At 38.8% G+C, this 141273-nt stretch overlaps 16 protein-coding genes across 25 annotated transcripts; 4 read left to right on the top strand and 12 right to left on the bottom strand.

Annotated features, from left to right (window-relative positions):
* Positions 1-6051: 6051 nt before the first annotated feature.
* On the bottom strand, positions 6052-6922 carry LOC112178321 (pentatricopeptide repeat-containing protein At4g38150). The gene is made up of 2 exons (XM_024316478.1): positions 6490-6922; positions 6052-6059 (listed from the first exon to the last, which is right to left on the bottom strand). The coding sequence occupies exons 1-2, from the start codon at positions 6920-6922 to the stop codon at positions 6052-6054; spliced, it is 441 nt and encodes a 146-aa protein (XP_024172246.1).
* A 48-nt stretch (positions 6923-6970) lies between these two features.
* On the bottom strand, positions 6971-7597 carry LOC112178320 (pentatricopeptide repeat-containing protein At4g38150). Its single transcript, XM_024316477.1, has one exon. It carries the CDS (start codon positions 7595-7597, stop codon positions 6971-6973), a length of 627 nt encoding a protein of 208 aa, XP_024172245.1.
* Positions 7598-9483: 1886 nt separating this feature from the next.
* Positions 9484-11398, bottom strand: LOC112178318 (pentatricopeptide repeat-containing protein At5g61400). 3 transcript variants are annotated; one of them, XM_040512110.1, is made up of 2 exons: positions 11316-11398; positions 9484-11029 (listed from the first exon to the last, which is right to left on the bottom strand). In XM_040512110.1, the coding sequence occupies exon 2, from the start codon at positions 10969-10971 to the stop codon at positions 9721-9723; it is 1251 nt and encodes a 416-aa protein (XP_040368044.1). In that variant the 5' UTR covers positions 10972-11029; positions 11316-11398; the 3' UTR covers positions 9484-9720. The 3 variants fall into 3 exon arrangements, with proteins under 3 accessions (XP_040368044.1, XP_024172244.2, XP_040368045.1); XM_024316476.2 differs by having other exon boundaries at positions 9484-10975; positions 11316-11397; XM_040512111.1 differs by having other exon boundaries at positions 9484-11021; positions 11316-11344.
* A 10827-nt stretch (positions 11399-22225) lies between these two features.
* On the bottom strand, positions 22226-24086 carry LOC112178317 (putative pentatricopeptide repeat-containing protein At1g12700, mitochondrial). Its single transcript, XM_024316475.2, has 2 exons — positions 24029-24086; positions 22226-23661 (listed from the first exon to the last, which is right to left on the bottom strand). Exon 2 carries the CDS (start codon positions 23646-23648, stop codon positions 22407-22409), a length of 1242 nt encoding a protein of 413 aa, XP_024172243.1. The 5' UTR covers positions 23649-23661; positions 24029-24086; the 3' UTR covers positions 22226-22406.
* Positions 24087-24796: 710 nt separating this feature from the next.
* Positions 24797-26311, top strand: LOC112180059. Its single transcript, XM_040511547.1, has 6 exons — positions 24797-25241; positions 25327-25473; positions 25713-25834; positions 25974-26018; positions 26085-26149; positions 26260-26311. The coding sequence occupies exons 1-6, from the start codon at positions 25238-25240 to the stop codon at positions 26309-26311; spliced, it is 435 nt and encodes a 144-aa protein (XP_040367481.1). The 5' UTR covers positions 24797-25237.
* Positions 26241-27578, top strand: LOC112178316. Its single transcript, XM_024316474.2, has 5 exons — positions 26241-26369; positions 26533-26668; positions 26857-26955; positions 27340-27445; positions 27541-27578. The coding sequence occupies exons 1-5, from the start codon at positions 26347-26349 to the stop codon at positions 27576-27578; spliced, it is 402 nt and encodes a 133-aa protein (XP_024172242.1). The 5' UTR covers positions 26241-26346.
* A 7393-nt stretch (positions 27579-34971) lies between these two features.
* Positions 34972-36202, bottom strand: LOC112178314 (pentatricopeptide repeat-containing protein At5g14770, mitochondrial). The gene is made up of 2 exons (XM_024316473.1): positions 35643-36202; positions 34972-35518 (listed from the first exon to the last, which is right to left on the bottom strand). Exons 1-2 carry the CDS (start codon positions 36200-36202, stop codon positions 34972-34974), a joined length of 1107 nt encoding a protein of 368 aa, XP_024172241.1.
* A 12032-nt stretch (positions 36203-48234) lies between these two features.
* On the bottom strand, positions 48235-51286 carry LOC112175124 (pentatricopeptide repeat-containing protein At5g65560-like). 3 transcript variants are annotated; one of them, XR_002926312.2, is made up of 2 exons: positions 51194-51286; positions 48235-48613 (listed from the first exon to the last, which is right to left on the bottom strand). XR_002926312.2 is itself a non-coding variant. In XM_040511838.1 (2 exons), the coding sequence occupies exon 2, from the start codon at positions 50845-50847 to the stop codon at positions 49606-49608; it is 1242 nt and encodes a 413-aa protein (XP_040367772.1). In that variant the 5' UTR covers positions 50848-50860; positions 51194-51272; the 3' UTR covers positions 48877-49605. The 3 variants fall into 3 exon arrangements, 2 of the variants coding, with proteins under 2 accessions (XP_040367772.1, XP_040367771.1); XM_040511838.1 differs by lacking the exon at positions 48235-48613 and adding an exon at positions 48877-50860 and having other exon boundaries at positions 51194-51272; XM_040511837.1 differs by lacking the exon at positions 48235-48613 and adding an exon at positions 48878-51021 and having other exon boundaries at positions 51194-51265.
* Positions 51287-56463: 5177 nt separating this feature from the next.
* LOC112178313 (pentatricopeptide repeat-containing protein At2g18940, chloroplastic) lies at positions 56464-58379 on the bottom strand. Of its 3 annotated transcripts, XR_005804251.1 has the most exons (3): positions 58312-58379; positions 56682-57996; positions 56464-56571 (listed from the first exon to the last, which is right to left on the bottom strand). XR_005804251.1 is itself a non-coding variant. In XM_040512249.1 (2 exons), the coding sequence occupies exon 2, from the start codon at positions 57905-57907 to the stop codon at positions 56789-56791; it is 1119 nt and encodes a 372-aa protein (XP_040368183.1). In that variant the 5' UTR covers positions 57908-57996; positions 58312-58379; the 3' UTR covers positions 56551-56788. The 3 variants fall into 3 exon arrangements, 2 of the variants coding, with proteins under 2 accessions (XP_040368183.1, XP_040368184.1); XM_040512249.1 differs by having other exon boundaries at positions 56551-57996; XM_040512250.1 differs by having other exon boundaries at positions 56551-58087; positions 58312-58335.
* Positions 58380-63331: 4952 nt separating this feature from the next.
* On the bottom strand, positions 63332-65445 carry LOC112180530 (pentatricopeptide repeat-containing protein At1g79540). The gene is made up of 2 exons (XM_040511854.1): positions 65360-65445; positions 63332-64819 (listed from the first exon to the last, which is right to left on the bottom strand). The coding sequence occupies exon 2, from the start codon at positions 64802-64804 to the stop codon at positions 63569-63571; it is 1236 nt and encodes a 411-aa protein (XP_040367788.1). The 5' UTR covers positions 64805-64819; positions 65360-65445; the 3' UTR covers positions 63332-63568.
* Positions 65446-70798: 5353 nt separating this feature from the next.
* On the bottom strand, positions 70799-80175 carry LOC121050466 (GDSL esterase/lipase At1g59030-like). Its single transcript, XM_040510491.1, has 5 exons — positions 80120-80175; positions 72880-73148; positions 72447-72577; positions 71285-71537; positions 70799-71115 (listed from the first exon to the last, which is right to left on the bottom strand). The coding sequence occupies exons 1-5, from the start codon at positions 80164-80166 to the stop codon at positions 70925-70927; spliced, it is 891 nt and encodes a 296-aa protein (XP_040366425.1). The 5' UTR covers positions 80167-80175; the 3' UTR covers positions 70799-70924.
* Positions 80176-87805: 7630 nt separating this feature from the next.
* LOC112180574 (putative pentatricopeptide repeat-containing protein At1g12700, mitochondrial) lies at positions 87806-89455 on the bottom strand. Its single transcript, XM_024319126.2, has 2 exons — positions 89431-89455; positions 87806-89147 (listed from the first exon to the last, which is right to left on the bottom strand). Exon 2 carries the CDS (start codon positions 89130-89132, stop codon positions 87903-87905), a length of 1230 nt encoding a protein of 409 aa, XP_024174894.1. The 5' UTR covers positions 89133-89147; positions 89431-89455; the 3' UTR covers positions 87806-87902.
* A 2337-nt stretch (positions 89456-91792) lies between these two features.
* LOC112176163 lies at positions 91793-98074 on the bottom strand. 3 transcript variants are annotated; one of them, XM_040509974.1, is made up of 3 exons: positions 97754-98074; positions 95430-96623; positions 91793-93578 (listed from the first exon to the last, which is right to left on the bottom strand). In XM_040509974.1, the coding sequence occupies exons 1-3, from the start codon at positions 97938-97940 to the stop codon at positions 92041-92043; spliced, it is 2919 nt and encodes a 972-aa protein (XP_040365908.1). In that variant the 5' UTR covers positions 97941-98074; the 3' UTR covers positions 91793-92040. The 3 variants fall into 3 exon arrangements, with proteins under 3 accessions (XP_040365908.1, XP_024169754.1, XP_024169755.1); XM_024313986.2 differs by having other exon boundaries at positions 97781-98074; XM_024313987.2 differs by lacking the exon at positions 97754-98074 and adding an exon at positions 97246-97677.
* Positions 98075-100439: 2365 nt separating this feature from the next.
* LOC112179273 (protein SICKLE) lies at positions 100440-103314 on the top strand. 2 transcript variants are annotated; one of them, XM_040511994.1, is made up of 3 exons: positions 100440-100562; positions 101169-101432; positions 101961-103314. In XM_040511994.1, the coding sequence occupies exons 2-3, from the start codon at positions 101174-101176 to the stop codon at positions 102869-102871; spliced, it is 1170 nt and encodes a 389-aa protein (XP_040367928.1). In that variant the 5' UTR covers positions 100440-100562; positions 101169-101173; the 3' UTR covers positions 102872-103314. The 2 variants fall into 2 exon arrangements, with proteins under 2 accessions (XP_040367928.1, XP_024173409.1); XM_024317641.2 differs by having other exon boundaries at positions 101169-101477.
* A 460-nt stretch (positions 103315-103774) lies between these two features.
* On the bottom strand, positions 103775-109004 carry LOC112179806 (VIN3-like protein 2). Its single transcript, XM_024318287.2, has 4 exons — positions 108849-109004; positions 106309-106975; positions 105172-105491; positions 103775-104839 (listed from the first exon to the last, which is right to left on the bottom strand). Exons 1-4 carry the CDS (start codon positions 108898-108900, stop codon positions 103992-103994), a joined length of 1887 nt encoding a protein of 628 aa, XP_024174055.1. The 5' UTR covers positions 108901-109004; the 3' UTR covers positions 103775-103991.
* Positions 109005-128622: 19618 nt separating this feature from the next.
* On the top strand, positions 128623-130496 carry LOC112175296 (protein ECERIFERUM 2). Its single transcript, XM_024312971.2, has 2 exons — positions 128623-129123; positions 129392-130496. Exons 1-2 carry the CDS (start codon positions 128677-128679, stop codon positions 130271-130273), a joined length of 1329 nt encoding a protein of 442 aa, XP_024168739.1. The 5' UTR covers positions 128623-128676; the 3' UTR covers positions 130274-130496.
* The last annotated feature ends 10777 nt before the right edge of the window (positions 130497-141273 follow it).

The raw sequence follows: 141273 nt of genomic DNA, 5'->3' as shown, positions 1-141273 counted from the left end.
CGACGACTCTGTCCAAATCGGAGTTGACCTCGACGACTGGCTGGTCCTAATACAGATCGGAAGAATGCTGAACCTGAAGGAAGTGAATCGAAGATTGGGGATGTTGACCAGGCTCCTTCGCCTCCTCCAGCCACCACTTCTCCAAGGATCATAGCGCCGAATTCGAAATCGACGACTTCTCTGCCAACGATGACGAAGGTTCCACTCCCAAGTTCTCCTCCGCCGCGGCGATTCAACGAACACCTCAAGCTACAGGTCCACCGATAGCCTCCGGGAGCTCGATCTCATCCCCTCTGATGCGGTGATTGACCTCCTCAACATCACAGAGCAGATGATCGCCGCCGGGTACTTGAGGGAGTGCATCCAGGTCTACGGCAGCGTAAATCAATTCTCTGGGTGCCCAAATCACTCTTTCGTTTTTGATTTTAGGATCAGACTGTTATTGGATTCTAAGGCTTCTTCATTTCTGGATAGATTGGATTTGACAGAGTTTTGAATTAGGATTCGATTTTGGACATTTGGTTTTTTGTTATTGAATGCTATATCAGAATCTTGGTTAAAAGAAAAAAATAAAAAGTTTGGAAGCATGATTTTTTTGTTATTGGCTTAAAAAGAAAGTTCTATTGGGGCAATAGAGGTATATTAAATGTCTATTGGGGGGCAATAGATATTTTCAATCGATATTATCTCCTCGTTTTTTTTTCTTTAATCAACATTTTATTTGTCTAAATTTAAGGAAATTAGTTCCAATTCCGGCGACCGAAAGTTCTATTGGAGGGCAATAGACGTCTATTGAGGGGCGATAGACGTCTATTGAGAGGCAATACATGGCTGATAGTTGTCTATTGGGGAGCAATAGACGTCTATTGGGGCAATAGACAAAAAGTTCTATTGGGAGGCAATACATGATTGATAGACGTCTATTGGAGGGCAATAGAGGTCTATTGCCCCTTTATTGGTGAGCAATAGATGTCTATTGGGGTAATAAACATTTCCGGTGAGGTTTTCTAAGGCGGCGGCTGGTGACCGGAATCCAGCGGCCAGTGACCGGCTTCCGGCGAAAGTTGGCCGGAATCCGGCCGGTGACGAGCTCCGGCGAAAGTCTCCTATGGCTTCTCTCTCTTCCATTTTCTCTCTCTTTCTCTCTCTCTAAGTAACAAATGGGTGAAGGGTAAAATGGTATTAAAAAAATTAAAAACAAAAAAAAAATCTTAATGGGCTATTAGGGAAGAGTCCCTTAGAGTGTATTGGACAAGAAGGAATTAAAAAAACTTAATGGGGTAAGTGGGAAAAAAATCCCTAAAAATAGGGTAAATGGACAAAAACCCTTATTTTTATAATTAAAGGGACAGACACCCCAAAACAAACCTCAAAACCTTCAAAGCACAACACAATATTAGGCCCAAATGGATCCTATAAATACACAAGTTTGAATCTAAAACCCTTATTTTCTCTACCTCTGTGTACTGGAGACTGGAAACCGGAAACCAATCAAGTCAACCTATGGATCCACTTCGAGGTTTTTTTTCTTAGAGATCTACATTATTATTTGTTCATCTTTATCATCTGTTTTATTTTGTTACTAATTTTTACATGAGGCACTTGATAGTATTTCCATGAATCGAGTTTAATAACCATGTTCTGAACTGTGTGTGTCTCCACTCTCCTATTATTGCATATTGGATAGTTAGTGTTTTATTTGATTTTCTTTTGGGGAGGTCTTTGCATTTGATTGTTTTGAGTTATAATATTCTAGTACACAGATAAAAATAAGTAAAGACGAAGGATCTACCATTTGCTTTAACTATTCCATAGAATTCTTAAAAAAATTATTTATTTCATAGCACTCTGGTTATTCCTAATTTGTTTGTTTTTTAATCTCTTCAGATTGGGCAAACTTGCCTAAACACCTATTGGATTTAATTTTAGAGAGACTAGAGTTACTGGCGGATTATCTACGATTCAGTGTGGTTTGTCAATCATGGTATTGCCTAGCAAAAGATAGTAAAGAAAAACGATCTAAAATGGCAAGTTGTCATCCTCCTCCAATGCTGTTGGTTCCCGGTGACAAAGTAGACACATGGATAGTCTACAACATAATGGATAATAGGCTTCTTGATTTGCAATTAAGAATGCCAAATACACGATTTTGTGGGTCTTCAAAAGGATGGTTGCCTGGTTGGTATATGTGGAGGATAATTTTGTAGTCACACTAGTAAATCCGTTCTATAGGGTTAGAGGGAGAAGAGAGAGAGAAAATTCGATCATTCACCTTCCCCCATTGGCACCACCACCACCCCCCTTCACACATAAAGCAGTTTAATTGGCAAGAGCATGAGTATTGTGTCTGCAAGGCTACAATTTCAGCGGATCCAATATTACATGAAAACGACTGCATTGTTGTGCACAACATGGACATATATTGATGGGAGCATACGTGGTCGTGGATTTGAGGAAGTTATTTTTCTTGAAGATAAATTTTATGATGTGCAAAACAGTTGCAAACTCTTGTCTTTTGAGGTTGAACCAAGTAGAAATTCTGATCTAGAATTGGTTGCACGCGGTATTCTACCAGATCGCTACATCAAGAAATATTTAGTATACACAGATGAGAAAGAATTGTTGATGGTTCAAAGGTATTTTCCCTCTAACGGCGAGATTACAACAGAAAAATTCAAAGTTTATCAATTAAATTTTGATAACTGTAAGTGGACCAAGAAAAACACATTAGGTGATATTGCACTCTTCCTCGGTGATAACTCTTCATTGTCTGTGTTGGCTGCAAGTTTTCTAGGATGTTTTCCGGGTTGCATATACTTCATGCATGATTCTAATCCTATACGTATTCAACTTGGGGCAGACGGACCTACTGATTTTGAATTGGTGTGTATAAAGTTGAAAGTAAAATATTTTTACCGGTCCAAACCACTCACGCTTCGACCATAGTGAAGAACTGAAGATGAGCAATCAACCACCAATCTGGATTTTGCCAACGTTCCAACTGTAATTTCCTTTTGTTTGTCTTTACTGTTTTCTTGATTTTTTAGTCAAATTTTATATGTAGAAGGATACGATTTAATTTCTTTTCTTTTGGTGTTGAACTTATTAATAAAAATTTCCTTGAAATTGCTAATCCTGTTATCTTCAATTCTTCATAATCAAACTCAGATAAGTTTTCGTTCCTCTTTTTTTATTTGTTCATGATAAGACCATAGGTGCTTAATGAATCCCTCGCCTAAGGCGGAAGATGTTGCCATTCCCGAAGTATATGCAAATATTTGAAGAAATGGCAACTTCTATCAATCAAGTTGATAACAGTTGCTACATAATCAGATGGTAGCTATCCTTAATTTCTTTTATATGTGGATTGAAGTTTCCATTCCGTATTAGCATAGTTAGTAAAAGTACTGAAAGAAGTTGCCATTTCCAATGTTATATAATTGAATTTGCCAAGTTTTCTTCTAATCTATGATCTTGAAATATTTTTGGTAGTGTCATCACCTGCATATTATAAGATTAAAGAGGCAGCATGCACTTTGGAATTACTTATTAGAACAAGCAAAATAAACTCCTTTTCACTCACCAGTAAGTATTCTTGGTGGTAAAAACAAACTTTTGTGCCTTTTATTATAAGATATGAATCTATATATATAGCTGAGCTATCAATAATTGTTAATTTACTTGTAGAAAAGAAAAAGGTGACGAATGTCGATGGCTAGTAACAACTTAATAAGTTAATAACGGTTTGTTTCTTCAGTTCGGAAAGGAAAAGATGATAATTAACTGTCTGCATATGCATTCACAATGTAAAAACTTGATGCCCCTAAGGCCCTAATAATATATGAAGACATATAGCTATATTGGGGCTATACGTAACCTAGTACCAGAAAACAAGTGCAGTCCACAACCTATGTGCTAAACTATATAATAAGAAGCTGCGCGCATATTCGTCCAAAAAATAAAATCCTAAAGCTGTTGGTATGACATCCATGAAGCAAAGCATCACCCCTTCTTCTTGGAAAGAACAATGTTCATGACCCTTCTTACTGTTGTTGGCCTTCCCTTTAGAACCTCCATCATAGCCTTTGCGTTTGGCACAAACCCCCTATCCATCATGTCACGTCCCAAATTTTGAATAAATAAATTCAAATTTGAAACGCGAAACGCAAAAACACTTAGAAATTTTTTTTTGTTTAATTAAAGCAACTAAACAAACCGAACTCAATGACAACACTGACTCAAACTTTAGAGCCACATGTTATATTAGAGAAAATTTACAAGTAAAACTAAATAACAATTCAATATGTAAACACACTCACCAACTGATCACTACACAGCGGATGACTACAACTATAAGCACCCTTCTACGCCCACATTACAGAAAGTCCACCTCGGCTTCAATGATGATTAATCAATATTCTAACCTACCCAATAACCCCTACACCGTGGAATAGTGCACCGGGTTATGACAACAACTCGGTAAGCTTTTGCAAGCTCGTATGAGTAAATCCAAATAACCACTAACACTTTTCTGACTCAATACAAAGAACCAACACAATGAGTATATCTAGAATCAAGAGCATATACAGGTTACCCCCGTGATCGACAACCCAAATCATTTGAAAGCTCAACAACAATCAAATGAATCACTCATCTAAATTTCCTCTCAACAAGATGTATTTATCACCACAACAAGTAATAATATTTCTCAACTTGCTATGAGTCTCACCCATCACTGCACTCCCCAATTAAACTAAATAAAACCATTAATCATGCATAGAAAATTAATTCAGGAAATAACCAAAATGCATACAATCAAAAATCATAGTAATCCCTGCATATAGTTTAGTTCAGGAGATTACATTAAAATCAAACAATAAAATGAAAAAGAGAAATAAATGGGAAATCAAATATTAGAAATGAACAAGGAAAATAAATAGAGATATTAAACAATATAAACGAAAAAGACAATAAATAGAAATTTAAACAAAAGAAATAACGAGTAAATTGATTAAAGACATTATCAACTCACACTAATAAATTCATCCAAAACTCAACACCTTTTTACCAAAATGACTCGTACAAGTCACACCGTGACAAAATCTTAGGAAATGTTAACCTAACAAATCAATATGAAAATCTGGTCCAACCCTTGGACACGTTGGCAGACAGACTAGAGCTCTAACTTATCGTAATCACTAACTTGGCCAAAGACGTGATTCCGATATTTTGCCTGAGGTCACAACCTGCGACCCCGGATCCTTAGGCCAACCTAACCCTTACATCAAAACATTTAAAAGAGTCGCACTGGACCCAAAACGTTACTCAGATCACAAAAAGGAGAAATCACAACCTATGACTCCCACATCTTCAAACACTTTTAAAAACAATAGAAATACCATTTCCCAAAACATTTTATTTTCCGAAAAGTCATACTCCAAAACAGTTATGAAACCACTCACACACATTGCTCGTATCACTACAAAATCACTAATACATATTCTATTTCCGCAGATAATAATTACTAGAAAATAATAATCCAAATGAAATAACTATTATTTGTTCACTCAATGTCACACCATCCAGATATGTATTTCACGTAAATATACACACACACACACACACGTAGTCATCCGCTCAGGAATGACTACTGATACCACTATAGTTCGCACGCATTAAAAACCGAAAAATTCATTTTTATAATAAAATCTTGTTTTTTTTTTTTTTGAAAGGGGCCTGGTGCGGCTGCCTTCAAGCCTTGATTAATGAAATTGCAGAATACAACATAAAGAGAACATAGACGATCAGTCCATATTATAAAGCCTGAACCCCATATTACAATATGCATAAAGAGAACATAGACGATCAGTCCATATTATTTAAAACAAATATTTATTTCCATAAAACATTTTTCTCAATTTAACGATTAAATGTGAAATAAAGAAATTTAGTTTGTAAATGAACCACGTGAGATTTACTCACCTCTAATCCAGCTACGTCTTCTTAACAGCCCAAAATCACAATCACAATCGTCCGCCCAAAACAAATCAGTCAATCACCTAATCACATACAATCTCAACTTAGCACACAATTCACAAAACACAATTATACGATGATCTGACGATCGGATCTTAATTATACGATGATCTGACGATCGGATCTTAATTATACGGTGATCCAACGGTCGGATCCTCACGGTTCGCCTTAGGATCATCTTATCAAAATTATACGACAATCTGACGGTTGGATTCTCACGGATCACCCTTTCTAATCGTCTTTTCACGGTCAGATCTTCATCCGTGACCACTCAAAGTCATCGAAACAGTCCTACGGTCATCATATCAAAATTTCCAGTCGATCGGACGGTATAATCCTTTGATTCAGAAGTCAAGTCAAGGGATGCCCCGACAACTGCACTGCACGGCGCTGGCACGCTCGCGCACTCAAAAGAGACTGTTTGCACGCCAGACTGGTTTTGGAGCCAAATACCCTTCAAAACCTCCATCATGGCCTTTGCATTTGGCACAAACCCGTTGCCCATCATCACCTCCACCAACTGTTTGCCCTCCTCCTCAGCTACCTTGTCCTCCTGCTTCGCAAATCCCTCAATCACCGTAGTGTATGTAGCAGCATTGGATCTCATCCCCCTCTCCATCATCTCAAGCAAGCACCTCTTGGCATCCCCACAGAAATTGGGGTCAGTAGTGAGTCCCTTAATTAAAACAGTGTATGTATAGGAGTTTGGGGCAACCCCAGTAACTAACATGGTCCGATAAGCCTTCAGAGCACACTCGGTATTGCCAGCCTCGAGACAGTCTCCAATAACACCGGTGTGAAGTACGACCGCTGGAATTGTGTTTGTTTCCCAACTGCGCCTATAGAGCTCCATGGCCTGGTCATAATTGCCATCGGCTTTGAACATCTTCGGAAACTCATCCCTGAGGGGTTTGCGGGTGGTGCTCCACTTACGCTAGAGTTTTTGCAACTTCTTAGCGTTGATAAGAACGTCAGCCATCTTCAATGCCTTCATTGCTTCTTCCATGTAGGCCACATCAAAGTGAGGAACGTCCAACTTAGGGCTGAACCCCTTTGCTTGTATCTGCTCAAGGAACTCCTTGGCCTTCACCACCGGCTCCTGGCGTGCAATGGCTTTGAAGACGGCCATGTAGGAAGATGAAGGAGGCGTCATCCCCTTATCCAACATTTCCAAAAAATACTTCTTGGCACACCGAACAAAATTGACATAAGAAGATGAGTTATTTGCAAGTGTGTTGATGAGTATAATGTAAGTGCAGGAGATGGGGGTGACACCGTTAGCTATCATATACAGGTAGACGTTGTGAGCAGCCTTGATCTTGCTGGAACAGATGCAGGCCCAAATGACAATGGTGTAGATGGCCACGTCAGGCAGTACGGCCGACTCAGAGCGAGGCTTAAACAGCTCTTTGGCTTCATCAGCGAGGGTGTCATTTGCCATAGCATCGAACACCTTAATCGCATACTCGTTAAGGGAGTCGTAGTCCCCAATATTCATGTCACACATTTCTTTCAGGTCCTTGTCCTCACAGTATTTGGTCGCCTTCTTAAGAACCTTCATTGCATGCTGCTAGGGGGAAGTAGAGTCTGCCATTGATTTGATTCGTCACTGTAGTTTAGTTGCATGTCGCAGGAAATGAATTTGAAACAACAAATTTGTCCTCATGAAGCCCCTATTTATAAGCCTTAGCACCTAATTATTCCTTGAGAATCAAGGAGAAAATACTTGAAAAGATTTTGTAAATTGCTAGGAATGACGAGGTATGGTAAGAAATCCTATTCCTTTAAGGAAAAGGTAGATTTTAAATAAGGATTAAAAGGAAGTCCCTTTCCAGGCTTTCAAAAGTTTCCTAATTGAACTCGGAATAGTTACTTGTACCCGATTGTCGCCCAGTAGTAATCCATTCGTCCAATTTGGAATCAGACACAATTCCTTTGGCACCGGATGCAACTTAAAATGTCTAAAACAATCGGCTTTGTATCCAACCGTGGGTGATGATCTTAATTATCAAGTCTAAATTGAATACCATTCATATTAAACTATTAGTCACAAGTGCAGCAGCAGAAGCTGTTTCTGTTGAAAACTGCAAACTTAATGAGGATAATTATGTTCCTTAGTAAATTACATGATTACAAAATGCCATATATACTAAAGCATAAGCACATGAATCTTGTTATCAAAGCAGCAACAAAGCGACAGTGCTGGTAATTTGGTATACAAAAATTACTAGTGGTATATAAAAAAGTAGCACCAAATGATATGGATAACTGATAAGAGAGTAAGACGTAGCAGTGTAGCACATGTCTTGTCCACAGTTCACACTTCATGTCCTAAACCAAATGTTAAAACTACCAGAGAATTACTGAAAATTGAAAAGAAAACATTTCTGTTTTTTTAATTGGAAACTGTAGCTTTCTGTATACTAGATACTTGTGAAAAGCCAGAGGAGAGCTTACAATTAATGGTCTGCATAAATGGTAATGCCGCCATAAGATCCAATCTTGGTCGTATATTTTCAGTGAAGATTCATATAACTTCCTGGCATTTCCAAGATTATCTTTATCACTATTGCATATGCAGGTTTGGTTCAAAGTACAAATTGAATGCAGCTAGAGAACAATAAAGCAGCTATGACCTGATACAAGTTCACAAACTTCTTCGGGTGAAATCTGCACAAGTTAAATTAAATTTTTTGCAGCAGTAGAACTACAAAGAAACACCATTATCAACATGAAAAATTCATGGATGTAAAAAAATCTAACTGAAAATGAAATGACCATTTAGATCTCTGTAGCATGTGGAATTGCAGCTTCTTTTGAAGGATAAAAAATTTCATGTTTACTGCCAGTCTGCCACAGATTTCTAATGATTTAGGAGAAATCACAAGGACTTGTCAAAATAAAGTTTTTGATGTACAAAAGACTTGAGCACCAGCAATAGGAGAAATTTTTAATGTTGTGCAAATTAAAAAAGATGCTGCATCACATATATACTCGTAGTCATCCTTGGAGTATACGAGGGAGAGAAAAACCTGAAACGTGGAGATATTATTCCTTTAGCCACAGGTTCTCAGCGAAATAGACTAGGACTTATGTCAAAACATCTTGTAGAAGTTCAAAGATTGATAGCTGCTCAGGTTTACTTGGACAAAAGGAGACTCTTGTGTAATTTCTAATTTCTACTGAAAGACTTGGACAACCCATAACCACGTTAGGTGAGCCAATGCTTCAGTCCATCTATAGTGATTTTGTGCTATTAAGATGTGCCGTGTGCCAATAACATCTCTGGCACGCTAACTATCAAAATGCAATACTTCTATTTTTCAAAACTTCCCAATGCAAGAATACTCCGAGTTTCAATTTCATTTGTTCTGATATCTCAATACACTATCTACATGCATGACAGATTAAAGGAATGAAAAACAACTGTTGTAAAAGACTAAAAATCAATGAATACAACATTAAAATTAATAGCGTGTTGTGAATCAACAACGCCTACCGCACAATTACAGATGTAGCATTAAATTCATATTAGCACCAGAATACTTGAATGTCAACATTCACAACAATAGAGAACAGCACAAAATTTATACTGAAAACCAGTTTTCTACTCTCACTAGCTCCTCCATATCTGAAGCCTCCTAATCCTAAAGTTTGCTGGTATAACATCCATGAACCAGAGCATCACTGCTTCAAGGTGGAAAGGACAATACTCATGGCACTTCTAATTACCAATGTTGGTCTACCCTTTAAAACCTCCATCATTGCCTTCGCATTAGGCACAAACCCCTTATCCATCATTACCTGCACAAACTCTTTTCCCTCCTCCTCAGCTGCCTTGCCCTCCTGCTTTGCAAAGCCCTCTATCACCGCAGTGAAGGTAGCAGCATTGGGCCGCTTCCCCTTGTCCATCATCTCGAGCAAATACTTCTTGGCATCTCCAAAGAAGTTGGGGTCAGCACTGAGTCCCTTGATTAAAACGGTGTAAGTGTAGGAGTTGGGGGCAACCCCAGCAGCTAACATGGCCTGGTATGCCTCCAGAGCACCCTTGGTCTTGCCAAACGAGAGGTAGGCTTCAATAACAGTGGTGTGGATTACGACCATGGGCTCTATACCCGTCTCCTCAACTTCGTTAAAGAACTCTGTGGCCTCGTCTACATTTCCATCCTCTACCAAAGCACTGTACATCTTGTTCGTCAGTTTTTCAGCATGGCCAGTGAAGGCGCGCAACATGTAGAAGTACTTTCTAACATCCTTGTCAATGGTCTCATTGTGGACAAGATCAGCATACATCTTCAGTGTTTGCATTCCTTCGGCGAGGTAGGCTTCTTTGTAGTGAAAACCACTGTCGGAAGGCATGAACGCCTTGGCTTTTATCTGCTCAAGGAACTCCTTGGCCTTCTCCACTGGCTCTCGGTAGGCAATGGCCTCCATAATCTTCCAGAAGGGTGTAGGACTGGGCTTCATCCCCTTATCCAACATCTCAAGAAAATACTTCTTGGCATACCTAAGGAACTTTACATTGGAAAAGTCTGTTGCAAGTACAGTGATGAGTTGAACATAAGTGTAGCAGGCGGGGTTGACACCAGTGGCTACCATGAGCTGGAAAACCTTGAGAGCACTCTTGGCCTTGCGCTCAGCGGCATAGAGCATAATCACAATGGTGAAGACAGCCACTGGAGACAGAAGGCCTAAGTCAGAGACAGGCTTAAACATCTCTCTGGCTCTGTCAATGATGCCGGTATCTGCCATAGAATTGAACAACGTAATCGAAAAATCGTTAAGGGAATCGTAGCTCCTCCCAATGGTGCCAAATACTGCTTTCAAGCACTCGTCCTCACAGTCTTTGGTGGCTTCCTCGAAAATCTTCATTACATGGTTCTTGAGGTCATCAGCAGAAGAATTGGGGGAACTAGTTTCCGCCATTGATCTCATTGTTCTAAGTAGTTTAATCAAAGTTTAAACCCACAAAGATCAGAACTTGACTGCGGTTCTAGTGTAAAAGAGAAAAGGCAAAGAGACCCAAATAACTAAAGTGAAGTGAAGTTGGGGTTTTCTACTTCAAAACAAACAGTATAATATCACCGGAATGTAAATATTCAAACTTGAATTAAGCTCTAGAGAGTAAAAGAAACGAAAAATTCAGAAGAAATGAAGGTAGCTAGGTCTTCAACTAGAAACAAATTAAATCAAGCAGTAGCTACTGTGTGAGAATTTAAATCGATAACCAGTGTTAGGGTTCCAAAATAACTGATGAAGAAGAAGAGAAGAGCACTCACCTTCCTCCGATGATTCTCCGGCGGTAGCTCCGGAAGCAGAGAACAGTACCAAGGAAGAGAAATGGTTTCTATTTTCTTTTTTCTTTGCTTAAATTTTATTTTCAAAATAAAACCATCCGGGCCCCGTATTTTATAGGCTCGATTTATTTTTACGCCACCTTTTTTTATAGTTATTTGTAATTTCTATTTTGTTCCCTTTCTAATTTTGCATTTTTATCCCTCGTTTTTTTTCTTTGCTTAAATTTTGAAAATGTGAAAAATAAAACGATCCGCGCCCCGTATTTTATAGGCTCGATTTATTTTTAGGCCACCTTTTTTACAGTTATTTCTAATTTTGTTATTTCTATTTTGTTCAAATCGCCTAGTGTTCCCTTTCTAATTTTGCAATTTTATCCCTCGTTTTTTTTTTCTTTCAATGTTTTATAATTCTGCTCATTCTCCTGAATTGAGATTAAATAACTAACTCGAATAAATGATCAATTTGTGGTGTATTTTTACTTTCACATCTAATTGACTTTTAAAATGAAAATAATCTACGTAAGAAACAAGTTACTAATTTCGAAAATACTTGGAATCCGAAAATATTATACCAAATATTAATGCCTACAGTACATAAGGACTAAAATTGCCTCAAATCAATAAATCAATACTGTAAAGTTGCGAACAAACACAATTGTCTTTTTATAAAAATAAAACATTGAACTCACAACTACTTAACTTCAAAAATGAGGACTTTTGCTATGGTTTAGCTTGGACGCCAAACTGTCTAAGTTTTGTTTGCGAATTGCAGGCTTTCGGGGTTCTGGCATTATCTCCATTTGGAGTCTTGCGTTGGCCTCGACTTTCTCCTTCTTTCCTTTCTCTTTGTGGAGGGTGTTTTGGATTTGTCGGCGAAAGGTAAAGCAGCGTTGTTACCTCTTTGAGAGGATGTTGTTGGCGAAGCGGTTACTGACTGATACATCGGCGGCAGGCCAGGATCGGCGAATTGGTGTGGTCTTGAAGGTGTTTTTTGGGGCGGGTTGCGTGTTATAGTTGTGCGCGTGTTTAAGTCTAGCATCGCGGGGACGATGGCCTTAGGTTTCACACCGCCGGCGGTCAGTGGCTTTGGTTTGGCTTTTAAACACCGCACTTGTAACACGCGCCTTTGTAGAGCGGATTGGACGAAATAAGAGGTAGGCGTGACCGATCCACCATGCAAGAGACACCATGGACAGTGCCAGAGCGACTCTCCATCTAGAGGATGGAGGAAGGTGCAAAGGCAGTTGGCCGGAGTTACACTCCATTTAGGTTGGCTAGGCCTGCCGCGCGATGAGATGCCATTCTGGATATGGTTGACTAAGAATGTCGGCGTTGTTTGAGTGAGATCATTGGGTGGTGGCAGAGGCAGATGTTGCGGCGAGGGTTGCAGCTGTGGGCGCAAAAGCTATCAACCCTAGAGCTTTGATTACTTGGGCCTCTTCTACTTGGGTTTCTTGGGAATCAATAAGGGCTTGGTGTACTTGGGTTTGTCTGCTTTCTTGGGATAGGTCTAACAAGTGCTCTGGGGACGCCCCCTTTGTGTAGGGCGGTCTTAGGGCTTTATGAATAAATTAGGGTTAGCTCTTAAGCTGTTTTGGAACTCTCCCTAATAGTGCCAAGTTACTAGTTACTTTGGTCTTAATTCTTTAGGATAATATTGCATATTAGGTTCTCCCTGATTATTTTGTTTCATTTTGGTTTCACCCATAGGGCTCCCTAGAATAGCTCAATCTTGCCGTAGCCTAAGTTTTGGATGAGCTGTTTCTTTGTAATATTACATTCATTTTCAATATTAATGGATTGACACCCTGTTTGCACCTATTTTTTGCACATCGACCTATTAAGCTTTAGTTGTTGGATGAGAGAGAATTTTGGCCGAGATTAATTAAGGGCCAAGAATGAAGTCACTTGATCATTCGGCCGAGAATGAAATTAATTGGTCATTTAGCTAAGATGAGGAAATTAGCCAAATAAGTATTAATTGGGTCGATCGAGAATATAGAGTTTAGGTCATACGACCGAAATGAAGGTGTTGATCGAAATCAGAGTTTCTCGGTCACTCGACTGAGATTTGAGATTTTGGGTCGAACGACCCAAAAGATGATGAAAGTGGATCACACGGTTACATGGTTGGGAAATCTGAGTTCAAATGAGTGACTACACAGACGAGCCAAGAAGGAGTTTAAATGTGCTCGGCCAAGCCTAACTAACAAACATCGGCCGGGGAGTCCGTTCAAGGAAGGATCCTCACAAAGAAAGAGTTCAAGTCAATTATAGATTTCAATTGTGAAGATTCCAGATATCAACCAAATCATAACATTAGGAATGAATCAATCTAGAAAAGGGAGATGAATTCTACTTGAATTTCCACTTCTTGGATGACAAGTTAGCTAGTGTTTTTGATCTGTATATATAGTGCCTTGTAACTCATTGTAAAAGGTCTTGCACTACACAAACAAATCAATATACAACTTTTACTCAAACTTTTCTCTTGCTATCTTTCATAGGTATTTTGCCTTGAGATACAATTCTCATAACTTGTTTTCATTTCTAGTTTCTTACTTTCATTTCAGTACTTTACATTCAAGCTCTTTACTTCCTTGTTCTTTATTTTTTATGCACTTTAATTTTTGCACTTAGGAGTAGTTCATAACATATAATTCTCGTCCGTCGATCTCTTTCGGCCAGTCCAGATTGGATCAATGTGATTCGTTGTTAACACACACATCATCTCTCAACGCTTTGATAACCGAGTCTACTTCACCTTTATCTTCACTGTGATTTGCGAGTACCTTCACCCGATAGATCTCTCGCTTGTCACCGAACCCTTGAATTCACTCAAGAAGTAAACATGATCGAAGATCCTGGTCAGGGTTGACGCCTAACTGAAGTCCTTGCAACAAAGACATTAGAACCTAACGACCGAGAAGGTTCCTTCCTTGGCCTACAATCATTTGTTAAGAAGTCAAATACAAGTGCAAATCAGATCCAAACCACACTCAGCCATTCAACTTCGAGTTGGCATGCTCGCGTATCAAGAATGACAATTCAACCACAAGTCCCTCGGCCCTCATTTCGGCCGAGACGATTTTGAGGCAAACACACCCACATTCTCCAAAAAAAAAGAAAAAGAATTAGACTACTACTCAACTATACTAAAGGGACTAAGGGAGAAGCCCATTTTACGACCAAAGCCAAGTAAATCATGTAAGAATATTTGGACTATATCCTAAGTTCACGTTCGGCACAACAACTTGTTATTATTTGCAGAATAAGTAATTAGAGAATCATTGAGAATCTTACTCCTAGAGACTTTATTTATGTGGATTCTGAATAAATAAAGTGTAGGAAATCTAATATATGACTTGACTATTAAGTTAGTAAGTCAAAATGGATATGTATTAATAGAGATTTAATTGGAATATGATTCTGTTTCTTTTATGGGAGGATACAGAATATCCAAGGCTCTATATAAGGCTTAGGTCCCTGTGCTCTCTAATTATCGGTAATATAGTTTTCTTGCCCCATAAGAGAATACCACATGAGAGAAGCGCAAAAGACTTAAGCTTGGATTGAGTGACCTTTCAGGTTATGGTTCATGATCCATTTATCAAATTACAATTCTTCATTTTGTGTTTATATAATTGTATCTATATCGTTTTGTGAAGTAATCTAATATTTTTGTTTAAACTAACAAATCAATATTGAGAGAGAGCCTAGTATAATAATTTATGGAGTCGATGAGAAATGTCTGAGATTAATAAGAATAGTGAATTCATACAACATTTTTGATGGAGCCTTAATCGATTTTTTTTTGCTAACAACCAATCTATTGATTCAAGAAAGATATCAAAATAGCTTGTCAAAATAAAGGGTTTCGATGGACTAAGAATTTGGGTACCCTTAACTTGTCCTCAACAATACGGTGCATTAACTGTTAGTGTGAGTCATAGTTCCCTATTAGGAATAGACTAACAAGGGAATATATTGTTGTAACTACTTACCTTGTATATGTTGTGTAGTACAGTAGTACACAATAGTTGTAGTACGTTGTAGTACGATTGTAATCCTTTTATATACACCACAGAATGGGTGTAATAAGATATCTGAGAATTCATTCTCTCAATCTCATTATATTTGACTTGGTATCAGAGCAAAGATCCGAAAGGGCTTTGTCTCTTTATTTTTAATTTCAGTTTTTCCAAATTTGAGAAGTTAGAACCCCATTGTTAGGGTTTTTTACCTCTTAACGACATTACTATTGTCATCGTTTGTCTGCATCCTAAGCGTCCGTCAGAGAACGACCAGCGTCTTCTTCTTTGACTTCGGCGGCATCATCTTCAGATTGGGTTCGCATCAGACGCGATCACTTTCATCTGCATCAGATAGGGTTCGCATCAGACGCGATCACCTTCATCTGCATCAGACATAATCCGGCATCAGACCAGATTACGTCGACCACCCGGTTTCCAGTTGGTTTCATCTGCATCACTCAGAGAGTCGCGCTCACAGACCCGTCGTCGCCCAGATCCGTCGTGGGTACAGACCAGATCGCCGTCTCCAGACCGGTCGCTCCCTCCTCTGTCACCAGCCCCGTCGGTCTCTCTCTCTCCCCAGTTCGGTCTGTCTCAACCCGTGCCCAGACTCGACCCATTCCATCGGCGTCATCTGGCCAAACGGCTCCAGTCCCAGGCGTCAGTCCGGCAAGTTCAGTTCTCGACCCGGTCGACTCCTTCATCCTCCTTCGTCCCAGACTAGACTAAGACGCCGACAGCTTCTCTTCAAGTCACCAACCCGTGCCGCAAAAAAAAAAAAAAAAAAAAAAAAAAAAAGAAGCAACTAGGTCAACTCAGTCAGCCTAACTCGGTCAACCCACTCAGCCTAGTCAACTCCGCTGCATACTTTGTGTGTTTTTTTTCTCTATTGTATTATTACAATGGGAGGTGATGACAGTAAAGGTCAGAGTTCCAAGGTCAATCATGTCCAGAAGGTTGTGGTGTCTGTGCGAAGTTCAGATGGAGGTTCTTTTGGGGATTGTGGTAAGATTGGTATGGCTTTAAAGGTTTCTAACTTTGTTGGTTCTGATACATGGATTATTGATTCTGGTGCCTCCGATCATATGACTTATGATAAATCGTATTTTACTGACTTGTCTTCCCCACCAGTGTCCTATGTCACCAATGCCAATGGTGAGGCTTTTCCTGTGTTAGGGTCCGGGTCAGTGCGTATTACTCCCACTTTAGAGCTTCATAATGTGTTATATGTACCTGACTTGTCTCATCACTTGATATCTGTTCCACAGTTGAATACTGAGTCTAAATGCTCCGTAACCTTTTATCCTATGTATGTGATTTTTCAGGATCTTCTCACCAGGGAGAAAGTCGGTCAGGGGTATCTAAGGGGCAGGTTGTTCCATCTGGATCAGACATACGCGGGAGAGAAACCAGGAGCACAGTCCCTGGTCGCTTTGACTTCGAATTCTGATAAGATAAGTGAAATTTGGTTGTGGCATCGCCGTTTAGGGCATCCTCCTTTTAGTCTCATGAAAACAACCATGCCTACTCTGTTTATTGGTGTGAATGAGTCTGCTTTACGCTGTGAAACATGTGTTTTGGCTAAGAGTCATCGTGCTACTTATTCTCCTAGAGTGTCTAATAAAAGTGTTATTCCTTTTGAGTTGATTCATTCTGATGTTTGGGGACCTTCTAGAGAGCCCACTGTATCGGGTATGAGATATTTTGTGTTGTTTATTGATGATTGTACGAGATTGTCATGGGTTGCCCTTCTTAAAACCAAAGATGAAGTCTTTCCAGCTTTCCGAACTTTTCGTACTCTTGTTCAAACACAGTACCATAGCACCATTAAAGTCTTTCGTTCTGACAATGGGGGGAATATGTTAATCATGTTTTCCAAGAGTTTTTTAACACCCATGGGATTGTTCACCAAACCACATGTCCACAAACACCTGAACAAAATGGAGTGTCTGAAAGGAAAAACCGTCATTTACTTGATATGGCTCGTGCCCTTCTCTTTAGTGCCCATATGCCTAAGTATCTTTGGGGTGATGCTGTATATGCTTCCTCCCATCTTATCAATCGTCTTCCCTCTAGTGTCCTTCAGGGAAAAATTCCATTTGAGGTTCTTGCATCTCATGTCTCCTTACCTTCATTTCATAATCTTCCAGCTCGTGTCTTTGGTTGTGTTGCTTTTGTCCATGTTCCTAAGAACCAGAGGTCTAAATTGGATGCCCGGGCACTTAAGTGTGTGTTTGTTGGCTATGGAGGGTATCAGAAAGGGTACAAGTGCTTTCATCCACCTACCAGGAAGTACTATGTCACTATGGATGTTACTTTCTTTGAGGATATGAGTTATTTTACCTCTTCAGATACAGCTCTTCAGGGGGAGAATTCATTTTTTGAAGAGCTGTATCATGGAGAGGGGGAGGAATCAGAAAGAGGAGAAGAAGCAGGTGGTATTTTGACGGATCCAGTTGAGACCATTAGCTCACCGCTAGAAGTAGAAGCTCCAAACATCCAAACACCAGTTTCTATGGCTGAAAATGATGTTGAAGATACAACTCCAAACATCCAAGCACCAGTCTCTATGGCCGGAAATGATATTGAAGACACAACTGTCACTCCTACCATTGCTTCTACCCCTGACCCACAGCTTCCTGGTACTGAAGATCACTCATTTGAGGTATGTCCACCCACTAGTACTGGTAGTAATGAGTCTAATGTTGAGCAATATGTGTTACCCCATCGGACCACTCGAGGTCAATCAGCCAAAAGGTATGAACCTACTCTTACTGCCAAATCAACATATCCAGTAGCCAACTATATGTCCACTAGGAGGTTGTCTAAGTCATATGAATCATTTGTGAATCAAATATTTGCTGTATCAGTACCTAACAAAGTGCAGGATGCGTTGGGGGATCCAAAGTGGAGGAAGGCTATGGATGAAGAGATGGAGGCGTTGCAGAAGAACAGTACGTGGCAACTTGTGCCTCCACCACAAGGCAAGAAGGCTGTAGGCTGTCGTTGGGTGTTTACCGTGAAGCATAATGCAGATGGATCAGTGAATCGGTACAAAGCACGCCTTGTAGCAAAGGGGTTTACTCAGACGTATGGTATAGACTACGATGAAACGTTTGCTCCTGTTGCCAAGATGAACACTATTCGGGTTCTGCTCTCATTCGCTGCTAGTTTAAACTGGCCACTTCGACAGTTTGATGTCAAGAATGCATTTCTTCATGGAGAGTTAGCCGAGGAAGTGTATATGAGCCTTCCACCTGGGTATGTAGTTGCTTCTCCTGGTGATTTTGTATGCAGATTGAGAAAATCTCTGTATGGTCTTAAACAGTCACCTCGGGCTTGGTTTGGAAGATTTTCACAGTTCATGCGGAAGGTTGGTTACAGACAGAGCAACTCAGACCATACCTTGTTCCTTAAGCATCAACAAGGGAAGGTAACAGCTCTAATTATTTATGTGGATGATATGGTAATCACTGGCAATGATACTGTTGAGATAGAGAGATTGCAGAGACAGCTAGCCTCTGAGTTTGAGATGAAGGACTTGGGTGAACTTAAGTACTTCTTAGGAATTGAGGTAGCTAGGGGGAGAGAAGGAATCTATCTGTGCCAGAGGAAGTACGTTCTTGACTTGCTGACAGAGACAGGTTTATTGGATTGCAGACCTGTTGATACTCCTATTGAGCAGAACCATTGTTTAGCTGAGTATCCAGATCAGGTACCTACTGATCGAGCTCGCTATCAGAGGTTGGTTGGGCGCTTGATTTATTTGGCTCATACTAGACCAGATGTTGCATATGCAGTGAGTGTGGTGAGTCAGTTCATGCATAACCCGAGTGAGAGTCATATGGATGCTGTTATGCGAATTTTGAAGTACTTAAAGTCAGCTCCAGGAAGGGGAGTATTGTTTTCTAAACACAACAACATTCTTGAGGTTTGTGGCTTCACAGATGCAGATTGGGCTGGAAACATTACAGACAGGAGGTCAACATCGGGTTACTTTACCTTTGTGGGAGGTAATTTGGTTACATGGAAGAGTAAGAAACAGAAAGTTGTGGCACGATCTAGAGCTGAGGCTGAGTATAGGGGTATGGTTCACGGAGTGTGTGAATTGTTGTGGCTGAAAAATTTGTTACGTGATTTGGGTTTCAAACTCAAGAGTACCATGCAGTTGTATTGTGACAACAAGGCAGCCATTGACATATCACAGAATCCAGTACAGCATGATCGTACTAAGCATGTGGAGGTTGATCGTCACTTTATAAAGGAGAAGCTAGATGCCAAAATTATTAGTTTTCCTTTTGTTCCAACTGAAGAGCAACTTGCAGATGTACTTACTAAAGGAGTTTCCAGGAAGGCGTTTTATGACTCACTAAGCAAGTTGGGCATGGTTGATGTATATGCGCCAACTTGAGGGGGAGTGTTAGTGTGAGTCATAGTTCCCTATTAGGAATAGACTAACAAGGGAATATATTGTTGTAACTACTTACCTTGTATATGTTGTGTAGTACAGTAGTACACAATAGTTGTAGTACGTTGTAGTACGATTGTAATCCTTTTATATACACCACAGAATGGGTGTAATAAGATATCTGAGAATTCATTCTCTCAATCTCATTATATTTGACTTTAACTACTCGCAGTGACACAAGAGGCAGGAAGCTTTGAAATGTGTAGATATCATAGCAATAGCCATGCGGTCTTTGTATACATATAGGGTCTTAGTTATGGATTTCTTTTTTAGCAATTTTAGGGAATCACTCGTGAGATCCATCCACTTTCTGATCACGTACATCTCGATCATTCAGTTTTTAAGCTACTATGAATATATTATTATTACAAATTTTCAGTCAAATTAATAATCATTTAGAAATTTTGACCCAACAACTATAAAGTAATGCTATTATCGAGGTGAGATAGACATGAAAAATCTAGCTGAAAATTAAATGGTCATTTACATCTCCGTAGCATGTAAAACTGCAACTTTCTATGAAGGGCAAATGAATCCATGTTTACTTGCCAGTCTGCCACCAGATGTGTAATGATGTTGGAGAAATCTCAACTAAACTTGTCAAAATAAAGTTTTTGATGTACAAAGAATTTGAGCACCAGCAATGGAGAAAATTTTAATGTTCTGCACAACAAAATGCTGCATGATTATCTATTTACTCAGAGTCATCCTTGGAGTATATGAGGGAGAGAGAAACTTGAAATGTAAAGATATCATTCATTTAGCCGCTGCTTCTCAGCTTCTGGATTAGATTAGTATTCATGTCAAAACATCTTTTAGAAGTTCAAAGATCGTTAGCAGCTCAGGTTTACTGGAACAAAACGAGACTGATAAAATTTCAGATTTCTACAGAAAGCCTTGTACTACAACAGCTGTGTAACCTGTGCCAATGCTTCAGTCCACTTATCATAATTGTGTGCATCTAGTGTGGGAATGACATCTCTCACACACCTAACTATCAAATACAATACTTTTGTTTCTCAAAATCTCTCGAGTGCAAGAATATTCCCAGTTTCAACTTCATGTGTTCTGATTTCTCAAAACACTGCTGTATGTCCCTTGCCTAATATACATGCATGACAAATTCAAGGAATAAAAAACAACTTGTCAAAATCAGTCGACTCTAACTCTGTAAGCAATACTAAAACTAATTACAAGTGTTCTGTGAAGCTACCACACAGTAAAAAAAACTAGGATCAAACTGAATTACATCAAAGACAAATCTTCTTGCAAGATATTGAACCCTAGCACATTTGACAAACAGAATATTCATACTTTGAATTCAACTCAAAAGTGTTGATAAACTTCTCTTTATTAGGGCTATTACGACTGTTAGGCATCAAAATTCTAGAAACTAACTAGTACTTCAAGTGAGCGTTTGAGGGCTCAAGCAGAGATAAATTCCAGGCAAAATTATGTTAAATTCAAAACCATAATGGATGAAGAAACTTTTATGTGCCTGAAGTCTAATTTGATCCAAGTAACTTGAAATTATTAAGAAAAGCAGCATTTATTATTGACTTGATAACCAAATAATGAGGGACTACTATATCATGAAACTGAATTGTGCAAAACTTTCCTAAATTCCTAACGGTCAAATAAGATCAAAAGATAATGAATGAATGTTACCTCATAAGCAAAAGCCGTGCACCTTTCTTTCAGATTTGGAAGGAAGCAAAACTATGACCAGTATCTAATGAAGATGACAACAACCCTATCAGACTTAAATAAACATCTTTACATCGGATTGCTACTCTTCTACTCAAAAGGAAATGGCAGTGATTAAATGAGGTCATTTAACCCTTAATAACTGCACAAGTGGGATATGAGATCGTTAAGGTTCAAGCGCACACAACAGCGCACTGAGAATTATATAAACTGCAGGGAATTCATAATCACAGGAGGTCCTATTGTGAACTTGAAGTCTCAAGTTATTTTGGTACAAATAGTTATCTTTTTTATTTTTTTATTTATTATTATTTTTTAATCTCAGAACTGTGAGTCTAGCATAACTAACATATCAAACTGTTTCTCCTTTTGGATATAACAAAGAAGAAGCATTTTTTTCATGCCAACCTATCAAAACAATATAATACCATCTGAGCAAGAAGATAATAAAAAGACATGCAGACAACCAGAATAAAAGAAACAGAAACTACAAATATTTCAATATCATAGAAAACAGCAAAAAATCACATATTGAAACCCATTCCCACAAAATTTATACTGATTTCTCAATACACTATCTACATGCATGAAAAATTAAAGGAATGAAAAACAACTGCTGCAAAAGACTAAAAATCAATGTATAAGAAACATTAAAATTAATAGCAAGTGTGCTGTGAATCAATGACGCCTACCGCATAGTTAAAAATGTAGCATTAAACTCATATGAGCACCAGGATACTTGAATATCAACATTCACAACAATAGAGGACAATTTTAATCCAGTTTTCTACTCTCACTAGCTCCTCCATATCTGAAGCCTCCTAATCCTAAAGGTTGCTGGTATAACATCCATGAACCAGAGCATCACTGCTTCAAGGCGGAAAGAACAATACTCACGGCACTTCTAATTACAGGTGTTGGTCTGCCCTTTAAAACGTCCATCATAGCCTTCGCATTAGGAACAAAGCCCTTATCCATCATTACCTGCACAAACTCTTTTCCCTCCTCCTCAGCTGCCTTGTCCTCCTGCTTTGCAAAGCCCTCTATCACCGCAGTGAAGGTAGCAGCATTGGGCCGCTTCCCCTTGTCCATCATCTCGAGCAAATACTTCTTGGCATCTCCATAGAAGTTGGGGTCAGCACTGAGTCCCTTGATTAAAACGGTGTAAGTGTAGGAGTTGGGGGCAACCCCAGCAGCTAACATGGCCAGGTATGCCTCCAGAGCACCCTTGGCCTTGCCAAACGAGAGATAGGCTTCAATAACAGCGGTGTGGATTAGGACCATGGGCTCTATACCCGTCTCCTCAACTTCGTTAAAGAACTCTGTGGCCTCGTCTACATTTCCATCATTTATCAAAGCACTATACATTATGCTCCCCAGTTTTTCAGCGTGGCCAGGACAGGCGCGCAAGACGTAGAAGTACTTTCTAACATCCTTGTCGATGGTCTCATTGTGGACAAGATTAGCATACATCTTCAGTGTTTGCATTCCTTCGGCGAGGTAGGCTTCTTTGTAGTGAAAACCACTGTCGGGAGGCATGAATCCCTTGGCCTTTATCTGCTCAAGAAACTCCTTGGCCTTCTCCACTGGCTCTCGGTAGGCAATGGCCTTCATAATGTTCCAGAAGGGTGTAGGATTGGGCTTCATCCCCTTATCCAACATTTCAAGAAAATACTTCTTTGCATACCTAAGGAACTTTACATTTGAAAAATCTGTTGCAAGTACACAGATGAGTTGGACGTAAGTGTAGCAGGCGGGGTTGACATCAGTGGCTATCATGTGCTGGTAGACCTTGAGAGCACTGTTGGCCTTGCGACTACCGGCGTACATCAGAATCACAATGGTGAAGACAGCCACTGGAGACAGAATGCCCAAGTCAGAGACAGGCTTAAACATCTCTCGGGCTCTGTCAATGATGCCGGTATCTGCCATAGAATTGAACAACTCAATCGAAAAATCGTTAAGGGAATCGTAGCTCCTCCCAATGGTGCCAAATATTCTTTTCAAGGACTCGTCCTCACAGTGTTTGGTGGCGTCCTTGAAAACATCCATTACATGTTTCTTGAGGTCATCGGCAGAAGAATTGGGGGAATTACTGTCCGCCATTGATTCGATTGTTCTAAGTAGTTCAGTTGCAGCAGAAATCAAAGTTTGAAACCACAAAAATCATAACTTGACTGAGAATCTAGTGTAGAAAAGAAATGGCAAACGGACCCAAATAAGTGAATTAAGCGTTTTCTACTCAAAACAAACAGTATAATATCACCGGAATGTAAAACTCCAAACTCCAATTAAGACCTAGTGTATAACGAAAACGGAAAATTCAGTGAAAACGAAGGTAGCTAGGTTTTCAACTAGAAACAAATTAAATTAAGCAGTAGCTACTATGTGAGAATTCAGAACGATAACCTGTGTTAGGATTTCAAAAGGAGATGATGATGATCAATGAAGAAGAAGAAGAAGAAGAAGAAGAGAAGAGCACTCACCTTCCTCCGATGATTCTCCGGCGGTAGCTCCGGAAGCAGAGAACAGTACGAAAAATGGTTTCTATTTTCTATTTGCTTAAATTTTAAATACGTGAAAAATAAACGAACCGCGCCCGTATTTTATAGGTTCCATTTATTTTTAGGCCACCTTTTTTTTAGTTATTTGTAATTTTGTTATTTCTATTTCAGTATTTTGTTCAAATTGCCTAGTGTTCCCTTTCTAATTTTGCATTTTTATCCCTCTTTTTTTTTTTCAATGTTTATAATTCTGGTCATTCTCATGAAATTGAGATTAAATAACTAACTTGAATAAATTGACCCTTTGTGGTGTCTTTTTAGCGCTACACGTCTAACCGACTTTCAAAATGAAAGTAATATAACGACAACGTGAGAAACAAGTTAATAGTTTTGAAAACACTTGGAATCTCAAATATTGTACCAAATATCAATACCTACAGTACATTAGGACTAAAATGGACTCAAATCAATGAATTAATAAAGCAAAGTTGCAATCAAACACAATTGTCTTTTTATAAAGGGAGAATTTTAGAAACAATACATAAACTTCTCACCACTAATAATTAAGGTTCCTAAATTTAGATCACTACTAGAAAAAATACATACAAGGACACCAAACAAGGACACATAATTTATGTGGAGTCCTTGAAGGTTTTTAAGGACACACAACTTCAAATTGAAATTTTTTTAGTGGGTGGACAGTTTTTAACGACACGTAAACCATTTTTGTTGTGTCCTAAGATTGGGCTCCAAAATTTCAATAAAAAAGGCGGAGCTGCAGTACTTGGCGTTTTCGATTCCCTCCCGAAATTTCACTTCCCCCTCCCCGACTTGCACTCCCGCCGATTTTTCTTTGCCAAAAGTTAAACTTCCCACTTGTTTTTCTGCACACAAATTCCCACTCTGGCCTCTATTTTTTCATTGACCTACCTCTCTCTCTCTCTCTCTGCATCTCTTCCTCATCGAATTCAATCACCACAGACGAGTATTCTCTCTCCTTCTCGATCTGTCTATACGGTTTTCTTCTTGCCAGATCTGTGAGCTTTGGTGCTGGGTAACAATTGTTTCTTCATGATTCCCCGTTGGTTTGCTTTCACCAGGATCTGTGAGCTTTCTCCGTTGCCGTTAACGAGGATCCGATCTAAGAGTCTTGACTGGCGGTGGCTTTCTTCTCATCCAAATCAGAATTAGATGGGTACGTCAGTGGCTCGATTTATATTGCTTAATTATGTGGATGAGATCTTGGAGGTTTAATTTTGTTTTCATCTACTCTTCCGCAGATGCCAAGCCTAAACCCTCTCATCCTCTTTGCAGTGCTGTCGCCGTTATCTCTCCGCAAACCACCGACCTCACCGCCTACCCTAGACGCCTCCGCGATGCCGTTCTTCACCCATATCATCCACCGTCCTCACCAAATCTAACTTTTGGTAATAATTATTATAAGGTTTTGTTGGGTTTTGGTTAGTTCATCAGTTTGGCTCCAAATATGTCTTACACATCTCATATCATCCACCACTCCAAAAAGGTCCGCTCTTCAATTGAATTTGGTTTTGATTCTAATCTGGGTGATGCTGTTTACTTTGGTGTCGATCTTGTTGGCAAAACAGGTTCTTCTGTAGTGATAGGATTAGTTAAGCCAGGGTTTAATACTTCGAGAATTGAACAGGTGATGATGATCCTGACAAGAGAAACAAACTAGTTCAGGACTTGAATGATTTAACTGGAGAAGGAAACATTGATAGTATGATTGCAGTTGAAATGGGATTGAAGGAGCTTGCTTTCCTGAAGGTTCTCTTCTTATACTTTGCTCTCTTTCTTTCATTCTTATATTGTTCTTTCTTATGCAATTCTCCAAATAAGAAGTCACACATTAACATCAACATGGGTCGTCTGTCGTTATATTGCCGTCATGTTTCTTTTTTGGTAGTGTACTGCTTGCATTAGCCCAACAAAACTCTGCTTGGTTATTTTGGTTAGTATTAGATCTTGGAGTCTGAAGTTTCTCAAGTCATTTTCTGATATGTGCATTTGGTTGCAGCCCTCTGCATCGAAGAAGTATGGTAAACCTATCACCACGTGTGTGAAGGTTTTAGATATGACTGGGTTGAAGCTTTTAGCACTAAGCCAAATTAAGCTTTGTTATATTCATATTTATACCATTACTGTAAATTGTGCTGAAAGGATTTTTTTTTTTTTTGCTTGATGTGTTTTAGTGGTCCGAAAGGAGGAGGTTTGAAATTGCTGGATTGGTTGCCACTGTCTTAAGAGCCCATTTACATGCCTATGATCCAGTTTTCTCAATGACTTTGATATATTTAATAAGGTATGACCTCTTTGACTTTGGAGTAGTTGCTTACAGTTATTATTAATGTCCTTTAGGGTGTGAGGGAGTGTTTGTTTGTGTACAAGGCACAGGAACTATGTTCTCTGTTTTTTTTGTGTGTGTGTGTGTGTGTGTGTGTATAAGTTATTAGTGTCTTGTGCAGCATACACAAGGGCTTTTGTCTTCGTCAAGGAATTTCATCACCCATTTCAGACCTTAAGACGAGGTTGCTTCTAGAGGAGCGTGACCCCCCAGCAATTCCCCAAGAGAGCCTGTCTGAAGCACCTCCTTTTGATGAGATGAGACTTCTAAAACATGCACACTTGTCCCTAGATGTTACAGGAGGTAAAATAGTTCAACATTTGCGGGTGATGCATGGATCACAGAGATGTTCCTTATTTCATGTGTTAGACAATGAACAAGTAAAACTGTCATTTGGATGCCAAGCATGTCTTAACATATTTTTGTGTTTGGTTTGGAAAACCAGGTGGACATACAAGCTCTAGCACACGCTGTAGAACTTACAAGGCAGGGAGCAGTAGATAGTTTGAGATTTGCTAAGGGTGATTTGTTTCAGGCTTTTCAGGTCACTTATTAATTACTGATCAAACATTTTCTTATTCTTTTTTTTTAAGTGCTTATATGTTTGGATTTGTTTTTTGTATCGTCAAGTTCATAACTTATAGGTAAATTGGTCATTTGAGGCATCTTAATTTGATCTGAGATATATTTGTAAGTGTAAATGAAAAAACAACATACTGTTAGAGATTTTTATGTCAAAAAAGAGGCTATATAAACAGTAGTGATTAAGATTGGTCAGAAAAGGGGTGGAAGAACTTGTACTGATGATACAGAGAATCTTTTTTCCCCAACCTCATGGACAATCGCATTAATTTTAAACAGAATTTCTTTTTAAGCTTGCAAGATTTTTAATTCATTAGTATTAATTATTTGTACTTTCCTACTGCAGAACGAAATATGTAGAATGAGAGTTGATGTTACCCTGCTTGATGAGCTTGTTCGCGAGTACTGTGTTTATAGGGGCATTGTGGATGCTGGTCTTGCATCTTCTTCTGGTGAAATTCAACTTTTGGTTGATTCTGTACTTTATAGGTTATTGTTTTTAATCTTTTAACATTGTGACTGATACTAATCTACCTATCCATGATAGTTGTACCTGGAATGCAAAGCCCTTCCAAATCTATTTAAGTCTATTAATAATAAAGGTTTGTAGATTTTTTTTTTCATTGTCATGATTCAGTTTTCTGTATAGAATGTGTCTAAATGCTACTGCAAATGTTACTTACTCCTTCTCCTTGTCTGTTTTTCTAGATAATGCAAATGTTACTTACTCGGCAAAAAACACCGCCTTTCATAGGTGTTTTTGCTATCTAGACCTTTGTTGGTTAGTTTTGAATTCGATGCATGCACTTTTGACTTTGGTTTTGTGGGTGATCGATATTTTTCTTTGTAGGTTTTGTGAGGGTTGGCATTTAAGCTCAGCTTTGTGTAATCAGATATGGGAAATCGTTGAATTCCAGTTGTCAAGTATTCGTTTCTGTTTCGGTGTGCCTGTGAGTATTTTTCTGTGTTCTCCATTTTCAGTTCAGTTTTGAGGTATTGTTTTCATGTGTGTGACTAAGAGGATGACATTGCTGTGATGTTTGTATATAAAGGCATCTCATTTCTGTTTTGCGCATTTTCAAATAGGTCCATTTTCCTGTGGGAATCTTTAAGTATGGAGATGTTACTACCCATGTACAGTTTTTGAGTTTTTATTTTTTATTGATGTGAGATAAAAGTTGTATTCATCATGTCCATGTAGTTTTTCCATGGATCTCTCTTCTTGATGATGCAATTTTGAATTATCTGTACTGTTTCCATCACAGTCTGATGTCCAGATCGTGCAATGTGTTTCATTCTAAAGCTTGTAGACAAAAAATGCGGAAGGACAGACTGAATGGCAAGTACGCTCCAGTTTCATCCTTAATGTTCATAACCTCATTGTGTTGTATCTGTCTTCACAAGTACGCTCCAGGACTGTTAATATGTACTTGATATTGGTTTGTGCTATATTTATCAGGTTATAATTGAAGATATTGGGAAGCAGATTAAGCAACTATAAACCGACAAGGTGCAGGACATTGATTTACTTGACTAGAATTGTTGAACTGTAATTTGTTTTACTTTATAAATTTGTTTGCATATGGTGTATTTTGATTAAGTTAATATTGCATTTGGTGGTGTATTTTGAGGGGTGTACAATTGGAGAAAGCTTCCTTTTATTATTAATAAATTTTTTTTTTTGGGTTTTTTACAAGTTTTAAGGACACGTTTTGAACGTCCTCTATGACTCTTTTAAGTGTCATGTTTTAGTTTTAAGGACACATATGAGTGTATTTTTTGTGTCCTCTTATGGTTTTAAGGACTCCATTTTCAAAGCTTTTAGGACACAGTTTGTGTGTCCTAGTATAGAATAAAGGACACCTATTAGAAGATATAAGGATGCAATTTAGGTGTCCTCTTATGGATTTAAGGACACTGCATCTAGAGCTTTAAGGACACACAAACTGTGTCTTCGTATAGAAAAGAGGACACGTTTTCAGTGTCCTTGTTTGAGACTTATAATGACTGCTGGATAGAGGACTTTTTTTTAAAGAGTCCTTGTATGTATTTAAGGACACAGTTTCAGTGTCCTTAAATGGTGTTTTTCTAGTAGTGGATAAATAACATATCAATGCCTAAACTAACAAACCCAACTCAATTATGGCACGTTTACTTACTTGGAATGAAAAATAATTATGAATCGGAGACAACTGGAATGGGAGAAGAAGAAAAATTGGTATTATTTCTGGAGGAATTGATTCATAAACTCATCTCTTCCCTTCGTAATCAAATTCCTGAGTATTCAGGAATCGACTCCTTATAAGGAGGTGGGACCTACATCAATTCCGATTCTTTCGTGTGTTAGTAAACGCATGAATACTTTTACTCGGAATCATTCCGATTTCTTTATGTGTTAGTAAACGTAGGAATAGTTTTACCCTGTAATCATTCTCTCTCATTCCAAGTAAGTAAACGTGCCCTACATGCCATCAATAACACCTTTGACCTTATGTCATTATTTATTTTTCAAATGGTATTTTTGTATTTTTATTCTCTCTCACCAATTAGAACCATTCTTAATGGATTGACCCTAGGGCTGTCAATTCCGACACGACCAGATAACACGACTCAAAACTTATACTAAATAAAGCGGGTTGAACCCGCACAATTAAAAAGCTGGTCGGTCGCGGGTCAACCCGTCATGACCCATTTAATAAATAGATCGGCCACAGGTCAACCTGTCAACATAAAGTGAACCCGTATAATCCGATTATGCTACTTCTTCTTGAAATTTTGGACGTTGGGAGTATTTGATCTTAGGATTGAACAATTTGAAATATTTTGCTTCATCATTATTGAATTTAATTATTTAAGAATTATATATAATTATTTATAGGATTAATTTCAGTTTACCCCCCTGAGGTTTGGGGGTGTCATCATTTCACCCCCTTTACTTTCAATTTTGAATTTTTACCCCCTAAACTTTTCAATTTCAATCAGTCTTATCCAATTTTTACTGTTCCGTCCAAATTGGACGTTAAGTTTGACTTTTGAGGGCTAAAATGGTCATTTCAACATAAAAAATTTAAAAAAATTAAAAATAAATTTTTTTTTTTTTCTTTCTGTTTTTAAGTTTTTTTTTTTTCTTCAACCTATACACCACAAATTATAATAGGTTTATAAAAACTAAAAAATATTCTAGGTGGTTGAAAGCCGCTAACTGGTCTACGATATTTGTAATATATCTCCGATAAAGTGAAGAATTTTAGAATATATCCCCAATAAAGTGAAGAAATATCTGTGTAAAATCATTTTTGGTCTGCGATATTTGTGATATATATCCAATATTTATCTGTAAATAAATATCTGTAAAAAATGATTTTACACAGATATTTCTTCACTTTATTGGGGATATACAGATATTTACAGATAAAGTGTAAAATCATTTTTTACAAATATTTCTTCACTTTATTTGGGATATATCCTAAATTCTTCACTTTATCGGAGATATGTCACAAATATCGTAGACCAGCGAGCGGCTTTCAACTACCTAGAGTATTTTTTTGTTTTTATAGATATATTATAACTTGTGGTGTATAGGTTGGAGACAAAATTAAAAAAAAAAAAAAAAAAAGAAGAAACAAAACCAAAAAAAAAAAAAAAAAACGAAGAAACAGAAAAAAAAAATTGGACATTTTTTTTTATTATTATTATTATTATTTTTTTTTTTTTTTTATGTTGAAATGACCATTTTAACTAGGCCTGGGATTGGTTTGGCTCGGCTCGGTAACATGCCTATACCGATACCGATACCGAGTTTATAGTCGGCTCGGTTCGGGACACCGGAAACTCAGCTGCCATACCGATTAGGCCCAAATCCAATCGGTTCGGTACCAATCGGTACCACCTGCTTTGAATAGCAAAATTTCCAGAAACCTGATAAAATGCAGCATTGTCAATTTCAATTTCAAATCAACAGAATCCCAATTTCAAATCAACCCCAAATTCAAATCAAGCTACACAATCATGAAAACAGAAAAATCTGAGAAAGTGAGAGACTTACTCCCAGTTTTCCCATCGATTCGGAGTGGGAGGCTTGAAGAATCGAGTTGAAGAAACGAGTTGAAGAATCGATTCCTCGATGGAGGGCAGAGAGGGGTGAGAGCCTTCGAATCTTCGAGGAGGGCAGAGAGGAGTGAGAGAAGAGCGACAGCTTCCGATCTTCGATGGAGTAGAGGAGTGAGAGAAGAGCGAGAGCCTTCGAGTCTTCGATAGAGGAGACTTGGATCGAGTAGGTTGAGCTGTTGTTTCGGTCTCGGTTCTTCGAGAGGCTGAGAGTCTTCGATGGAGGAGAGCAGAGAGGAGTGCGAGGTTGAGAGGCTGGGGCCTGGGAGTCTTCAATGGAGGAGGAGAGAGGCTCGATTTAGGGTTTGGGAATTGGGAGTGTTCGATGGAGGAGAACTGGAGAAGAGAGGCTCGAACGGCAGAACGCAGAAGTAACGCGGTGTTTAGGGCTGAAATCAACGACGAGTCGTGCGCAATATTAGAACATCGGGTCTGGTCGGTCAAAACGGTATGTATTTGACCCATACCGAGGCCGACCCGTTTTCATGCTATTCGGTTCGGGTCGGGTCGGTATTGTGTGGAATTGAAGTTTCAGACCGACCCGATCGGTATCGGGTCGGATAGGTCGGATTCGGTTTCGGTTTTTCGGTAAGCAATTCCCAGGCCTAATTTTAACCCTCAAAAGTCAAACTTAACGTCCAATTTGGACGGAACAGTAAAAATTGGACACGGCTGATTGAAATTGAAAAGTTTAGGGGGTAAAAATTCAAAATTGAAAGTAGAGGGGTTGAATTTCACCCCCAAACCTCAGGGGGGTAAACTGAAATTAATCCTTATTTATATTCTTCATCTTAAGGAGTTTTTAGTGAATTTAATCAATTTATGCATTTTTTTAGTTAAATGGGTAGCAGTATTAACTCTTAAATGGGTCATTTTGTCCAATACGACACAACCTATTTATTAAATGGGTTAAGTAAGTTGGAAATGTGTAACCCGTTTAATAAATAGGTTGGGTTTGGGTTTAAATTTTCGACACGATTATTAAATGGGTCAAGTTTGTCTCTTGTGACACGACAAATATCTTGATCTGACACGATCCATTGACAGCCCTACACCCACATTCTCTCAAAAATAAATAAAATAACATGAAATAAAATAAAATATATATTAAAAAAAAAAAAAAAACAACGACTCAACTAATCTAAAGGGACTAAGGAAGAAACCTATTTTAAGACCTAAGCTATGTAAATCAATATTGAGAGAGAGCCTAGTCTAATAATTTATGGAGTCGATGAGAAATGTCTCAGATTATAAGAATAGTGAATTTCGCTTCACATACAACATTTTTGAGGGAGCCTTAATCGAATTTTATTTGTTAACAACTTATCTATTGTTTCAAGAAAGATATCAAAACAGCTTGTCAAACTAAAGGGTTTCGATGTACAAAGAATTTGGGTACCATTAACGTTGTCCTCAACAAGACGATGCATTAACTACTCGCATTGACACATGAGGGAGGAACTTTTGAATTGTGTAGATATCATACCAATAGCCATACGGTCTGTGTATAGATATAGTCTTAGTTATGGATTTCTTTTTATAGCAATTTTAAGGGATCGTTCGTGAAATCCACCAACTTTCTAATCACATATCAACATCTCGACTATTCAGTTTTTAAACTTCTATTGAATGTATTACTATACAAATTATCAGTCAAATTAATAATCATTAAGAAAATTTTGAACCCGCAGAGATATAAAGTAATGTTATTATTGAGATATATGAGATAGACAAGAAAAATCTAGCTGAAAATTAAATGATCATTTACATCTCCGTAGCATGTAAAACTGCAACTTTCTATGAAATTGGCAAAAGAATTCATATTTACCGCCAGTCTGCCACCAGATATCTAATGATGTAGGAGAAATCTCAACTAAACTAGTCAAAATAAAGTTTTTCATGTACAAAGAATTTGAGTTCCAGCTATGGAGAAAATTTTAAAGTTCTGCACAGCCAGATGCTGCATCATTATCTATTTACTCACAGTCATCCTTGGAGTATACGAGGGAGAGAAAAACTTGAAATTAGGAGATATCATTCCTTTAGCCGCTGCTTCTCAGCTTCTGGATTAGACTAGTATTCATGTCAAAACATCCTTTAGAAGTTCAAAGATCGTTAGCAGCTCAGGTTTACGCGAACAAAAGGGAGACTGGTAAAATTTCTGATTTCTACAGAAAGCCTTGTACTACAACAGCTGTGTTACCTGTGCCAATGCTTCAGTCCACTTATCATGATTGTGTGCATTTAGTGTGGCAATGACATCTCTCACACACCTAACTATCAAATACAATACTTTTGTTTCTCAAAATCTCTCTAGTGCAAGAATACTCCCAGTTTCAACTTCATGTGTTCTGATTTCTCAAAACACTGCTGTATGTACCTTGCCTAATATACATGCATGACAAATTCAAGGAATAAAAAACAACTGTTGTCAAAATCAGTCAACTCTAACTCTGTAAGCAATATTAAAACTAATTACAAGTGTTCTGTGAAGCTACCATACAGTAAAAAAAAATTAGGATCAAACTGAATTACATCAAAGACACAAATCTTCTTGCAAGATATTGAACACTTGCACATTTGACAAACAGAATATTCATACTTTGAATTCAACTCAAAAGTGTTGATAAACTTCTCTTTATTAGGGCTATCACGACTCAGTTAGGCATCAAAATTCTAGAAACTAACTAGTGCTTCAAGTGAGCGTTTGAGGGCTCAGGCAGAGATAAATTCCAGGCAAACTTATGTTAAATTCAAAACCATAATGGATGAAGAAACTTTTATGTGCCTGAAGTCTAATTTGATGCAAGTAACTTGAAACTATTAAGAAAAAGCAGCATTTATTATTGACTTGATAACCAAATAATGAGGGACTACTATATCATGAAACTGAAATGTGCAAGACTTTCCTAACGGTCAAATAAGATCAAAAGATAATGAATGAATGTTACCTCATAAGCAAAAGCAGTGCACCTTTCTTTCTGATTTGGAAGGAAGCAAAACTATGACCAGTATCTAATGGAGATGACAACAACCCTATCAGACTTAAATAAACATCTTTACTTCGGATTGCTATTCCTTTCTACTCAAAAGGAAATGGCAGTGATTAAATGAGGTCGTTTAACCCTTAATAACTGCACAAGTGGGATATGAGATCGTTAAGGATCAAGCGAACACAACAGTGCACTGAGAATTATATAAACTGCAGGGAATTCATAATAACAGGAGGTCCTATTGTGAACTTGAAGCCTCAAGTTATTTTGGTCCACATAGTTATCTTTTTTATTTATTTATTTATTAATCTCAGAACTGTGAGTCTAGCACAACTAACATATCAAACTGTTTCTCCTTTTGGATATAACAAAGAAGAAGCATTTTTTTCATGCCCAACCTGTCAAAAGAATATAATACCATCTGAGCAAGATAATAAAAAGACATGCAGACAACCAGAATAAAAGAAACAGAAACTGCAAATATTTCAATATCATAGAAAACAGCAAAAGATCCCATATTGAAACCCATTCCCACAAAATTTATACTGCTTTCTCATTTGTTCTGATTCCTCAGTACACTATCTACATGCATGAAAAATTAAAGGAATGAAAAAAAACTGCTGTAAAAGACTAAAAATCAATGTATAAGAAACATTAAAATTAATCGCAAGTGTGCTCTGAATCAACAATGCCTACGGCACAGTTAAAAATGTAGCATTAAATTCATATGAGCACCAGGATACTTGAACATCAACATTCACAATAGAGAACAGCACAAAATTTATACTGAAATCCAGTTTTCTACTCTCACTAGCTCCTACGTATCTGAAGCCTCCTAATCCTAAAGCTTGCTGGTATAACATCCATGAACCAGAGCATCACTGCTTCAAGGTGAAAAGAACAAGTGCACTTCTAATTACAGATGTTGGTCTACCCTTTAAAACGTCCATCATAGCCTTTGCATTAGGAACAAACCCCTTATCGATCATTACTTGCACAAACTCTTTTCCCTCCTCCTCAGCTGCCTTGTTCTCCGGCTTTGCAAAGCCCTCTATCACCGCAGTGAAGGTAGCAGCATTGGGCCGCTTCCCCCTGTCCATCATCTCGAGCAAAAACTTCTTGGCATCGCCTAAGAAGTTGGGCTCAGCACTGAGTCCCTTGATTAAAACGGTGCAAGTGTAGGAGTTGGGGGCAACCCCAGCAGCTAACATGGCCAGGTACGCCTCCAGAGCACCCCTGGTCTTACCAAACTCAAGGTAGGTTTTAATAACGGAAGTGTGGATTAGGATCAGGGGCTCTGTACCCGTCTCCTGAATTGTGTTATAAAACTCAAAGGCCTCGTTTACATTTCCATCCTCTACCAAAGCATTGTACATCTTGTTTGCCAGTTTCTTTTGGGTGCCATCGGAAGAACACTTTAACATCCTGTCAGTGGCATCATTGTAGAGAAGATCAGCATACATCTTCAGTGCCTGGAATGCTTCGGTGAAGTGGCCTTCTTTGTATTGAAAACCATGTTCGGGGGGGGGTGTGGTGTGGGAGGATGAACCCCTTGGCTTTTATCTGCTCAAGAAACACCTTGGCCTTCTCCTCGGTCTCTCGGTAGGCAATGGCATCCATAACATTGATGTAGGGTGTAGGATTGGGCTTCATCCCCTTATCCAACATTTCAAGAAAATACTTCTTGGCATACCCAAGGAAATTTACGTCGGAAAAATCTTGTGCAAGTGTGGAGATGAGTATCGTGTAAGTGAAGGAGACGGGGGTGACACCAGTGGCTATCATGTGATGGTAGACCTTGAGAGCACCCTTGGCATTGCGAGCATCAGAGTAGATCATAATGACCATGTTGAAGATAGCCACTGGAGACAGAATGTCCAAGTTAGAGACAGACTTAGACAGCTCTTTGGCTTTGTCACTGATGCCGATACCTCCCATAGCATCGAACAACTTAATTACACAATCGTTAAGGGAGTTGTAGTCCGCAATCGTGCCGAATACTCTAGTCAAGTACTCGTCCTCACAGTCTTTGGTGGCTTCCTCGAAAACCTCCATTACATGTTTCTTGAGGTCATCGGCAGAAGAATTGGGGGAACTACAGTACCTCATTGATTTCGATTGTTCGAAGTAGTTTAGTTGCAGCAGAAATCAAATTTTGAAACCACAAAAATCAGAACTTGACTGAGGATCTAGTGTAGAAAAGAAAAGGCAATCAGACCCAAATAAGTGAAGTTTGGGTTTTCTACTTCAAAACAAACAGTATAATACCACCGGAATGTAAATATTCAAACTTGAATTAAAACCTAGAGCGTAAAAGAAACGGAAAATTCAGTGAAGCTAAGCTAGCCAGGTTTTCAACTAGAAACAAATTAAATTAAGCAGTAGCTATTGTTTGAGAATTCAGATCGATAACCTGCGTTAGGGTTTTAAAAGGAGACGATGATTATAAATGAAGAAGAAGAGAAGGGCACTCACCTTCCTCCGATGATTCTCCGGCGGTAGCTCTGGAGGCAGAGAACAGTACCGAGAAATTCATAATGAGATTTAAATGCTTTTACTCACAGAGATAAAGAAATCGGTTCCAGCGGGAATCTTATAACCACCTTTTTCACCCTTGTACCCTCCTGCACAATGGACATAAAGTCTTTGTGTTAATCTAACCAAAAAGAGTCTGTACACATTTCTATGGATGTAATTTCATACAATCCACAGATGATAATCTTGATCTCCAAGTTTTGCAGTTCTTGTATCTTTTACTCTCTGAAAATTATTTATAAAATGTTCTTGCTTGACCATATTGCTTTTGCCACATTAATACCTGGAAGTGTATCAGGTTTTAGAGAACGTCTAATAAGCAAGGGGGGTTGAGGATACATACGAAGAGACTCCGCAACAATAAATCTCGTGTACCTGAAAGGATAACATCACGTGAGTATTACTTTGAGCAACCAACAAGGGTGCAGATGAGCCTAATTGAAGTAATCATTGTGCCTCTTCTTGGCTCTAGCATTGCTTAACCTCTAAATGAGATCCAAATGCGCTGTTCAAACATGTTAGCGCTTAGGGCTCATTCATATAAAGAAGAAAAAGTTCGGAATTTACTGAGCCACCATCAATATGATTCAGACCTCCCATTCCCTTTATATCAATAGAGAAATGGTTTTTTTTTTTTTTTTCTCTGCTCAAATTTTAAAAAATATGAAAAAATAAACGACCCGCGCATATTTTATAGTTTCCATTACCCCTTTTACTTTTTTTTTTCTTTTTTTGGCAACTGGTGGTTCTAGGTCAACTTCTAAATTTGATATTTAGACTTTTAACTTTTTTTTAATTATTAATAGACTTTGTTTAGGTTATAGAAAAAGACAAATAAGAATAAAGAGAGAAGAATGAAAAAAAAAAAAAAAACTCTTCTTACCTCCTCCAACTAAATATAACATTCAATTAAAAAAAAATTTTCTCAAATTTCCTTATATTGCCTATATAGTTTTATAATTTACTTAAAACAATTAAGTAAAACTAATAATTTCTATATATGACCCATCATTTAATACAAAAGTAAATTCAAAATAATCTGATTTGGAATTTTCTTCAACTAAATTAATTGAGTATTATGATATAGTTACTACTCGATCTTTCAACCAAAAACCCTTGAAATCTTTCTTTTAGCAAATTCAAAGGGATTTCAATAACATATGAAGATCGAGAACCAACTCTCTGATTAATTTTGGTGGAGGAGAGACATACTCATAAGAGAGCAATATTATGTGATTTTGATTCATTCTTCTTCTTGTGGTTGAAGATAGAGATAAAAAATAGAGTAATGTTAGTAAAACTCTAATTTGTGTTTGGCTCAAACTCTAGGTTACTTGACCTAGTGGTAATAGGGTTTAATTAGAAGAATCTAGAGATTATCTTTCCTTGTATGATTCAGACTCTATGCATTGTAATCCTCTATATAAAGAGACCCCTATTATCAATGAGAACACACAGTGATATTCTCTCAATTTCTGATTCCCTAAAACACGTTATCAGCACGAAGTCCTAACCCTGAAACCCTTCAAATCCCAGAAACCGCTGCCGCCCACCTTGAAGCTTTCAACTCTAGGAGTCTAGAACCAGCAACGCCACCCCCAGAACCGGCCGGAAAAACACCGAACCGGCCCCCGGAAGTGATGAAAATCTCTCTACCCGGTTCAAAGGCTTCCTCACCGCCTCCTGCTGCCATACTCCACCAAAAGCCTCAATCTGACCCCAAAATTTAATCCTGGAACTGGCCTGAAATCACTAGAACCGGCCACTAAAAGTTCATCCGTGATAAACCGCCACCTGAAATTCATCCTTGAGTTTTCTCTCTGCCTCTGTTAGTCCAACCCAGAAGAAAGAAACAAGCCTAGCCCAAGCAACAGAGCAGCCCTAAGCCCAGAAGCAAAGAACCAGCCCACGGCCCAGAAGGAAGAAACAGGCCCGAAGCCAACCAGTCAACACACTGCCATGTCAGCGCCTGCGTCAGCACCAGCGTCAGCGTCAGCAGCGGACCCCAGCGCCTGTCAACTCCAGTTGACCTCTCTGGTCAACTTTCCTGCGACTTTCGGCGACTTTTCGGGTCACTTTCAGGTAGTTTTCCAATGACTTTTTCCGGCCAATTTCCCCGACAACCTATTTAGAGGTATTTCTTTTCTAAAATTTAGAGTTTTTAAATTCAATTTCTCTTCTTTTTATCGGGGACTTGCAACCTCCCTTCTTCTACCCCTCTTTCTTCTTCATAGGGGAGACCTAAAGCCGAACTGTGGGGGTTCGTGCTCACTCCAAGCTTAGAGCTTGTAGAGTCCTCCAAACTTAGAGTTTGTTGAGATAAAACGATCAACCACAAACATCATTGTTTCGATCTAATCCAACCCCTCTTGGAATTGAATTTCTTGGAAGCGACTACGCTAAAAAATTCCTAATTTCTTGGAAGCGACTACGTTCAGAAATTTTGATTGTTTTCGTGGTAGCCCATTATGCTCCGAAACTAACCTTATTTTCTTGTTGTTTTTCAGGATGAGTAACCTGACAAGTTGAGCTTTGCTCCACTCGAGACAACAGGCGTAGGATACCACAAGTGGGTCCGTGATGTGCGCCAGCATCTTAAGGCTGATGGGATCCTGAGTACGATCCAAGAGCCAAGTCAGGACGTGCTTACTCCTCAACAAGCTGCTGCTTTTGAAGCAAATAGAGCTATGAGAGAGGCGAATGAAGCTAAAGCCATCATTCTCATGACAAGGCACATGAATGACGTGCTCCAGAATGAGTACCTCAATGAGGAAGACACAAGAAAACTATGGGTAGAACTCGAGCAGCGTTTTGGCAACGTTCGTGACTCCCTGCTTCCAGACTTAGAAGTGAGATGGCATAGCCTCCGCTTCTATGATTTCAAGTCTATACTTGATTATAATTCGGAATCACTTCATATCAAGTCTTTGATGGAATTCTGTGGACAGAAAATCACTGATACTATGTTGATCGAGAAGACTCTCTCTACCTTCCCCGTCTTTGCATTGATGGTAGCCAAGAACTATCGGATTGATGTCAAAGCAGGACGCATCACAAGATTTCATGAGCTTATTGGTGCCATGAACGTAGCTAAAAAGCAAGACAACATACTTGTGAAAAACTATAATTCTAGACCCGTGGGAGCCAAGCAAATTCCAGAGTCTAATTATAATCGTGCCCCTAAGAGCAAATGCACCCATGAACCAAAGGCAATTGCTGATTTGCCAACAAAATTGGTTCTACTAATCCACTATTCATGCTAAATTGGCAATTGCCTCAAACTTGCATAATGCACCAATAAAAGACAATTTGCCTGCCGATTCACTATTCACACTTCAAATTTGAATAATTCATTAATTCAAAATAATGTTAAACTTATAATTTAATTAATTAATTAAATTATAATGAGAAGATAGGGAGATAAAATTTTTGAAAATTTTGGTATGAGAAATTACGATGAGAGAATGGGTATTCATAGAATTTTTAGAAATATATTTCAGATTTTTTTTATCTTCCGAATTATTTTTTGTGTGAAAAACTGAATAAAAATGAATTACTGTTAGTATTTAATTACAACTGTTGAATTGAGATCCAACGTCTGAAATTTAATAACCATTGCAAAGCATATGTTGCTTGTGTGGAGCCCACCATCCAAAGTTGGGCAATTCAGTGGGCAACAATCGGTCACCCAATAGCCCGGGCAAGTGGCCCGCACGTGGTCCCTACAGATTGGTCGGGCAATCTTTTCCCGTTGCATTACTCAATTTGACTCTCTCTCCCAATTGGTCAGCCAATCAGTACGTTGGTGCATTTGCTCTAAGGGAGGGTGCAAGGAGGAAAACCCTAAGGAAAGAGATAATTCTGGACGTCCTGGTCCATATTCTCACCCTAAAGAGGAAGGAAACCGCTAAGATAGGCATGCACGGAACCGTGGTGGTAAACGTGTGAAGAGAGAGAGAGGCCAAGCCTCCGGTTATGGTGGTGACGCCACCAAAGGAAAGAACCATCCCCAAAGAGCTTCTAAAGCGCCTCGATCAAGGGAACCTGACCATAATGATGCTTGTCTCAGATGTGGACTACCAGGACATTGGGCAAGGGCATGTAAAGCATCCCAGAATATTGCAAACGCATACAAGATGTATCGTGAAGCAAGGGAGGCAAATTACATGAAACAAGAAGATCAAGATGGCAATCTCGATCTGAGGGTGAAAGACTACAAGGATCAAGGCCCAGAAACTGGCGATTTTGATTAAGTCTTTTTATTTTCCAAGAGATGTAGGCAATTGCCATATTATTTTTAGTAGATGCTAATGGTTTAATCCTTCTTCAAAGTAGGCGTACTCAATGTAAGTGTGATGTCTAGCAAGGTTTTGAGACAAGTGGTACTTAAGCGCGCTTTGCTCCACCAACATCTCTCTACTCACCTGGTCACATTTGCATTGGAATTACCGAAAGAAGTTGGATGACTGCCATATATTGTTTTGCATTAGCTAGTTTATTGGATTAGATTTTCCTTGGTCAAAGAAACGATGATGTAATTCCGTTTGGCTTATTAATAAAAGTTGAGTTCTTTTCTTTATGACTCCTTTTTAATTACGAGTTTTTCTTTTAGAAATGGATGAACTACAATGTCTTGCGGACAGTGCGACTACGCACACCATTCTACGCCATAGGTAATTATTCTTAGAGATGTTGCCTACACATTCCTCTGTGACTACGATGGTTGGGCCATCAGGTTTAGTTCAAGGAATGGAATGGCCCAATTCCTATTGCCAAATGGCACCTTGACTAAAGATATAAGAGCCAACAGATTCCATGCGGAAATGCATACTGAGAATGGAAAAGAGTTCCTTTGCATTACCTCTAATGATTGCGGACGGAAGCGCATCTTAGAGAATCTTATGTGTCAATCTAGTGAACTTTATGTCACTACAATTCGACCAATTGAATCCAATAATGTCATAAGAGAAAATCTCTTGAATTCTGACACATATTAGCTTTGGCATGACCGACTAGGACACCCTGGTCGTGATATGATGCTTCGTATACTAAAGACTTCACACAGACATCCATTCTTCAGAGTGAGAAGAAGCAAGAATCGAAAATTGATTCCCGGACTTAGTAAGACAGCAGCCATCGCAACATCTGGTGCTGCAGCTGTCTTGGGACGCCATAGGGCCGCCCAAGTCCCTTGTGACAAAGCCATAAATGGCGCTACCCATGGCCATGATGCCATGGATGTCCCTCCCCATGGTCAAGACGCCATGGATGCCACTTTCCATGGTTCGAACGCCATGATGGGTGAAATAGTCAAACATTTTGCTTCTAATAGAGCTACAGATGCTCAGGCCCAACCACAATCCTCATTGGTTGCTTCCAAGGCCCCTCGCTCATTTTGCAAAGCCTGTTCCTTCGGGAAACTAGGACCGAGACCGTCCTACGCAAAGGATCCCAAAATACTCATTCCGTTCTTACAGAGAATCCAAGGGGATATCTGTGGACCAATTCAACCATCATGCGGACCTTTTAAATATTTTATGGTATTGGTTGATGCGTCGACACGCTGGTCACGTGTCACGTTGTTGTCCACTCAAAATGCCGCTTATGCTAAACTCCTTGCCCAGATTATCCGTCTATGGGCTCACTACCCTGACCATCCAATTAAGTCAATTCGACTTGATAATGCTGGGGAGTTTACATCGAAAATGTTCGATAACTATTGCATGTCACTCGGGATTGATGTAGAGCATCCAGTTCCCCATGTTCATACCCAAAATGGTTTCGCAGAAGCCGCTATCAAACGACTACAGATGATAGCGCAGACATTGGTTATGCGCACCAATCTCCTTGTTTCTGCTTGGGGATATGGAATATTGAATGCAGCGACGCTAATTTGTCTACGACCCACTGCAACCCAATCTTACTCTGCGTTACAGCTAGTGACTGGGCACTAGCCTGATATCTCGCACTTACGCATTTTTGGGTGTGCCATTTATGTGCCTATTACGCCGCCACAGTGTACTAAGATGGGTCCACAATGACGAATGGGCATTTATCTTGGATATGAATCTCCAACTATCGTCCGCTACCTTGAACCCTTGACAGGCGATCTCTTTATCGCTAGATTTGAGGATTGTCACTTTGATGAGACAATCTTCTCATTGTTAGGGGGAGATAAGAACACAGATGTTCAACAAGAACGACAGGAATTGTCGTGGTCTGTCCCCACTATGTCTTATCTCGATCCCCGTACCGCACAGTCTGAAATTGAAGTGCGAAGAATAATCGAGCTCCAAAACGTAGCAGACACTCTGCCTGATGCGTTTTCTTATGTTGCCAAAGTGACGAGATCACACATACCTGCTGCAAACGTGCCTGCAAGGAATGATGTCCCGAATAGTGGACACAACGCCACTCCTGTGACACTAGGAGATGGCGCCATTGCCCAGAATGGAAATGATGTGGCCTCTATGGCCGCAGGTCCAGCAAGGAAGAGCGGTAGACCGATTGGTTCAAAGGATACTCGCCCTAGAAAGAGAGCGAATGAGATACAAGCAAATCCTTTGATCATCGATACTCAAAATCCGTCCCATGAGAATGTTCCGGATTATGGTTATGTCCAAGAGACATCTTTGAGGGACGCCTCAATGTCAGAACCTATCACTGAGAACGTAGAGATCTCTGTAAATTACACTAGTGTACATGGGACGTGGGAAAGAAGCTCCATCATCATTGATGATGTATTCGCGTATTCAGTGGCGCGTGAGATTATTGAGATTGATGACATCGAACCACACTCCGTTGATGAATGTCAACGTAGAGCTTATTGGCCAAAATGGAAAGGATGCGATCCAGGCAGAACTTGATTCTCTAGCGAAAAGAAAGGTATTTGGCAAAGTTGTACCAATACCGCCCAACACCAAACCAGTTGGTCACAAATGGGTATTCATTAGAAAGCGTAATGAGATAAACGAGATTGTAAGGTACAAAGCTCTCCTTGTGGCGCAAGGCTTCTCACAACGCCCTGGAATCGACTACGAGGACACTTATTCTCCCGTAATGGATGTCATTACGTTCCGCTACCTTATCAGTTTGATAGTTTCTGAAAAACTGAACATGCAGCTTATGGATGTGGTTACTGCGTATCTATATGGGAATTTAGATACAGAGTTATACATGAAGGTTCCAGATGGCCTTCAGTTACCCAAATCAAGTGACTCTAAACCACGGAGCGCGTTTGCTATAAGATTGAAACGTTCACTATATGGATTGAAACAATTTGAATGGTTGTGGTATAACCGTCTAAGTGACTACTTGATTGGAAATGGATATGTCAATGATCTATGCCCATGTGTGTTCATAAAAAGGACAAGTTCCGTATTTGCAATAGTAGTAGTTTATGTTGATGACATGAATATAATTGGCACCCTGAAAGAGTTGAGGGAAACTGCTGAACACTTGAAATCCGAGTTTGAGATGAAGATCTTGGGAAAACATGGTTTTGCCTTGGTTTGGAACTTGAGCACCTTAGAGATGGTATCCTAATTCATCAATCAGCTTATACCCAAAAGATGCTTAGGCGTTTCAACACTGACAAGATTAAGCCTTCAAGTACCCCAATGGTCGTCCGTAGTCTTGATCCAAAGAAAGATCCATTTCGTCCAAAAGATGATGACGAAGAAGTGCTAGAGGCAGAAGTGCCCTATCTAAGTGCAATAGGCGCATTATTGTACTTAGCACAATGCACAAGTCCGGATATCTCATTCGTTGTGAACTTGCTAGCTAGATATAGCTCTGTGCCAACACAACGCCATTGGACTGGTGTTAAAGATATCTTTCGATACCTAAGTGGTATTATCAATATGGGCTTGTTCTATCCCTACAGAGAGAAGATGGATTCGGACACATCAAGTGCCAGGGACGCCACACATGGTGGAGTGCGTTTCCTCTCCCCATCCCAAAACGATATAAGTGTTTTGGAAGGTTTTGCTGATGCTGGGTACCTCTCTGACCCACACAAAGGTCGCTCCCAAACTGGTTATGTTTTCACCATGGGAAAGACCGCGATATCTTGGAGGTCTACAAAGCAGACCTTAGTCGCTACCTCTTTGAATCATGAAGAGATTATTGCTCTTCACGAAGCAGTTCGTGAATGTATATGGCTTCGATGCATAGTTACGCATATTCGAAGCAATTGTGGTCTGAAGTCTACCACAGATGAGCCAACAAGCATTTATGAGGATAATGCTGCCTACATTGAACAAATGAAGCAATGCTACATCAAATGCGACAACACCAAGCATATATCGCCTAAATTCTTCTACAATCAGCAACAACAAAAGCTCCTCAAGATCAAAGTGAACCAGGTTCGATATGAGGATAATGTGGCAAACTTGTTTACTAAGTCATTGCCTAAATCCACGTTCGAGAAACATGTGGTAAGAATTGGCTTGCGGAAATTATCTGAACTCCCATGATCGTAGTCATCAGGGGGAGGCGCAGACATCAGGGGGAGATGTCTACATGTTCGTCTAGAAGCGTGAAGGGTGTGTTGTGCTCTTTTTCCCCTTCGACCGAGGTTATTTTTGTCCCACTGGGTTTTTGTTACTCGGCAAGGTTTTTAGTGAGGCAACGAGAGAAGTACCGCATTTGGGCAACACAAGGGGGAGTGTTCAAGTAAAACTCTAATTTGTGTTTGGCCCAAACTCTAGGTTACTTGACCTAGTGGTAATAGGGTTTAATTAGAATAATCTAGAGATTATCTTTCCTTGTATGATTCAGACTCTATGCATTGTAATCCTCTATATAAAGAGGCCCCTATTATCAATGAGAACACACAACGATTTTCTCTCAATTTCTGATTCCCTAAAACAAGTTACAGATTATTGTATCTTACGTTCAAGGGCGTTTTGGTAAAAATAAGGATGACTACTTAGCTTTTCAAGTATTCTAAATAGAAAATTAGAGGAATCTATCTGTAAACCAACCAAGGTGAGAGGGAGAGCTCCACAAAACTTGGACTGCTCTTGGTCAAGGGTTTTGCGATTTTCGTCTCGTCGGAGTTGGTTTCGCCGCCTTGGGCTGCTACCGGACGAGCTCTAAAAAGATAGTGCCTCAGTGGCTTCATGTGTGGGAGGTGTGGCTCGAAGGTTTGCCGGAATGGGTGGCAGCGGAGTCCAGACAATTTCTCTAATTCAAGATCGAACTGTACAGTGACGGGGTTCAGTCATGGGCTTCCAGAACCTGTGGCGGCGTCTTCGTCATGGAATTTCCAGAACTGGATGAGGCGGTGGCTAGGCGGAGTCAGAGCAAATCGTGTCGTGGAGGAGTGCGTGGCTTCAGTGTTGCTGTTGCGGCGTGGTTATGGCGGGTCTGGTCGGATCGTGAGTGCCAGCGTGGCTTGATGGTTATAGGCTATTTTGTGGGGGGTCGCGGTGGTGGGGTTTCTGGATGGTGGTGGTCGGTGGCGCTGCACCGCTGCTGTGCACAGTTTTTGGGTTGAAGATGGTGTTTGGGCTAGGCTTGGGGCACCCTTCTCTGTTGGGCCGGGAGCTAGTCTTCCTCTATCTTGAAGCTGCACTCTTGGGCTTTTATTTTGGGCAGGGGTGTTTTGCCCTAGGCCCATTTCTATGTTTTAGTTTATCTACTTACAATAATTTCCTTTTTAGGAACCTATGCACTTTTGTGCACTCTATGTACCTCTAACGCATCTGGAGTAGTACTGAAAAAGGACTCTCGCTATGTCTACGTACTTAACTATCTAATGAGTGGGTCTATAGCTATGTACCATATATTGTGGGTACTACCACTAGCTTCTTGTCTACGGCGGAAGGGTATGTACTGGCCTATTCTGGCTTGTGATGCAATATATTGACACCCGATTTGGGTTTGATTCAAAAAAAAATTAGAGGTGTACTAAATATGAGAGGTCCAAATAACAAATTTGGAGGTCCAACTAGAACCACTCTTTTGCAATTTTGAGTCTTTTTATTTTGTTCAAGTTGCCTAGTGTTTCCCTTCTCAATTTTGCAATTTTAGCCCTCATTTTTTTAATGTTCATAGTTTTGGTCATTCTCAAATAAGATTTTACTTATCTAAACGGTCAATTTGTAATGTGTTTTTACTTCAACATCTAACCAATCTTCAAGGTTTTGAGATGGTCTCATCGAAGCATGTAAGGAAAAGAGGCAATCAAGTTGTGGATGGTTTGGCAAGAGCGTCATTAGGTATAAGTCCGTATGACACAGTCAATGTATTGTTAGGAGGTTGGTTCTCCTTGACTAGTCGAACTAGTAGAAGCAGATTGGTGTGCTAGGTGAAAATAAGGAGTGCTCCATTTATGGAATGTTTTGGATGTTCGTCTTGTATGTCCACGTACGGTTTCAGATAAAAAAAAAATATTTAATCGACTTCGAAAATAAAAATAATCTGCACAGTACCATTTGGTCTAGTGACATAAGTCTTTCTTTTGTAAGTGGGAGTTTGTCAGTTCAACTCACAATAGACTAGTTGTTAAGTGGGAGGTTGTCAATTCAACTCACAATAGACTAGTTGTTTATTTGATAAAAAAAAATTGAAAATAATTTAACGACAATGTGAGAAACAAGTTAATTTTTTTTCATCTCAAAAGGTATAAAAATTCAAAATCTACGGTACATAAGGACTAAAATTGTCTCAAATCAATTAATCAAAATAATGCAAAGTTGCAAACGAACACAATTGTCTTTTTTTTATATAATTTGTGGGGTACTTGGAAGGAGAGAAACAATAGGGTGTGGGATATGAAGAGTATGGAAGTGAACCAGATGGTGTTGCTTTTGTCGGCTTGTCTACAGGAGTACCAGAGACATCATGGTAAGGGCCAGGGTGGAGGAAGTCGACGAGTAGTTCCTTGGAAACCTCCAAGTGCAAGGTGGGTGAAGATTAATGTTGATGGTGCCTTTTACAAAGATACATGTACTGGGGGGGATTGGCGTCATTATTCGTGATGACATGGGGAAATGTTTAGGTGGTTATTATGCTCCAGTATCTCATGCTTCTTCTTCAGAACAGGTTGAAGCATTGGCAGGGAGGGAGGCAGTCTCACTTGCTATTCAGCGTGACCTCTCACTAGTTATTTTTGAGACCGATTCTCTTACTCTTTTTCATGCTACAAAGCAGATAGTCATTCCCCATACTTCCTTCATTGGGCGTGTGTATGATGACATTACCTTCCATCTTCAGCAGATGTAGGGTTCTTATTTTACTCATGCTTATCGTCAAGCCAATGTTGTGGCTAACACTTTAGCTCGTTTTGCTTGTTCTTCTTCTAGTTTTTTATTTTGGGGCCTAGAGCCTCCAGCTTGTAATGTTGAGGTACTTTTCAAGGAGTTTACCTCCTAATTTATTTAAGTTGACAGTTTCTCAACCAACAAAAAGTCTTTTTTTATAAAAATAAAACACTGAACTAACAACTACTCAACTAGCTAAAAGGACCAAGGGAGAAGCTCATTTTACGACCAAAGCCAAGTAAATCAACTTTGGTAGAAAGCCTAGTCTGATAATGTAGAATTGTAGAGTCGGTTGCAAGAGCTGTGAATTTCGCTTCATACATGTTTGAGGGAGACTCAGATTGAATTTGTTTGCTAATAACTTACCTGTTGATTCAAGAAAGATCTCAAAACAGCTTGTTAAAAAAGAAAAAAGGTTTTGATGTACAAAGAATTGAGAACCAGCAACATGAGAGAATTTTAACGTTGTCCTCAACAAGATGCTGCATCAGCTACTCGTAGTTGTCCTCCGAGTACATGAGGGAAACTTTGAAATGTTTAGATATCATACAATAGCCATATGGTGTGTCACGGCAGGGCTCCTTTGGTATGATACAATTATCAGACATCTATAAGCCTGTAAGTTGGCTTGATATAGCCTGTGTGCCTCTCATTTTAATAGCTTATTCGAGCTTGGCTTGCAGAAGAAACAAGGCAATTAGCTCTTCAAACAGGCCTGTAAAAGAAACAATACAGATAGTCAGTTATGAAGGGATACAGCCTTAGCCTTCATAGATTGATGCCATAACACATGGATGTTGTAGCAAGCAATCAATGCATTTAGTTGATGATTCGATTCGACATACCTACACAATAGACTAAGACAGGTTACAGGGCTAGTTCCAGAATACTTCAAGCAAGATAGAGACAAAATATAACAGAACAAGTATAGAACATGGATGTTGCAGCAATCAAGCAATACATTTAGTTAAAGATCCAATTCAACTAATCTAGTTCTTGGAGGTATTCTCTAGCTATTTCCAGACTAAGCATGTACAAAACTGCTGCTAGTTACGCTGGAGCCAAGATTACAGAACAAGAGCAAGATATAGATTAATGCTACTGATTGAGAGAATTGAAAATGGGAAGAATTAAGGTGTTCCTGCTATGCAATTGAGCAAAATGATGGAGGTGGTGGTGATTTCGTCATTAACAAGAAAGACTCCAATAGATAGGGATTCGGCATAACTACGTTAGGTGTGCCAATGCTTCAGTCCATATATAGTGATTCTGTGCTATTAAGATGTCCCATGTGCCAATTACATCTCTGGCACACTAACTATCAAAATGCAATTTTGTCAAAACTTCCCAAGCGCAAGAATACTACCAGTTTCAACTTCATTTGTTCTGATTTCTCAATCCACTATCTACATGCATGACAAATTAAAGGAATGAAAAACAACTGTTGTAAAAGACAAAAAAAATCAATGAATAAGAAACATTAAAATTAATAGTAAGTGTGCTGTGAATCAACAACGGCTACCGCACAGTTAAAAGTGTAGCATTAAATTCATATTAGCACCAGAATACTTGAATGTCAACATTCACAACAATAAAGGACAGCACAAAATTTATACTGAAATCCAGTTTTCTACTCTAACTAGCTCCTCCATATATGAAGCCCCCTAATCCTAAAGCTTGCTGGTATAACATCCATGAACCAAAGCATCACTGCTTCAAGGTGGAAAGGACAATACTCATGGCACTTCTAATTACCGATGTTGGTCTACCCTTTAAAACCTCCATCATTGCCTTCGCATTAGGCACAAACCCCTTATCCAGCATTAGCTGCACAAGCTCTTTTCCCTCCTCCTCAACTGCCTTGTCCCCCTGCTTTGCAAAGCCCTCTATCACTGCAGTGAAGGTAGCAGCATTGGGCCGCTTCCCCTTGTCCATCATCTCGAGCAAATACTTCTTGGCATCTCCAAAGAAGTTGGAGTCAGCACTTAGTCCCTTGATTAAAACAGTGTAAGTGTATGAGTTGGGGGCAACCCCAGCAGCTAACATGGCCAGGTATGCCTCCAGAGCACCCTTGGTCTTGCCAAACAAGAGGTAGGCTTCAATAACAGCGGTGTGGATTACGACCATGGGCTCTATACCCGTCTCCTCAACTTCGTTAAAGAACTCTGTGGCCTCGTCTTCATTTCCATCCTCTACCAAAGCATTGTACATCTTGTTCAGCAGTTTTTCGGCATGGTCAGTGGAGATGCGCAACATATAGAAGTAATTTCTAACATCCTTGTCAATGGTGTCATTGTGGACAAGATTAGCATACATCTTCAGTGTTTGCATTCCTTTGGCGAGGTAGGCTTCTTTGTAGTGAAAACCACTGTCGGGAGGCATGAACCCCTTGGCTTTTACCTGCTCAAGGAACTCCTTGGCCTTCTCCACTGGCTCTCGGTAGGCAATGGCCTCCATAATGTTCCAGAAGGGTGTAGGATTGGGCTTCATCCCCTTATCCAACATTTCAAGAAAATACTTCTTGGCATACCTAAGGAACTTTACATTGGAAAAGTCTGTTGCAAGTACACAGATGAGTTGAACGTAAGTGTAGCAGGCGGGGTTGACACCAGTGGCTATCATGTGCTGGTAGACCTTGAGAGCACTCTTGGCCTTGCGATTACCGGCGTAGGTCATAATCACAATGGTGAAGATAGCCACTGGAGAAAGAATGCCCAAGTCAGAGACAGGCTTAAACATCTCTCTAGCTCTGTCAACGATGCCAGTATCTGCCATAGTATTGAACAACTTAATCGAAAAATCGTTTAGGGAATCGTAGCTCCTCCCAATGGTGCCAAATTCTCTTTTCGAGTACTCGTCCTCACAGTCTTTGGTTGCATCCTGGAAAATCTTCATTACATGGTTCTTGAGGTCATCAGCAGACGAATTGGGGGAACTAGTTTCCGCCATTGATCCGATTGTTCTAAGTAGTTTAGTTACAGCAGAAATCAAAGTTTCAAACCACAAAAATCAGAACTTGACTCAGGATCCAAATAAGTATTTGAAGCGAAGTTAGGGTTTTCTACTTCAAAACAAACAGTATAATACCACCGAAATGTAGAAATTTCCAAGTTGAATTAAGACCTAGAGTGTAAAGAAACGAAAAATTCAGTGAAACTAAGCTAGCTAGGTTTTCAAGTAGAAACAAATTACATTAAGCAGTAGCTACTGTGTGAGAATTCAGATCGATAACCTATGTTAGGGTTTCAAAAGGAGAAGATGACGATAACTGAAGAAGAAGAAGAAGAGCACTCACCTTCCTCCGATGAATCTCCGGTGGTAGCTCTGCTGCAGAGAACAGTACCAACGAAGAAGAAATGGTTTCTATTTTTTTCTTCTTTGCTTAAATTTTAAAAATGTGAAAAATAACGACCCGTTATTTTATAGTTTCCATTTCTTTTAGGCCACCTCTTGTCTTTTGTTCAAGTTGCCCGGTGTTTCCGTTTCAATTTGGCAATTTTAGCCCTCGTTTTTCCAATGTTAATGATTTCGGTCATTTTCAATTTTTTTGAGATTAAATAACTATTTTACTCGAGTACTGTTTAAATGACCTTCACAATGCATTGTTCAATGTCTCTTGGTTTTAATTTATATATCTTGTTATGTTCTTTGCTTTGTTCAATTTTGATGTATTTTAATATCGACGCATTGTATTTATCTGTTTTATTTAATATATTACTTGTCGTCTTCTCTTGAAAAAAAAAATAAATAAATAAATACTCGAGTAAACCGTCAATTTGTGATGTGATTTTTTTTTTTGTTTGGTACAATTTGTGATGTGTTTTTACTTCAACATCTAACTGATCTGCAAATTGAAAATAATCTAACAAAAACATGAGAAACAAGTTAATTTTCTTGACCCTGAAATGAAGAAAGGTACAAAAAATCCAAACGTAGAATACATAAGGACTAAAGTTGCCTCAAATCAATGAATCAATAATGCAAAGTTGCAACCAAGACACAATTGGTTTTTTTTTTTTTAATTAAAAACAAAATCACTGAAGTGACAACTACTCAAGTAGACTCTAAGGATTAAGGGAGAAGCCCATTTTACAACCAAAGCCGAGTAAATCAACATTAAGTCTGATAATTTATGGAGTCGATGAGAAATGCCTCAGATTTGCAAGAGCTATAAATTTTGCTTCACATACAACATGTTTAAGGGAGACTTGATCGAATATGTTTGCTAAGAACTTATCTATTGATTCAACAGCCGACTCCGTCTCGTTTTTATAGGCCTGTAAAAGAAACAATATAGATAGTCCGTTATGAAAGGATACAGCCTTAGCCTTCATAGACTGATGCCATAACACATGGATGTTGTAGCAAGCAATCTATGCATTTAGTTTATGATTCGATTCGACATACCTACACAATAGACTGAGAAGGAAATATCGTCTAACAGGCCTAGTTCCAGAACACTTCTAGCAAGATAAAGACGAAATAAAATAAAACAAAACAAGAGCAATTAAACGATACATTTAGTTAAAGATCCAATTCAACAAATCTAGTTCGCTAAGGTGTTCTCTACTCTCTAGCTATTTCCAGACTAAGCATGTACAAATCTGCTGCTAGTTGAGCTGGAGCCAAGATTATTAATTACAGAACAAGAGCAAGATATAGATTAATGCTACTGATTGAGAGAATTGGAAATGGGAGGAATTAATTAGGTATTCCTGCTATGCAATTAAGCAAATGATGGAGGTGGTGGTGGTTTCCTCATCAACAAGAAAGACTCCATTAGACAGGGATTCGGCTTAGAAGACTGGAGGGAAATATCATAATTGTATACAGAGACGAAACAACTCGATTTTGGGATGCCAAACTACAATATGATAAACTGCTTAATTTATCAGAGTATCATTTATGCAATCACGACCCTGTGTATGTGTGTTATAGGGAGAGGCCAAAATATTTAAACCAACTGTCCATATTCTTCCTGCACCAAGAAGTTCAAGGAAAGAAATAATAAATAACCTAACTTCTATCAACTTTGGATATGATCTTAAAAATGAAGTCAAAATTGAATACTACTTTACATCAAACTATGACAAATCTGGATTTCAGTAGCAGAAGCTATTTCTGTTGTTCCCATGAGCACCAAGTCTTGTTATTAAGGCAGCAAAAAACTGATGGCAGTATTGAACAGAGGACATAACAAATAAAAACAGATGAAAAAAATATAAATAGTCATTTAGAAAGTAGCACAAGTGTCCACCACTAGAGTCTCAATCACAGACCAAAAATATAAAATAAGAATAAAACACTCGTGTCTAAATCAATTGTTCAATTACCAGAGAATTAAAAGTTGAAAAAAAAAAACAATTCTGTTTGTTAAAATGAAAGCTGTAGCTTTCCAGATACTAGAGGCGTGTAACAAATCCAGAAGACAGCTTACCCAGTGCAGATTCATATGACAGAGTAATGTGGCCATAAGCTCCAATCTTGGTTGTAGGGTCTCAAGGCAGATTCATATAACATCCTGGAAGTTACAAGATTATCTTTTGTACATTGAATGCAAAGTTTGCTTCCAATTAAATGCATGGCCTATAGAGAAAACCCCAGGTGCAGTAAAGCAATAGAGCTGCAATAAACACCAAAAAAAATTCTGAAATATTTTGGTGAGAAAACCACAGATGATAAGATAACGAAGGTAAGTATACACCAAAAAAATCTCAGTTGAACTACAACGTGGTGTTATTATTGATGTGAGCAATTCATAGGGGTAAAAATCTAGCTGAAAAGGAAATGACCGTTTATACAACCCCTAGTATGAGGAGCTGCAGCTTTTTTAGGAACAAAACAATCCACATTTACTGCCAGTCTGCCACTATCCTTACCTATTGATTTAAGAGAAATCTTAACCAGCAATATGAGAAAAGCTTCACGATTTCCTCATCAAGATGCTGCATCAGCTATTAACTTGTGCCATCATCAGAGCCCATGAGGGAGGGAAAATTTTGAGTGCATTGATATTATGCCATTAGCCACATGCTCTTAGCTTGTGAAATGGACATGTAATCCTGTCAAAATATCTTTTGAACTTCAAAGATGGATAGCAGCTCAGGTCTACTCCTACAAAGGATTCACTTTAAAATGTCTAATGTATGCCAATGTTACAGTGCTTGACATACCTAACTTTAAAAATGAAACACTTTTTTTCTTACTGGTGCAGAGCAGCAGTGGTTCCCAAAAGGCTCTTATAAAATGAAATGCAGGAGAGTCAGCAACACAGATTTTCTGCCTATGTATGGGGCAGGACACTAGTTCAATTCCTTCCCGACAACTCTTTGCGTTTATATGAGGCTATAGAGAAGATGCACCTTTTCCTAGTTAGTTGGAACAACAGAAACAATGGAACTCAAGTCAGGTTCCACCAGCACAGCTCTATGACCAAGATCAGAGGTAAGTCTGAGGTCATGGAACAAATCCCAAAGCCAATCCCCAAAACCTGACAAGTAATGATAGAAGACCTGATTACATCCCCAAGTGCTAATTAGACCAATACCAGACATCCCAGGGCAGAGACTACTACTACTGCCATCCACATTCAGTTTCACAAAGCCAACAAGAAGGTAAGGCCACACAATAGATTGGTGGAAAGGATATCTACCTTCAATATTTGAGTGAGCCTGGTTTCTAAGTTTGAGGAATGAGAGTTACCAACATTTTGAGGTCAAGACCGACTGTTTAACCACTTGGGACAAATCCAATGCAAGGAAAATATACCAGTGCAAGTAAATTAATATAACCTCACACTTTCATCCAGAGTAATTAAATGTGGCACCCTTGATCTGGTTGAAAACAATTGCAGGGATTCTAGAAGGCATTCACGGCATTCCAAAACCGTTAGTTTTTAAGGATAATTCAAAGTGCACATCAAGAAAGTTCGCGTTTCAAATCTTAAACAATAATGGGCTGCACATATTTGAGAAGGATCAACTTTCAAGTGCATTTCTTTATAAGGCAGGTTCGCTAGCCTCTGAAGAAACATGCAATCTTCTTCCCTGCATCCAATGTTCTTTCTGGGCACTCTTCTCTTTATCCCTGAATCCATCATAACTTATTTCAAGCACATTATAAGTATCTATCCTCATCTTAATCAAGTCTATCCAATGCCTCTGACCATATATCTACCATTCTTCCAAACATGTATCAACCATAACTTTGAGAAATAAAAGAAGGCTACTTGAATCTTTTACAAAACTAGCTTTTCGAGCCATTTGAAACTACAGTTCTAGTACTGAATTCCTCATTTTTCCATTTTTCATTGTAAAAGCTGCTTGCTCCTGATAGTTTGCTCCTGCACCAAAAGAGAATATACTAACTCGTTGGGTTGCATTCAACTCACAATTCTCCTAAAGACCTAAACCATACCAAATACCAATGTAAGAGACTTTCCACATAGAAGACTTGCTTTTGTCCTTAGGACATGAACCTAGCTTATCATACCATAAACCTAACACATTTGGTAGAACATTGTCAAAAAGCTCGAGTGCAAGAATACTGGCAGTTTTAACTTCTCAAAACACTGCTATATGTACCTTGCCCATTCATGATGAATGCCATATTAAAGAAATGAAAAACAACTGTTGTCCTTTGTCACAATCATAAACTGTAATAAAATATTAAATTAATAACAAGTGTGCTATGAATCAGCTACATGTCTGCCGCACAGCTAAAGAAACTAGTATCAAAATGGATTACATCAAAAACACAAATCTTCTTGCAAGATTCATACTTTGAAATCAACTAGAAAGTCAGAGGTTACTGTTGACAAACTTTGGTTTATTAGCTGTTTCAATACTGTTAGGCATCAAAATCCTAGAAACTACCTTGTGCGTCTAAACTACAATCCCTATAGTGAGCATTTGAGGGCACAAGCAGAGGTAAATCTCCAAGAAACTTATGTTAAATTCCAAACCATAATGGATGAAGGAAACTTTTATCTGCCTGAAGTCTAATTTGATAGAAGAAACTTAAAACTATTAAGAAGCTGCATTTATTATTAACCGATAATCTAATAATACGAGATTATTAGTTCATTAAACCGAAATGTGCAAAAATTACCTAAATTCTGTAACAGTCAAATAAGAGCAAAAGAAAATGAAGGAATGTTACCTCATATAATTTGAGCACTAGTGCACATTTCTTTCTGATTTAAAAGGGAAGTAAGAACATGATTAGTAGAACAGTTCAGAAATGGTTGTCAACAAACCCACTATTAGAATGAATTAAACATCTTTACTTCAAGCACTAGGATTGCTATTCCTATCTACTCAAAAGGAGATACCAACGATTAAATGAACTTATGTAACCCTTAAAATAATTGCACAAATTAGGATGTAAGGTCGTTGAGTTTCAAGTGAAGACAATAATGCAGCGAGAAGTAAAAATACAAACTGCAAGGAATTCAAAACCACAGGAGCTAATGTAGTGAATTCAAAGTTTCAAATTTTTGAATCTCTGAACTATGAGTCTAGCTAGCATATCTACATGTCAAATTATTTGCCCCCCAAAAAAAAAAAAATAATAAATAAAGCTATTATTCCTATTGAATATACCAATTTAGAAGCAACTTCTTTCTTTTTCTTTTTGGATCAACCTAAGTAGAAGCATTTCTTCATGCCCAACCTGTCAAAAGCAGATAATTTCATGTGACTAAGAATAGAATTCGAGTGCAGAACACCGGAAAGAAAAAAAAACAGAAACTACAGCTATTTCAATATCATAGAAAACAGTACCAAGTCCACCAATATTGAAACCCAATCACACATGAGTTTCCCCACATCTGAAACCTCCTAATCCTAAATCTGCTGGTGTAACATCTATGAAGCAGTCAAGCAGGACATCACTGCTTCAATGTGGAAAGGACAATACTCATGACTCTTCTAATAATGGGTGTTGGTCTGCCCTTTAAAACATCCCTCATTGCCTTTGCATTAGGCACGAACCCCTTATCCCTCATTACCGCCACAAACTCTTTTCCCTCCTCCTCGGCTGCCTTGCCCCCCTGCTTTGCAAAGCCCTCTATCACTGCAGTGTAGGTAGCAGCATTGGGCCGCTTTCCCTTGTCCATCATCTCTAGCAAGCACTTCTTGGCATCTCCAAAAAAGTTGGGGTCAGAAGTAAGTCCCTTGATTAAAACAGTGTAAGTGTAGGAGTTGGGGGCCACCCCAGCAGCTAACATGCCCCAGTACGCCTCCAGAGCACCCTTGGTCTTGCCAAACTTTAAGTAGGCTTCAATAACGGAGGTGTGGAGTAGGACCATGGGCTCCATGCCCGTCTGAAGAATGGTGCTAAAAATCTCTATGCTCTCGTCTACATTTCCATCCTCTTTCAAAGCCTTCTGCATCTTCCTCAACCGTTTGTTGACACCACCTGGGCAGGTGCGCGACTTGCGGAAGAATGTTTGCACATCCTCATCCGCGATGTTGTTGACAAGATCAGCATACATCTTGATTACCTGCATTGCGTCTGTGAGGTGACATTCTTTGAATTGATAAGCATTGGAGCCGGGGCTTAACCAACCCTTAGCTTCTATCTGCTGAAGGAACTCCTTGGCCTTGTCCACCGGTTCTCTGTAGGCAACGAGGTCCAACACAATCATGTAGGTTGCAGAGAGGGGTTTCATCCCCTTATCCAACATTTCCAAAAAGAATTTCTTAGCATATCCAACAAAATTGAAACCCGAAGAGTCTCTTCCATATGCGGTGATGAGTACAGTGTAAGTGTAGGCGGTGGGAGTGGCACCAGTGGATAACATGTGGTGGTAGACCTTGAGAGCAGCCTTGGTCTTGCCGGCATGGGCGTACAGCAAAATAACAAATGTGAATACGGCCACAAAATAACAATGTGAATACGTACACCACTTCCGGCTGTGTGGCCGGCTCAGTGACAGGCTTAAAGAGCTCTCTGGCTTGGTGAACCATGCCGTGATTTGCCATGGAATTGAACATGATAATCGCATTTCGATTTGAGGGAATCGTAGTCCCGAATCATGCCAAATAGTTCTTTCACTTCTCTATCCACACAGTCTTTGGTCGCATCCTCGAAAACCTTCATTACATGTCTCTTGAGATCATCAGCCATTGATTTTAGCAGAGCTTAAATTTGACACCACAAAAACCACAACTTGACTGATGAGATCCTAATAACTGAAGTAATGTTAGGGTTTCTACTTAAGAACAAACAGTACACCGCCATAGAATCCAAAAATATCAAACTTGATTGATATCAGTGAAATGGAGTTAGGTTTTCAATTTGAAACGAATTTAAGTTAACTAGTTAGCTACGGTGTGAGATTTAGATCAATAAGCAGGGCTTGGTTTCGCAAAACGAAGACGACGAAGATAAGGAAAGAAGCTCACTCACCTTTTGCAGTGATGATTTGCGACGATTGCTCTGCCGGAAACTTTTGAGGAGGAGAGGAGAGGAGAGCAGAGGAGAAAATGGGAGTTCAAATTACAAAATAGAAGAGACTCGCGCCGTATTGTATACCCGCTCACACTTTATCGTATCCCACTATCACTTTTTTATTATTTATTTATTTATTTTATTTTATTATTATCTGGGGTAAGATAACAAGCCACCTCGTTTACATATCGGTGAGATGTGACCTGTTGATAAGTTATAATTCCAATATTGTAAATGTCATGAGTTTTCTTTAAAAAATTTACAAAAAAAAAAAATTTCACCTCAATTACGTACTTATATTAGCAAGTTAGTAACACACTCATTCGATTAGTATTTAGACGAAGGTTCACCACGATATCTCAGCAAAACTAGACTAATCAATCACCGCAGATGCACAAACTCTAATGCCCCTCAAACCTATTGGCCACAAATTGGTGGTAGGAGTTGGGACTCGAACATTAGACATAAGCTGTTTGATTAACTTTACCACACCAGGTGATTCCACTATAACATTTTTACATTTCTTTCTAATTTTTTTTTTTAATACCTTTAGTGCAAAAAAAAAAATTGGTCAATTTCTGACAAAATGCACAAGATTTAAGAAGTTTTCCTTCCAATATTCGACGTATATTTTCACGTAGAATTAACATGGTCGATCACAACATGGGCCGTTTTTGCATCTCGCATTGTTTCTATTATTGTTTTTTTTTAATACAAAACAAACCCTCTAACACAACCAAGACCTAACTCATCAAACAGAACCGCATGACTAGCAGCTAAGGGTAAAGATTTATTCCAACTCTAAGTAGGACCGTGATGACCAACAGAGGCAATAGCATTAGCTAAGAAATTTGCTTCCCTCTTCACATGCATAAAAGAAAATAAGTTGAGAAAAGTGGCCAACTTAAGAACATCTTGAACCAGTGGCTTGATTCTCCAAAAGGCGTTTTGATGTAGTTCCCACTTCCCACACATGTTTCTAGTGTAATCATTGTTATTTTCAATAGAATTGTCAACTATACTAAAAAAATAAATAAACAAATAAAGAGGAGACCTATTTTTGGTATGAATAATCACCACCTATAGGTAATCATGTCACATTCAACAACTAATGGAAGGCAAAAGGTCATCATAGTCTAATCTCTAATGCAATGGAAGAAGGAAATTTGTACCACACAGCTAACTCAATTGCTACTGCCCTGCGGATGTGAACCCTGGGGTGTTGTGGATGTAGGTGATCCACAGTTTGATTACACTTATTAGATGTTTCGATCAGAACAAACTAATGGGAAAGAATCATTACCTCCAAACTGAAAACCTTGAATAGACATAGTGATCAACAAATTATCGTGATCATTTTGGTTTGCACCAAAAGAACTGGTGATCGAATAAATGACCATCCTTGACTGTGAAATGGAACAGAAGCAAATGACCATCACATGGAGGCAAAAACTTGTGATCGAGTAAATGACAATCAACTGGTGCAACCTGAGAAATTAATAGAATAACAAGCGATGTAAGAAACAGATCTCTGGCATCAACCACAAAGCAAGTCCTCATGTTTATATCTATGAATAGGTAAAGAGCCAATCCATGTAGAGGTGTGAAACCACAAGAGTGTTCACTCTTAAAGGTTATTTATACCCTCGGGAAATAAGCTATGAGAAAATGAGCTGTACGCCTGTGATTCCCCTATCCTTCAAATAACATTGTGCAAGAGGTATATGAATACCACTACTAGAATGTCCTAACAAGAAATTAGAAACTTCTCGGCTGAATTACCACTAGAGGTATATGAATACCATGTTTTCGGCAGTAGCTTCTAACAGAAGACTGCTGCAGAAAATATCTAATAAAGTAAGCTGAATTACACATTTGTCATCTATACGCAATTATCATTCATAGTGGCCTAACTAGAAAAAGCACAATATTGTTGCATATGACGTGTACAATCATATATCTCGTAGGCTACAATCTACTATTGATTTCCACACCAGAACAATGACGATGACTAGAGAAAAGTGATACCCTAAACACCAGAACAATGTCAATTATTGCCAGTTTCAGATTATGTCCTACATGTTTCTACAAGAAGGTTGACTTCGATTATCATCTTGTCCATCCTGCAGAATCTTGCATCTTGCCTCTTCCCTCCACACACACACACACCTCCTGCAAGATGTTATGCACTATCCTTGATTTCCTTAATGCTGGTTCTTGTGCTCACGCAGCAGGCTTTTTCCTGAAAATAGCCTTTATTCAGCAGAATAAGTTGTTTGAACAACTACATTTATTAGGGCTGGGATTTTAGCCCGGAAGCCCGGAACCCGACCCGGAACCGGCCCGGGACCGGCCCGAACGGTCCGGGCTTTAATATTTATTTTACATGTTTTTCAAGGCCCGGCCCGAAATAAATAAAATACGGTCCGGGCCCGGGCCCAAAAATAAAAAAAATAAAAAAGCCCGAAGGCCCGAAAATTGGTGCAATTGACACATGTTTGCATATTATTGGTAGGTGTATTCAGGCTTACAATATGTGTGCACAGGCGATTCCTAACCCAACTAAAACCTAAATCACTCAACGTACCCTAACCGAGTCAGCGGCCTCACTCTCTCAGTCTCTTTTCGTTTTCGACTCACTCTCTCTCTCTCTCTCGGCCACCATCCGCAGACCCACCCCGTCGCCGCTTCTACCGCCGACCCACCCTTGCCGGTTCGATCTCTCCTACCCACTGTAAGTAAAACCTTCTCTTTGAACTTCATTGTTGGGATTGAATTCGAAACCACCTCTTCCAATAACCAAAATTGATGCGATTTCCTTTCAATCTTTCATGGCCGTGTGAAGAATCTTCGAGGAAGGTCTGCGAGGAACTGAAGGTCAAGATCTGCGAGGAAGCTTTTTGAGTTGCGGGGATTCTGGGAAGGTCAAGATCTGCACCGTCTGATATCACATGGAAGGTCTACGGCACCGTTATCCGACGTGGAGGACAACACCATCACCGTGGTACGCATAGCTCCAATCTCTCCCTCTTTCTATAAATCTTGCTCCTTTTTTTTGTGTAATGTTTTTAGGGTTTTTAACTGATCTTGGTGATGTGGGTCTCTGCTGATCTTTCTTGTTGTTGGAAATCGCGCTTCGTGAAGTGAGGGAGAAGCTTTGGCTGCAGGAAGTGAATGCAGATAGTCCATTGAGGGGGTCAAAAAATGAGAAGTCTGAGGAATTTCGGATTGTAAAATTGCAGGAGTTGACGATTGCAAGTGAAAAATTACAGGCTTCATTCCTCAAAGGAACAGATTTGCAGGTTAATTTTGTATAATTTACCCAAAATTTTGGTGTTTTGTTTTTATTTTTTGTTGTTTCCAAGTTGTTGAATTTATGCTTTAGCTTTCAATGTTGATATTGTTTTCTGTTTTGATTTTTTTTTCCCTCCTCAGCTTCAGTGTTGAATATGGCCACTGATGATTCGACGATGGCGAAAGAAATTGTTCCAGCTTCTGAAGAAGAACGAAAAGAAGAAAAGCAGCCTCCAACATCACAGAAGATCAAGAGAAAGAGGATAGAGAAGAAAAAAGTGAAGCCATTGAAGCCAAGTTCAAGGAGTTGGGTTTGGGAACACTTTAGCATTCTACAATATTTGGAACTTGTTTTTTACTTTATTTGGAAGTTGGGAGTATTTGATTATGAAGTTGTTTATTTAAAACTTGGAAGATTTTAATCTGCAATTTGTTATGTTGGAGTGTGGATCTTGTTCAGTTGGACTTTGAATTGTTGGAATGTGGAAAACTGGAAGTTTGGAACTTGTTCTTTTTCATTTTGTTTCACTGTATCAGTTAGCTGTTATTTTTTTTTCTCTTCCTCCTAATCAGGTTATTGGGCCAGAAAACCCGGAAAACCCGGCCCGTAAAAATCGGTCCGGGCCCGACTCGGTCCTAAAATTAAAAAATCATTATTTGGGCCCGGCCCGAAAAAAGTTGCCATAACCCGGGCCCATCAAATTTTACCCGGGCCCGGCCCGATCCCAGCCCTAACATTTATACCGCACAGACATACAGAAAACATAGCATCAAACTGAATCACCTCGGAAACACAAATCTTCTTGCAAGATACTGAACACTAACACAATTAACCAAAAAAAAAATTTGGGAACTTTGAATTTCAACCAGATAGCCACAAGTTACTAGAGATACACTTTGCTTTATAGCGTTTTCCAATTCCGTAGAGAATTCAAATCCTAGGAACTCCCTAGTGATTTCCAAACTAGAATTTATGTATAAGCTCAAGCACTGGTAATCTCCAGGTAAGTAATGCTAAATTCAAAACCATTATAGATGAAGGGAAAATTTATCGGCCGGGCTGCTGTGGTCTAATCTGACTCATAACCTAATAGTATTAAGCTTATATTATTCACATAATCTAACAATATTAGATTATGTCATTAAATTGAAATCTGCAAAATATACATTTGTTCAAACAGTCAAATAAGAGAGAAAATGACTGAATATTACCTAATATAGCTAGATACAGAAGGAAGCTCAAGCATAAGAAATTTCTTTCTGATTGCAAAGTAAAGCAAAATTACAATTAGAAGAACAATACACTTGAAACTTATCGTACTTAAATAAGCGTCTTTACTTCACCACAGGGATTGCTATTCCTTTCTACTCAAATGGATATGACAACAACCATATGACTTCATGTAACCGTAAAAGTAAAAGAGCAAATGATGAAGATGAAGTTTTGTGGGAAGATAAGAATGCACCAAGAATTAAACATACACAAAAGCTGCAGAGGATTCTTAGTCACAGTCTGTAATTTCAGATTGTTTTGTCCTTTTGGATATACCAGAGAAGCATTTCTCATCCCCAACCAGTCAACAGCAGATAATTTCATGAGGCTATCAAGTTAAACAGAAAAACAAAAAAAAAAAATGAAAATAGAACACCTGGACAAAACAAACCGAAATTAACGGAATTAGTACCACAAAATACTTGGATGACAATAGTCATAATCATAGAGAACATCACCAAATACCACAGTGAAACTCAATCCTACATGATTTTTCTACTCCAATGTCAACATTCACAAGGATACAGAACAGCACCAAATCCCCTATTGAAACTCAATCCTAGAGGTGTTTTCCTACTCTTACTCCTACCCCATATATGAAACCATTCAATCCTAAAGCTGCTGGCATAACATCGATGAATAAAAGCATCAAGCCTTCAACTTGGAAAAGGTGATGTCCAGGACCCTTCTTATTAAAGGTGTTGGGCTGCCTTTCAGAACCTCCATCATAGCCTTTGCCTTTGGCCCATGCCCCTTACGAATCATCACCTTCACCAGCTCTTTTCCCTCCTCCTCAGCTGCCTTGTCCTCCTTCCTTGCAAAACCCTCTAACACTGCAGTGTAGGTAGCAGCATTGGGCCTCATCCCCCTGTCCATCATATCAAGCAAGCACTTCTTGGCATCTCCAATGAAGTTGGGGTCAGCAGTGAGTCCCTTGATTAAAACAGTGTAAGTGTAGCAATTTGGGGCAACCCCAGCAGCCAACATCCCCTGATATGCCTCCAGAGCATCCTTGGTCTTGCCAAAACTGAAGTAGGCTTCAATAACACAGGTGTGGACTACAACAATGGGAAGTATGCCCCTCTCAGCATTGACCCTAAAGATCTCCATTGCCTGCTCTACATTATCATCCTCTATCAAAGCCGTGTACATCTTCATCGACTCTTTGGTGAGGAGATCGTGGTTGGTGCGCCACTCTGAGAAGACCTTTTGCATGTCCTCATCAGTTATGCTGTCCTCCAGATCATCATACATCTTCATTGCACTCATCGCTTCTATGGCGTGGCCTACTTCAAATTGATAAAGATTACGTGCAGGGACAAACCCCTTGGCTTTGATCTGTTCAAGGAACTCCCTGGCCTTCCCCTCCGACTCCCGGCAGGAAATGGCATCCAACACTAACATGTAGGACCCAGAATTGGGCTTGAATCCCTTAACCAACATTTCCATAAAGTACTTCTTGGCATTCACAAGAAAATTGGGATCAGAAAAGTCTAATGCAAGGGCCGTGATGAGCAGGCTGTAACTGCAGGATTTGGGGGCGACACCAGTGGCTATCATGTGCTGAAAGGCCTTGAGAGTAGCCTTGGTCTTTCGGGCAGTGAAGTATTCCCCAATGACAATGGTGTGTACAGCCACATCGGACAGTATGGCCGCCTCAGAGAGAGCCTTAAGCTCTTCGGGGAAGTCAACCAGGCCGGTATTTGCTATAGATTTGAACAAATCAACTGCACATTGATGAAGGGATTCGTAGTCCCGAATCATGTCAAATTTTATTTCAAAGACAATGTCCGCACAGTCTTTGGTCGCTTCCTTGAAAACCCTCATTGCATGTTTCTTTAGGTCATCATCGGCAGCAGAATTGGGGGACCTAGTATCCGCCATTGATTTGACTGTTCCCTGTAATTTTTATTTAAACAAGAATTTAACTTTGAAACAACAAAAACCAAAGCTTAAATCAGGACCTTAACCAGTAAAGTTAGGGTTTGCATTTGAAAACAAAGAATTGGGGGAACTGGCTAGAGTCCGCCATTGATCTGGTTGTTAGCTGCAGTTTAGCTGTAGCAGAAATTAAAATCAAATGCAAGGGAAACAACAGAACCAGAGCTCAGATAAGAGACCCATATCAGTGAAGTGAAGGAGTATAAAAATCAAAACTTTACCAAAATTAAGTGTAGAAAAGACAAAGATGTATCCATGAACTGCATCAAAAAATAAATTTGAACTGAAAACTCAAGAGCTTTTAGAAAGGAACTTAAATTTACCACTGCCGGAGTGTAAAGATCAGAACTTTACTAAAATTTAAGTGCAGAAATGGAAGGAAAGATTTTGAAGTTAGAAACAAATTAACATATATAGCTAGTAGATACTGTCTGAGAGATATAGATGAATAAGCTGAGCTAGGGTTTCCAAAAGAAAGAAGAAGAGAAGTTGACTCACCTTTTTTCTCTGATGAATTGCGAGGAAGGGAAGGTAGATCTGCGAGGAAGGGAGAGGGGGAGAGAAGAGTGCCAACTGCCAAGTAAGGTAAATGAGGGTTCAAAAATATTAGACGGGTGTTTAGTGGTCTTTACCCGCGCCTTATTGTTTGTATCCGTTAAACCCTTCCTTTTTTTTTTTTTTTTTTTCTTTTTTAAATTTTTATTTTTGGTTACAAACGGGGGCACGGGGCCAAGCAGACCCAAACGAAAAAGCAAAAAAGACTAGGAACTAGAGTAAGCACTCCTTCTAGCTCTAGACACAGAGACTATGTCATCCTGGTATGATTGAGCAGCATGAATGGGAGTGTTATCAAGAGTAATGAAACCAAGCTCATGGTTAATACTGGCAACACTTGCTTCTTCTAGTGTTTTTTTTTTTTTTTAAACTTTCTTTTACCAAATTACTGACGATGATAAACAACATCCCGAAGTAGAGGAGAGAAAAACGGAGCGTTTTAGGGTTGGGGTTTTCAAAACGTTTTCTACTGCTTGTCCAGCGGCCCTTCTGTGCCAGCGACAGCACCATGCCTGGTTCTTTTGCTCTCTGCTATGAAAAGCTTGGCTGTTTGGGCATGGTTTTCTTCCATTCTCTGGTGGCAGCGCTGCTGGTATTGCTAGCCGGCCCGAGCAGATCTGGTGTGGGCTGGGGGATGGCTTCGGGGCGACATGATCTGGTTGGGGCTGTCCTTTGTTGCCGTGGTGGTTCTGTCTGGTGGAGCGTTAGTGATCAATATGATTGTGGTGGGATACATTGGAGATGGTGGAGGTGGATGACTCTTGGCTTATGGACGCTACGCAGAGGTGAATGTGGTGTTAGGATGTTGATTGACGAGATCTGTGGCAATCTCGTCTGGGTTCATGATGCGTGGCAGTGGTTAGTGGCTCTGTGGGCGTGGAGTCTGAAACTGGGGCGTTGGCTTGGGTTTGGGATGATGTATGGAGTTTGGTCAGTCATCGACGGTGGGTTGGATATCAGGTGCTTAAATCGATTAGGGCAGTGGCTGTGTAGTGGGTGGGGGGCCGTTACTGGGTGGGTGGAGGTGGCGGTGCCTGAGCAGTTGGTCAATCATGGTTGTTTCTTTAAGTTTTTTATTAGGGTTTTAGTTTCAGGTTTTTAGTTAGGTCAAATAAAACGTCCCTACTTAATTGAGCTAGGGTTTGGAGGTTTTGGTCGTGTTGTGGAGCCATCTATATGGTGTTACTCCTGAGAACAATATGTTACAATTTCGATGTTGTTTGGTTATCAACGGAAAGGTGGATTTCCCTTGCACGTGGTCTTGCTGTTTATGGACACAGTGTGGAAGAGGGTGGAGTGGTTCATCTGGATGTTGGTGACGAGGTCATATCGTGACACTCGGGATTGGTTATCATTCTTTGTAGCCTGGGGTGATAGGCGTAAAAATTGGTTAGGGGTTGGACCTTTTCGGTTCATGGATGTTACTATTAGTGACGGACCCATAACTAGGGATCTTGGTAGGAGTATGTGTCGTGGTGTTGATACCACAACCGGTTATTCCAATGCTTTGTAATTTTTTTGGTTATTAATGGATTCTATTTCTTCTAAAAAAAAAAAATTATTGACAATGACAAAATCAAATACATTTGTTTAATCCAATTAGACCGGATTTGGAGCGGATCAACCTAAATTCGAATCTATTTAATAGAAAAAATTGTCAACCCTATCCGATCCGATAACCCGACAAATCATTGATAACTCAATCTAAATCCGTACTCGGTGGATTAACAGATACCCGATATGGTTTTTCGATCCGTTTATATATAATAACAAACATTTTTAAAATAAAATAATGGTTGTAAATTTTTATCATGATACTTCATGAAACATTTATAAAATATTAAAATAAAATTAAAAGTATTGCCAAAAATTGAATTACATAACCAAAATATTTCTTAGAACAATAAACTAAGGTGATCAAACTACTAAATTTTCAAAACAATACTTCATTGATAGTTTTGGACAATAAAAGTCTCTGGTGACCTATGAGATCTCCGACGACGTCTTTGGGGACCTCCGGCAAGGTTTTTGTCAGTGACCGGTGTTCGGCGAAGTCTCTGATGACTTCTCTCTCTCTAAGTGACAAAGAGATAGAGGAAAAAATAGTCCCAAAAATAAACATAAAAAATAAACTTTTTTTTTTTGAAAGAAAATTTTGAACTTTCATTGATCTATTACAATCATACATTATATCAATCATCATAGCTTGGCACAAAACCATACCTGCTCTTATAGCCAACAATTCAACTTGTAATGCTGCTGTAACATAACTAACCTTATATATGTGTTATAGCAGCAACAAAGCCACCTTGTTTAGTCCGAATGACACCCCCTACTGCACCACGTCCTACTAATGGCAGAAATGAACCATCAGTATTTAGCTTGAGAATGCCTTCCTTTGGTGCTGTCCAAAATTGGTGAACTTTCTTTTGCTTAATATTGGAATATCTATTTGTCAAGAAGGTTTCATACCAAGCAGTCATAGTACTCCAAGAAATAGCCACTGGGCTTTGAGATTTATCAAACCATAATTTTTCATTACGATTCTTCCACAATGTCCAAATAGTTATAAAAATAAACTTAATTGGGTATTAGGGGAAGAAATGAGTAATCTTATGGGTAATGGGGTAAGTTTATAATTTATTTAGGTAAGTAGGTTTACTGTAGCTCAAATTTGGGTAAATGAATATTTTCTAATATATATACCATTAAGATTATTAATCATACATGCATTATTTTATTAACTAATTTCAATTTTAACAATAATTCTTAGTTTTCAAATTGACATTTAAGACAACGAAATTTGTTTCCATGATACCGTTAAACCACGTGGCATTCACACATGATGATGTGACTCTTTAATTAAATTTCGACATGTGTATAACTATTTCACGTAAGTTACCAGCGAAGAAACTTAAATTCTTCTCCGATTGACAATAACTTTTACTAAAGGAAAAATGAAGAACCTGATCTGTTATCACCTTGAGAGTTTTCTCGATAAGATCCTGAATTTGTTCTTATGAAAGAAAGAAAAGATCCTGGTTCTGCAATTCTTCTTTTCTTCCTCCCATCTTCTTCTAATTATTCAGTCTATGATATGGTCAAAGGACTTGGATTCTCAAGTGGGAGAGCAAGAAGGAGAACGATAATTATGTAATTGGATCTTTATGAATGAAAACAAGAAATCAAATTAAAATTCATATCAATATCAATCTCTAATGTCTAACTCACAATCATGATATAGAGGATGGTGCACCCAGAACACAACCCATATCTTAATGAATCCTTTTCTTGAAATTTCACCCAAAAACAAAAGAATGGTTTGATATTAATTTTTTTATATTTTTTATAATGAACAAAAATTGCAAGGAAGATCTTTACCTAGTTCGCACTTACGACAATAAAGTTTCAAGCATACTTTAATTCTTACCATATACATGTCGGCAATGGAGGCAGAAGTCTTGATTGTAAAAGAGCTTTAATCTTAATCACTTGAATTTGGGTTCCTCTTTTCTTTTTCTTTTTTTAATTAGCCCATGGGGCGATAATATCATTCAACTCAAGCTAGAATAGGCAGTTACATACATTTCCACTGCCATCTATAGACAGACAAGAAGATAGTGGTAGTACCCACAGTGGTACATAGACAATAGACCTACTCATTACACATGAAATACGTAGATAGCGGGAATCCTCCTTTGTACTACTCTAGAGGCGCTAGAGGTACATACTGTGTACTCAAAAAGTGCAATATATAGCTTCCTAAAAGGAATTATTGTAAAGACAAAAACTAAAACATAGAAAGGACCGAGGGCAACCCCAGTCCAAAATACTCAGCCCAAGAGCCCCAAAGGGAAGGGTTCCAACTCAGAGCCCATCAAACTGGCTTGGTCTAGGCCCAGCATCTCTAAGACACCATGTCGTACGCAGCAAACCCAGCGTCTCCGTCCGCCCGACCCAATCTGCCACAACCCATGCCTCTATGATGGTCTTCGCCACGACCACATGCTGCTATTACTCCAACATCCTCACCTCACGTCGCCACAAACCACACCTTTAAGACCCGATCCCAATCACACCGTTAAGACTCGATTCATAAATCACGCCGCTGGTCTTGATTAGCACGAGCCTGCCGCCAGTCGGAGATGATGCCAAAAACTCAAACCGAAGTTGTCTGGTCCCTCGAGCATAAAACATCCACCCAAGGAGAATCCTCGATAAATTACATATCGCAACTCCCATCCGGCAGCAAACCTGAAGCCTTCGGCGAGGCAGGAGCCAACCTAAATGTCAGGCTCCGTCGGACGAGCATGATTTCTCAATCGAAAAAAAAAAAAAAAAAAAAAAGGGTCTTTAGGGTTTCTTTAGAGCTTTGGGTTTCTCTTTTTGGTAACGGCGAATTGACGTCAAATGTTTAACATTTGTAGTTTAGATTCTAATGGTAGTACATGTACACATGTCAAAATCTAATTAAAGTGTCACACCATATGTCAATGCTGACGTGGTTTGACTGTAGTACATACAGAAAAATTTCTCGATACGTATGCATGTACTTAATCATATAAATTTATGTACGAAGGATGGAAGTATAGAGAAGTAAGAGAACAGTCCATACTTGGTCTTTTTTTGAAATAAATGAAATTTTTTTTTTTAGAACTACTAGTCTAATGTGAGCCGAACTCAGTACCTTCCACTTATAAATAAGAGACTTATATTGCTAGACCAAATAACACTGGCCCAATCCATACTTGGTCTTCATCTTCACTTCATTCCAAAAAAGGACAACGTACGTATGTCTCTCATGGAAACACTGCCAGGCTGGCCAAGGAGTATGGAGACTCGAATAATTTGGCTCAAATATGTGGCACAAAGGCTGCCGATGAGAAACACCACGAGGCTGCCTACAGTCCTACACTAGGACAGGGGAGACGTTGTTTGAGTTAGATCGATGTCCCGATTTTATTGTCATATCTTTGGCTCAGGTGATGAAGAATAAATCAATATGCACAATGGTCGATGACAACCTTTTCGAGCACTTTTCGGTTATGCAACAGCTTGGAATCTATACTGTCGTCGACTATGCCGATGTATTGAAATTCTTAAGGGCGGCAAGGTGGAAGGTGGAAGGTGGAGAACCTAACCGGACTTTCAACCGAGGGCCAAGAGTATATATATAGTATATACGTTTGTGAGTGGAAACCAAGAATTAGAAGGCTAGAGGAGACAGCACCCACAAGACCTTTCAGTTGGATCTTTGATAGAGGTAATATGATCTGAACCATTCTCATCTCTAAATTTAAAGAAATATATGTACTACCTACGTACAACAACGAATATATATATATAGATGATATGGGATCGATGGAAATCATATTGTAATTTATATATATTTACCAAGCATGCTATAGTCTACATATTCTTCAACTTCAACTCCCCCATAGCGTTGATATGGGATTGATATGCACGGATACAAGGAAAAATATACAGCGTTCTTAAACAAACAGTATATTACGTACTCGTGATCAATTTGAGAGTTTGAGAAGCGACGATTCTTTGAGCTCGTTCGCTCGGATGAATTGCATCCCAGTATACGTAATTAGATGCATTTGAACATGTGAATGGATTCCATGGGTTACATAAAAACGATGTCACTTCAAATGTTCCAGTACCACAACACCCAATCTTCAAGACTTCGAATCCTGAAATTATGTACATAAACGAACAAAGAATAAATTCAGATTTTGAGAAAATAAAAAGCAACTTAGATCAGGTCTAATAATTTAAATACGTTTTCGATAAGTTATTTAACATCCCTAACACGACTCATCTTCTACTCAAACTTTATAAATTAAAGAAATGATTAAGTACCTGAGTTTTCAGGGTGTTGATTGAGTTCTAGAAAAGGGTGGTAGACATCAAGAAAAACTAGCTTCGCGTCAGGGAAGTCCCTGTTGATGGTATCTAATTCGGATGATAATAGAGAGTTGAACATCTTTGCTCTTTGGTTTTGCAACTCTAAACACTCTCCTAGTAATCCTCCTCCATTTCTTTCCAATGGTGCGCATCCCAATGGGAATGCACTTATAATAGCAATTCGTCGTGCCCCAAGGCTATATAAATCCTTCAAAAACACATTTATGTTTGAGAAAGATGATATACATATATGACTTTGAGTTCCCTTCAAGAGTTCAAGAGAGAACATCCATAATTCGGTAATGCAATTTAATTATTTTATCATAAGAAGTAAATTCAAAATCGAATGATAGAATGTGATAATATTTCATCACTTTCGAATTAAAATGTTGTTAATTTATCTTTAAAAATGTAGAAGCGAAGCTAACCAAAAGAGTAGCATATGAGTGAAAATCATACTGAAATTGTCGGATAAAGAGAGAATATGTAATAAGAATATCATTGTTGCCTGACGAAACTAGAAATAGACTGTTGGCTATGATGGATATTGCCCTCTCTTCTCCAACAAATCCTGTTAGTTTGACTCTATAGTCTTTGAAGAGTTCTAGCTGATCTGACAAAGATAGAACTCCCTACAAATTACCACAAATAAAAGTAAAACTAATTAATACCAAAAAAGAGCAATAGATTAGAATCTGAAATACTCATCTCTGATCTCCAAAGTTGAGAAAAAGAAAAGAACAAAAAGGTTATGGAGGGATCCATGATGCATGGCGTACACATGCATCGCATGTTTGCAAAATATATGCATGGCATTATCTTGTAGTGGTATGGTGTGCCCGACAAATTCTTGCATGACATGTGGCTAGAATTATAACACTTAATCGCATGTCATTCTAACTCTTAAGTTTAAATGCATGATTCTACACCCTAAAGATGAACTTCAAAATCTCAAATCTGAGCAACATGTTAAGAAATAATTCATTGGTATATATAGACCACAGTTTGGGAATTGCTAAATGGTGCATTGGATACAGTTTTAGTAAGGTGCAGATCAAATTTAGACAATTACGTACATATATATACACACACACACACACCACTAGAGCACACATACCACTAGAGATGGTGTTAGAGGATCATAACCGGAATTGCCAGAAGCAAAGCATACACCAGTTGGGAGATCTTCAGAGTGTAGGTTTGGGTCAAGATATGCTGGCAAGAGATGCTTGATACCCAAGGCTTCCACTATTAATTGAAAGAAACACGTGCGTACAAATTAAACAATTTCTTTTTGTCAACCCAAATGAATAAAGGATATATAGCAGAAAAAAAACACAGAAGAAATTAATTTCTGATTAAGTTAACAAGTCGACATAACCAACTAGCTAGCTAGCTTGTATTTGTTTTAGTGGTAAAGCATGCATGCATTTTTCTGCCAAAAAAAAAATGTAGGCCAGAATCGAAGTTTGAATCTCTCCCTTCTCTTTAATAAAAAAAATAAGAAGTTAATCATCGATCAGCATACGTATGTAAACGTACTTAGTTACCTATAATGTCGGAGTAAACTTTCCCATTGCTAAATCTTCCCGTTGGGATGCCTCCTATAAAATCTCTTCCATAGGGTGGGAAATTGCATCTGGCTACAGTAGGGAGGTCATTGTTGTTGCCTGTGTCAAGAACCGAATCTCCAAAGGCGAAAACCCCTACGAACGGCGACGACATTCTGTTGATTTCAGCTGGTCGGTCCCCAGCTTCAGCTACTACGTTTGAGGTGCACAGACATACTAATAGAACTCGGACTTGAACAAATAGTAATTGTTTGAACCCAAAATAACATTTTTTCTCGACGAGGGAGACTCGAAGAAATCCGGGCCAATATCGGTGGCCCAAGCTATTTATTTTCGATAAGCTCGGAATATATTATTTAGAGGCTGAATAAAGCCTACTTGGGGACCAAGCAATCCTGAGGCAAATCTGGATATTCATTGATTTATTATTAATTAATGGTAATTTGTTTGCTTGATTGTCAAGACTCTACGAGGACGCGAACAAGTTTGGGAAGGAATCAGCCACCTTGAATATCAAGCGATTATCAAGGGAGAAATATAATATAGCTTCCCACGCAATTAAGGTCTTTGGTTGATCAATCAAGGAAGAAGTCAAGGTGGGCCACCAGCTAAGCTTTCCCATGCAACTGATGGTAGCTAGACGTGGGAGAGATAGGAAGCATGTGATCATCCTTGATTGTCAATAACGAAGGAATATATATGTGTATACATATATGTGATGTGATGGCTCATGCATGGTGCAATTAAGGACAAGTCTCCCATACAATTATGCAATTAAGGTGGACGTGGAAATATTTGCTGCCAATATATATATGCATGATTGTTGAACTGAGAGTGCTCGCGAGAATATATACATATAATTAATGCATATCCTGCCACATCCAAGAGGAAGATTATGTCTGAGACTCTAAGAGGCAATTAATCTTTGCCTATATTCTAGCGACGACAGAGGCGGATAACATTAATTATCGCTTACGATAGATATCAAAACTATTAAGAGTTTTGATTTGATTCAAGGCCAATAACTGTGGCCTAAAATATAGTATTTCATTCCTATTTGGAAAGTAAATCTGCAGCAGCCTATATATGGAGGCTAAAGACGATACAAAAAAAAAAGGCCTCTCTCTAATCAATCAATCCCAGCAATTACAAAGCCTCCCCAGAGCAAACCCTCAACCTTGTTGAAACCCGGTGACCGCCCGCCAGTCCTAGTCTCCTCGCGAGCCGACTGTCAGCCTCACCAGATCAACCCGGCGACCGTACTTCCAGTCCCATTCTCCCCAGGAGCCGACTGCGAGCACAACCGCCACTGTTACTTCCAGCGAAGCAAGGGTAACGCCCTCGCAACCCAGCGAAGCTAAAGTCACGCTTTAGCGAATCCGTGTTCCTCTCAAACTTCCCAGTGATTGCTCTGCTCAGCTTTCAAGTTGAGTATCGATTCAGTGAACGCAAAGAGACCACAACCAAAGCCCTTACCCGCGTAAGGCAAGAAGTCCTTTTCCGGAAGGCAAGAAAAGAACCCTGTGACGAGGTTGGTGCTCTCCTCGTCCACAGCGCTTGAAGAAGAAGTCAGGTCACGGGACTACCCCAACGACTGCACCCCGCGGTGCTGGCACGCCTGCGCAACCACTCGCTCAAAAGAGACTGTTTGCACACCAGCTGGTTTTGGAGCCAAACATTTTGGCACGCCCAGTGGGACTTCAGAGTCTTTTGTATTCACCATCATTGGGATGCCAGAGGAAAATCTCTACCAAAGGAGATTCCTAAAGTGAAAAGATGGCCAATGTTGCCACCAATGACGACACTACGACAGAAGAGGCTTTTGTTTCGAAGCCTATCCCGGAAGGAGCGACCATTGAGGAAACACTCGCGATCCTCATGGAGAATGTCGAGAATCATCTCAAGAAGATGAAAGCTGAGCTTGCCAGGGAAACCGCGAAGGCGAATCGACTCACACGCGAAATGGACGAGAATGCTCAGAAAGCTAAAGAGCAAAGGGAGCGGCGCGATCGAGAAGCTGAACAACGCAATCGAGAGCTTACCCAGCGGAGGAAACAGGAAGACCAAGAGTGGGCAAGACAATATCAGCATATCCTGGATCGTATAGCGACCTCGCGCAAGGAAGGTCCCAGCTTGACCACTCAAGTCGGTTCACAACAAGGCGAATTGGAAAGCCAAAAATCTTCGCGCGAAGAGGTTGTTTCTGAGGTTGAATTGCCTACAGGTGGCGATAAACCTGAATGCCTCACTGATGAGTCACAGCCTTACATAGAGGCTTTGCATGGAGAAGATGGTCAACAAGATTGTTCCTCTGACAATATAATTGTTTCAGAACAAATATATGATTTCTCCACTGATCAAGCCAAATACGTGGCTGTTAATCAGATGCATGGGGGGCATGATATTGTCCAGGTTCACCCCCTTGGTAACCAGAAGCAGCTGTATGATCGATTTAATTATGGTTTTGCTGCTGGAAGTCATCATGACCAAGGTAATCAAAGCCACAATCAACTTAATTATGAATTAAGTTGTTATATGGCTGCTGGACGTCCTCATCATGCAGAAGGTCAAGAGTGTGGTCCCCTTAATTATCAATTAAGGCATGGGCCACTTGATTATCAATTATATTTTGGTCTTGAGAAGCCAATCTGTGACTTTATTAATCAGTTTAATTTGAAGATCTTCATATATGTTTCAAGGCCAGTCAGTGGCTTTGAAATTTGTAAAGAAGGATTTGGTGACCCCAAGTCCAGTTTTGACACAGAGCCAATCTATGATGAATATGATGATAATTATAATTTAATTATTAGCCATATGCAGGAGTTCAAGTCCTTTGAAGCTCTTGGTCTGGAGAATTTAGACCAACAAGTGGTCAATTACAAAAGCCAACCTGCAGTGGCTTATTCTGAAGACACCATGTTCTATGACATGGTAGTTGGCGACAAAGCCGATCTTGGGACAACGTCATCTCCAAAATTTCAATTGAAGATCTCGCTTCGTCAACCAACAAAGATACTTGGGGGGCAATATTACTCTTTCTACGAGCCAAATTTCTTTCAAGTGTTCGACGCGAAGTATCTTTATTATTTTCCTACAAGCTCTCACAAGAAGGATTTTCGTGCCATGAATTTTGATGCATCGGAGCTTGGAGTGAAGCATAGATGGCCTCCTCCGTGGCCTTCTAGAGGTTAGCTAAACGCACTGATGCTAGCTTCTTTATTTGCTTCTAATTTTTAGTTTGCGTCTTTCTTTTAGTTAGTTAAAAAAAAAAAAAAAAATAGAAAAAAAATAATAATACAAAAAGAGAGTTGCGGCGAAAAGCGACTGGCCGCGAGCGAAAGCGAGCGACCACAGAAGCAAGCGACCGCGAAGAGAGCGTGGCCGCGAAAGAAATGGAAGCGAGCGACCACAGACGCAAGCGACCGATAAGCAAGTGGCCGCGAGCGATAGTGAGCGGCCGCGAAGCTAATACCCCGCGAGCAAAAGCAGTGATGACCACGAGCGAGTGGCCGCGAACTGCGAGCGAGTGGCTGAGAATGTTCGCGAAGGACCCCAGAAATTAGCGCGCGTCCGCGAGGCCGCATGACCGCGAGTCTTTGCGAGGAACGTTTGTCGCGAACGTGTTTCTGGCAAAAGATGAGCACGCTTCGCCAGGGTCTTCCACCCACTCCTCGCGAGCGAAATACAACGGGGGCGAAGTCGATCTAAGGCCAGCGAGTGGGTTTTTGATGGACAGCATGCCAGTTACAGTGGCAGACGTCAAGGCAGGGACGAGCGAGAGGTTTTCGACGCTAAAGCACCTTCAGAGAGAGTTTCCTCTGGCAGCGAGCAGAACCGCGGGGAGCTACATGTCCAATCCGGAGTAATCTTCCACTGTTCCTACGAAGAATCAAGTTCAATCCCCATGACCCAGTGATTGTTTGTGCTTTTTGTCGATAGATTATTCCTCTGTGGGCTGTTTCTGTTGGATTTTCATCATAAATTTGGGAATTTGAGATATTCACACAAGGTGTTTGATGGAATGCCTGAAAGAAATTCAGTTTCATGGGCTTTATGATTGCGGGCTATGCCTGGCTGGAGACGTAGTGGAGAGGTCTGATTGATGAAAATCTTGGATGCAGCACTTGTTTTCAATGCAGTTACACAGGGCAGCAGCGTTCTACCGTTATCGGATGCATAGGAAAGTGATCTCTCCATTTTCTTTGGGAAGAGGCCGGAGTTATATGGCTCAGTATATCTAAATCCAAGATAAAGCCTGTTTTGGAAAGATATACATACCAGTAGCCTAACAGAAGGTTATTTTACGACAAGAAAAGCGACAACGGTCAATTCAGACGCATAGTTCGTCAAAAATAAATTACAGGGGGTTGAAACTCTACTTCAGTGAAGCACGGTTGGTGAATCTAAGAACAAGTATGGCCAGACCGGATATTAGCTTTATTTAGTCTCTGCAGATGCTGGTTTTGACTATTCATGGTTGATGGCCTTAGCATTGCGTGGTTAAAATATATGTTTCCTAACACTGGGGGGCATAGCTGGTTGCCTCCATGCTGTATGAGATTGTGATTCATCCACATGACCTGAATGTGGTCTCCAATATTCAAGGCCAGTACATATGGCCCTCTGTTGTCATATCCAAGTTTTGAAGCTGTCAGAAATGCAAGTGTTCATACCAATGGTTACACAAGACCTTTTTTGTACAAGCATTTATTATTTTCTTCACAACCTTGATAAGCAATTAAGTGGAACTCCTACACATTGGGTAACTAGTCTCATCAGCCTATTCTGCCTACATCAATGCTTGGCGGCATCCTGTCCTCCTGAGCTTAAGGTTGTGAACTTTGTGGTCAAACTGTACAGAGGCAAAAAACATGGAAATTCATCAGAGATATTTCATAGCATCTATGGTCAAGCTATCATGGGCATGATCATGATGCTTGAGCCACATAATTATTCATGATCCATTCGGAGGCAACGAAGGAAGATTGGTGATTAATACGTGTATGTTTACATATGTTACCAAGAAGAGAAGAGGCGATACAATATGCATATCAGCAGTAGTGGTGTGCATATATTGCGATTCCTAAATATGTGGCCACGATTCATTTCGTCAGAAAGTACAATTGATGTATATCAATCTCCTGGTGATAAGAAGATGTTAGAGGGCCTGACTAACTTGGCCACGTATCAAGAAGTTGATAGTCATGATTCAGGCATGATCATCAGGCCATATATTTGGTATATATATTCGCTTTATTCTAGAGACGTGTGTTTCGCGAAGAGATGAAGGATCACGATTCGCAAACGGTTTGCTTCATAATCACCGCCATGCTCTTCAGCGAGCGGTTCGCGATCAAAAACAGCTAGCCTTGTTCACTTGGGGGGCACGTTGATGTCCTGAGGTCCCATACTTTTTCAAAGTTCGCCAACCCCTAGCTCACCTCGCTTCATTAAAGTTGGGGGGCACATAGCGCATGTTTGTGGCATTAGTTTAATGCCAGGCTCTACAGGTTAGGACTTGTTTATGTGTCTTAATATCAACAAGGCCAATAACTGTGGCCTTTTATTGGTGAAAGCATCTCTGTTATCTTAACATAAGATGACATTCGTATTGCATGGCCTATTTAAGAGGCCTATACTTAATCGGTCAAGTGATTTCAGTTTTGTACTTATCAATTAAGCTAATTCAAGTGGCTTTAGAACAACTTTATTGCAAGATTAGTGTTGACTCAAGACCTCTTCAGTCAAGACGGGGAACTTTGACTTCGAGGTCTGGGGGGCAATGTTTGAACCCAAAATAACATTTTTTCTCGACGAGGGAGACTCGAAGAAATCCGGGCCAATATCGGTGGCCCAAGCTATTTATTTTCGATAAGCTCGGAATATATTATTTAGAGGCTGAATAAAGCCTACTTGGGGACCAAGCAATCCTGAGGTAAATCTGGATATTCATTGATTTATTATTAATTAATGGTAATTTGTTTGCTTGATTGTCAAGACTCTACGAGGACGCGAACAAGTTTGGGAAGGAATCAGCCACCTTGAATATCAAGCGATTATCAAGGGAGAAATATAATATAGCTTCCCACGCAATTAAGGTCTTTGGTTGATCAATCAAGGAAGAAGTCAAGGTGGGCCACCAGCTAAGCTTTCCCATGCAACTGATGGTAGCTAGACGTGGGAGAGATAGGAAGCATGTGATCATCCTTGATTGTCAATAACGAAGGAATATATATGTGTATACATATATGTGATGTGATGGCTCATGCATGGTGCAATTAAGGACAAGTCTCCCATACAATTATGCAATTAAGGTGGACGTGGAAATATTTGCTGCCAATATATATATGCATGATTGTTGAACTGAGAGTGCTCGCGAGAATATATACATATAATTAATGCATATCCTGCCACATCCAAGAGGAAGATTATGTCTGAGACTCTAAGAGGCAATTAATCTTTGCCTATATTCTAGCGACGACAGAGGCGGATAACATTAATTATCGCTTACGATAGATATCAAAACTATTAAGAGTTTTGATTTGATTCAAGGCCAATAACTGTGGCCTAAAATATAGTATTTCATTCCTATTTGGAAAGTAAATCTGCAGCAGCCTATATATGGAGGCTAAAGACGATACAAAAAAAAAAAGGCCTCTCTCTAATCAATCAATCCCAGCAATTACAAAGCCTCCCCAGAGCAAACCCTCAACCTTGTTGAAACCCGGTGACCGCCCGCCAGTCCTAGTCTCCTCGCGAGCCGACTGTCAGCCTCACCAGATCAACCCGGCGACCGTACTTCCAGTCCCAGTCTCCCCAGGAGCCGACTGCGAGCACAACCGCCACTGTTACTTCCAGCGAAGCAAGGGTAACGCCCTCGCAACCCAGCGAAGCTAAAGTCACGCTTTAGCGAATCCGTGTTCCTCTCAAACTTCCCAGTGATTGTTCTGCTCAGCTTTCAAGTTGAGTATCGATTCAGTGAACGCAAAGAGACCACAACCAAAGCCCTTACCCGCGTAAGGCAAGAAGTCCTTTTCCGGAAGGCAAGAAAAGAACCCTGTGACGAGGTTGGTGCTCTCCTCGTCCACAGCGCTTGAAGAAGAAGTCAGGTCACGGGACTACCCCAACGACTGCACCCCGCGGTGCTGGCACGCCTGCGCAACCACTCGCTCAAAAGAGACTGTTTGCACACCAGCTGGTTTTGGAGCCAAACAGTAATACTGCTTTCAAACACTTCGAAAGCAAATTTTCATATTGCCTCCCCATTATCTTACACGTATACTTTCCTTAATGTTTATGGCATCTTTATAGAGATTATATTGCCTACATATTGTTACTTAACATACGGACCAGAAATTACAATGTAGATTGCATGTTATTGAAGATGGATGCGTGCAAGTAATTGATCCCATCTAAAAGAACGTCGACACACAAGTAATACATGATCAGTTTTCTTGGGGATAATTTCTTTCATTCCTCCAGATACAGTTACAAAGTTGGGTTATAAATTACCCTACTACTAAGTAATTTAGAGACTTACAGGAGTGGAATGTTAGCGTGAGTCAACGTATCCTATTAAGAATATTTTCATTTTATTAGGAATTTTTTACTTGTTGTATTCAATTAGGAAAATTACAAATTGTAATTAATACTTACGTAGTCAGAATATTTAACCTATCTCATTATTCCCTCAAATACATTCCTATTCTCAAGTTATACTTATTAATTTTATATTCTTAATAATTTATATTTAATATATTGTAAAATAGGGGCATCTTAATAATTTAGATTTAAGTGAATGTGATATTTATTTTTTGATAATTTAAACTTTATATTTTAAAAGTAACTTTCTGTTTTACTTGCAACCTAACCTAAAGGTAGATGTTTAAAGTTTTTAACCCAACTAATAGATTGTATTTTTTTTTTCTTTAAATTACAACCTAAAGATTAGACAGGTATGTTTAGCTAACTTGATTTCTAGAAATTTTTAAGGCTGTAAATAGACTCGATATAGCTCGTGTTCTACTCGTATTCAGCTTGATTTTAGCTCATTCAGCTCGTGCTCGTAAGATAAATGAGCTGAGTATGAGCTCAATATTAGGCTCGACAAAAAAACGAGCCGAGCTTGAACAAGGATATATTCGGCTAGTCTAGCTCATGAGTAGCTCGAGTTTGTTAAAGCTCGGCGTTTGTTAAAACTCGACTCATGAAAATTTATAGTATAAATAAAAATATAATTTTTCTGATCTCAAATCTTTAATTCTTTTTATTACATTCCTTTTCAATTAGAAGAGAATCTGAGATTTTAAGTAATATATATATCTTATATAATTAAGCCAATTCTTGAGGGAATGGTTAAATTTTTGAACTACCATATATGTCCTCACATAATATAGATATTAATATATAAATTATTTCTATATGAGGATAAGATAGTCAATTGACTACATCATATTTCAAAATATTGCAATACCTCCCATGAAAAAAGGAGAAACTTTCTCAAAATCAAGAGAGAAACTGGTGTAACTTTTTTTAATTTAAAAAATAAAAATAAAAGCCAATTGACATGTGCTGAGCACATGTTAAGGGCTAATTACAAAAAGTCAAAAGGGATCTGTGTGATGGTTAGACATCTTTTTTTTTTTTTAGAAAGGTTAGACATCAAATTTTGGATTATTATTTTAAATTTTCTTTCTTTCTTTTTAAATTTTTAAATTTAAAGTCAAATGAACCTAGCCGAGCACTGCCCGAGCCTATTTAAGCTCGATCTTGTCCAATAAATCGAGCCGAGCCGAGCCGAGCCTAGCCTGGGCTTAAGAAAAATATTCAAGCCGAGCCGAGCTTGAGCATGGAAAAGAAAATTCAAGCTTTAGCCTGACTCGAGCTCGATAAAAAACAAATGAGCTGAACATGATCACCCTGGTATTCGCTTCGGATCGGCTCATTTACACCTCTAGAATTTTTCATATCAACCTATTTATTAGAATCATTTTTAACATCAACCTCTTTCTTAGGTACTCTATCATTGCGAGTTGACCATGTTTATTAGGTTGAAAGTCTCTATATTATACCTATATGCGTATACCTATATAATAAGCTAGGTACTTGATTATCAAAATACTTTTTCTAGTTAATTTGATTTCAAGTGTGTATTTGATATATAGGAGTTTTCTTTTTGTATGACACGGACACCTCTATATTACAATCATTTTTTTTTTTTGGTATCATACCTCTTTATTAGGTTTTCTACTATATTATACCTATGATTGTAGAAGATACGATCTTTTTTTAGCTTGAAGGTTTATGGTATTCAATTAGCCTCACTTTCATCTAATTACTTAGTAGGTAAATTAGAAATGTAGTTGTTGAGAGTAAAAAGCTATCATGAGATTAATATGACAATATACCTAAAAAGAAGAAGAAAGTAATCCAAGAACAAGATACATACCTTACAATTAGAAATCTTTCGAGAATATAGAGAGGCACCGAATGTGAGCCTCGGAGTGAAAACACAATAACAAAAGCTTTTTTCCCATTTCTTGACCCCATCTTGAATCATTTTCTTTTCTTTAAGAACATTTCTTTAGTTGTTCTTCATAGACACAAGCGAGAAGTATCATACCTGCTTGCCCCTCGCCCTTTCTTTCAAGCAAGAAAAACATTTTCTCCCAGTGATTGAATCAAAATCTCTTTCCATCTTTTGAAATACTAATTGACCCCATAAGGAAAAGAAAATTGAAAATCTATTCGAAAAGAAAATACCTACATATAAGGAAAACAAGAATTGAAATTTGTGCTAGAAATGAACTACTATTGTAATGAGCATATATAGAAATATATACTCAAGTCAGTAATCAAAATATAAAGTAAGGAAGAAATTAAGGACGTAATTGATTATGATAAAGTCAAAATGAATTGATTTTTAGCTTAATATTTCAAATTCAAATGAATGATAAGATTAAGCAAGACATTAAGTATAACTATCCATAATTAGAAGGGCATATTAGATATTTCAAAGAATGAGAAAAACTATTAATTATAGACATATACTCTAGCTATATGGAAGGTTTGCTTATGTAGAATGAGTGTAAATTGAAAGAAAAATATCTATGGGTTTTTCTCAAAAGAACCTTATATTTTTGGGTTTATATCTAATTTTCTCTGAAAAATAATATTTATTAGTATAAAAATAATATTTAATTATTATAAAAAGGGACCGGATCATTAACGGATCGAATCAACTTAAATCCATGTTTGATCCATTAAATAAACGGATTAATTGATCAGGACCATTAATGAATCAACGGATCTAACTTTCAATCCAAACTCATTCAATAATCATGGATTCAGACCGGATACGGATCAAAATCCGGTCCTTTTATAGGTCTGACCCCAATAATGCCACATAACATGGATTGAAACTGTAAGTCATGCTATGAAACATGTGGGTCAATGTTACGATGATATGAGATTATAAATTTGGGGAGTGAAGGCGATGACACTTCCGACTTTGGCAGGATTCATGGATTATTGATGATACTACATTTTTACCATCTACTTTAACAGGGTCATTCTTTTCTCATGTTTATCCAAAATTGAATAAATTTTGTTGTCTGGAGTACAAGCTTCATGGAGTAGGCATGTCCCTCCGAAACTTGATGGACTCTTTTCTACTTCTTGTACTAGATAGTTCATCAATAAAAATTGTCCTATTTTGATTTTAAAAAAAATAAAAAGAAAATTATTGAACACTTTTTTTATCGAGTGGTCGTATTGGGGAAGTCTCTAATGAAAACTTCATAAAGACCTTCAATTCAACCATTATAGTATAAATCACCAGGCTATGCAAGCAACACAGAGAGTTGGAGACAATTTTTAGATATCGATGCATATATTTTCTGTATTGATAAAATCGAATCATTTTCAGTAGAATTGCACTAATCAATGAGGTTACGAACAAAATTACAATATCTAGAGAGTGCATCAACGTTACAATAGAGAAGAGGCCAAGCTGGAGACGTTCCCGGCCTCCATCTATTAATAGACTTCAGCAATATGACTGGTGGCCATATAAATGGGCCTAAAGAACTACAAGAAATTGCCTGGAATTGTTGAAGTGACCCTTTAACCTCCTCAATTAACTGCTCATCAGAAGCTACGGACTGGAGGCAGTGGTCTTCAATGGTTACACCGGATCATAGCTAGCTTACATGAGAATAATGGAAGAGAAACACCTATCTCTAAAGCAACTCACAATTCGATACAGGTTGATCTATAAATGTATTGGAGAGGAGATATAGGCAAGAGGAGCAGCTATCCCATATCTGGATACCACATGGATACAATATGCTAAACTTCCTCAAGTATCAGTGTATCATTTATGCAAGCATAACCCGGTGTATGTGTAATGGCGAGAAGGCCAAGATATTTAAGGCAACTGTCCATATTCTTCCAGAACCAAACAGTTCAATGATGTAAATGCTAACCCAATTCCTTTGGCATCAGATGCAACTAAAACTATATATATATTCAACTACTTCAGGTGATTATCTTAAATATGAAGTCGAAATTGGATACCATTTTAGATTTAACTATCACAAACCTGGAGGAACAGGTGCAGTAGCAGAAGCTGTTTCTGATGTTATCATCTACGAACTTAAAGAGTATAATTGAACTTCAGTTGAAATCTCTCAATTCCTAAGTTACATGATCAAAACATGTGATACTAAACCATAAGCATCAAGTCTTATTATTCAAGCAGCAACAAAATGATAGTGGTATTGGACAAAGTATCCTAAAAATGTAGTGTTCTAGAGAAAAGTAAGTATTGTCCGCAACTAATGTCTAAACCATGGGCCAAAAAAAAAAAGGTCATTTCTAAACGAAATGTTTAAATTAGTTCAATAACCAGAGAACTAAAATTTGAGACGTGGAAACAGTAGCTTCTGATGATAAAAGATCAGGAATTTGTTGATCAGAAAACTGCAGTATTAGGATAACTGAAAATTATACATCCAAAAATGTCAGTTCAAGTAAACTGTAGCTTTATTATCCATGTGAGCAATTCATAGGGCTAAAAATTCTAGTTGATAATGAAATGACGACTTATACATCTCTCTAGCATGTGTAACTGAAGCTTTTTGAAGAACAAGAAAATGTTTACTATCAGTTTGCCACCATCTTTATCTGCTGACTTAAGAAACAACTTAAAAAAAAAAAAATAATTAAGAAACATCTCAACCAGCTTGTCAAAATGAAGTCTTTGGTGCACAAAGAATTCAGGCATGAGCAATATAAGAAAATTTTAACGTTGTCCTCTACAAGATGCTGGATCAGCTATTTACTCGTGCCATCCTTGGAGTACACGAGGAATGGAAAATAGAAATTTATAGATACCATACCATTAGCCACAAGATCTTAGCTTCTGATAGGAACGTGTCATCTTGTCAATCTCCTAGAAGTCCAATGATGGATAGCAACAGACCCTTCTAAAATCTCTAATATCTACCGGAAGCCTAAGTATAGCTATAACTGCAGTAGGTCAGGTATACCAATGGTCCAATCCTTCTATAATTATTCGATACTTTTAGGTGTGTCTGATGATAACTTTGACATACCTAAACTACCAAAAATACAATACCTTCTTTCTTGCTGGTGCAGTGCAGCAATGGATGTAAAAATGCTCAACTAAAATGGGAATTCAGGAGAGGAGCAACACTTTGCTGCCTCTGTATGGGGGAGGAGACTCAGGAGACTAATTCAATTCCTTCCCAACAACCCTTTGCAGCTGTATATAAGGAAACAGAGAAGATGTCTCTTCCAAGTGAGTTTGAACAACAGAAACAACATAACTCAAATTGGGTTCCACCCCTACAGCTCTTAACCAAGATCAGAGGCAAGTATAAGGACATGTGTGAAATCTTGAACTCCAGCCTCCAAATCCCCAGCTGCTCTAGACTTTCACAACCTTCGATCGATGCTCATGTAAAACCAGATATTTGAAATGCCAATTGCAGGGTGAACCTTTGATAATCGTTTCCTAAGATTAGAGAACCAATCTTATCCAATCTCATTGAACACATGATTCATGCTAATGGAATGGGAAGTGTCTCAAGATTAGGGACTCAACTACATTCTGGGGTCTTGGTCGAGTATCAGCAGTTAGAAACAAACATCACTATGAGCATTTACAAAGACAGTAACCAAACAAAAAAACTTAACAAATGTTGGGGAAAAAAAAAAAACCTGATGCAAATACCAAATCATTTTGTTATACCAATGAAACATTTGACATTCTGATCTCTCAATGCAGAATACCGGATGCATAAACCTCTTAATTACACAGAAACAAAAAATTGAACCAAATTCATTGACCTGTATGGTGAGAAAAGAGAATGCTTTAGTAAAGTTCATACTTTTCTGCAAATGACTATTAATGACATAAAGTAAAACCTAACCTGCATGTCATCGGATTTGATATAATTACCAGCTACTACCTAGATGATATTCCCTCCATCAAATTGATGTCTGGATGATCAAGCTTACAGAGAACCATAATATCTGGGGCCATAAACCTAATACTCACTGGTTAAAAATCATCAAAACGTACTGCATTTTTTTAAAGTGGGAGAATCCTTCAAACTTCACAAATTCTCCCACTTCAAATGCTCTGAGTGCACAGCTGTATGTATTTTCCCAATCTACATGCCCAAATGAAAGAAATTAAAACTACTACTGTCCAGATCAATCAGCTGCAAGAAACTAAAACTAATAATGATGGGCGGCAGTGAACCAGCTACAAATATATTGCAGAGATAAAAATAAAAAATAAAAATGAAAATATTATCAAACTGAATTATATCAGAAGCATAAGTCTTCTTCCAAGATTTAGAACAGGTACATTTAACAAACATAAGATGGGTACTTAAAAATAAACCAGACAGCCATACATTACTGTTGGTAAAATTTGCTTCATTAGGGTTTTCCAATTCCAAAAGGCATTAGAATCCTACAAACAGCATAGAGCTCTACACTAGAATTAATAAATGAGGACAATCTCCTGAAAAAATGTTGAATTCATACCATAATGGATGAAGGAAACATACATATATACCTGTAATCTAATTTGATATTAATAAATGTATGTACCTGTAATCTAACAGTAAGCATTACTATTCTAAAATGAAAAAACTTACATATATATTCTCAGACAGTCAAATAAGAACGAAGAGAATGCATGTGTTACCTTGTATTGATTAGAGAGAAAAGGAAGCAGAAGCAGGACACTATTCACATTTTTCATAGTAAAGTCAAGCAAACAAATAGTTGAACAATTAACTTCAAAATTCACTTATCCATACTGAAATAATTATCTTTACTTTACTGGGATTGCTATTCTTCTACTCAAATGGAGATGCCAACTACCAAATTGAGTCATGCGACCCTAGAAATATTTGAAAAATGTAAGTTCATGAGGTCGTTAAGTTTCAATGGAAGAGAAAAAGGCACCAAGAATTAAAATACAAAGCTGCAAGGAACTCATAAAGCACTACAGCTGAATTCCAGGTTCCAAGTTTCTTTTGGTTCCCTCAATCTGTTACGTGTAATATAGAACTGTGAATCTAGCATAGATGGCATGTCAGATTGTTTCCCCAAAACCTTTTGGATGTATGAAAAGAGAAGGTTTTGCACAGCAAGTAAAGAAAGTTGTGAAACTTTGGTATTTGACTATATATATTTTGTTCATGCCCAACCAGTAAAAAGCAGATAATAAATTGTGGCTGAAAAGGAAAAATAGAAATGCAGAATACCAGAATGAAAGAAATAGAAACTACAGGAATTAGCAGAACAGACTACTTCAAGGTCAGCAATCACAATCAAAGATGACAACAACAAATCTCATGTTGAAACCATTTCTACCATGATTTTCTACCCTCACTGCTCCTCCATATATGAAACCTCATGATCCTAAAGCTGCTGAATAACATTGATGAAGCAAAGCATCAGTGCTTCAACTTGGAAAGGACTATACTCATGACCCTTCTAATTACAGGTGTTGGTCTGCCCTTTAAAACCTCGCTCATTGCCTTTGCATTAGGCACAAATCCCTTCCCCATCATGACCTCCACAAATACTTTACCCTCCTCCTCAGCTGCCTTGCTCTCCTGCCTTGCAAATAGCTCTATCACAGCAGTGTAGGTAGCAGCATTGGGCCGTTTCCCCCTGTCCATCATTTCAAGCAAGCACTTCTTGGCTTCTCCAAAGAAGTTGGGGTCAGCAGCGAGTCCCTTGATTAAAACTGTGTAAGTGTATGAGTTGGGGGAAACACCTGCAGCTAACATACCCTGGTACAGCTCCAAAGCACTCTTGGTCTTGCCAGACTTGAGATAGGCTTTAATAACACAGGTGTGGAGTAGGGCAAAAGGTTCTCTTCCTGTCTCAATGATGTCCCTATACATCTCCATGGATTCATCTAGGTTGCCATCCTTCACCAGAGCATTGATCATCTTCATTAACTCTTTCTTGAGGCCGGGGGCGTTGGTGCGCCACTTCCGGAACACCTTTTGCGCATCCTTGTCAGTTGTTATATTGCTGACATTAGTGTACACCTTGATTGCCTTGATTGCCTTTTTGAAGTGGCCTTCTTCAACGTTAAAATAATTGGACTCGGGGCTCAACCCCTTGGCATTTATCAGCACAAGGAACTCAGTGGCCTTCTCCACCGACTCCCGGCAGCCAAGGACTCCAAACAGACCCAAATAGCATATAGGATGAGGCTTCATCCCCTTATCCAACATTTCTAGAATATAGTTCTTCACATAGCCAACAAAATTGTAATCAGAATAGTCTACTGCAAGTGCATTGATGAGTATGGTGTAAGTGAGGGATGAGGGAGCGATACCAGTGGCTATCATGTGCTGGTAGGCCTTGAGAACAGCCTTGGTCTTGCCAGCAACAGCGTATGCCCGAATGACCACAGTGTGGACAGCCACGTCCCGCAGTACGGCTCGGTCAGAGAGAGGCCTGAACAGCTCTCTGGCTTCGTCACCGAGGCCCAAGTTTTCCATAGCACCGAACATTTCAATCGCATAATTGTTAAAGGAGTCGTAGTCCCCAATCGAATCGAATACCTTTTTCATGTCCTTGTCCTCACAGTCTTTGGTCGCATCCTCAAAAACCTTCATTACATGGTTCTTTAGGTCATTGTAATTTGGGGAACTAGCCTCCGCCATTGATCCAATTGTTCTCTGTAAGTTTAGTTCTAGCGGAAATTAAATTTTCGAAACAAAAGAAATCAGAACTGGACCGATGATCCGAACAAGTGAGGCGAAGTTAGGGTTTTGCTACTTCAAAAACAAACAGTATAATCCCACCCGAGTGTGAAAATCCAAACTCGAATTAAGACCTAGTGTGTAAATTAAGAAACAAATTAACTAAACCAGTAGCTACTGAGCGAGAATTTAGATCACTAAACTGAGCTAGGGTTTCCAAAAAGGGAGACGAAGTTGATAGTTGGAGAAGCTCACTCACCTTTTTTTCTGAAGATTTGCGACGATTTCTGTGCACGAGCAGGAGGGAGCAGAACGCCACGGAAGAGCTAGAAATGGGGAGAGGTTTTAAATTTATTCTGAGGAAGACCCGCGCGGCCGCGCCGTATTGTATATCTCTAGTCTATTACAATTCTACCCCTTGTGATTTCGCAACTTTGGCCATAGTGTTTCGGCATTTCGGTCGTTTTCGTAGGTTAAAAATGGAAGTATATGAGTAAAATTCTGTGTCGGGCCCATCAACCAATATACCTTGGCCCAGCCCGCCAGCACGGCCCACTCTTAATAGTGCTCGGGCTTGGCGGCTCGTTTGCCTCACCTCTATTTGTCACTTTTGGCTTTTCTCTTCTAAAGCTAATATGACGGGGGTCAGTAGGTGTGGTATTTGATCCTCAGACCTCCAAAAAAAAAATTAAAAAAAAAAAAAAAATTGATCCATCTTTGGAAAAAAAAAAAAAAATTTGATTCATCTTCAAAATGAAAACATATTGTATGGCACGTAGAGCCTAGTTTCTTTCTCAAAAAAAAAAAAAAGTCTCTTTTCATGGAGACATTGTAGAGATCTACACCCACCCTCGCATCTCTCTCAACCCCCAACTAGCCCATCTCCCTCTTTCAAAAAATCAAAATAGTCTAATTAATTCGGGAGATACAAGTTTTGTTATTAACAAGAAAAAAGATTATAAATAAATAAAATCAGAAAGAACAAAACACGCAAAGTTGCTTCAATACTTGAATCAAGAATGCCAACCAAAACACAATGCTTCTTTGTAGAGGAAAAGTCACTTGACGAACAAGTGAAACAACTGCTCAACTACACAAAAAGGAGAAGCCGCTTTTATTGTACAGCAAGTAAATTGAAATAGGAAGCATATTTAGAGAAATTAAGTCGATGAGAAATGTCTTAAATTTGCTAGTTGTGCATTTTGCCTTACATAGGACATGTTTAGAAAAACCATGTTTGAGAAGGCTATTGGAGATTGGTGATTATGTAAAAGAGAGAGGAAAAAAAAAGGGAAAGAGCACCCAAATAAGTGAAAGGCAGTGTTGATGTGAATGCGTGCTTGCAAGTTTGTGTTGTAAGGATGTTGTGTTCTCTAATCAGTGATTGAGGCCCCTATTTATAGCCCTTTGCTCCTTGGAGTGCATACATCCCTTTAGTATTAAAGGAGAGAACGCATGCAAGAACTATGCTTGGAAAAGGAAATCCTTAGATTATTGCCTACTCCTTTATGGAAAAGTTAGATTTTACGGTTTTTACTTTCTCAACTACTTATATGTAATTTGTTTATTCCTCTATTTTGTTTTAGGGATGTCACAAGAAAATTTTTGTTGAGTTCATTTTTTTATATGTTCAATTATAAGATCCTATCGCCGAATGTGAGATTATTTAGCAGTAACTTCTTTTGTCATGCCTTCGAGATTGATCATAACGTATAATTTCGCTTTTTATGAATTAAATTGAAGTCCTTTTTCTCAAGAACAGAAGTTGCATGTCGATGACAAATATCTGAGAGATTCGGAAAGCTCTTTTCGAACAATAAGTTAAAGGAAAAATTACTTCGATCTGCTAAGGAATGGAACGCTTCTCTTTGGTAATACTATGTGACTCTGTGTTACATTCCACAATTCGGCGCACGAAAGAGCTTCATTAATAGCTCTACTCGTTTGGTTCGTGAATTTGAGGCATTGGAAAATTCATTCGATGTTGGGTAAACAGAAGAATAGAAACAAATTTTCTAGATAAAGAAAAAATGGAATGGGAGGATTGCCTCACAAGAAAACTGAGAATTTCTTAATTACTTTCCTCTCAAATGGGAACTCCATGGGAATTTTAATTTTCCAAGCCCAGGGGAAAGTCAATCCATTGGGTTTCCTTTCAGCAAACCACATCAGTGCATTACCCCCAGCTTTTGTGCCGATTCCAATATAAATCAGGAACTTGATCATATCTGATGACAAAACCAATTAAGTGCAGCTTGATTCCTCATGAAACAAAACCATCAAAATTAATTTCAACACATGGTGTAATTTTGGTACAGCAAGACCTACCGAGTAGGAAGAACAACTCGGGTAGGATGAGCTTTAATATATCTGAAAGTCCAATTATTCCTCAACTTCAAAACTGGCTAGCAGATTAATTGAATTTTAGTGAGGTTGTTAGTATCACAAGCTTGACAAGTAAAACTTGTAAGGATCCACTGGATATATTGGGTGGCATGAGAAAAAAAAAAACCACATTGGACAGGTAATTCAAACACTCTTAATTAAGACGTTTTACTTTTGGCATAACCAACAATAAGACAGTCTCTTTCATAACTAAATGGAAAGGAAAAAGGTGATTATAGCCAAATGCAATGGAAAGGAAAATTTCAACTACACAGCTAAATTGCTAATGCTCGGCCAGTGTGAGCCCTGGCATGTTGCCTTTAGAGTCTAATCATCTCTAAAGTCCACAAGGTGGTCCACGGTGATTTCACTGGCGGCATGAGGAGACTGAAAGGCAAGAACAAGAAAAGAAAAATGAGATTTCTAATGCACTTACATTAAAAAGAAAATTGCTGATGCTCCTTTGTCCTCAGCTTCTGACAACTCACTGGTGTCCCTTTTTGGACTTCTTGATGTTATCCAAGCGGGGACAGATGCAGGATTTCCAGTCGAGTTTTCCAAGTCTTTCTCCATCAGCAGTTTGAGAATGACTGCAAACACGGTCAAATATGTGAAGCAGTACAGCTGCATCGATAGCTGCATATTCCAGCTGATTAGGTGTCAAAGGCCGTTGCTCCCAATTGCTGTTCCTTCTTGTCTTGTTCAAACCAACTCCCAGTATTTTCTGTACAAGCCCAGATAGACCACCCCCTTGTTCTTTAAATACATGCTGAATGTCCAGAAGCATCTGATAGTGATTGAAACAATTTAACTCTCCATATGAATCAGCTAGATGCCTTGCATCATAGACGAAAGCATAACCAAGTTTTAGTATCTTAGGAGACTGAAAAATGCGAGTTAAGCAGCCATCCAAGACATCAGGCACATCTTCAAATAACTTGATCAAGTCAAGGATGAAAACCACCTTCCCAGAAGCAAGTTGCATGATAGAAACTTTATTTTCTTCACCTCCCTTTTCATAATTTGGTCTCCATTCACAATCAAGACCTATGACTTCGGCTTCTTCAATATGACAGGCTGCGTTATGTAAAGCATCAACTTGATCTACCCAAATGATGTCTTCTACAGCCAGCTCATCGAGACGCAAATAGCAAAGACTTGGCTCAGGCACTTTGACATTCAAGAGACCTTCCAGTGAGTATCGATCACATATTTCATGAACCTTCTCTGAGTAACCAGCCTCCATTGCTAAATAAACCAGATATTCAAGAAGTTGCCTATTACCTTTTGTCCTTGATTCTGCAATGTCCCAGCATCCTTTTATTGCTAGTTTCTTTAGTGATCTTTCTTTGTACTTGTGATAAACATCAGGGAATTCCTGTTGGAAATTGTTTTTCAGCATAACCTCCATAGCATTCTTTAGCATATTCCTGTCGATGTACTCATGGACAAGAACACATAACATGGGATTTCCGATGAACGTTGCCCATTTGTCCGCTGCTTTGAATTGCTTGCTTTCTATCATACTGAGGAGAAAAGATTTGCCAAACTGGCGGATAGAGAAGTGCTCTAATAGAGTAACTGCAGTCATATATGATTCAGACTCTATCAACTTAAAAATATATTGCTCAACAAACTTTTGTGCCATGTCAAAACTGCAATCATTCTTTTCACTCTGGTGCATTACTTTCTCTATGTTTGCCAACTGAACATCAAAAACCTCAAATATCTTCTCAACTATACTCTCATCATGGTTGACAAAGCCATTAACAATGTCAAGAAAGAACTGGGCAGCAAGGTCTTTGGCTTTCAAAGAGTCCCCCATGGAAGTTTCTATTTTTGGGAAGCGACCAAGGGCAGATATAATTAAATGACTAAACCCTTCAGAGTGTAATCCAAATATATGCAAGATATAGAGGCACTGAACAACAAAAGTAGCTCGTCCAGGTTTGGGATCATTTTGCAGTACTAGATGGACCCATTCTTCAAGAGCTTGGAACTTCTTCGTTGCCTTACATTTGCCTATTAGAGAACAAACAAACAGGAAACAATCAGCACCTCCAAAGCACTTGCTGAAAAGTTGAGAAAATAAGGTCCTGAACAAAGTCTCAATTCAATACTTTATATTTTTTTTGGTAACTTGCAACAAAAAAACTGTAATTAAGTAATCTTGATGATGAAAAAAGAAAAAAACAAAACAAAAGCAAACCACCATTATGTGGAGCAAACTATCAGCTAATTTAAGAAGCAAATATATGGTATGGGACACAATCAAATTTTCATGTTTAAATCATGAAGAGGTGAAGAGCAAATCCATCTATAGGTGTGGAATCACCAGTGTTCGCACTCTTAAAGCTTATATATTTGCTTTCCAAATTAGCCAGAGAAAATGAGATATCTGCAATTGAAGACATCACAACAGAATGGCACTTTGAGACGGTGAAATTCATTATTGAGGGAATATTAATAATACCCCTAACCTTGAGAAAAAAAAAAATCTCTTTCAAGAGGTATGAATAAAAATAAATAAATTAAAAACTAAAAAGGGTTCCTATAATACATGAAGAAAGCTCAACTAGAGCTGAAAAACTGAAAAGTAACATAAGAAATCTACTACCCAAGAACTAACGGACAATAACCATCAACAAACAAGAGCCTTCCAGTCTAAAAGGATAGAATAAAGTGAAAGACATTTCCTGTCTACTAGACTCCCAGCAACCAAAACAGCATTGCCAGCAAAAAAGTGCCAAATTTGATGATCTTGTTACTCTAAGTTCTGACCTCAGCTTCAACCCCACGACAGTTATTGAGGGAAGAATTTTTTTTCTCTCTCTCTCTTTCTTTTTTTCCTTTCCTTTTATAAACAGTTTATGGTCATGTTCATATTGGAAAATACTTCATTCTTTATTAGAGTGTAATAATTAGTGCATTTATTAACAAAAAAACATGCATACTGAGAAATGACCGAATACGTGAGAAATGAATTTCATATCTTTCCTATATTTGAACCCCCAAACTGGTAACCCTATAGCCACGCTGCAATAGAAATCTAGTGTTTGGTGCCCATAATGGACGTCGTAACATTATGTCTTCAAAGTTAGGCAAATTAGTATGTAGAAAATCCTTCTCAATGCTAGAAAACAAAAAAGGAAGCAACAAAACCTAGAGGGAAGAAACACAAACAGTGCCTGATGAGGCTAAGACTCCTAGCCTTCAGAGAAATACTAGCCGGAAAGAACACACAAGAGATATGCATAATGAAACTAATTTTATTTGCAAATCGATGAAACAAGTGCATCCTGGAAACCTTGCAACACTTGTTCACCATAATTAATGTCTTTTAACAAATTTCAACTCCATTTGCAATGTAATTGTGCAACCATTCTCATGAGGGGACAGTACCTTCAAATATTTGGAGAACAGACTCAGTAAGACTGAACAATTTAGTTCCACGAGTACTTAAAGATCTCTAAATGCATCTAACCTCTGTATGCCTACCACCTTAAGGACATAAGTTTTTGGAACAGCTAGATCACCTAACAGATGTCAATTCTTCAAAAAGTAGTAGATAATTTTGAACATAAATAGGCAGAAGTTAGTAACTGAGTAAATGACCTTCATATCAGGTGGTCTACCAGTACAGAATTAAAAGCACAAGTTAGTAACTGAGTAAATGACCTTTAATTCTGTACTGGTAGAGGTAACAAGACAAGTCCTTCCCATGCTTATATCTATGAACAACTAAAGCACACAGTTTTCACTCTTGGCAACTAAAGCATCAAAAAAATGAGCTCAATTCAATTCACGACATCACAGAGGAAACAGAATGAGCTTAAAGACGGTGAATACAATGAATGAGAAAAAGTAACATACCCCTAAAGTACCACTCTTTGAAAAGGTAGATGAACACCGGGGGAGAAATATACTTCAGGTCTGAAAAACAATGCTTGGAAATGGTGAGTGGCCTCTGAGATTTCCACTTCTTTAAGTAATTTCTGGGCCTTCTGCTAGTAACCTTTTCCTCCATCTTCCCCGAAGCAACTGGCATGATACAAACCATATTTTTTGTACCTCCTTTTGCATAATACACTTTCCATTCATGATCAAGACCTACGACTTTGGATTCCTCAATTTGACAGGTTGCTTCATTAGAAGCATCAACTTTATCAACACAAATGATATCTTCTACAAGCACCTCATCCTGATGCACACAATGAAGACTTGGCTCAGGCACTTTGAGCGAGTATCGATCACATAATTTGTCAACCTTCTCTAAGCAACCAGCCTCCATTGCTAAAGAAACCAGATATTCAAGAAGATGCCTATTACAGTTTGTCCTTGCTTCTGCCATATCCCAGCATCCTTTATCTGCTAGTTTCTTTAGCAAGCTCTCTTCATACTTGCAATAAATATCAGGGAAATCCTGCACGAAATTGTTTTTCTGCATAACCTCCTTAGCATTGTTTAGCATATCCCTGTCAATGTACTCATGGACAAGAACACATAACATTGGCTTTCCAATGAATGTTGCCCATTTTTCTGCTGCCTCAAATTGCTTGCTTCGTATCATACTAAGAAGAAAAGATTTCCCAAACTGGCGGATAGAGAAGTGCTCTAATAGACTAACAGCTGTCATATATGATTCAGACTCAATCAAGTTAATTATATATTGCTCAACAAATTTTTTTGCAATGTCATAAATGCAAGCATTCTTTGCATTCTGGCGCATCACTTTCTCAATGTTTTCCAACTGAACATCAAAAACTTCAAATATCTTCTCAACAATCCTGTTATCATGGTTGACAAATCCACCAACAATGTCGAGAAATAACTGGGCAGCAAGGTCTTTTGCTTGCAGAGAGTCCCCCATGGAAGCTTCTATTCTTAGGAAACGAGAAAGAGCGGATATAATTAAATAACTGAATCCTTCAGAGTACACTCCAATTATAGGTAAGACATAGAGGCACTGAACAACAAAAGTAGCTCGTCCAGGTTGGGGGTCATTGTGTAGCACCATATGGACCTGTTCTTCAAGAGCTTGGAACTTCTTTGTTGCCTTACATTTGCCTACTAGATGAAAGAACCAATGAGAAAAACACAAACAGGAAAGAATCATCACCTCCAAAATACAGGCTAAAATTGAGTAAATAAGGTCATGAAAGTTTTGACACTGACCTTTGCCGTGCAACAATTTCAAGGAGAGAAATAGTTTTTTTTTTTTTTCATTAATAAATGCCTTGTGTGATTGTTATTTCTGTTTAGGAAAATATTTTGTTCTTTCTTCAGGTGAAATGATTACATTTATTAACGAAACAACATGAGTTGTGCATTTATAGACCAAATACATGAGGCATGCATTTCATATTTGTCCGAATTTGAACTCCTGAACTGGTAATCCTACTGCATCACACCGCAATAGAAATGTAGTGCTTAAATCCCATACTGACCATTACATCATTACGTGTTCAAAGTTAGGCAAAGTATTTGTAGAAAGATTCCTTCTCTATACTTGAACTAAATATGGAATACAGTGAAACCTAGAGAGCAGACACAAAGAAGTGCAATTAGGTAAATGAGTCTCCTAGCCTTCAGAGAAAGACTAACCAAACAAAAAACCAAAGACATCATGCATAACGAAACTCATTTCAGTTGGAAATCGAGTGAAGCAAGAGTATTCTGGAAACCTTACACATGAACTAAGATCTCATAACAAATTCTTCAAATTTGCAATGGAACTGTGCAATCATTCATCTTCCACAGTGCCTTTCAAATATTTGAGAGACACACAGACTAGATGCATGGTAAGACTGAACATGTAATCATATGAATACTTAACCTCCTAAATGCTTCTACCCTCTGTATGCCTATACCTGCCTCCAGGACATAAGTTTGGTGGAACAACCAGTCAATAGACCTAAGCCTAACAGATGTATTCTTAACAACACAAACCAGAAGACAATTTGCCAAAAACTAGTGATTTGAGTAAAGGACTACCAGTACTGAATTAAAAGCAGAACAAGCTAAATTAAAGATCAAATCTTTGGTATAAGCCAACAAAGCCAGTCCCTCCCATGCTTAATTCTATGAACAACTAAAGCACACAGTATTGAGTGTTCTCTATTGGCAACTAAAGCATCAGAAAAAGTGAGCAAATTTCAATTCAAGACATCATCACAGCAGAAACAGAATGTGCTTACAGAGAGTGAGGGGAAAAAGTAGCATACCCCTAGAGTAAAACTCTTTCAACAGGTAGATGAAGACCAGTGGAGACACATGACTCAGGTCAAAGAAGCCATGCTTGCAAATTGTGAGTGGCCTCCGAGCTTTCCATTTCTTCAAGTAATTTCTGGGCATGCTTCTGGTAACCTTTTTCTCCAAACCCATTTTCCAAATGTCTCTGAGTTTCACTCCCAGTGTTGTGAAAATATATACAATGAGAGAGACTTGCTCATATGGTAAATTTCTCGGAGATTCTAAACTCTATCCCAAATTCCCAAGAGGGTCTTGTTTCTTTAGGGGACAGGGACAGGGACAGGGGAAGATCTTTGTGTCTGTTTCCTTAAAATGAACGCCCTTTTTTATTTTTATTACTTTTTGGACCTTCTAGATTATGCATATTTGGAATACAGCTTAGAGTTGTTTTCTCTGTTTTGGAAATTACTTTTTTCCTGATTTGGTCCAATTCGGAGGACAAACATGAGTAATGTATTTCATATTTTGCCCTAATTTATGAACCCTAATTCTAAAAACAGCACAAGGCCATTTATAGAAAGATTCAATTTTTATATTAGGAAGTGAAACTATACTTCTCATTTTACAATCCACACTCCATGTTTTTTTTTTTTTTTGGTAATTTAAATTTTGTCATTTTATAAGAATTTTGACTAAAGAAAGAAAAATGCAATGTAGATTACAAATTAGATTGAGGCTAGCTGCAAAAGTACACAAGGACATGTGCAACATGAGAGAATCTTGTGTAGGGCACCCGCACGGACACGTGGTGGGGAGGGCCAATCACTGCCCATCAGGAGGGGTGTTTTGGGTATTGCACTTCAGGGAGCAGGGGCAGTTTTGAAAAAGATGGAAAATTTCCTCTCTTTTGATTGGAGGGCCGTAAAGACACATGGTGGGGAAACCCCCACCTAAGAATTTCTCGTGCAACATTTGCTAATTGACTATAGTACACTGAGTGAGGAGACAGGAGTCTTAAGAAAATGTTAAACTCATTGGCAAAAAAAAGAAAAAAAAATAGAGTCAAACTCGATTAAGAACCCAAAAGAGTCAAACTTTATTGAATTAATTAGTCTTAGATTTATTTTGACTAATTAAACAAAATTACATTTTTAATGGAGAAAATTTTGAATTTACTAACAAAGTGATTTGTATACAGATAGAAAGATTATAAATTTCACAGGCATAAATATCTTGTAAATATTAATTTTTCAATGTAATTTACATATAACTATAACTAGAAAGCTTATCCCTCAATCAATGTGTCCATCGCTCTCATCCACATACACACACATATTTGGTTGGAGCATTGGTTTTTATCTTTATTCAATTCAACAATCATAATCAAGTTTATTGTTCTCTATTGCCGTTCAGTTACAAAAAAGGTCAGTAAATTTTTTATTTTTTATAAAGTATGAGAGAGTCTCTAATGAGGACTTTAAAAAGACTATGAGGATTGAGTAGTTTAAAATTAGAACTCTACAAAGACTTTTAAATCAATAATTGACAAGTAGTCCAAATTTTCGTTGAAACATAAATACTTCAACACATAAGCATCCAACCGTCAATTTATAAAGGGTGTAGCTATTGCCACCCTACCAATTTCTTTGTTCACCATACTTGCTCATTACACCCTACATTTTAATTTTAATTATTAAATTTACTTATTTAACCCACTTCTCTTTCCAAAAATATCCTTATATGACATATCCAATTAAAAAATAAATATTTTTAGTGAAAATCTCTCATTTAATTTATACTCATAAAAAAATTAAAATTTTTTAAAGTTTCCTAATAAAATCATAATCTGATTTACTCCCATTTTTTAAATTTTTTCTTTCAATTTCAATCTATGTAAAAAGACTAGTAAATTTACAACTATGATCAATGAAGAAGAGATTGATTTTTTTTTTCCTTTGTGTTTTAAATTTTTACTTTCGGTGTTCACAAGAAATATTGCAAAGATTTTGTTGAAGTTAAAGGTAATGGTTTTGTGAATTGAATAACGAATTAACGATGAGGATGCAACAAAAAGATAAAAAAAATAGTAATAAATTCAAATTTGGGTAAGATTAATGTTATCCAATGAAAAATTAAGTAGTTTTTGTATTTAATTAATTACTTATATATTTACTTTTTCTTACATATTTGGATTTTAGAAAATTAGTGTACTTATTAGTCATTTTGCACTTGGGTAATATAGTATTTCAATAATTTAAATGTTTGTAGGGTGAACTAAGAAAATAGTAGGGTGGCAATATTTGCACCCTTTATAAATTCACTTAAAAATCTCATTTTAAAAATACTAGCTTCATACCCGTGCGATGCATGTATTATTATTGAAAATAAGAAAAACGGGGAAAAATTTCTTATACTAACTTTTTCAATTTTATATATTTATGTTTTTTAAGTTTTCACTTAAATGATTTATTATGATTTTTTAATAATTATTGTAAAGGACATTATAGAAAACTAATATTTTAGTGAAGTTTTGACACCAAAATTCTATAGCTCCATCCATGAATTGATGAAAATACAGTTTTGTTGGGAATTACAAATTCATTTTACAAAATGGGCCCAAGTCCAACAAGTCAACTCAACTCGGCCCAACATATCCTATTTTGACAAGACTTCGTCGCCCCAGAGCCCAGTTTAGGTTAAATCCAAGACTCAAAGGTTCAGAATTTGCAGAAAGCTCTTCAAAATTTCATCTCCTCCTCCTCCTCTCTCTGTACCCAACGATCAAGCTCAAGAACTTCACCCAGAAGTCGTCAGGTACTCTCTTTTCTCCCTCTTATCTCTACTAGGGTTTAACTCCACATTAATCTTTACGATTCTACTTTTTTTTTTTTCCCTGAGATTAATTTTGTTGCAATGTTCGATTCCAGTATATACCAAGCTTCTACATGTAATTTGAAAACTTTTTGGCTTCTACATTTTACTGTTTTATTTTTGTTGATAATTCCTTACTTTTACTGTTATTTTGTGACGATTTCCATGTCAAACATAGGGTTAGGGCTGTGCGGGTCATGGGAATCAAGCTTAGGTGAAGCATATTAAGAGAGGGAATGAGTCAAGTTACAAAATTTAGGGATAGGGTTAATAATACTTTTGGAATTTTACAATTTAATGACAAAATTGATGAGGGTTTTGGGGTTCTTAATGTTAAGTTAATTGGGAATTTTCTTAAAATGTTGTAGTGTTAGATGTTTCTTGAAGGGTTTTTTTTTTTTTTTTTGAGTTCAAGTATTGTTCAAGTAGGTTGAGGCTGAGATGTTTTTTTTGACCGTGTATAGCTTTGCTTGAAACAAAGTGAAGAGGTTTGAAATCGATAAGTAAATCTTTATTCAAATGAATTTGTGACGATGTTTAAGTGTTCAGGTTAGATGGAGACTTCAGAGAAGAGAAAGGAACGACTAAGAGCAATGCGCCTAGAAGCTGAAGCTTCTCATAATGATACAAGTTCAGATGTACCAGGTTACCTTTCCAATCCGCTGGCTGATGATAATGTGAATGTCGCGCAGGAGGAGCCCTGTGCTCCTTCGAGGTTTGGTTTTTATACAGACCCAATGGCGGGCTTCTCTTCAGACACTAAGCGATGTAAAGTTGGTGATCAGATAGCATCAAATAGTTTCAAACATTCAGATACTGGTGATCTTCCTTTGCCAAGGTTTCCTCCACCTCTTTCAGGTACTGTATTATGTTAAAAACGTTTTGCTTTCTGCTGGCTGTCATATAATCATACATGGTTGCCTCATTTGATTTTGTTTTTCAAATTTAATGAACTGTATTAGTGTGGGATATAGAGAATAAGTTCTTGTATTCTTTTGTGTATAAGAAAGTGGTTTAAAAAGTGAAACTAAATTGTTTTTAAGCTCTTCTTGGAGACCTTAGGCAAACTGGAAACTATGGGTAACATGATGGTTTCTTGTGTCATTATGTGTGCTGGAAAAAGTTTTATTGCGCGTGTGGGAATTTCATTCCGTTGCAAGTGTCATTTAACTTATTCGAACAGAAGAAGTGTCATCTTGTAATATTTGATGCATGCTTGGAATGCTTCAGGCCAAAGTACTCGACACTGAGAGTTCCTCTTTGTTACCTGTCCTTTTATATTTTTTTTGTTTTTTAGTCTTTGCTTTCCTCTTGATTTTGGTTCTTTGAATGATGATTTAGGAAGACCAAGTAACCCTGGAATGCCTCCTCCACCTCATCAGTTTCAGAGCAATTACTCACCAGACCAGAGAATGTACCAACAAAACTTTGTTCCTCAGAGAAACCCCACAGGAATGGTGAGACCTTTTGTCATGCATCATACAAATTCACCTGAAGTCTGGAATGGAGCTCAAAGTCCGGCGAGTTATAATTTCCCTCCTGATCCCTCAAGAGAAAGCAGTTTTCCTGGCCCTAGATTTAGACCACCAGGTAGCCCCGGATTTAGAACACCAGGTAGCCCCGGATTTAGACCACCGGGAAACCCCGGATTTGGGCCACCGGGAAGCCCCGGATTTAGGCCACCGGGAAGCCCGGGATTTGGGCCACGGGGAAACCCAGGATTTGGGCCACCGGGAAGCCCGGGATTTGGACCACCAGGAAGCCCAGGATTTGGACCACCAGGAAGCCCCGGATTTGGGCCACCAGGAAGCCCTGGATTTGGACCACCCGGAAGCCCTGGGTTTGGTTCCAATACTCGGCAAGGTAGGGGGCACTGGGTCAGTCATAGTCCAACCCCTCATTCAGTACATGGAGGTAGTCATAGTCCTAGATCAAGTTCAGGTAGAGGTAGGGGGCGCTCTGGGTCAGGATGGCGAGGTGGACGTGGGCGGGGTTCTGATGGTCGTCCATTGTGTCCAGAACAGTTTTACAATGCTTCCATGGTTGAAGAAGATCCATGGAAAGGTTTGTCACCTGTTACATGGAAAGCTTTGCCACCTGTTATCCGGAAGGGGGTAGATACTCCCTTCTATGGTAACAAAAATAAAGCAAGCGTTTCAGAAGGTTCGAACAGGTCCACTCCACAGCCAAACTTGGCAGAATACTTGGCTGCCTCATTGAATGAAACTATTAATGAGGCATCAACCTCGTAGCAATTGCCCCTGAGTTCCAGGAATGCTGTACAATGCACCTATCAGAAAAATGCAAAGCTACATTCAGAAGGGTTGAACATAAATTCAGTGTTGGGAAGTACTTGGCCATCTCATTCCATCATCCAGTGTCAATACTATACTGCAATTCACTCAATTCCGGAATCAGATTTCTCACTGTGCATTCACTTGTCAATAGTCTGGATATTGGATGGACCAAAAGGCTTGTAACTTTTCTTAGAAACTAACTGCTGGCTTCTGGAACTTGTTATAACATGGCATGCTCGTATTTTAGATGGCATGCTTTTTCAGTCAAGGTTGTAATGGAGGATCAATTCGCAGTTGGAGTTCTATCAATTTTATCTTTATGTTCAACATTGTACTGGAAAAACCCGGTTGTGCTTTTGCAACCCAGTGCCCCTTAAAGTTACTTAGAAACTGGTTTCTTTTCTCTGTATACAATGTGATGTTTTTAGATGGCATGCTTTTTCAGTCAAGGTTGTAATGGAGGAGCAATTCGCAGTTGGAGTTCTCTCAATTTTATCTTTATGTTCAACATTGTACTGGAAAAACCCGGTTGCGCTTTTGCATCCCAGTGCCCCTTAAAGTTACTTAGAAAATGGTTTCTTTTCTCTGTATACAATGTGATGTTTGCTCTTACAACTGTGAGGAAGATGAGCAATTTAAAGATCGTAAATGAAGTCTATCAAGTATCAACCCACCCGAGTCACCTCCATAGAACTGTCATATATAATCAACTCTTCGGCAAAATAACAAAGTTTCAATTGTTAAAATACCAAAATTTTGGGCGGGTTGGGATTCAAGATTTTACTAAGCTGTTCTGCAGACGGTAGTTGTGAAACCTCTTACCAAAAAACAGGTGAGAGTATCAAAGCACTATATCATTTTGCCTTCCATTTAAATGTTAAAAAATTAAAATAGAGAAAACTTGATGATTATACGCAATTTAACCTCTAATCCTAACCTTAACAAAGGAGAAATGAAAATCAAAGAGCGAACTCTTTTCTATGATCAATTAGATGACTACGTTTCCATCTGAAAAACCTACATTTCTAAACCATGTCCTATCCACTAATTTTCTGGATAAAAACGAACTCCCTATTCAAAATTTGATATCACAACCTTGTGTAAGGCCCAGGCTGAGAAACTGGTATTCTTTTGGCTGAAAACAAATCTCTTCCACAAAGGTATGGATGAGCTGCCCAGCCAAGCTTGATGGATCATCAATGAAAGTGTCCACATACACTCTGACCACTCTCCGCTCTTGCATAGTAGCTTTCAGGCTGAACCAAGTTAGAAACTTTACTCTGAAATCTTCATCTATGTGACCCTCATGCTCTAACCATTTAATTGCCCTCACCGAATATTCATAATCACTTTCCTCCACTCGCTTTGTACATTTGATGCTCGGTGCTTCACGTATTCCATTGGACTTGCAAGGTGTCAATGGAGACGCTGCTTCTTTGATCAATGAAGCAGTTTCCATTGAACGAGGCAGTGGGTAGAGCCCTTTTTTCTGGTTCTTGTTGATCCCATTTGATGACTGAAACTTCACAGGACGATCTCCTTTGATGTCACTACTATTGGTTGATTCTTCTTGGGAAAGAATTTGACCAATTACTGTGTTCTCTTCCCCTGTCTGTTTCTCTAATGCAACAAAGCTATCATACAATGCAGGCGTCACCCATTTAGCTTCCCAAACACCCAATGTCTGTGTGTTGCTAAACAAAGATACCTTGCAGAAATATTCAGTTGCAGGATGCAGATCAGCAATAGCAAATTTCTTCTCTGGCCTTAAAACAATGAAAGAAGGTTGGTCTGGATAATCCTTCTCATCAGACTTGCGATGCCACAGCCGGCAGCCTAAGAAATTGTTAAAAAGATGATCCTCATATTCTAGCACAATGATGACGGAAGAAGGGGATGACTCTTCAAACTGGATGCAGCAAGCTGGTGGAACAGAATTTAATAAGCAGCAACAATGAACAATACATGTAAATTGAATTGGAAATCTGAGAAATCATTTTGTTTGACAGCATGTGGAGGTTCAAATTAAAACCCAAATGACATTGATTCTTCTTCTCCTCAAGCTAGCAGCGTTTCTAGTACTCTCACCCTATCTCAATTAGTTATGCTAACAACCAGTAGTTTGCATATTATAAAGTAGTCAAACCAGAATCAATTTGTTGATGCTGTGGTCAACCTAGATGCTGCAGATGTGGAGGAGGACTTGAATATTACCAAAAACAAGAAAACAAAAATTTAGAACAAAAAAAACTTACTTGGTAGTTCTTTCTTTTCCATATGGACAGAACAAGGATCAGAAAACATCGAGTCAAAAGATTCAACTGCAGAAACGCACAGTTTCTGAACATCAGCACCACAAGAGAGCCTGTTAACAATTCCACGTGCCATCTTTCCACAAACCTGTTCTAACGGCCCTACTTCATCGTTCAGGCTTTTTATGGCAGTTTCTACAATGTTCTGCAATTTTTGGTATTTCTTGGTATGCAAAAGAATTTTGTGAGATAAAGAAATCCTTAGACACAGTGCATCAACTCTTCTAGCTTCCTTGGCAATCACTAATTGTTTTCTCCACGTTCTGCACAAAGCCAACCATCCAATTAGCCACAGTCAAACTTGCTGCTAACAGCAGTTTAAGTTTGGTAGGTTGTTTGAGATTGAAACTGATATGCTTCACAAAGGGCTTATGATTATTATTTCATTCTGATATTTAATAGAAGTTTTTATAACAATAAAGAAAGATTAGCACTTAAAAGATAGATAGGCTGACTTCCTAAGAAAGGTTGACATAACTAAAATGTTTCTTTCTAAATTGTTTCAAATGCATTATCATAACCTAAATGCTTGCCATCTGTGGCTGGAGAAAATAATTCAAGTTAGTATCTGGGATGTCATTCCTATGATCAGTTAAGGTCAAACAACCAAGGCATAAATATAATTTCACCCAAATTTACTTTATTTTCCTTCATTTCCGCAAAACAAAGACAAACTTAAGTTAGTAACACCTTTGTCTCCCTGAAATGGAGATTCATTGTCAGACACTCTTGGGTATGCATTTTGGACATCATCATGTATGTTAAGATGTTGAATATCTATGATCCTAGTTTGGATATCTATCTGAAGGCATGACAGTACATAGTTAGACATGTTTCAGTAACTTGTAGAGATTCTGTACTTGAGCAATGTGGAATCAATGTTGCAGTACAAGTACCTATGTGTCTGCATGCATTCACAGACACACAAAGACGACTGCAAAAGTTGATGAATAGCTGCTTGATTTTCTAGGTCTGGTCAGTTCAGACCGGACCTAGTACCACTCGATACATTGCCTATGCATCTAAAAAGTATGTAATTGAGATTTAAACATCCACAGGTGCTTAAGAAATAATAATTACCTCATTAAATCATTGACCTTTCCACAAGCAATGCAATAGAAGCTTCCATCCAACTGGCGACAGCAACCATTCTTCACAATCCCAGCTCTTTCATGTTTGAGAGCACATTCCAGATGGCATGACATTCCACATGGACCATTCTCATCAACAATGTCAGAGTCACAAGTCAACCATAGACTAGGATCCTTGTTATCATCAAAAAGATGGCAGATACAGCAAGAACATCTCTTGCAAAAAGATTGCTCTGAACTTAACGGAGCTCTGCATGCTGCATTCTGACAAAGTTGGAATTTAGCATGTTCTTCTTTACTAGTCACCATGGAAACACGACCTTGGTCAGTGAATGGTTGAAAGGAAGCTTCAGTGCTCTGTTTCCTTTTCTTTCCAATTTCTACTTTGACCGGAGAAAATGCAGGATTACTGTTAGTATTACTCTTTGATTTCTCAGAAACTGACTTTAGCAGGCGATCTATCAGTCTAGGTTTCGTATATCCTCTGTACTTCCTTTCCTCACCCAGTTCGGCACAGATCATTTCAACAAGCTCCTTACGGCTAAAGGAACTAAGCATCTCTGGAGCTTCTTTTGTCCATTGGGCAATCTCATGGACTAGTTCTCTCTTCTCTCCCAAACTTAGCCTGCTACATTTTTCAGGGTCCAGCACAAAACCTGAGGGAAAGGAAGAAAAAAAAAAACAATTGAAAATTGAATTTGGGAGGTCTTATAAGTAAAGAAATAGATGAAGTTGAACATAGGAAACTCAAGAAATTTGTAAAGGAAATTATACAATTCAAGTTTATATTCCTGGTTTTTCATATTAAGCAACAAACATACACCATAATAGAGCATGCACAACTCTGGAAGATCCATGCTGTGACAATTACCTAAGGATAAGGCTCATGTAAGTCTGCTAAGGAAGAACTACTCATTAGTTTTTCTCTAATTGTTCTCTTCTAGATCATGAAATTCATTCGCATGTTTTTTCTATTAATAGGTAATTCTAAACTCTTTGGACCACGAGCCAGGCTTGTACATGAGATAAGACCTTGGACCTTGGTAGACTTTTCCACCATGCTGTGCTCGTAGAGACCAGAGATGTTGTCTTTAAATTGAAGTAAAAGGGGATAACCGTCTCAACTCTAGCCAAGTGTGTGGACAAATAACTATATACTCTTTACCTCTAGAGATACAAAGCCCCACGAACATGTTGTTCCTTCATAACAAAATACATAAATTGGTCGGTCACCCTCCTATTATCCTATATAAACTACACTTCTTTCAAGACGCCATTAAGATCATGAACTTCATAAGACTTGTCGAAGAAAAAGAACTTGTTACACGAACATTAATTGTATCACGACCAATGAGTAACTATTCTACATGAAAAGACAAAGTTCTATAGGCCAGTCTTGTCTCTTGAGGGGTCAATGATCCCAATAGGCAATGTGCATTTTCATCAATTCAATAGGCACCATACTCTCTTCCCATACATATAAATTATAACCAATAAACGAACAATGACTCCCTATATGCTTCTTGGAGCAACCAACAAGATTGAAAGGGAAAAAGAAAAAAAGAACAGATACAGATAACCTGAATCACAAATATGATACCATTATGCAAATAAGCAATTAAAATAGAAAGTCTCACACGCCTGGTAACATAAACTGAATACATAAGTAAAACTGTTCTGAAATAGGGGCAAAAAAACATGATACAAGGAACTGAGATAGGCCATTGCACTTGGTCGACATCTCCATAGGGGCCAAACATATTGTTCTTTATTTTTCATATAGGTGGGTAAAAAATCCCAGCCCCACAAATATATTGTTTCTTCCTAACATAGAAATCGGTCAGTAGCAAATTGAAACTGATGAACACCCACTATTTCAGTCACCCCCTCCCATATAAACCTAAACTTCATCACTCAAAATATTTAACAGACTAGTCGAAGAAACAGACCTTATTCTAATCAAATTACCATCCCACTAAAACCAGTTATCATTCACCAAGAGAAAAATACAGTTCTATAAACCAGTCTTGTCTCTCGAGGGGTGAATGATCCCAAATTCGCAATAAGCAATGCGGGAAGTCGCCATTAGTCACCTTACTCTCTTCCCTTGTGTATACACCATAACCAATACAAACAATGTCTCACTCTATGGAGTCACCAACACCCAAGTCTGGTTACAACAAAAACCACAACAACCCCAAAACCCCAGATACATACAGATAACCCGAATCCCCAACATGATACATTATCAAAATAAACAATCAAAACCCAGAAATTTTCACTCGCTTGGCAACACACATTGTGAATCACAGCAACAAAACTCTCATAAAAACAAAGGGTTAAAAGGAAATCACACAAGAAACGAAGGGAGCCAAAACAGAGATGCAGAACAGTTAAAAAAATCAGTGACATTGTCCTTCAACACAAACAATCACAGAGTAGATAATAAAACACCAGAATCAATTGCAGAAGAGAAATATAAATCCCACCACAAATTTTTCACAAGGAAAACGAAAAAAAAGACGAAACCTGAAAATGCAGAGTGCATGCCTGAAGCCTTCTCTTCTGGGTCGTCCTTCATATTCACAACAGAGCCAAAGACTCTATTTTTATCTCCCGAGAGATTTACAGCAGAATTTTCATGGGGAGAGAGACAGAGAGAGAGAGAGAGAGAGAGAGAGAGGAAAAGTGGCATCCAAGTAAATAAAAGAAAAATAAAAATTTACCATAAATAATAGATTTGGCACAAATGAGGTGAGAGAGAAGGGGGGGGGCAAATTGGACAATTTACTTGGTTTTTGTTTTGTTCACTTGTGCGTGATAGGCCCACGCGCCTACCGGCGTTTGACGCTTTTCGAGGTTTTCGGTTTCGGTTTTCTTGTGAACTTGTGAAAAGTGAAAGCCGTGGATATGATGAGTCTTCGAGTGTGACTCAAATTGGCTTTCGTAACTGATCATTATGGATTTTCTGTAGAAAAAGAAGTCCTTCTAATGCCAAATTGCAATAATGGAAAATTACATTTGTTGTCCTTGTAGTTGATGGATTGGTTGGTTCGAGGTTTAATTCCATGGATCCCGTCAAGTCTTTCTTCCTATCCAGGTACTTTGTAAGGGTTTGGCTCTACCCTATCGAGTCATGTAATGGGTTGCGCAGTGATAGAGAATCGGCTTTGTTCGGGATGAGATGTCCATACCGAGCTGTCGAAGATATGGTAGTAACGAACTTCTCTTAAGCTTGAATTATGCAGATTTAACTCAAATTGTTTTTTTTTTTTTTTTTTGGTCGAAGAAAATAAAGTTTGTATTAGATGTGTCAAAAGATACACCACAATACAAGAGATACAAAAGACCCCAGCAAATAGAGGCACGTAGGCCCAACAAATAAGGCACACAGGCCCAGCAAAAGAGAATTAAAGCCTCTAATAGGCTTGGCCCAAATACAATTTGAAAGCCCAAACTTGAAAATGAAAAACCCTAGTACTAATGCTAGCAGCCACCAAGAGAAAACCAGCTCCCTCCCAAGAATACCATCGCCGCCACCTCCATGTCCAAGCTTGAAGAGTATCAGCCACCAAAGCACCATCTTGCTTCATTCTACACCAGTTGGGACACAACACACAGGGCTCAAATATGCCCAAGAAACACCAAGTAACCTAGCAGAGTGTGATTGCGGAAATCGATCCACTCACTGTTGAGGAGCGAAAATACGCCAATGGGCGTAAGTTCGTTTAGTGGTGGTGGAGAACGAAGCAAATCCGGAAGCACTAACAACAAATGTCATCCAAAGAGGACATGGACAGTTTCGAAAGTAGATCTGGACTAGAGGAGTAGAAAATCGGTGACAAAAGGCCATACTTGGGTTGAAGGGATGGAGAATGTAAGGGGTGCAGATGGAGTGAAGGGGGTGAAGATGAGATCTGTTCTCATTAACATAAAGCCAATAAAAGCAGTATGGTGTGTAGAGGTAGAGAGATGGTAGATGGGTGAAGTAGGTGGAGAAGAGAGAGGAACCAGAAGGTGATTGAAGGGGTGGAGGGGATGGACGGGATTGAAGGGGTGGGGTTGGAGATGGAGGTAGAGAAAGGGATCGGTAGACTCTCAAAATAGTGACTGGGGTAGAGAAAATTTCTAGAGAGAAGGTAGACACTCTATCTCTAGAAACTTTCTTCGGTCTATCACACTTAGTGCGAGAACTTCAAACTCAAATTGTTTAGAGATAGCTAATTTACACATTTCTAAGTGTGAGGCACACCAGTTGTTTAATCATAACTATTCTAGGATTATACAACTGGTCGGCTCCTTACTTTATTTACCGACTTCAAGTGAGAGGAGGAGAGCTATAGAGCGACACCAATCCACACCCCAAAATCATATTGACCCACCTCACCAAAACTCAGAAACACAAGAAATTTCTGTTACAGTTGAGGATCGGACCTCTGTAATCCAAATTAAAACCAAAATCCAATGGCAGAACCGCCCAAGCGCCCAGTTGCTCGTTTAGGCCGCCTAGGCGACTGCTGAAACCCCAACCGCCCACCTCCACCGATTCCACATTAATTGCCACGGAGACCCACCGTTATTGTAATAATGCTTTCAACTATATAATTTCAACTATACCTGAGCTTAATTAGTAAATAGTTGAAATTATATAGTTGAAAGCATTATTATAAGGGTTTTTGTCAATTTACCCCACTTCTAGAGATTTTTTTTCCACTTACTTCATTAAATTTTTTTAATTCCCTCTTACCCAAAACACTCTAAGAGCATCTCTAACGGTGGTGTCAAAATCCACCGTGGAGCTCCAATGGATACAAAAGGCAGATCTCTTCCTCTTCAACCCATCCTTCAAATCCACCGCGGATGACAATTCTTGGTTTCATCTGTCAAATTTGACAGACTCAGGTCATTTGTCATTTTATTTTTTATTGTTTCTCCCCTTCTCCTCTATCGTTCTCCTCAATTTCATGCTACCCACATCAAAGTCATTCATGATCTTTCTCATCCTTCTATTTCTTCCTACAATACCCAAATCTTCATACCAAACCTTCAAAAATCATTGATATCAAACCAAAAATTAAATTTTCATTCAGATTTAGGGAAAAAGAGAGGAAGAGAGTTAGAGTTTGGAGTTAGAAAGAAAAACTGAAGAATTGGGTTCAAGCAGCTCCGATCACATCTGAGTGTCGCCATGGTCAATCACAGTGTTGAGGTCGCGATTGTGTTTGTGATGTTGGAATCTGGGCTATTTGTGGTTGCTTGGATCTGTTCAAATTTGTTAATATGGTCGCTTTTCTAATTGCCCAGAAAAGCTAGAAGAAGGCGAAGAGAAGAAGATGGAGAGAAAGAAAGCAATAGTGCAATTGTGTTTTAATTAAATACATTATAATAATAATAAAATTTTTATTTATTTTAACCTATGGGTTGGAGTGAAAAATTGTCAAAATTGACAATTCCTTGTAGTTGTCAAATTTCAAACTTACCTCAAAATTTTTGACCTCTCAATTGGAGATGGTCTAAGGAGGTTTTCCCTAATACCCCATTAAGATTTTTTTTTTTTGTTTTTAATTTTTTTTAATACCATTTTACCCTTACCTTTGTTACTGAGAGAGAGAGAGAGAGAGAGAGAGAGAGAGAGAGAGAGAGAGAATGGAAGAGATAGGGAACTTCGCCGGAACCCGGTCATCAGCAGCCGGATTCCGATCACCGGCCGCAGCCCAACGAACTTTTCTAAAAACCTCACCGGAAAGGTTTATTGCCCCCAATAAACATCTATTTTCCCCCAATAGAGAGGCAATATATGTCTATTGGCTTTATTAGCCATGTATTGCCCTCCAATAGGACTTTCAGTAGCTAGAATGAGAACTAATTTCCTTAAATTTAGACAGATAAAACTTTGATTAAAGAAAAAAAAAAGATTATATCAATTCAAAATGTCTATTGCCCCCCAATAGACATTCAAATTTTTTTTTTCCTTTTGCCCCAGTACTTAAAAAAAAAAAAATCTGATTTGGGCACCCAAGAGCTGGACGTTTCTCACCGGTGCTTCGCTCTCCGACTCCAAGTTAGTCGTCTTCAGGTAGCTTCGACCGGAGCTCCACCGCGTTCCACTCACTCACAGGCATTTCTCAGTCACTCAACAACCTCAGGCCAACACAGAATTGAACCAATTGAAACCGTCAGAATCGAAAACCAAATTTGAATGCTTCCGATTGAATCTGCCGATGGCGGTGAGAGAGAGAGAGAGAACAGAGAGGTCGAGGTGAGAGAGAAAGGAGGCGATGACCACCGGTCGCTGCCGTCCTTCGGGACCCCTAGCCCAGAGCCCCTTCGACACCGACACAATGTGCGACCGCATGCCTGAGGTTGCTGGAGTTCAATTCAGAGCAGCCTGAGGTCGCCATGGTGATGCGGCCGAGATCTGGGAAGCCGGAATTTGGTCTGGCTTGTTGGAGCATGGTGCTGGTTCTAGGAGAGAGAGAGAAACCAGATTAGAGGAGGAGAGAGATGAGGTAAGTGGGAATAAAATGTAATTTATTAAATAGGTTAAGGGTAAAATTGTCAATTTGCTTCAAATTGGGTTAGTGGGAATAAAAATTTGCTGCTGCGGTAAAGGGACAATTTTAGCTGATTTTGGTGTTTTGGGTCAAGGACCCTTATTTATAATGTTTTTTTTTGGTTGAAAATGTCATTTGTTTATTAATTTCAGCAAGCAGTACAATAACGGTTTGCCTATAGAACCGTCAGAAGAAGCAATTACATAGAGCACGCTACACTAGCATATCCTTCACACAAGCATACTAATCAACACACCCCTAGCATACCATTTTTAATTAGGGTAAAAGTTATAAATAGTCATTTGGAGCGATGTTCAAAATTAACCTTGTGGTTTAAAAATATTTAATTTTACCCCTGTGGTTTGCGAAATTAATTAATATTGGTCCAAATATTATTTTTGACAAAAACCCCTCATGTGTAAGGATAAATTTGTCATTTCAATTTAAAATAGTAAAAGAAATTAAATTAAATAGTATTTGAAAAATGAAACTAAAAAAATAGGAGGTTATGGAATTCTGGTTTTTGTTTATTTTTAATTTCATTTCCCATAAAATTTATAATTTATAATTTATTTTGTTTTTGTTTTATTTTTTATTTTTTATTGTTGAGAATTTTTTATTATCTTTATTTTATTGAGATGACAAACTTATCTTTATTCTAAAAAAAAAAAAAAACTTATCTTTATACATGACTTGCACATGACAAAGTTTTTGTGAAAATTAACTTTTGGACTAACTTTGATTTCGCAAATCACAAGGGTAAAATTAAACGTTTTAAAACTACAAGGTTAAATGGTTAATATTGAGTATCACCTAAATCACAGGGACCATTGTTATCCTTTTAATTAAGCACAAAAATAAGAAACTAAATAATTCTTAAATCAAATAAATTATAACATCGTTTCTTGTTGATCTTTCCCCTTCAAAAAAAAAAGAAAAATACAGGCCCAGCATCTTTTTTAACAAAAAGATGTAGACCCAAAACTAAACTAAAAAATAAAGTCCTAAAAAACCTAAAATCCTAAAATAACTTTAGGAGCCCAAAAGGCCCAACATTGAGAAACCCTAGGCAACCCGAAGCCACCAAGCCCAGCAGCAGCAACAAGCACCCTTTAATTATCCTATTGATGCACCATCAAGATTTGAGAAACCCTAGTGGCCGCCCGAATGATGTTATTTAAAGCTTGGGGCTTGTGAATCCACTTATTATGCATGTCTTGCCAAATTTCTATTTCGATCTCCAAAATTATTATTTTTATCAAAACATAACAGAAAATTAAAGTCCACAACCACAAACTTGGATAGTGCATGCCAAGCTTTGCAACCTGTAGACAACTCTATACAAGGCGCAAAAAAATTATCATTGCACTGAGAACGATTGATTTGTGATCTTTTGCGCTTTATAGGGATGGCAAAAAATCACATATGACATATCCTCGCCACAGCATCTGTAGCTTGCATGCACTTTAGACACATCTTTCTTTATTAATGTAACGCTGAATGAAAATCATTTTTTTATTAAGCGAATAAGCGTACGTATATACACAACTATTTAGTGCCTAAAGCAATTCTTTAGCGGCCGCACCGCGGTGGAGGTTGTTTGAAGATGATGTTACGCATCATTCGCAGTAGCCTCTTTGGGAGTTTTCCAAACCTCGAGATCTCAAGCCGGCAGTTGAAGAGTGCTACATGCACTTCAAGGTTTGCTATAGTGGAGAAGGATTTTGGCTTCTTAGTGCACTTTAGATACATAATTCTTAGTCTAGTCCGTGAACCTAACACAGCCCGGGGCTGGGAATGGGCATAGTTCTAACTTTACTTTCCCAACAATTGGCCATCGAGTATACTACTTTTGGTGTCACTGATCGTCGAGTAATTAATTGTGGACTATGTTCGAGTAGCTAGGCTTAGAAAGAATGACGAACGGGTATCCGCCAGCAATCGGTCCCTGAAACTCATTTTAGGCTTTTCCTAATTAGGAGCACCAACATCTTTCACATGATTTTCAGCCTATTCCCAAGCTAATTTATTCCCACCCGATTTCTAGACTAATTTGATACTTAAAACCAAGATGAATTTGTTGATCATTGCACAAGTCTTGACAGTCTCACTTATATTGAATTTGGAACACATGGCTCCTCATCTATAACAGATGGAACGCATCCCATATCCTCCTTCATATCAAATTCCTAACTTTTTCCGGTTTAATGAGCGAGAACAGTACTGCTAGTGGTTGCTTCGCCTATATGGCTGGATTGGAGACATCAGAGGAACACCATAATTTCTATCGGGGTACAATCACATAGCCTCGTTCACCTTGACGATAAACGTTCAAATGGTACGCACATGGATAAAAAATACCAACTAAACTCACAACTGTTACTCTCCCAACGATACAGTATGCTTATGCATGTAACATAAGCATTCGCTAATTCCTTGGTGTTGGTACGCATTAATTGAAGGCGACAAACTCACCTTCAACTGCTACCCCCCACCCACCTTGCACTATTCCCAACAAAAATCACAACTGTGCATCACTCTCCCATGATAGCATGGCTTGTTGTATGTTTTCTTAATGAAGATTTCTTCCTTTCAATCCCTTAAAAAAAAAAAAAAAAAAGTCTTTCCCATGCATGTATGTTCAATTCATGTAGAATTATTACGGATCTTGATCCCCTACCATATTGCAACGATAATGCAGAAAAAGAAACCAAACGAGATCACCACAACTGTACTAGCCGTAACGTGGAAGGAATTAAACCCGTCAAAACCTAAACCAAAATCCACAAGTCACCTCCTCAAAGCACGGAAAACACACACCCATCAGAATATATGCAAGCTGTAGTGTGCCGACTGCGACATTTTTATTTACGCGCCGTAGAATTTCTTCGCCGTCAGACAGAGAGAGAGAGAGAGAGAGAGAGGTAATGTAAGACATTTGATCGAGACAGTATGCATGCAGCAGACAGTACCAACTTGTTAAACTCACAACTGTTATTCCCTCAACGAGCTTGGCTTCTCGCCGGTTTTAGTGATCACATAGATATGCAACCAATGCGATGGTAATCGTTAGGTCGATCCAGCCAGCTCTCATACAATTTGCGGCACTTAAATGCATCTTTGCTCAAAACCCATTTTCTAGTTGGCTGATGAAGATAAGAGAGGAAGCAGCGAACAGATCGACGACATAAAACTAGAAATGACACCACAAAATAAAGCAGGATCGACCAGGCAAGGAACAAAACATCGGTTTTGGTTCTTACTAAGTTTTAGACTTTTAGTCATCGTAATTTTAGAATCTTGAACCTAACAAAACTAAATAAATATATCCAACAATCTGTTTATATTTAACGTGTTTAATTAAACCTAGCAAATGCTTCCAAATATCCCCATTCAAACCTAAAATAAAACATGAATCGAGCGATAAGAGGGATTACAGTCGTCATAAAAGGAGGAGGAGCCCAGCCAAAGAAGTCGAAATCAGAGCAGGATCCTCCTGATGATGGGACAGACCATACAAATCCAACATTCTTGCTGCAGCCAATAGGAAGTGTCAAATTAATGTATAGGAACTCATTGGTTAATTAATGCTGAATTAATTAGGTATATACATGATCATGACCTCCATCACTGTTTTTTAATAGAAATTCTTCTATGCACCCATGGTGCAAGTGATATACATATAAAAAAATCTTAACTCCTGATATTTATAAAAAAAAAAAAGATATTTATAATCAATATTTTTTTTAGTAACCAAATATCGTATTTGATGTAATCCAACCACTCATTCATGTTCGCGCAAGTGCACGTCGGTACTCTGAATCCTCTAATTTTTTTTATGTTATATCTTCTTGATTCTAAGGGATCAGCAATCAAGCTCTCTATCTTCGTGGAATAATATCATACAATTTTATTTAATATCTTTTGAAAAATCTTCTTGATTCTATGATTTATTAATTAAGTGGAGGGAGCCAAATATTGAATTAGAGAAGAGAAATATTAATTCGTGAGAGAATTTTTTGATGTATTATTCACAATTATGTTAGGGGTGTATATACAACCCTAAACTAAAGTACTACACAACCAATGGTACTTCAAATTAGTGGTGTTAGCTAAGTGGTTAGAGCGCCCATTACCTAAGATCTAGGTCCGGGTTCGAGTCACCATGGGGGTAGGAGTGAAATCCTTTGATCCTCTTTAATTAAAGGTAAAAAAACAAAATGGTACTTCAAATTAGTACAACCAAATATAGGAAACCTATTTCTATAATGTAACTACTAAATACATATATTCTCCTAATAATTCTAATAATGACTCACAAGTCAATACTCCCCCTCAAGTTGGGACTTAAATATCTCAAAGACCCAACTTGCCTAATGAGTCATAGAACAACTTACTAGATACTGTTTTTGTAAGTATACTTGCTAATTGTTCTTCAGTTGGAACTAAAAGGAAAGGTGATCAATTTCGCATCCAACTTCTCCTTCATGAAATATCGATCAAATTCCACATGCTTTGTTTAATCATATTGCAGAGGATTATGAGAGATTTCGATTATAGCTTGGTTGATTGTCACAAAATAGTTGCATAGTAGATTGACTTGAGTTGAAAACCCAAATCTGGTAGCAAATTACGAAGCCACAACAGCTCACACACTCCATGTGCCAAATCTCTGTAACCAGATGTAGACTTCCTATCAGTGATACAACTAGCCCAATATGCATTTGTGTAACCACTAACATCAAGGTGTTGATGTTAAGAGAACATTAACCCTTTTCCAGGTACCTCAAAATTCTTACTATAGCATCCATGTGCCTTTCACTTGGATTATGCATAAACTGACTCACAACACTTACTGCATAAGCAACATCAAGTTTGTTGTGTGATAAGTAAATCAGACATCCCACTAAGCTTTGGTACCGAGGTATATCAGTTGGAACCTGATTAGGATATTCTACTAGTTTGTGATTTTGCTCTATCAGAGTATCAATTGGACAACAATCCAACATGCCCGTTTCTGCCAAGAGATCAAGTACGTATGTACTTGCTTTGACATAATAAGATGCCATCTCTCCCATTGGCTACCTCAAGTCGCCCAGATTCTTTATCTTAAATTCTGACGCTAACTTCTTCTCAAGGCTTCCAATTTCTGCCAAATCATCCCTTGTAATAACCATATTGTCCATATATGATGAGCCCAGTTACCTTCCCCTTTGGTGTTTTATGATCAAGGTATGATCTGAATTACTCTGCTTATAACTAAAGCGTCTCATGGACTGAGTAAATCTACCAAACCATGCTTAGGGAGACTGTTTGAGTCCATAAAGGGACTTCTTCAATCTACACACAACATTATCTGTTATGTCAAGTACATAATTAGGAGGCAAGTTCATGTGCACTTCTTCAGTAATCTCTCCATTAAGAAAGGCATTCTTGAATCAAACTGATGGAGAGGCCAATTCAGATTTGCTGCAAGTGAGAATAATACTCGGACAGTGTTCATCTTGGTTACAGAAGCAAAACTCTCATCATAGTCAATCCCATATGCCTGAGTGAACCCCTTAGCCACCAACCTTGTCTTATAACTACTTATGGTGCCATCTGCATTATGTTCCGCAGTGTAAATCCATCTATATCCAACAGGCTTCTTCCCACGTGGAAGTGGGACCAGTTCCCAGGTGTGATTCTTCTTCAATGCCTCCATTTTCTTATCCATTACCTTGGCCCACTTCGGGTCTTCCATGGCTTCCTGCACTTTGTTAGTCACAGATATAGAGAATATTTGATTCATAAATGAGGCTTAAGGTTGGACAACCTATAACACAAAGTTAGCAACTGGATACTTAGCTTTAGCAGTTAAGGAAGGCTTATAATACCCCGGAAATTCGTTACTAATTTCTGATAATTTTTCAAAAATTATTAAGTGGGTTGTTAGCACGATTACGTGGTTTGCGGGTAAAGTGGAAGTATTTTCGGACAAATAATTACTCGGAATGCGTTGTTTTAGGGAGTTCGAGGGTTGACTTTTTATACATTGAATTTCTCTTAAAACTTGCTTCACGAAAGTTGTAGAGCATGTCGATGCGAGTTCGTAGACAAGTGACACGCATAAATTGGAGTTCGTATGAGAAAGTTATGGTCAATTAAAGTTATTTATATTTTAGAAGATTTTCCTATAAATAGAGTTTTTCCTGAAAAATATCATTATTTCCAATTTGGGAAACTTTTCCCTTCGTTTTCTTTCTCCGCCGAAACCCTAACTACCTCTGAAATCCAGGTGCCCGATCCGAACAGGCGATATCTCCCGATATCAGCGACATCTAGCGGTGCCACCCGTCCAGATCAATTCGTCTGGCCTTCCTCCTCCTCTTTCTGGCACTCTTCGGCATTGACTTGCACCAGAAACGGCAAATCGAAGCAAGGGAAGTCGGCGACAGCGGACCTGCCACTTCTCTGTTTTCCGGCGGTGGTTCGACTTGAAACCGGTTGACTTTGGTAGAGCTTTGCACCTTCTTTCCATCCATAGTACCCTTGTTGAAAGATTTGATCGGAGGTGACAGGAATCACACTTTGAATCTCGATGGCCGATTTCGCCAATCTAGCCTTTGATCTTGATCCCGGCCGAATTGGCCTTAGCCCCAGGTATGAAAGTTGCTTCTCTCACCTAGATCTTCATTCTGGACGGTTGGATCGACCTCGTTTGGAGGTTGACACTGCGACACGTGGGGGCTCATGTGCAGCCGCTTGTGGAGCAAATCCTTACTTCGTTATCATCTATTCGTCGCTACGAGCATTTTGATATATAGTTTGTATCATTTGGCGATCGTTTGAGCATTTAAGGGGTTTTTATAGTTTTGTTTGTTCAGTTTTCGATCCATGAGGATCCGACAGTTGGATCGACTTGTCGTTTCGATAGTAGATGATCCGGAGACTTTGAGTAGTCTCAGATGATGCTTTGTCTGGATTAACATAGATTTTGGGCTTTAGTTCGTGTGTTTTGAAGCTTAGATGCTTTCGTACCTCAAGTGGTATTAAGATGTGACCTTGATGTGATTAGGTATGTGACGGAGTTGTGTTGAACGGATTGTGGCGATTAGTGCTTATCTCAATTTGTGTGTGAAGACGCAGCGAGATTTAGAGGTGAGTAAATCTCACAATGTTCATTACGCACAAAGTTACCTTATCGTCTTGAGTTATTTATTTAACTGTGACTATAGATGGTATTAGTGACATTCCTGGGTGAATGATCACGTATAGATATATTTATGTGAAATATATGTATCATTGTGGATTTGATGTGTGATGGAAACAATATGCATGATTTTGTTCATATTATTGTCTTGAGGTGCTACTTTTCAGAAAACAATATTTTGTGAAATGATGATTTCTATTGTTTTGAAAAATATTGAGATTGATGTAACATTTTCGGGTCCTGCGTGACCTCTTTAAATGTTTTGGTCTTTGTAGCAGAGATCACAAATGGTGACAAAGCGTGTGAAATCTTTAATTTAGATTTGGGTAACATTTCTGAGTCCTGGGTGACTTATTTAAATGTTTTGGTCTTGTACCAGGAATCAGTAATGGTGACAAAGCATGTGACCTCTTTTATCTAGATTTGTGTAACATTTTTAAGTCTGCACTACTTATTTAAATCTTTTACTCCGAGCGCTAGAAAGGCCTGAGGATTGAGGTCACTCTGTGACCTAAGGCAAGAAAATCGAGTAACTATGCCTTTGGCCAGGTTAATGGTTAGGATTTAGTCAAAGCTCTAGTCTGTCTGCCAGGATATCTCATGGGAGTAACGGTGCATGGTTGCTTTCAACTCATGAGTATGATTTGAAATGAATTAAGGTTTTAGTTGTTTTCCTTTGTGACATTTTTGAAAGGAATCTAAATTTTAGTTGCTTCCTTTGTGACATGTTTTGAAAGGAATCGATATTTTAGTCATTTTCCTTTGTGACGTATTTGAAAGGAATCAAGGTTTTATTTGTTTTCCTTTGTGACGTATTTGAAAGGAATCAAGATTTTAGTTATTTTCCTTTGTGATATTTTTGAAAGAAATCAAGATTTTAGTTGCTTTTCTTTTTAACATGTTTTGAAAGGAATCAAGATTTTGTTGCTTTCCTTTGTGACGTTTTTGAAAGAAATAAAACGTGAGTTTCTTGCGTGAGTTGCTTCCTTAAGTGAATGGGTGGATTTCTCGTGATTAGTTGCTTCTTTGGGTTGAATCACTATGATTTTGGCTAGTGTGATTTTGTAATTCGCCTTTGAGCGTTAAAATGATTTCAAACATATCTTGAAGTGGTTTTGTTTGACTATGATCGTGAAATTGAATGTTGAATTGAAGTCTGAGCATATAGATTTTAGTCAGGAGTGGACTTGCTAATGCATGCTATTGAATGTTGAGAAATTGAAAATTGATGTTGTGACATATGCTTATCTATTGTTTAGGTTGAGATGACTTAAGCTTGTCTCTTTGTTTTGGTTGTTTGAGTTTACTCACACGATCTTTCATAAGCTTACCGAGTTTGTTGTTGCAATCCGGTGCACTATTCAATGGTGTAAGGGTTTATCCTACAGGTTAGAGTAAGCATGGTCAATGCAGTAGAGCTTCCTTGTTATTGCAGTGGTAGGTTAAATAACCTAACTGTACTATGCACTTATTAGTCTTCCGCTGTGTAATGAGTGTAGTGTGTACGCTTACTTATTGAATTGATGTTTCAATTTAGTTTGTAAATATGTGACTTTAAAGAAGGAGTCTATATTCACATTGTGGGTGCAGGACATCGTTGGTTGCCTTTGTTTAAAGAAATTTTTTTACAGGTATTTAGTGTTGATGTTTGAACCATCATGCCCAGAGTATTTGTGTTTGAAAATCAAGGCGTGGCAAGGCTCATATCTTTTAGCTGGTTTACCACGGGTAGTTCTACTAGGTAACACATATGTAGAAGAAACTTACTCTATAGGATCACTAGGAGTAGCTACTGGACATACATGAGTTGAAGCTTCTTGACCAAAGAGTTCAACAACAGAAGGTGAAGTATCAAAAGAGGGAACAACCTGAGTATAATCTTCTTTAGCTCTAGAATTTGATTAGTTGAAATTATCCTTCGACTGGTTGAGTACGGAATTCTTCGGCAGGTCATGATCTTCCAAATTTTGGCTGATCAAAATTTCGGTTCGTCTAGTCGAGTACCTCTCTGCATGTTGACATTCCTCAATTTGAGTAGTCGAGTACCTCTCGGCTTGCTAACTTTCCATAGTTCGACTAGTCGAATTTCCTTCTATTCCAATATTTTCAGTTTCTTTTTCAGGTCTTTTTTCTTCCTCCAAAGCTTGTAAAATCCCCTCCTTGACCATGAATGGCTCCTCTAGTTACATCTCAGTAGTTTCTATCCCAATAGTTGCCTTTGTGTCTTGAGTCTTTTTCAATCCTCGACTAGCAAACATCTCTTTGAAAAACTCATTCTCCCCCTGAAGAGAAGTGTTGGTTTGGAGGGGGGGTAATAGCACATATGGCGACCAAAATGGGTACGGTATACCATAGCACAGTAATATTAGGCCAGTAGGAGCTCGATATGTCGTAGACGTAACGTAGACCTACCAACTTAATACTACAAGGCCTTTTGAAATACGATTTTTTAGAAAATAAGAAAACAATTAAAACTTTTAAGAAATGACTTTCGATCAACAAACCAATATTCAAATTACCAAGTATGGAAATACTTCAAAATAAAGTAGGCAAGTGCACTGTGACGCCATACAACTTACATCACAACTGAAATAATAGGAGGTTAACAGCAACAAAGCATAGAGTGAGGCGCACTCCCAGAAAGGCAAACCTCACAGAATTCATCTGAGTTCAACATTGAAAGGAAAACGAGTAAATTGATAGAGTAACAAAAGGGAAGGACTTCAAGCAACAGGGACAGCAACACACGAACTCGGCTAATGACCCACTTCTATTCCAGATCGTCTGGAGTGACCTCATTGTAAGATGAAATGTAGGGGTCAGCATTTCGTCCTCGCTAACCTTAGTTAGGTTTGAAAACTAATAAGTAGAACATAACTACTAGAATATAGATTGTGTGCATTTGTAAAATCGACTAAAATAAATACAAGCAAAAACAATCATTGTTGTCTTTTTCAGAAAATCATATGCAACATGCTTCACACAACTTGGAGCTCTGAGATACTTACTTGCCGGCTAATCTAAAATAATCGGTGACCTACCGGTTCTTCATTCTTTGAGAACCGGCCAACTACTCTATAGTCCTTGTCAATACCAGTAGCGAAAGTGTCCATTTCTTGGCCCTGAGTGTCCTATGATTGGTTCACCGTTGGTACTTATCTTTCCTCGATGCACATAGGAGCACAGCCCCCTCCGAAGATTCACGGTTATCGACACCGTGGGATGACTAGGAATCAACGCGTCTAGGACCCATTCACTTTTAGATCACAAGCACATACATACAGTGGGGTACAGTATCTCAACACACAAGTCTAGCCTCGGTTTTCGCAATCAACAATTATCAGTTATGAAAACACAGATATCATGAGGTATCGACTAATGAACAACCAAAAACTTATTTACAGGAAATGTACTATTATACTAGAGCATTCCACGTATATAGAAAAGTCTCTAACAAGGAAGAGACAACTCACCCTACCTGGAAATGTCGGCGTATTCCACATTCCGGTGCTTTCCGCTTAAGCTTCCTTAACGATATTGTTTCCTGAACCATTACTTAATTAGTTTGTAAGTAATTATCCAGGTAAACATCGTGACTAACTCTAAATAATCGCGCATACTAAATCATTTTTATTTTAGTGAGGCTATTTATTATTTATTTCAACTTTTACCAATTTGGGAAACTAACTTCTTTCTTAAAAAGGAAAACATCCTTATTGCTCCATTAAACTATCGCCAATCCGAGCGACCAAAGTCAAGTCGATCCTCGCGTTTTATGAGGTTGGTCAACCCTTGAAGTTGACTTTTGACATTTGACTTCTGACTTTTGACCAAGTACACCTTTATTTATCATTATTTCTTATTTATTTTAGAAATAAATAAGTAAATAATTATAAATAAAGTTTGACTTCTACTTTTACTCTTTTACTCCTCATTTTTCACCTTTTTACTTTTACCGTAGTTTTTATCTCTTTACTTTCACTTTTACCTCCTTTCACCGATTTTACCTTTACTTTCACCCTTTTCACTTTTTACCACTTTACCATGGTAAAACCCCTTTAATTCAACTTTTACTCATTTCTTTATGGGTTATTATCACAAATGGTACCTGAACTTATATTCTATTTTATCGATGGTACCTGAACTTCAATTTTGATCACAACCAGTACCCGAACTTTTCGATTTCATTTTAAATGGTACCTAAGGCCACATTCGGTCACTATTCCGGCCAAAAAAGCCAAATCTAAAAAAAAAAAAAAAAAAAAACAAGTTCAAGGCAAGTCTATTACAAAAAATCATCACTATATATGATTGCAACCCTTGAAATCATCAAAAATCATCACTATGATTGCCTCCCATGCAGTTTTTAGTCAGAATAGTGACCGGAGGTGGCTCTAGGTACCATTTAAAATGAAATCGAAAAGTTCGGGTATTGGTTGTGATCAAAATTGAAGTTCAGGTATCATCGATAAGATTGAGGTATAGTTTAGGTACCATTTGTGATAATAACCCTTTCTTTATTTTTTTCTTCCAAAATAAAGACTCTTCTTTTCTTCTTCCCTTTCTTTTTCTTTTGGTCAAAATTACACAACAAAAACCACCAAAATCTTCAACACAAATTCCCAACACTTTGAAAACTAAACTAATAAATCCTCCTCAAAGATCCCACCCTTCACAATTTTCCACCAACAAAATAACTCAACAAAGTGTAAAATCAACAAAACAACTCCAAAAATTCAAGGGTTTATCCAAAACCCAATCCGTACCCTTTCTTCTCCAAAAACTCACGGCCTCTCCTCCTCCTTAGCCTTCTTCACCTGTAAATCTGTCCAAAAGTTAACATCACAACCAAAAACTCGAAATAAGGTTGCATGGGATAGATCCTTACCACAAATCCTTGCCAAACCCTTAGCCTAGCCTCATGGTTTAAGGGAAAATCGGGTTCATGCACCAAAATCACAAATGAAAATCAAAAACTCAAATTTGATAAGAAATAAGTATGGATCGGATGAATAGAGGTTAGATTAGGAGTGAGATTACCTTGATTTGGACTTGGAATGAAGAAATCACAAAACCCCCAAATTGATTTCGGGTTCTAGGGTTTTTGGATGATTGGATGGCTAAATCTCACGATTTTCGTTTGAGAAATGGATAGAGGGAATAAATTGGAGAAAATCTGAAAATTTTGGTGTTGATTGGGGTACCGGCGGAGGCGGCGCTCGGCTGGGATGCGGCGGCTGGCAACGCAAAGAGAGAGAGAGAGAGGGTGAAGTAAGAAAATGAAGTTTTGAGGCTAGGGTTTGGTCATGTGAAGCCTTAAATACTTCCCCTTTGATTAGTGTAAAAAGTCCAATTTGCCCTTCCTTTTGGGCCAAGTGGGCTTGGCTGCTCCCATTTTATTTTTCTCTTAATTTCTCTCAAGCCCACTTCGAAAATACCACTCCAAACATCCTTATTTCTCTGACACTTCATCGTATCTTTTTGGAAAAATTTTCTGGGCTTTTCCTAAGCCTCGGTATTTCAAGAAAAGTTTCCTAGACCCAAATTGGATTTTCTCTAAATTGTTAATCCTTTAAAATAGTCTCATAGTCTTATCTAAGCGCGAATACCTTTGTACCTTACGAATACGTAGTCTTATATGTTGTACGACAAAATAAAATAAACAAGAAAAGTATGGGTGTCTACAACACATGTCTTCATAGAATGGAGACCAAAAAAAAAAAAAATGGTGATGTAGAACCTTTGTGTAGGAGGATGATAACACTTGTAGCCCTATTGATGAGAGCCATAACCTATAAAGATGCTATTGAGAGCCTGGGCACCCAACTTTGACTTCTGATTTTTTGGTATGTGAACAAAAGCAACATAGTCAAAGACACGAGCAGGAAGATTACAGAAAGAAGGAATGGAGACAATGTTACGTCCTATACCTTAATTTACCGGTTTACTAGTCATCTGGATAGTAAACGACAATGAACTTAACTTTTTACCTTGGTATTGAACATTTAGTAGACCCAAAAGTTGACTTTTTATTCCATATACTTTTTTAGAAAACTTTTTTCATGAAACTTGTAGACCGCGTTAAACCGAGTTTGGGGACATGTGGTATGCTCAAATCGAAATTTGTATGAAGAAGTTATGGTCTAAAAACTAAAATTTACTCTTTCGAAAGAGTAATTGGTAACTTTCCATTTTCAGAAATTACCCAAAACCTAACCGAGACTCTCTCTTAGCTCGAACAGGTTTAAGATCCGACCCGAACCCGGAGACCTGTTGATATCTCTGTCGTCCAACCACCTAACGGCGCGCCACCAGTGCCTTTGAACCACGCCATCTTCCCCTCGAGGTTTGTGGTGGTGGTTCGAGGCGATTCGCAATGAGGAAAGAGAAACAAGGTGAAAACCCTCTCGACCCTGTTGGAGCTCTGATTTTCGGCAGCCATCAGTGACAAAACCGCTTGTGTTTTGGAGCCTTTCCGACGTATATCAAACCCTCCAAGCAGTGTTGGACAATTCTTAACGTGAAGGACGAATCGAGGGTTTGAAGATTTCAACCCCAAATCATTTCGCAGTAAATTCCTACTTCTAGACTTAAAATTGGACGTTGTTATTGTTTTTAGAATGGTTGGGATTGATGTAAGGAACATTTTCGTATAAGTCTTGCAGCCCAATTGGGTGGTCGGATATGTGGCGTGTGGGGCCTACACGAATTGCAGTGCTAGCATACAGACCCACCAGAATTGGCTCCTGATGAAGAACCTTGAGTCATAGGGTGAAATCCAGATGGTGGTGTAGAGAAGCCAGGCGGTGGACCTTGAGCTCGTTGGGGCTTGGCTTGGATGGTTAAGCTAGAGATCTCTGAATGGATTACCTTTGCTCTATCCTCTCGAGAGTCATCCTTAGGGATGTAGATAAGTAGTTCTCCCTTGGCATTGTTATGCCTAGCATCCAATCCACTCAAAAACTGGTGCACTCGTTCCAACTCCTTCTACTTTTGGTATGAAATTATATCCTCAACATTCTTCAATTTGTTCAGTCGCCGCTGATCAATCTCAACCCAAACATTCTTCAACTCGTTGTAGAACACCGAAACTGCCTGCCCATCCTACTTCATCCTTGTTGCCTTGCACAACAACTCATAGATTTGAGAGAAGTCAAATTCATTCAGGTAAAGATCATTGAGTGTCTTCCAAACTTCTACAACAGTATCACACCCAATGATCAATTGGATCACCTTATCAATCATGGTCTTGTATGAAATTGATAGTACAAGTCCATCAGCAACTTCCCACTTCATATAATCTTCACTCTTCTCATTCACCGGTGCCTTGATAGTATCGGTGATATAGCCCATCTTGTGGATTCCACGAAGATGGGCTGAGATCATCTTCTTTTATGTGCGGTAGTTTCAGGGTCCATTAAATTTTGCTTCTCCGAATGAAATTGAGGAAGAATCCAGATTTTGGACAGAGACTTCTACTTTCTAATACCTGAATTACTGGTATTCCTCCTTTTAGACTTCTACCTTTTGTTTAGCCATTATGAAAGAAGAACAACGTGCAGCGGAATTAACACAAAAGACTGGAGTTTCGAAAAATTGGGTTTTGGAAAAATTAGGGTTTTGAAAAATTTGGGAACAAAACCTATGAGTCTTATGAAAGAATAGTGAATAATCCAAATCACTGAAAAGTGATAGAACATAAATTAATCCTCAGAATAAGAGGAAAGAATAATGAAGTATGAACAAATAATGAGACAAAGTCCTCACAGATCTCTGATTCTCTGATACCAAGTCAAATATTGAGTTGGAAAGAGAAATATTTGTGAGAGAAGTTTCTGATGTATTATTCACAATTGTGTTAGGGGCAGGATTGTACAACCCTAGACTAAAGTACTATACAACCAATTGTACTACAAGTTAGTACAGCCTAATATAGAAAACATATTCCTATAAGGTAACTATTAAATACATATATATTCTCTTAATAATTCTAATACTGTCTCACAAGTCAACAACACGATGCTGGAAATTCTGTTTTATTGGGTGCATTGATTGGCGTACTTTGGAGTTTAATTATAAATTTATAAAATATTTAAATATAAACAATTTATTGGATGCACTACAAGTTTTGCTCAATACATTTAGAAACACCCCATTTTATTTATAAACATAATTCTAGTCGCTTATTCAAAAAGAAAAAAAAAAAAAATTCTTGTCGCATCAAATTTAAATTAGCACTTACAGATGGTATGTAGGATAAGTCCCTTGCATAATGAGTTAGGCGGTCCGAATTTTGGCACGATTAATATTCATTTAAAAATAAGGTGCACTCTGCATGTGCATGTGCATTTGACTTGAGCATTAATAGCTTAATACAATTATACCTATGTTCTGTGCAGGACCTCAGCAGATGGACTTGTCCAAATCCATTAAAGATATGTGTCGGTACTGAGTTACTGACTAGGAAATTAAATATCCCCACCCTCCCAACAAGACCTCATTAAGATATGCCAAGCAGACCGGCCTAAAAAAATCATCTCGATCTATATATTGTACCATTCTACGCTTCAGGGTTCAGACTCGATCGGTTCCCTTATTTCTTTCTCTAAAAATGGTGTCATCACCTGAAACCATCCACTGCCTCAAGTCCAGCATGAGGCTGTCTACGGTTGTCCCAGCCACGGTGACCGGCCAAGAGCACAAGGTCCATGAGCTGACCAACATGGACTTGGCTATGAAGCTTCACTACATCAAAGGGATCTACTTTTTCAGAAGTGATGCAGTCGAGGGGCTTACGGTGAATGACTTAAAGAAGCCTATGTTCCAACTGCTCCAACTATACTTCGCCGTCTCTGGGAGGATCCGGAGATCCGGAACAGGCCGGCCTTTCATCGTGTGTAACGACGGCGGTGTAAGAACTGTGGAGGCATGTTGTGATGAAACCATTGATGAATGGTTGGCCATGGCTGTGGAGGATGATTCTGTGTTTGATGGCCTGGCTTATAATCAAGCACTTGGTGATCCTGATCTTGGTTTCTCTCCTTTGGTCTTTGTACAGGTAAAATCACTAGCTCATTACTCTTGTCAATTATGAAAATGGCCTCTACGATATCGATACAGTAATAATCTGGTCGTGTATTACAAAGAAAAATAATTGCAGCTTATAGATAGTAAGAGATGAGCCTACCCCGGCATGAGTACTTTCAAGATACTTGACTTTTATAGAAAATTTATTGCAGCTAATTTGCAACTTAACTTTTTTGATAGTAAAGCTACATCTAATTCCATATATAGTATCTGTTGTTTGATATCGTACTTCTAAGCAGTTCACATGGTTCAAATGTGGAGGAATGTCAGTGGGACTTAGCTGGGCAAATGTTCTTGGAGATGCATTTTCAGCCTCTGAATTCCTCAACCTGTGGGGGAAGATCATGGCAGGTCACATGCCACTCAAGTCTCAGCACATGCCAGATCCAGCAAAATCTGAGTTTCCACTTCTAGTACTTCCCAAGCTAACACCAAATGCCTTTAAAAGGGTTGATTCAGTTGGTGATTCATGGCTCACACCAAGCAGCTGCAAGATGAAGACACACACTTTTCATGTTCCTACAGACAAAGTGGACCATTTTCTCTCAAACCAAACAGCTAAGGTCTCAACTTTTGAAGTACTTTCTGCAATCATATGGAAATCCTTGTCCAAGATTAAGGAAAGCCCAGAACAGTCAAGGATGGTGACTATTGTTTATACAAACAAATCCCCTAGAGGAATGAAATTTCTAAGTAATGGGATGGTGTGGAGCACAGTTGAAGCAGATTTCTTAGTTGCAGAGGCTGAGGTCTCAGAACTGGTGGAGCTGATTTTGAACAAAAGGGCAGATGAGAATGGCATGATTAAAGAAATGATGGGGAATAATGGAAGTGGGGAGTTATCTTCAGACCTTATAGCATATGGGGCAAACTTGACATTTGTGAATTTGGAAGCGGCAGAGATTTATGGACTTGAATTGAAGGGGCAAAAGCCAGTTTATGCAAATTATTCCATTAATGGAGTTGGTGATGAAGGAGTTGTTTTGGTGCTTCCTGCTGGGCCAAAATATGGTAAGGATAGAGATGATGTTAATGGTGATCGAACTGTCACTGTGGTTTTGCCTGAAAATCTTCTTGCACAGCTGAAAGTTGATCTAAAAAAGAATTGGAATATTGCTTGAAATCGAATTGCTTTAGTAATATGATACTAAAGATTCGTCAAGTATGGGGCTATGGGCTAGTATGAAATTTGTATGACCTAATAAAAATCCAAATAATACTCGATAGCTATAAGTGTGTTTTTTCTTCTTCTTTGAATGGGAAGATGAGTGATCATATATATCTATTCAATCATCTACCCATTCAACCAAATAATACTCGCTATGAATAATACTGATTGCTGGTGATCATATCTATTCATGGAGGAACGCCTATCTTTATGCCCATCACGGTTCATTTATTCTTTTACTCATTCTCTTCCTCAAATTTCATTGGCTTACTCGGAGAAGAAGAGTACGTGAAAATGCTAGTGTTGTGTGAAGAGAGTAGGTGTGACTTGGTTGTTGGGTGCCCAGCAAATTGGGAAAAAACATGAAGGGACCAAAATACTTATGAAAATATTCCACGTGGCATAAATAATAATGGAGTTATTAATGTACTAATAGTGGGTCGAGATAATAACCTACGGTACCAACATGATCATTTGTTATCAAAAATCATTCAGACCTAGCCGTCTCTCTGCTAGGGTTATCGTAGGTTCTCTACGACAAAACTTTGTCATCTTTCATCTTTAGATCATGGCTACTGCTAGCCTTGTACCCAGTTCTAATGGCTCTGCTCGAGTGTCTTTAGGTCTGGCAGGGACAGTGGCTCTGCAGGATGACCATCACTATATGGTGGGTTGTCTTCTTGGACCTAAAGCTAGGTTTCCGGGTTTCAAAAATACAATTCCTTCTATATGGCGCATTAGATATGGTATTATAGTCCAAGACGCCGGTGACCGTTTCTTGTTCCAATTTGTTAGAGAAGCAGATCGTGATCGTGCTCTCCATGGTGGCTCTTGGTTCTATAGGAACACCATGCTCTTGCTAGGTGAATATGACGGAATCAGTCATGTGGAGGCAGTCCCTCTGTGAAGTGTGGAGACATGGGTGGCAGTAAGAGGTTTGCCGATAACTCTTCGAAACAAGGCCGCCCTAACTCTCATCGGATCTGTGATTGGGCAAGTGATCCGGTTTGATCAAACGGCTCTCCATCGGAAGGAGGAGGAGCAGAGAATCCGCTTGATTTTGGATACTTGTCGTCGGGTACGTATTTAGATGTTGTTTGAGTTCTCTTCTATGATTGAACCGGATATTACTTTGATTTATGAGAAGGTGAAAGGGTTTTGTAGAGATTGTGGACTCTTTGAACATGATGTGTTGGGATGTGATGGTTTTCTCATGAAAGAAAAGGAAGAGTTGATGCAAAAGCCGCCGGAGGTGGCCGGTGATGGCAGGACTGTCATTGGAGGGTCAGGGGCGAAACTCGGGATTGGGTTCTTTTTCGAGGGAACCCTTGGTGCAGATGGAAGGGAATGGTGTAGGTATGGAGATGGTGGTGGTTCCTGAAAATGTGACAACACAGGTGGCTATTGGTTCCTACAGAATTTTTAGTTATCAAAACAAAATCTTGATGCATCCAGAAACTTACAAGTATATGTGTAAATCTGAAATCATAACATATGAGGAAAAATCAATGACTATGCAACTTTCAATGTACTAAAATTGAGGTAGTTCAATGATCATTAAGTGTTGGCCGGATGCATCCAAAAACTTAAGACTAACTTTCTCGCATTCAATTTCAGAAGCACAAAATGGGTTCACACATACCAAGTCGATCACTACAAATTGCAATTGGGAATTTACAACAAACACAAAACTGAATGTCTTCAACAAAGATGAATCACAACCTTCCCCTTTCATAGACGACTCACTAACTAAACCCTCATCAATTCACAATAGAGGAATCACAAAAAGAAGACTCACCATAGAAAACCAAAAAAGCGATATATATATTGAATGACATTACCTGACTGAGGCGAACATAAATCACTAATTTAGGGCAGTGATAGAGAGACTTGAAAGAAAAGGGGAAAATTAGGGTATAACGAGCAATAATCCTACAATCAATTTAAACCTCCATAAACGCAATAAAAACATTGCTTGATTCTGTAGTCGTGATAGCAACTGAGGCCGAATTGTTAAGAACCATCTTTGAGCGAGAGATCGAGCGAGAGAAAGAGAGAGACAGAGTTCTGCCGTCTAGCTATAGGAGACGGGATAGGAACTGATTTAGAGAGTCTTGATGCGCGTCTAGCTATAGGAGACGGCGGGATGGGAACTGATTTAGATCGATGTTCAGTTTTTTTTTTTTTATTACTGATATGACGTGTTTTGAGTTATGTCACAAAACCCTCCTTACTTTCTACCTATTTACGACAGTGTACGCGACGGCATTTAATGGGGGACGCAAATATATTGGCGCCAACTTTGGGCGCTTAATTCCGCCTAAAATTAAAGACTTTTGCGAGGGCCGCGTCTCGTGTCGCAAATAAGTGTCGCAAATAAGCCTTTTTCTTGTAGTGCTAGTGGAAGCTCATGCATCACATCATGATGCAGGGAATGTTCTTCCTTTAATCCCTGGTACTCCTTCTTGCACCGATCAGATTATGGCTGGACTGAACGTGGAGAATTGCTTTAGGAACTAGGTTTCAATGGTGCCGTCCAAACCCGTGCCTCGAGTAGTTGCTCTGGACACCAAGAAAGTTGAAAAGAAACCGTTTCCAAGGGTGCTTTTGGACACGGTGCTGTTAGGTTCGAAATGGAAAGCAGCATTCGAGCTTACTAAGACTGGGAAACGGTACCTAGCTCTCCCCACTCCTGAGTTACAGGTGGAAGAGAATATCACTATGATGTTACAACACAAGGATGGTAAGATTATGGTGTCTCCTAAGAAGAAAAAGCTTGGACGTCCTCAAGGAAGCAAAAATAAACCCAAAGTGGCTCGGATTCTTGAGTTGGAAGGGCAAGTGAAAAGGCCTAGGAAATGGAAGAGTATGGGGGAGAAGGCCAAGGCAGATGGTGTGGGTGAGGTTGGACCTGTGCTGCTCCATTCTGAGGTGAAGAGTGAGATGAAGAAAGGTGGCATGGAAGGGGAGTCTCCTCTCCCAATGTCTGCAGCTATTTAATTTTGTTTAGGTCACAAAGATCAATTCCTCTGAGGATCCATTTTACTTCTCTTGCTTAGGGAGTCTATGATCTTTGTTTGGAATAATTGTGCATATTTGCTTTAAAAAGTGGATGTACTGGGGGTTTCCTAGGTCTTATTCTAGTTTGGAATAGGTTTTTAGGGTTCTCTAAGGAACGATTCTTTCTGTCGACCCCATAGGGATGTTTCGTTTTTGTACTACTTGCTGAATTTTATATAATGGGCTGACCACTTTTCGTAAAAAAAAAAAAAAAGGTGATCGTTTTTTTTTTTTTTGAAAGGGTGGTTTTAGTTTGACCTCCAAATTTGATATTTGGACCTCCAAAATTTTCAATTATTAATAGACTTTGTCAAGTCATATGAAAAGACAAATAAGAACAAAGAGAAAAAAAAAAGGAAAAAAAAAAAGAAAACTCTTCTTACCTCCCCAAATAACATTCAATTAAATTGCTTTTTTGTTTTTTCCCCAAAATTTCCTTATATTACCTATATAGTTTTATAATTTACCTAAAACAATTAAGTAAAAATAATAATTTCTATAGATAGCCCATCATTTAATACAAAAAGAAATTCAAAACAATCTAATTTGAAATTTTCTTAAACTAAATTAAGTGAATATTATGATATAATTATTATTTGATCTTCCAACCCAAAACCCTTGAAATACTTCTTTTAGCAAATTCAAAGGGATTCCAACAACATATCAAGATAGAGAATCAACCCTCTGATTAATTTTGGCGGAGGAGAGACCTACTCATAAGAGAGCAATATCATGTGATTTTGATTCATTCTTCTTCTCGTGGTTGAAGATACATATAAAAAGTAGAGTAACAGATTGTTGTATCTCATGTTCAAGGGTATTTTGGTAAAAATAAGGAGGTTTACTTAGTTTTTCAAGTATTCTAAAAAGTAAATTAGAGATGTACTAAGTATGGGAGGTCCAAATAGCAAATTTGGAGGTCCAACTAGAACCACCCTTTTCTGAAATAACCAATGTGATAGTTTTGAAACGTTAGGTATTATAATTCATAGTAGGCCTCTTTTTTAAAAAAAAAAAAAAATTCATAGTGGGCTGTGTTGGGATACCATTCTTGAACTTTTTTACAAATTGAAAAAGTATAAATGGTTAAAAAAAAAAAATAGAATAAATGTCACAAGCAGTTCCTAAAGTATACGTCATTTAATTCTTTAGTTCCCAACATTCAAAAACTATTACATTGGTACCTCAAAATTAACCACCGACATATTTTTAGGACCTGCCGTTGATAATGCTTTTAACTCTTCCTTTTTACCGTGGGTATTTTCTTCTCTTTCTCTCTCTCTTCTAGCCACAAAACTCATCAATGTCTTGATCGAGATAATTAATCACGGATCACTAACTAAAAATAAGAAAAAAAATAAAGCATAGATAGTACTAGTATATGCAAAATAAAAAGTAATTAGGGAAACTACTAAGAGATGAAAAGACGAAATTACTCTTGACAAAAAAGAGGAGTTAACGATGTTATTAACGGAGGGTACTAAAAATATGTCATCGATTAATTTTGAGATACCAAAGTGATAGTTGTAGAATGCCGGGAACCAAAGTGTCGAATTACCCAAACTTGGGAGACTGTTTGCGTCAAAACTCAAGAAAATAAGTAACTGTTCAATAATTTTTTTTTGAGTGGAAGACGTCAATAGAACCAACACACACACCCATGCAGTGTATCCCAGCATAGCCAGACTAATCACTACACCGCAGACGCATGAACCATTGAGTGTTTTAACTAACCCAGGTCCCTCAATAAGTTAAATTTACTATCAATGTCTGAACTTTTTTGTCTATGTCAATTTGGTACTTGACTATAAAAATTATTACTGTGATATCTAAACCTAAAATTTTGCATCACTGTTATAGTTTTTGTCAGTCTATCGTCAGTAGTTCGTTAAAAATGAGCACGTGTCATGCATATATGTGATTTGTGTTCAAGGATAAAATTGTACTTTTACATACTTGTTATAAAAAAAATAATAAAATATTTTAGGGAAACGATATTTGAGAGAGAATTATTGTGTGTTCTCATTAATAATAGGGGCCTCTTTATATAGAGGATTACAATGCATAGAATCTGAATTGTACATAGAAAGGTAATCATACAATGAATGGATATCTCTAAGATATTCTCCGAGATTCTCTCTAATTAAAACCCTATTACCACTAGGTCAAGTAACCTAGAGTTTGGACCAGACCACAAATAGGGATTTACTTGAACACTCCCCCTTGTGTCGCCCAAACGGGGTGCTTCTCTCGTTGTCTCGCTAAAAACCTTGCCGAGTAACAAAAACCCAGTGGGACAAAAATAACCTCGGTCGAAGGGGAAAAAGAGCACAACACACCCTTCACGTTTCGAGACCATACATATAGACACCTCCCCCTGATGTCTGCATCTCCTCCTGATGACTACGGTCATTGGAGTTTGGATAACTTCCGCAAACGATGCTACCAACATGTTTCTCGAAAGTGAAATTTAGGTAATGACTTAGTGAGCAAGTCTGCCATACTGTCCTCAGATTGAACCTAGTTCACTTTGATCTTGAGGAGAGTCTGTTGTTGCTGATTATGCTTGGTGTTGTCACTTTTGATGTAGCCTTGCTTCATTTGTTTAGAATGAAAAGCATTATCCTAAATGCTCGTAGGCTCATCTGTGGTAGACTTCAAACCACAATTGTTAGAACATGCGTAATTATGGATCTAATCCATAAACATTCACGAACCATTTCGTGAAGAGCAATAATCTCTGCATGGTTCGAAGATATAGCGACTAAGGTCTGTTCTGTAAACCTCCAAGATATCACGGTCTTTTCCCATGGTGAACACTTAACCAGTTTGGGAATGACCTTTGTATGGGTCAGAGAGATACCCAATATCAGCAAAACATTCCAAAACACATGTCGTTTTGGGATGGGGATATTGGACGCAAGCCAGTGTTGGCGGCGATCTTGGTGTGTGATGGGTTCGAATCCATCATCTCTCTATAAGGAGAGAACAAGCTTATATCAATCGTACATCTTAAGTACCGAAAGATATATTTTACACCAATCCAATGGTGTTGCGTTGGCGCAGAGCTATATCTAGCTAACAAGTTCATGGCAAATGAGATGTCCGGTCTTGTGCATTGAGCTAAGTACAATAATGCGCCTATTGTTCTTAACTAGGACATTTCTGCCCCTAGCGCATCTTCGTCATCATCCTTTGAACAAAGAGGATCCTTTTTAGGATCAAGAATACGGACGTTCATGGGGGTGCTTGAAGGCTTGACCTTGTCAAATGCCTAAGCATCTATCAACACGATGCTCAAGTTCCAAACTGAGACATAATCGTGTTCTCCCAAAATCCATCATCTCAAACTCGGATTTCAAGTGTTCAGCGGTTTTCCCTTAACTCTTTAAGGGCTTCCAATGAAGATCATGTCCAACATGAACTGCGATAAAATCTGAAACTTGTTATGGAAACGAGTGGGCATATCCCTTCCCAATCAAGTAGTCACTTTAGTGAGCGTTTTAACCTTTTTGTAAACGCGCTCCGTGGTCTAGAGCCACTTGACTTGGGTAAATGAAGTTCACCATGAATCTTCATGTATGTTCTGTATCTAGATCCCCATAGAGATACATAGGGCCCACATTTGTAAGCTGCATAATCAGTTATTCGGAAACTAGCAAACTGACAGGGTAGTGGAGTGCAATGACATCCATTACGAGAGAATATGTCTCATTGTAGTCGATTCCAGAGCATTTTGTGAGAAGCCTTGCGCCATAAGGCTAGATTGTCATCACTTTTTCTCACCAAGCTTTCTAACGAAGACCCATTAGTCAATAGATTTTATGTTAGGAGATGTTGGCATCACTGGCTCAAAAAACCTTCATCTTCGTTAGAGAATCCAACTTAACCTGGATCGTTTCTTTCCATTTAGGCCAAATTTCTCTACAGTGGCATTCATTCATCAACGGAGCATGATTCGATATCATCTGACTCAACAAACTCATGCGCAACGAAATTCGCAACTACATCATCAATTATGATGGAGTTTCTATCCCATGTCTCATGTACACTAGTGTAATTTTCATAGAGCTCTATATTCTCAGGAATAGGTTCTGATGTTGAGGCGTCCCCCAACTGTAACGTTAATCTGGAAGATACTCATGAGACAGATTTTGAGTGTCGATGATCAAAGGATTGAAATGTGCCAAAGCATCATTCGAACCCACGGGCTTCCCACCCATCCTAGCTGGGGCCATGGCCTATAACGCCAGAGTGCCACTCTTTTTGGCGTTGGCACCATGCCTATCTCCGTGTAGGGTGGCGCTACGTCCTCTCGTAGGGACGTCATTCCTTGCAGGCGTGTTTGCTGCATATTTGTATGATCTCGTGACTTTAATAGGGATCAAGATGAGACATAGTGGGGACAGACTACGACAATTCCTGTAGTTCCTGTTGAACATTCGTGTTCTTATCTCCCCCTAACGACGGGAAGACTGTCTCATCAAAGTGACATCCGCAAATTTTGTGGTAAGGAGATCGCCATGCAAGGGCATTAAGTGGCGGACGATTGTTGGAGTCTCAAATCCAACTGGGTTGCCTATTCGTTTGTAAGGACCCATTATAGAGTGTTGTGGCGGCGCAATGGGCACATAAACGGCTCACTCAAATGTGCGTAAGTGCAAAATACTTGTACCCAGTCACTAGCTATAACGCAGATATACATTGAGTGGTGGTAGGTCGTAGACGAATTAGCACAGCTGCATGTGATATTGCATCACCCCAAGCGGATATAAGGAGATTGGTGTGCATTACCAATGTCCGGGCTACCATCTTAGTCGTTTCTGCGAGACCATTTGGGTGTGTTAATGGGAATATGATGTCCAACATCAGTCCCAATGCAATAACCATCGAAAGTTTTCGATGTAAACTCTCTAGCAATGTCAAATCCAATTGACTGAATAGGATGATCCGGGGAGTGAGCCCATTGTCATATGGTATGTGCTAGGAGTGTAGCATAAGCAGCATTACAAGTGGATAATGGCACAACAAGTGACCAGCGTGTTTGCATGTCAACCAACATCATGAGATATTTAAACGTCCGCAAGTTGGTTGAATCAGTCCACAGAATCCTCACGGATTCTATGTAAGAACAAAATGAGTATTTTCATATCCTTTGCATAGGACGGTCTCAGTCCTAATTTCCCTAAGGAACGGCTTTGTAAAACGAGTGAGAGGCTTTAGAAGCAACCAATGAGAATTTTGGTTAGGCCTGAGCATCTGAAATGCTATTTGAAGCAAGTTGGTGATTGCAGCATCACCTGGGGCGCCATCACCATGATGGACGCCATCCATGGCATCATGGATAGGGACTACACCAGCCCTAGCTAGCGGTGGACTGAGGCACACTTAGTCCAGGAATCAACTTTTGATTCACGCTTCATTTCGCTAAAGAGAAATGATGTCCATGTGAAGCCTTTAGTGGATGGATCATCGTATCATGACCAGGATGACCTATCCTATCGTGACAAAGCCAATATGTGTCTAAATCCAAGAGATCTTCTCTCATAACCTTATTGGATTTAATAGCTCAAATAGTGATATAGAGTCTACTAGAGAGACACATAAACTTCTCTAAGATGCGCCTTTGTCCACAATCATTAGAGGTATTGCAAAGGAACTCATTTCCGTACTCTGCATGCGTTTTCGCATGGAATCCGTTGGCTATTCATAGGTGCGATCTGCCCTAGGAGCATAGAGAGTTTCTGTGACAGTAATTAAGGTGCCATTTGGCAAGTGAAACTTGGGCTATTCGATGTCCTTGAATTAATACTGATGACCCAGCCATCGTAGTCACAAAGTAATATGCTCAGAATCTAATGAAAAGAACTAGAAATTTTATTCATAAGCCAATGGAGTTACATCATTGTCTCTTTGACCAAAGAAAATCTAATCCAAAATGCTAGCTAATGCAAAACAATGGTAATCGTCTATCTTCTTTCGGTAATTCCAAAATAAATGTGACCAGGTGAGTAGAGAGATTTCGGTGGAGCAATGCTCGCTTAAGTACCACTAATCTCATAACCTTCCTAGACATCACACTTACTTTTGGTGAGCCTACTTTGAAGAAAGACTAAACCATTGGCATCTACTATAAAGTCTATGACAATTGCCTCTTACATCTCTTGGAAAAATAAAGACTTAAATAGAATTGGCGATCTATTGATCCCAGCCAGATTTGTAGTCTTCAACCCTTCACTCTAGATCATCTTCTTGATCTTCTTGTTCCACACAGTGAGCTTCTCTTGCTTCACAATATGCTTTGTAGGCGGTGACAATTTCTTCACGAGGTCTACAAATGTGTGCCCAATGATCAGACACTCCACATCGAGAACATACATCTCTTTGCTCAAACTCCATTGATTGAGGCGCTTTGAAAGCGTCATTTAGATGGCTCTTAGTGTTGGTGGTGCCACCAACATGGCCAGAGGCGTTGCCTCCCTCTCTCTTTCCACGTTGACCTCTTCAGTTCCGTGTTAGCCTATTTTGGCGATTACCTTTCCAAGTAGAGCGATTATATGGACCAGAACGTCCATAAGTATCCCTAAGGTTAGGGTTTCGCTCTTGAAGCCTTCTCTTAGGGGCGTGACTATAATTGGATTCCGGAATATGCTCTATTTCCATGGGTCTCAAATTATAATTCTTCACAAGGATGTTGTCATGCTTTTCAGAGACATTCATAACTCCAATGAGCTCATGAAACCTTGTGATCCATCCTGCAGTAACATTAATTCGATAGTTCTTAGCAACTATCAATGCAGAGACGGGGAAGGTAGAGAGAGTCTTCTCAATCAACATCGCATTTGTGATCTCTTTACCACAAAATTCCATTAAGGATTTAATGAGAAGTGCTTCCGAGTTGTAGTCAAGAACTGACTTGAAATCACAGAAGCGGAGGCTATGCCATCTCACTTCTAGGTTAGGAAGGAGGGAGTCACGGACGTTGCCAAATCTTTCATCAAGTGAGACCCACAGCCTTCTGGGGTCTTCTTCATTCATACACTCATACTGGAGCGGACCATCCATATGACGAGTCATTAGGATGATGGCTTTCGCCTTATTTGCCTCTAAGGCTGCTCTATTTGCTTCTAAAGCTTGAGCTTGCTCAACAGTTAGCACATCCTGGCTAGGCTCCAGAATCGTATCTAGGATTCCATTGGCTTTGAGATGCTGGTGGACATCACCAACCCACCTATGATATCTAGAGCTAGTTGTTCCCAAAGGAGAAAAGTCCAATTTGTTCAGGTTACTCATCCTGAAAAAGAACAAGAAATTATGGTTAGTTTTGGAGTGTAAAAGGCTACCACGAAAACATATAAAATTTCTGAGCGTAGTTGCTCCCAAGAAATTAGGAATTTCTGAGCGTAATTGCTTCCAAGAAATTCAATTCCAAGAGGTATTGGATTAGATCGAAACAATGACGTAAATGGTCGATCATAAATTCTCTACAAACTCTAAGTTTGGAGATCTCAACAAGCTCCAAGCTTGGAGTGAGCACGAACCCCCACAGTTCGGCTTAATTAGGTCTCCCCTATGATGAAGAAAGAGGGGTAGAAGAAGGGATGTTGCAAGTCCCTGATAAAGGAAGAAAAAGAATGAAAAGCTTCATAAACGGGAACTTTTAGAAAAGTTTACCTTGAAAAGTTGCCGGAATCTGGTGGCCAAAGTTGGTGGCCAGGCTGTGCAGGGAAACTGCTGGGTCGTTGCAGGGGCCGCTTTGGGGGATCGCAGTGAGGATGCCGCGAGGCCGCGAGGATGCTGTGGGAATGTCGCGAGGCCGCGAAAACACTGTGGGGATGTCGCGAGGAGTCGCGAGGGTGCGAGGATGCTATGGAGATGTCATGAGGCTGTGAG

This window comes from Rosa chinensis, chromosome 7 (assembly GCF_002994745.2).
Source record: "Rosa chinensis cultivar Old Blush chromosome 7, RchiOBHm-V2, whole genome shotgun sequence".
Classification (NCBI taxonomy): domain Eukaryota; kingdom Viridiplantae; phylum Streptophyta; class Magnoliopsida; order Rosales; family Rosaceae; genus Rosa; species Rosa chinensis.
Note: the sequence above shows the minus strand (reverse complement) of the source record. Positions and strands in the feature narration are given on the sequence as shown.

Coding starts and splice junctions, on each gene's coding strand:
- LOC112178321 (XM_024316478.1), bottom strand. CDS start 6,922: ATGTTCAAAGCCGATGGCAATTATGACCAGGCCATGGAGCTCTATAGG.
- LOC112178320 (XM_024316477.1), bottom strand. CDS start 7,597: ATGAAGGTTCTTAAGAAGGCGACCAAATACTGTGAGGACAAGGACCTG.
- LOC112178318 (XM_040512110.1), bottom strand. CDS start 10,971: ATGAGATCAATGGCGGAAACTAGTTCCCCCAATTCTTCTGCTGATGAC.
- LOC112178317 (XM_024316475.2), bottom strand. CDS start 23,648: ATGGCGGACAGTAATTCCCCCAATTCTTCTGCCGATGACCTCAAGAAA.
- LOC112180059 (XM_040511547.1), top strand. Junction 25,474..25,712: donor CTCACCAAATCTAACTTTTG/GTAATAATTATT, acceptor AGAATTGAACAG/GTGATGATGATCCTGACAAG. Junction 25,835..25,973: donor AGGAGCTTGCTTTCCTGAAG/GTTCTCTTCTTA, acceptor CTTTTTTGGTAG/TGTACTGCTTGCATTAGCCC.
- LOC112178316 (XM_024316474.2), top strand. CDS start 26,347: ATGACTTTGATATATTTAATAAG. Junction 26,669..26,856: donor AAGCACCTCCTTTTGATGAG/ATGAGACTTCTA, acceptor TTGGAAAACCAG/GTGGACATACAAGCTCTAGC. Junction 27,446..27,540: donor TGGTCTTGCATCTTCTTCTG/GTGAAATTCAAC, acceptor TATCCATGATAG/TTGTACCTGGAATGCAAAGC.
- LOC112178314 (XM_024316473.1), bottom strand. CDS start 36,202: ATGAGGTACTGTAGTTCCCCCAATTCTTCTGCCGATGACCTCAAGAAA. Junction 35,519..35,642: donor GAGCAGATAAAAGCCAAGGG/GTTCATCCTCCC, acceptor TGCCACTGACAG/GATGTTAAAGTGTTCTTCCG.
- LOC112175124 (XM_040511838.1), bottom strand. CDS start 50,847: ATGGCGGAAACTAGTTCCCCCAATTCGTCTGCTGATGACCTCAAGAAC.
- LOC112178313 (XM_040512249.1), bottom strand. CDS start 57,907: ATGCGATTATCATGTTCAATTCCATGGCAAATCACGGCATGGTTCACC.
- LOC112180530 (XM_040511854.1), bottom strand. CDS start 64,804: ATGGCGGATACTAGGTCCCCCAATTCTGCTGCCGATGATGACCTAAAG.
- LOC121050466 (XM_040510491.1), bottom strand. CDS start 80,166: ATGGGGAGGCAATATGAAAATTTGCTTTCGAAGTGTTTGAAAGCAGT. Junction 73,149..80,119: donor TCGAAGTGTTTGAAAGCAGT/ATTACTGTTTGG, acceptor TGGGTTCAAACA/ATTACTATTTGTTCAAGTCC. Junction 72,578..72,879: donor AGTTTACTCCGACATTATAG/GTAACTAAGTAC, acceptor TTCAATTAATAG/TGGAAGCCTTGGGTATCAAG.
- LOC112180574 (XM_024319126.2), bottom strand. CDS start 89,132: ATGGCGGAGGCTAGTTCCCCAAATTACAATGACCTAAAGAACCATGTA.
- LOC112176163 (XM_040509974.1), bottom strand. CDS start 97,940: ATGGGTTTGGAGAAAAAGGTTACCAGAAGCATGCCCAGAAATTACTTG. Junction 96,624..97,753: donor ACTTTTTCCCCTCACTCTCT/GTAAGCACATTC, acceptor TTCATCTAGTAG/GCAAATGTAAGGCAACAAAG. Junction 93,579..95,429: donor CAAAGAGTGGTACTTTAGGG/GTATGTTACTTT, acceptor GTTCTCTAATAG/GCAAATGTAAGGCAACGAAG.
- LOC112179273 (XM_024317641.2), top strand. CDS start 101,174: ATGGAGACTTCAGAGAAGAGAAAGGAACGACTAAGAGCAATGCGCCTA. Junction 101,478..101,960: donor GTTTCCTCCACCTCTTTCAG/GTACTGTATTAT, acceptor ATGATGATTTAG/GAAGACCAAGTAACCCTGGA.
- LOC112179806 (XM_024318287.2), bottom strand. CDS start 108,900: ATGAAGGACGACCCAGAAGAGAAGGCTTCAGGCATGCACTCTGCATTT. Junction 106,976..108,848: donor CATGCACTCTGCATTTTCAG/GTTTCGTCTTTT, acceptor CCTTTCCCTCAG/GTTTTGTGCTGGACCCTGAA. Junction 104,840..105,171: donor GGAAAAGAAAGAACTACCAA/GTAAGTTTTTTT, acceptor CTGTTCCACCAG/CTTGCTGCATCCAGTTTGAA.
- LOC112175296 (XM_024312971.2), top strand. CDS start 128,677: ATGGTGTCATCACCTGAAACCATCCACTGCCTCAAGTCCAGCATGAGG. Junction 129,124..129,391: donor CTCCTTTGGTCTTTGTACAG/GTAAAATCACTA, acceptor ACTTCTAAGCAG/TTCACATGGTTCAAATGTGG.